This window comes from Pinus tabuliformis, chromosome 9 (genome assembly GCF_031772625.1).
Source record: "Pinus tabuliformis cultivar Carrire ecotype Pingquan chromosome 9, CPIR1, whole genome shotgun sequence".
NCBI lineage: Eukaryota > Viridiplantae > Streptophyta > Pinopsida > Pinales > Pinaceae > Pinus > Pinus tabuliformis.
Window position 1 is genome coordinate 206122825 of NC_142307.1, and position 144179 is coordinate 206267003.

At 37.8% G+C, this 144179-nt stretch overlaps 4 protein-coding genes across 4 annotated transcripts; 1 reads left to right on the forward strand and 3 right to left on the reverse strand.

The window, feature by feature from the left end:
- Positions 1 to 31140: 31140 nt before the first annotated feature.
- On the reverse strand, positions 31141 to 35457 carry LOC149147861 (uncharacterized). The gene is made up of 2 exons (XM_089441977.1): positions 34552 to 35457; positions 31141 to 34371 (listed from the first exon to the last, which is right to left on the reverse strand). The coding sequence occupies exons 1-2, from the start codon at positions 35455 to 35457 to the stop codon at positions 31141 to 31143; spliced, it is 4137 nt and encodes a 1378-aa protein (XP_089298103.1).
- A 20148-nt stretch (positions 35458 to 55605) lies between these two features.
- Positions 55606 to 57371, forward strand: LOC149147862 (uncharacterized). The gene is made up of 3 exons (XM_089441978.1): positions 55606 to 55897; positions 56251 to 56648; positions 56844 to 57371. The coding sequence occupies exons 1-3, from the start codon at positions 55606 to 55608 to the stop codon at positions 57369 to 57371; spliced, it is 1218 nt and encodes a 405-aa protein (XP_089298104.1).
- Positions 57372 to 69535: 12164 nt separating this feature from the next.
- On the reverse strand, positions 69536 to 70732 carry LOC149147863 (putative UPF0481 protein At3g02645). The gene has a single exon (XM_089441979.1). It carries the CDS (start codon positions 70730 to 70732, stop codon positions 69536 to 69538), a length of 1197 nt encoding a protein of 398 aa, XP_089298105.1.
- A 377-nt stretch (positions 70733 to 71109) lies between these two features.
- On the reverse strand, positions 71110 to 121112 carry LOC149147864 (putative UPF0481 protein At3g02645). The gene is made up of 2 exons (XM_089441980.1): positions 119511 to 121112; positions 71110 to 71337 (listed from the first exon to the last, which is right to left on the reverse strand). The coding sequence occupies exons 1-2, from the start codon at positions 121110 to 121112 to the stop codon at positions 71110 to 71112; spliced, it is 1830 nt and encodes a 609-aa protein (XP_089298106.1).
- Positions 121113 to 144179: the final 23067 nt, after the last annotated feature.

Below are 144179 nucleotides of genomic sequence, written 5' to 3' on the forward strand. Positions count from 1 at the left end.
TTGACCAGAGTTAATTTTCGTTCTAAAACCCTAACTAGTTGAGAAGGAGTGAAACTTAAGGAAATTACATTACAGACCCAAAATTAATAACCAAGTCTAATAGATGCATCAATGGAGACCAAAAACTGGAATATCCTCTCAGGCTGAATTGGCCATTACGACCATTTACACTTTAAAGGAAAAAAGAAAGGCAAACCCTTACACTTCATGTCATCATAAGTCTATGAAATACTTGCAAAATGTAGAGTAACATAATCTTGAGCATGATTACTAGAAATTCATCGACCATAAGCAAAATGAGAGGTGGAACACATGCACAAACCTGAAAGAATTTTAAAACGGAGAGTTGTTACTATATGTAGCATATCATAACCATTCCATCAATTTCGTAGATAATACCAAGCCATAACGAAGCCTTGGGTAACCTAGTGAGGGTTAACCGTGAATACCTAATTTTGACCTCTTTCTGCTGGAGCCATCACCCGTGTCAACTGGAACCAAGCTACTTTTTATGTTTTCATATTAGTATTAGAACCCCAAGTAAAAAAAAATGAAAGATGGAAACTTAGCACAGAAACTGTATTAGGTTCGTTAGAAAACCTTACATCGTCATTATGGAAACCGACTATAAAATTCCGTAGGGAAGGGTGCATAGGTTACCTTACCAAACCTCTAGAACCTGCGAGGGAAGAAGTTGTTCGGAAACCCTACAGAAAACAACACAAATGAACATCAGCCATCATGGATTGGGCAGGTAGTTACCATGACGAAGCTCAAGAAAACCTTCACCGTCGGATGGGCATCTGCGTCGTGGACCGTTGATGAGATCAAGACATGTGTAAGGATTATAAAAGGTCTCCATAAGTTTTCAGTGCATGAATTAACTACGGGGTAATGTCTCTAAGGGGTAATGTCTCTAAGAATATGACAAAAAATCATTTTACTTCATTGAATCCAAAACCATAAAGGTAAGGTAAGTTAACTATGGTAATCATACTATGGCAAGATAAACTCTTGTTCATTTTCCTCTTCAAGGGCAACCTCCTAGTGAACTAATGCTCAAATACAATCACTATACTTAACAAATCCAATAAGGAGGACTCAAATATTATTCATTTATAAAACCTAAATTTTAACCACTATTGGTGCCTATGCTAATGAATAGGCCATATTACATTTATCGCATGAAAACTACCTAATATGAATTATTTAATAATAACTAACATAACGGACTTTGCATACATTACATTAAATGGCCACCATAATTATAATATTATTAACCATTATGGACCCCATTACATCAATAGGGGGGGTCCCACCATTTCATCCCCTTTGAAACAAATTGCTCTCAAATTGTATATCTATGATGTATCTCCATAATCCAACTTCCTGTGTATGGGAATTTACCCCAACCCTAAGAGTGAAGTAGTCCAAGAATAGTGTCCATAAATCGATCATCCATAAACCAAGGTCCCATGTACAAGTACTACACTCCACACTAAGAATGAATTCATCCAAGAAATGCATCCAAAAATCCAACTATCAAGTATAAATGTTTCCTTCAATGTTGACAATGAAGTCATCCAAGAAAGGATTACATAATCTTATATCCTAGGTACAATGTGCATGTTGGGTTTCGACTAATCACACATGAAATTGATGAATAGATGTGAGGATTTTGTTAAATATTATCACCATGGTCATATGGATCCAAATATCTTTCCACCAAGATATTATGTCATCCATAACAAAAATATCATCTACATAGATATAAAAGGTTATTTATTGATACAGAGTTATGTACTCTATGGTATGTACAATTATTATTACACCAGAATGTCAAGACTAATCATCAATGGAATTATTTTACCAAGGTCCCTTAAGATTGTGGTAAAAACTTAGCGGGAAGAATTAAAGTGGAACTTCAAAGTTTAATTTCTTTTACTGTGACTAGGTTATGTGTGACTAGGTTAGGTAGTAGGTGCCTTCTAAGATCCTGATAGAAATATCAATAGATTTTATCGAACAACTATCTCTTTCACTAGGTTTTTCTATTGAGGCCCTAAATCTTGTCGAGGTCTGCTCACATTGCTTAGAAGAACATAATATGCCATGCTCGAAATCCTCCACCTCCTCAAGTTCAAAAATAATATTAGGGGAAGAAAAAATTACTTTGAATCATAACACACCAATAGGACTTTTCCTACTTGTTTTATCACGAAATATAATTCTATTAATGAAACAAGATGACTATGTAATCAACAAATGTTAATGCTCAAAATAGTTTTGTGAAAAATTTCCATCACCTAAGGAGAACATATAGATGAAGGAGATACTAAAGATGAGGCTCCCATAATAGGTACAACTTAACCTCCAACCATCGATATCCCATTCTAGTAGTTTGAGTTAATTTGATTGTCCCTCTTTAATGCATCCATCACTACAACACATGAACTCTTGAAACCTAATATTTTCATATATTGAAAAGGTTTGGTTTATCCAATCCCTCTACTCTAGTACTTATCACATGGATACGTTGTCAATATATTGTGTGTAGACTTAAGATAATTTGTGATCCCATTTTTAGTATCATGAATTAAGTATTCCCATCCATTCTCTACTTTATTTTGTATAAACATGAGGAGACATGAATTCTAAATAGACCACAACATCATAACATGATCCATAGAAACATCACTAAAACTCAACCCATATTAAATAGTTATCAATTTAATAATTCATTATAGAGTTTAATATATCTTATTTTCTAAATAAACCATGGTTGATAATAATTTTGTTAACAATAACAAAAAATCTTATATAATAGAATATATTTGTGTGTTGTTTTGTTAGCAAAAAGAAAGTTGATCATATTTCTATTCAATTTGAAAAAAATACACATAGTAGATACTTATAGCATTCACAAGGAATTGAGGTCATTATATTCTCGTTACAAATTTCTATCTCAATATTTAAAATTCGAGAAAAAAAATTAAGAAGCCCATAACCCTTTATAAAATTGACTGTAAACATCTAGTATTTTAAATATTTATAATTAAATTATACCATGATAAAAGTTAAATTATCTCCAATAAGGAAATGATGTACTCTATCGTCACCTAGAATAGAGTACTCTCGCAAAGGTTTATGTAGATATGACATTCTATTCACTCAAGATTGATTATTGAAAAAAATATTTGGAGTTCTACTCTTCACCTAGCCATAGACCTTATTGCTCCAGATATTTCAAAAACAATTCATGCATGAGCCATCAATCCATTACTATGCTGTCTCTTCTTAGCCTTGTCCTCAATTACACAAGAGAAAGTGAAGCCATCTTCTCCTTCTTCTCCCTCCTTATATAGAATACATCGATGGTAAGGAACCCAACCCCTACGGTCCACCTATCATTATATAATTATTCCTTTGTCTTAAAATTTTCCATTCACATAAACCTACATTATATATTATTCTTACGTTGTCTTCAATTTTGTAATAATCAATATAATAATTAATTAGTAAAATTTATACTTGTTACAAATTTCAAATTTATGAATGGAATGTCAATAAAAGGTATCATGTTGATATTGAACATCGCATATCTTAAATCAATATATAATTTGCATATATTTAAAAATTGCACCACTAAAACCTGCACCAATGCTCCTTTTTCACATACCAAACAAGATTTTATAATGAGACCAAAATTCGAGATGAACACCGCCAGCATAGAACTTTAATTCGAAAATCCAAACAACCCAACTTTTCCATTCAATATGAAAATGATAGATAGGAAATGTAGGTAAAAATGTTTAAAAGCATAACCACTTGGTTCTTTCTCATATAACTTTTCTTGATGAATGAAAATAGTGTACTCCTTTGTAGAAAATTATGAGCTCTGAAATGTTCCATGATAATTGCATATTCTTGGGGCTTGGATTTCAAGGCAAAGTCCAACATTCACTCTAAACTAACTATGATCAGCAATAACAACTTGGTGAATGCTAGTAGTCAACCAGTAAACCAAGCACACTATAATTTGAAAACGAATAGGTCAAAATGAAAATTAAGTATGTTAACACAAGAGTTCCATAAGTAATTGAATTTGGTTACTCTTGCCTACTAGGGAGATATATCCATTAAAGGAAATCATAACAAAAGAAACAATACAACAAAGTATAAGTGATCTGAATGATGATGTTACCAAAGATGTAAGTGAAGGAATGGGAAATTTATGGTGATCATGGGAATGATAGATCTCAAAGACAACATGATGATGTTTCTGGAGAGGGACATATCATTGTGGAGGGATGGATTTAGTTTCTAAAAGGGCCTCAACTCAATCTACCCAGTTGGATGGGTTGTTTATCTCAGATACAATGAGATTAGTTAAATTCATCTTATTAGGTTCATGAGGGTAGGAGAGGGAGGTGAAATAGGGATGGGAAGCTTAACAGTCCTCCACAAGGAAAATATATTCTTGCATGTAAAGGTAAAGGGAATGCTAGGGGGTAATTTTATGCAAAGAAAGGGTGAATTATGCTTCCCTAAATGCAAATCATGAGACTGTGTTTAAGATTTTCCATTCTGAAGCTAGGAGAAGACTACAGTGTAAGCACAAGAGAGAAGCTAAACATATTGTGGATTGAGAACAGGGCCAAGAAGGCCCTTTCTGGTTCTTCCTCTTTTATATTGGAGACACAATATTTAAGAGTGTTTATAAGGTAGCAGTAAAGATGATATGGATTGTCAAGCATATGTTGGCACGGGTGTTGTTGGACTGTCACAGTGGAAAAATGATCTAATGGATAAAATGAATGCCTGCTTCTGAAGAAAATTTCAATGTTGAGGAGTAACTTGGGAGGGGTAGGTGATGGTTCCCTAAGCTAGGTCAAGTGCTTGCAATGGACTAAAGATCAACTTCTGCTGCAAAGTCTCACAAGGAATATGATTATGCAATAAATGCACTTGAAAAATTGGAAGTGAAAGTCTAGGACTCATTACAAAGAAGTGGTTCAAACAGTCACCACTAAGTTTTTAATGGGATCTAAAATTTGAATTTCACAAAATTGAATGAAGTTGGAACCACTCTGAAACAACCTAAAACAATTAATGTTAATATTAAAAATTTAAGTAAAATTTGACAGTATCCTTATCTTTCCTCTTCAAAAAGGAAAGATAAGGAGAATGTCAACTTTTTAACTTTAAAAATTAAATATTACCATTAATCACTAGTGTTAGGTTTTGTAGGGCCCTAGGGTTAAGATATTTTTTTTTCCATTTACTTGTTTTTATTAAAAAATTAATATTTTGTGGCCATTAGCTATTTTGCACTACATTCTTCAGAATTGGTGAGTTTAGTAGATAACTAGTCACTTTGGTGTTTTAAGGCTAGTTCAATACAAGACCAACCTTAGCCAATATGAACCACCAAACTAGACTAGTATAACTCTAAATCCATTGACACCAACCAATTCCACTAGTTCTAGGCTAGTTCCAATAAGAGTGTGCCCTTATCATCTTCCTCTCAAGTCGTTTTGCTGGATCCTTTCAGGAATGGTGATTTGGAGAGTGCCATAAACTGTCAGACTGTTGTGAGCACATAAGATCATAAGTAGTTAAGCCTTGATAAATAGAAATTTGCAAAGAGCTAGTACAAACATCCCAAAACATATTTAGTGAGGATGTGCATGCAAGGAACTATTATAGACCTCCCGAGATATTTAGTGAGGACGTGCATGACAAAAAAGCATCAAAAAAAATTATCCACCCTCAAAAACCCTGCCCAAAACATTGAAGTGTGCTGAAAAACAAATTGTTGGTAAGCTATTAATGCTACTAACAATCATTCCCCCTCCAATTTCACAAGAAGCTCCTACTAAAGCTACATCCTCCACTATGGTTATAGTAAGTTCTTGCAATTGTGTGAGCTACAAGAAATTAAAACTTCCTTGGAATCTCCACCAATCTTATAGAACTTGACTTCTCTACATGCCCCAACTATATTGGGTTGATTGATTAGTTAACTAGATGATCACTGAGTTTGACTGAAGTCCCACTTCTTAAATGACCTTCCACTAGCTCCTCCAAAAGTTAGAATTAGTTTAATTGGCAACAACCTGAGATAATTGACCTTTATTTCTACAAATTAGCAATCACATATGCAGAATTGAGCTCTAACTCCTCCAACTAGAATTTATAGAGTAAAATAGATGACACAAGCCATGTCACACAAGTTAACATCATCCAAGTTGTCTGTTAATGTGGAATTTTTTTTTTCAATTTAATCAAGGAAAAATCAAATTGAGAATTTATTCCTGCAATTTTCAACACATAGTTCACTGAAATGTATTACTTTCACTATGAACTTGGCATAGTTCACATGTTAAGCTCATAAGGTTTTGGGTTGATGTGGTTCGATGTGTTGTGTATATAAAGGACATGTGTCCATCTCTTGCTATTAGAAACAAGACTCCCTATGAAATGTGGTATGGCCACATTCCTTCGGTGAGGCATCTTAGGCTTTTTGGTTCCTCTTGTTATGCCTTCATACTTAAGGAACAGTTAAAAAAACTCAATGCAAGGAGTCACAAATGTATCTTCTTTGGGTACTCATACCTCCAAAGCATAGCATCTCTATGATGAAGTGAATAAGAAGTTTATAATATCTAAAGATGTGATATTTATTGAGTATTCAAAGACTACAATGTTGTTGAGTGGAAGCTTAATCATTTGGATATATTCAAACATCCAAAGTAATTTCAAGAGTTTGATAATGAGATTCCACATCTCCTTCTCTTAGCTATATACTTTCTATGAAGATCCTTGAAGAAATCAGGTTTAAGGAAATTCGTTCCCCTGCTTTGTGAGGAAAGAGCTAAGAGACTACTGGCAGCAGGTAGCCAAATCTGACAAGCAATGAGGGTACATACAAGATATAAAGCAAAGAGTAATGCAAAGGAGTAATGAAAAGGAGTGGACTGACTATATACATATCATCAAACATCTTTCAACACACTTAGGATGCCTTCCATCGTGCCTGGTTAGTCATAAGATCATGTTGGTCACAACCTTCGTAGCTTAAATAAACAAGTGGTAATACTCTTCGTCTTCTAAGCTATGCAATAAACAAGTGAAAGGGAGAAATACACATAGAGGAAAAAAAATGGAATGACTTTCAATGCTTGCAACCATGCATGCCATTAAAGACAGAATGATATGACAACAATAAGAAAACTTTTAATCTACAGTAAGAGGTGTATTCCAAAAGATGTGCTTTATTTTCCATACCTAGCCTCCAAAGACTTATGCATCAAATGGAGTCTTCATGCGGTAATGATATTCTATCATACCTTGGGTTCCTTGGTCTTATTATTTTTCTCCTTAGCTCCTTGAAAGTCATCTATCATGTCATCTTTCTTTGTGGCCCTAGAGAGAGATAATTGTGCAGCTTCCGTGAGTAGTGACTGTTGTGGGATGAGGCCCTGGGAGGACACATTTAAACATTCTTAGGATGCAAGGAACTTCTATGGGATGAGGCCCTGGGAGGACACATCTACACAATTTTAGGATGCAAGGAAAACTTAGTAGTTAAGGGACAAAACTGCACAGTTTCTAGAGACAGTGGGTTTTGGTTGAGGGAAGGACATTGGAGGAAACCACTGCACACATTTTTGAATGCTAAGGGAGTTTGTGATTTTTGTGCATCGGACAGTTCCAATAGGCAAGGGAAAATATTGAGGGTTACATATGTGAAGTGTGCAGTTCAGGAAAGTTGGATGAGGCTAGGTTGCTAGGAAAACTCCGAAATTTGGCTAAGTATGGGATTAGTGGAAATCATGTGAACAGTGATAAAACTTGACTATGATCACACACTTGAAGACTTAGCACTAGAACATAGACCATCTAGAACATATAACACATACTTCGCTTAATGCAACAACCTTTGAGGTAGCTTACGACAAGTGCAGCTCTGATGATGGACTTTGGGAGGATAAAGGTGACATTTGTGTAAGAGTGTGTGAAATGAGTGTCAAACATATCTATGTGTCGAGGACAACCCATTCTCATAAAGATTTCCCCTTGAAGCAAAAAAAACCTCCCTTTGAATGACAATGGATAACCCCCATGCCTAAAGATGACACATTCTATGTAAAGATAAAAGCATGAACGACTCTTAAGATGGAAAAGGGGAGCTTGAGATCACCAACTTACCAATAAGTGACTAAGGAACGATCGCTGACAATATCCATAGTAGGCTCCTAAATATAAGTGCAGGCCAAAATTTTAAAGGGTGTTGCAGCTTATACAATAGAGCCTTCACCTTCTTTCTAGCTTCTTTTTCAACCAGTGTCTTGAATTCCATGAACTTGGAGAATGTCTCATCTTTCTTCAACATGAAGAAGATCCAACACTTCCGAGAGAAGTCAATAATAAAATTGAAAAAATATTTGTGTCTGACAATGTAGGTTGTCGAGAAATGTCCATAAACATCATAGTGGATCCTTTCTAGGACTGCATGCGCTTTGTTGTCTCGATCATGGAAATTTGTGGATTTTATGTACTTCTGGAACGTACGTCCTTTGCATACATCCTACTTCTTAAGTTCTCCTTTAGGGAGGCTAGTGGTATTTGTTGTATAATATTCGAGGTACCATGTTGCAAATGACCAAGTATTTTGTGCCAAAATTCATCGACATCATGACCTGCACTTTTTCTGCCTTAGTGCTTAACGTAGCACAGTGTTCCAGATCTATCTTATACAGGTTCTTCACACGAACCCCAATCTTCTTCACCTATCCTGTGGCTATGTGTCTCAGGAATGCTTTTCCTTTGTTGAATATCACTTCACAACCATGGTAAGCCAACCACTTTCTGAATGCTAGTAGAAGGACCCCTAATCCTTTACCTTTACCTTTTTTACTAGCGCCTCGTATTGAAAATTTGTAGACAAAATATTTATTTTATCTTAAAAATTGTCTTAAAATCCCCTTCCATGTAGCAGTGCCGAATGCAATGACAGACAAGTTGTCTCTAAATGTGTCAATAGATACGAAAGGGACAGAAGGGGAATTGATGTCCAAGAAATCTTGTCAGTGAAAGTTGTCACGTTCTTCTTAGTCGACTACCCCCACAAAACAAAGAGCCCAAAAAATCATTATCTTTATATAAGATAACTTGAATGGTAAGTAAAAAAAACAACCTCGGTATGGGCACAAGACAGTAGTTTCCTGCAAGCCAGTGGACTTAGAGTGCACTGTGAGAGTCAATTTCATCAATTTCATAGTTGTTAGATAACATTGTCTTAAATTGATATGTTTGGGTCTTAATTGTTAATTTTATTAAATAGGTTTCATCTAAAGTGGCCATTGTCTTAAATATAATGTTTTGTCTTAAAAATGTTTTCTCTCAAATTATTTTTGTCTTAAATATAAAGTTTTGTCTTAATATTATGTTCGCTATCCATTCAAGTCCTCTGTATGGAGGAGATAGATACATGTTCCATATCCATTCAAGTCACAGTGAATCATACTAAAATATGTAGATCTTCAAAATTAGTGGTGTTGTAAAGAAACTGGTAAATATCGCACAACAAACTTCACTTGAATAGATGTAGTACACTAATGTCGTTACTTTCTGATGAGACTCTCAAATAATGGTATTGATTCTTTCAAATTTATGGTATTGATTCTTTCAATTTTATATTACAACGACAACACGTGGTAACAAAGCATTTCAATGAGAGAAAGCCCACTGAATATCAAGAACTTTTGGGACTCGCCAAGGTGAAAAAAATGCCAGCCATATGCTGAGTAGTCAAATTAAATATAAGGAAAAACTTTGTTGAATTTCACAAAACAATACCCCGGGAATTTACTTTTTAAGTCACTCATTCATACTCACTCGTCCGATAAAGAGACAACCAACAATGTCCTGAAGCAAGATATAAAAGCGATTAAATATAGTTTGCCTGCCAACGTCGGCAAGGTGCGGGTGCGTTATAAAAGGTCATCTTTTACATCATTTCTGAGAGTTTACGTTCCTCTGGAAATTTCGAGCATCATTTTTTTTGGTTGCATCCACGTTTGTGATAGTGACTTGTTCAGAATTTACTCATTTTTTTGCATCCACGTTTGGCATAGTTAGTTGCTCAGAATTTACATATATCGGTAGAGGTGAAATTGTGAGTTTTATAATTTATATATTTTTATTAATTTTTTGTATTTTTAGGAAATAACAAAAAGTTTATATTTCTTTGATGTGAAATTACTTATTCAATTTTTTGCCTCAATGACTTTGTTATACTAAATATGATAGTGATACAGTCTCATCAAACTTACAAAAAAAACATTACTATTATTAATACACATGAATAATTATATCATTTTATTAAAAATTATGATTATCTTTTTTGAAAAAAATAAAAAATAAAAAGAGTTATAATCATTATTATTATAAAAAAATTGAGAATATTTTTTCATCTTAAAAATACTGTTTATAAAAACATTAAATATATATAAAACAATTACATTTTCATTTTTTCTTATTATCATAACTAAAAAGAAAAATATATTTAATTAATTATTTTAAATTTTTTTTAAATGTTATATTCAAATATTATTTGCTAGTATTTTAAGAAATCTAATATTCCAAACAAATGATTTTACTCCAATTATTATTAATATAATGTTGATGGAAGACACACATTTTTAAATATTTAATTATCTTATAAATATTATAAGATTGTTAGTTTTTATATTTATTTTTATTATAAACATTTAAGATATATTAAAATAAATATATCTTCTAGAATTATTTTCATAAAATTGAGCTTGGTTATGATTAAATATTAAATGTAAAATTTAAGATTATGGTTAAATATTAAATGTAAAATTTAAGATAAAAATTATAGATGGGAAGAAGCTTCCAAAATTATTTTCAACTAAAACTATAACTATTAGCTTCTCAAGCATTGGTTGACAAAGATGCGAAGATATGACTAATTTTTTAGGGAAAACATGAATATGCCGTCTTACATTACAGTGGTAATATTAAAAGTATTATTTCATTTGTTTTTAAACTAAAATTTTTGGTGCAATAAAGAGATAAAAAATCAAAAGAAGATAAAATACTACAAGAAAATGCTCCATCTTTATCTAGAAAATAGAAAATAAAATTAATTTTTTGTTTTGACTACCAGAAAGAAGAAAATTATCTTCCAATATGAACCAACTCTTTTTAACTTTTTAGTAAAAGTGGAGATTCGACAATTCTCAAAATATTATTTTCAACTCAAATTATAACCATTAGCTTCTTAAGTGAACATTTAAAAAGATGCCAAGATATGACTAAAACTTTAGGGAATACATGAATATGTCATCTTGCAATGAACTGATAATATTAAAAGTATTATTACATTTGTTTTTAAAGAAATTTTTTGGTGCAACAAAGAGTTAGAAAATGAAGGGAAGATCAAATAGGAATCTTTGATCTTTATTACACCTAAAAGAATGAAGACTAAACACAATTTTGTTAGTGTTTTCTAAATATACACAAATATGGGTGAATTTAAAAACTTATAAATCATAAAAAATATGAATCTTTATTAATTTTATTAACATCTATTGAGCAAAAAAAATTAAATGTTTATATATTTTTTACTTTTTAAAATTTGATAAATCAATTAGTCTATTGGTGCAACTCAATTGGAAATAGTCTCTGACGTATTATGTAATTATGAAATTAAAGCTCAAGTATTATACAAACTATGAAATAAAGGTTCAAATCTCTATGAGTGAAAAAACGAAGAGTTAATGAATCATTTATAAAATATATGTTAATAATCATCCTTATGTGTGTAATTGATTTTTTTTTTTTTTTTAACTACACAATTATATCAATTAAATTCATTTTTTAACTACACAAACTACACAATTATATCAATTAAATTCATTTTTTAACTACACAACTTCTAGGTCACAAGTGTTATAAGGTGTGTCAATGTTATCTAATAATAAACTAAAGAGTTCTCATAAAACTAACATATTTGACCATCACGTAACACATACATTAATTTTTTTTTTTTGTAAGCTAAGGCGATACTCTGTTTTCCATTACTGAAAATAAAAGATATTACAAAGTTGGACAGGTCTCAACCCGCCCTTAAGGGAAACCGGGTTGCTTAACCATCTAAAGCTTTTCAAAGCCATCCAAAAAAAGTATATTACCAACCTATCTATCCACGCTAAATATGCAGCTATTCTTACTATAGGTAAATTGTTTTCCTTCTGATTCAGTATCATCTATATTTCCAAAAAAACAAAAAACAGTATATATAAAAACCTCCTAGCAGCAGCTGCATCTTCTACTGATTCGGTGCATCTGTCTTTGGTTCTTTCTCGACCTTGACGCCTATTCCACCCGCTTGAAGCATCTGCAGGATATCATCCATCTTTCTATCTTGCATGAGTAGAGTCACTTGAATATTTTTCAATTCCCTTTTCATAGTTGGAATTCCCTGAACCAGTTCAGCCATTTCTAGAGCCACCTGTTCCATAGCTTTAGCCAATAATCGCTTCATTCCCCAATATACATGTAAAGATTGTTTATACAAGGACATTCGTCCTCTCGTATGTCCGGGATTAGGGAGGAATTGCTCCCAATCCTCCATCTCAGGATCTGAAATCTCCTGCATAGCTTCTTCCTCCAAATGCTCTATAATCCTTTTGATATTGGGATTAGTATCATGGACATATGCTTCTTCTGCTTCCTGTAATCTCCTCCTCATGTCTTTCTTACCCCTCTTTCTTCTTCTTACCTCAGTATCTGCTCCCTCCTCAAATTCCGAACGTACATTCCTATTCCCTCGGCTGCCTCGTCCTCCAGTCCTCCCTCGCCCTCTTTGGTTAGCTCTTCCTCGCGCTCCTCTACCCCGTCCGCGTCTCTCCACCTCCACTTCATCATCGTTTACCTGATCCTCGTTCTCCTCCTCTCGGTCCCCCGCTTCCATCTCTTGGACCTTCCCCATACCCACTTTTCCTTGCACTGTTCGTTGAGGCTCCTCATCTGCAATATAGTTGCGAATGTCAAACTCTTCATCCGAGTCATCCTGGATAGTAAAATATATCCTCTGCAGAACTTCTTCGACCGTGCTCTTTCCTTTTTCCGCTGGAGTTGCTCCCTTACTCCTCGTCCACCTTCCTGCTCCCCTGTCCTGGTGCTCCGCCATCTTACAGTCCTTCTTCTGTTGTAATTTCTCTCTACACTTCCTCGCTCTTCTTTGCTGCTCTTCTGAGTTCGCCAGAGTCGACGCGATGGCCCTTACCGCGGTGGTGGGACTATGTGCTTGCTCCTCCCGCCCCGGAAGCATGGGCTTGTGGAAGAATCCTGCCCTTATGGAATGGAAGTGAATTGGTCGAGCGTTTGGCTTTGGCCGATTACATGCAGTCCCTATATTATCACTATGCTGCCACCTTGCCGTCTTGAAACTTCGATGCAGTCTGTCATTATCATAAATACCCATTTCATATACTCTTCCCTGATGGGAAAGTAGTACTAACTCGCTGGCGTTACCACTGCTTCTCCTCGGTACCTTACCCGATTTCCTTCTTGGGATGCTCAATCTTCTTGTGGATTGAGTACTGCCATCCTTCATGACTTTAATCCCATCATCTTGATCCTGCAGACGCTTTGATCGAGCATTGAATACTCTGTCCTTCCCCCTCCTTGCCATAATCCGGAGGCTCCTAGTTATTCCCTCCCTGGGTGGTCGCGTCGTCATGATCCTGACTTAATATAGTTTTTAACCTGCCACACCTTGGATCATCCTGTAATGATATCCAACTACAATCGACGCTTTTGTTCGATCCTCCACTACCCCAATTAGCCAATAGATCAGCTGCACGGTTACCATTTCGCAGTACATGTGTTATTGTTGTATACTCGATCCTACTCAGCATCTGCTCAATATCCTGTAGGATCCCTGTTGTCCGCCAACACTTCGACACATGCTCCCAGCTCTTCCCATCCCTTAATTTCTTCAGCATATCAATCGTGATTTGTGAATCGCCTTCGATTTCTAGATTCATATAACCGTTCCGAACTGCTATCCGGAGTCTGTGGTGAACAGCCCATAATTCCGCTTCGTTGTTCGTCATTTCCCCTCCTCCTTCAGCATAAACCCACCGCGTGTTTTCGCTACTATCTATGAAGATACCCCCCAAACCTGCTTGTCCCGGGTTACCCTTTGAGGCCCCGTCGAAGTTTAATTTAACCCGTCGCTCACCAGGCAACCTATAATGATTGGGGCTCGGCATTCCATTTCTAATCTTCCGCTCCGTATGAGGATAAATCATCTGAAATTCCAAGTTTAATTTGGAGACTATCCTCTGTTCCTCCGCATTCAATCTTTAATCCTCTTCCTCCCATACTTCTGATAAAACCGTTTCTTTAATCGATCTACAGATTTCATCCCAAATTCTCGACTCTTGCCAACTAGTATCCCTAAAGATTCGTCGATTTTGCTCTTTCCAAATCGCCCAGACTACAAAACCAATCGCTAGATTCCATATTCTCCTTACAACTTTGCTTTGGAAATTCCCTTTTCCCCACTGAAACAAAGTATTCCTGATGCTAGCGGGATCCCTCTGTGTCATACCAAAGAGCACTCTAATTTCTTCCCATATGCTTTTAGTATATATACAGTTATTCAATAGATGCTCCTGAGTTTCGAATTCCTTGGTACAGAGACTACATCTTGATGGCCCAATCATTCCCCTTTTCTGCATATTATCCCAAGTTAGGATCCTTCCTCTGCATACCAACCATACAAAGCATGTTACTTTTGGCCACCATTTGCCTTCCCAAATCTTTTTCCATCCTATTGGTTCCTCCTCTCTTTCCTCCTTCGTTACCCAATAATAGGCTTCTTTTACTGTGAACATGCCCACCATCGCTTTACCCCATCTAAGGATATCCTTACCTTCTCGAACCTTGATTTTCCTTGATTCTATTTCTCTGTCATACATTTGCCCAGCCTCCTGACCTATGGTGTCAACCCATTCATCCGGTCTTTTCCAAGCTCGCCATATATCATTTAATTCGGCTCTTTTCCAATAATCTCTTACATATTTCATTCCCGCTCTTTGCGTTGTTTCTTTAACTTCATGAAGAGTTTGTATCCTATCCAAAATGCCCCGCTGCTGCCAACTTTCCTCCCAAAATCTTGCTGAGTTTCCTTCACGGATTTCCCAGAAGGCAAAGTTCCTAACTATATCCCTATTTCTGCTTGCAAAATCCCAAATCTGTGAACCTCTTGGTGTTTCCTCTATTCTTAAGCGTCCTTCAGTAGTATCGGGCATGCCATATTTTTGGGACCATATCCTTTTCCATACATCAGTTCCTCCCTGGACCCATCTCCACCATAATTTCGCCCCTAGAATCTTGTTTACAATTTCAGGGTCTCTTACTCCCAGGCCTCCTTCCTCTTTCCTCATAATTACATTCTTCCATGAAACCAGAGTCCATTTCTTCTGCTGCTTGGGACCGCCCCATAAAAATTTTCCAAGGATTTCTCGCATTTTGGCAAAAACTCCTTTGGGAGCAGCCATAATAGACAGATGGTATATGGGGATAGATAATAGGACCGATTTTAATAAGACAATTCTACTTGCTATATTCAACAATCTGAATGACCAACTGTCTAATCTTTTCCTGATTCGTTCCAACAGACTTTGCCAGTTTTTAATCCGATTAGGGTTTATATCCAATTGGATACCCAAATACTTCGTGGGTAACTCCCCCTTTCTAAAACCTAGAACTCTGGTTAAATGAGTTTTGATAGATTCATGCGAATTAAATATGAAGGTACAAGATTTATCGTTATTAATCTCCATACCTGAAGCGCTCTTGAAGACTTCTAAGATCCTCTTGAAATTCCTCACCTCCTTAAGCGACGCTTCTCCAAATAACATCAAATCATCAACAAACTGTTGATGTGTGATAGTCAAATTATTCCCCCACAACCTTATGCCTCTGATTCGCCTTTCGCTAACTTCCTTTTTGATTTTCCTACTTAATCCTTCCATAGCCAAGATGAACAAAAACGGAGAAATTGGGTCCCCCTGCCTAATTCCCCTGCTGGCATTAAATGGGTCTGTAGGAATACCATTAACCAAAATTGAAAAATTTGGAGTAGAGATCATACTAATAATCCATGCTATCCACCTTCTCTCAAAACCGTAGGCTTCCAAAACCGCTCTGAGATAGTCCCAGTTCAATCTGTCATAGGCCTTGGATAAATCCAACTTCATCAGCATCCCTTTCTGTTTTTTCGTCTTTAGGGAATGTATCACCTCCTGAGATACTACTATCCCATCTAGGATCTGCCGCCCCTCCACAAACCCGGTCTGTTCAGGCGCAATTAAGTTAGGTAAGAGAGGTTTCAACCTTTTCGCTATCAAAGTGGAAATTATCTTATAGATGATGTTACACAGGGCTATGGGTCTAAAACCCTGTGGTTCCTCCGAGTTATTACTTTTAGGAATCAAGGTCAGAAAAGTCGAATTTATTCCAGGCCATATTCGCTGTCTCATTCGGGATTCTTCTACGGCCTCTAATATATCTTTTCCCATAAAATTCCAACTAGCCTGGAAGAATTCCACCGTATACCCATCTGGACTAGGAGCCTTATTCTTACTCATATTCATTACAACTTCTCCTAATTCTTCCATTGTCACTGCCCTCATTAATGCCATGTTCTGCTCCACAGTTACTAATCTTGGTATCTCACTACAAATATTATTTATAGCTTCTCCTCTATCCCTTTGGTTTTCTGTCAAAATTCCCTTAAAGTAATCAACTAGAGTCTTTTCGATCTCTTCCTGTTCTATTACTCTGTCTCCTTCAGCATTTTTAATTGAAAAGATTCTATTCCTCTGCCTATGTTGAATCATAGATTGATGGAAGAATTTTGTATTCCGCTCTCCTTCCCTTAACCATCTGATCCTTGATTTTTGTCGCCACAAAATCTCCTCTTGCTTTCTTCGCTCTTCCAACTGACTTATTATTCTGCCTTCCTCCCTACTCGATTCGTCATCCCTTCCTTCCAGAATGATCTTTTTTTGTATGTCCTCCATTTCTTTTTCTTCTATAATGAGTATATGTTAACACATATTCAAAATGAGTATATAAGAGAATCGTAACTAAAGTTTTTTTTGTCATTTTATTCAATAAAAGAACACAAAATCTTAGGTGCATGACTATTGTTTTGAGAGGATGTGGCCCTTCTCATTCCTCACCTGGTTGAATACATGCACGTATCATTAAATATTATTTTAATGAAGAAAAATTATAGAATGTTACTTCGTAGATAAAGGATGTTATTTGCACAAATTATGAATTGAGAAGGGATTTTTTTTCAGGTAATCGTTCTTATGAGTCAATCCATCAATGCAAACGTAATTTTGAATCCATGAATGCTTAAGTAATTGTTTGCATAAACGCTCATAGTCCATACATTTATTTACAGTAGGAAAACATTATTTAATGTTTGTAATGGAATCTTTTTATATGAAGTAGATATGTATTATATATTAATCATGGATACGATTTATTTATTTGTATGAGATAAAATATATATATATATATATATTTTTATTGGGTCGAAGTATGCATATTTATTTCTTGTGACACAAGTCTACAATTTCTTTTAATGAAGTTTTATCTATCATGTAGAAATGACTTCAAGTAGCCAACGCTTTTCCCTATATCTCTCTTTTGCAGGGAAAAATATGAAATTTTATTAATAAAATGATTACTATGTTGATATTAAGAATGGACAAATGAAGCAAACTAATAGACCTTGATGAATGCTCAAGAACATAGAATGATAAGTTCATTGTGTTTGATTCAAAATGCCTTAGATGAAACCATCTTCCCAAGGAATTCTCTTAAGAATTTCTATAAAACTACTTCAAATATTGTTAGGTTGCCACCAAAGTAAAAATAATGAATCTGCAAGCATTGAGGGGATTTTGAAAGTATAGTAGCGGAGGAACTAGAGTTGTTATAATAGTAGAAAAAATGAATAACAAAAATGTCTAATTAGTTGAAGATGTACAATGAAGATGTGTTAGATCATAAGGTGCTTGAAAAGTTTCTCAAGACTGTTTCTCTGGATTGGTAGTTGGGGTGATAAAAGAAGAAAAATTCATGAGTCAAAACTTTATAGATGAATTGATGAGATCTCCTCAAAATGCATTGAAGACTCAAGTTTCTCTTTCTAGATGTACATGAATATCAAGACGCAGGGAAAAAGAGGTAGGAACCTAAAATACAATCAGGAAAAATTAGAAAAAGGAACATTTCCATACTCGTTAGACTACATCCAAGTTTCTTATTTTTATTAGTCATCTTCTTTTTCTGTTTTATTCTATTCCTAAAGTTAACATTTGACATCATTTCAGAGAATTCAAGACATCATTTCATAGAATTCAATTTCCTCTAGAAATTTTGAGCATCATTTTTTTCTTTGCATCTAGGTTTATGATACTGAGTTTCTCTCAATTTACTTCATATTAGACAACTTTCCTTAATCATATATATGTATTTGCAAAGGTGATAAGTGACAAGTGTTTTTTCTCCTGCCCTATGTTTGGAAATGTTATCTTATAAAACTAGTTCCCTTATATGCCAAGGAAATGATTAAGACTGCATAGGAATAAAAAAACACAAAAATCAACAAAAAAATAGAATTTGAGAGCAAACTATGTTTGTCTGTTGGAGCCTATCGAGGGAGTGATGACTTGGATCAACATTCCCTACAAGATTTGATTTTGACTAAATTACAATTAGTTGTAGTCAGTTTCTATTGGTCTACATTCAGTGGACCAAATGGAAGTATTGGTCCCAATAAAATTACCCAGGTAGAGTCTCTACAAGTCATGGATTTTATTGGACATCCTCCTTATCCAGTACACTACTCGAGGAGATTTGAGTCCTTCCTCGTTTCATTCCTCTACCATGAGAAATTCGTGGAAATAATACGGGAGGTTCTAGTAGTGGATTGCATGTGTATGAAGAAGATTAGAAGCAATCGATACTTGCTATAGGCATTGGTAAACCGAAGATATCAAGGTTGACATGAGTCCAAATCTTCTACAGTTCACACGAATCACACATTTCCAATGGACTACTCAAACATGGACCAATCAAATTAGTAATGTTTTCTTGCAATTGGATCAAAATAATGTTTAAAATCGAAGGATTGTGAATCTTACATAGATGATGATACTCCTGTAAACATAAAATAATTTACAAAATACCTGAAAAGGGGAGAACTATTTTTCAGAAAGAGACAAATTTGTTGTAAAAAATGGTCGTGTTGTCATAAATTCAAAATCAATCAAAGGTGATAATCAAATAAGATGCTATCGAACAATAAAATACAATAAATAAAACAAACCCTTTGTTAAAATAAAATTTCTATGGTATTTTGCAATTCAAAATGTTTCTTTACAAGTTTTAGAGATGACGTTCTTAGACGAAACATTGGAGATATTGAACATCATAAATTGCACCACACTAGAGTTTCCCATGAAAGTTGTAGATTTTACACCAAAATTTATGAATATTTGGGAGCTTACGCGTCGCTTATTTTCATCTAATACATGAAAGTGTCTAAAATATGTGAGGTTGTGATACAAATTTATATTTGGAAAGATAGCCATCATATTTTGCATGAATTAAGATTATTTTATTTAGCTTATTTGGTGTCATCTATTACCTGTATTTTTTCAAAATCTACCAAATATTGCTATTGGAGCTTGGAGTACCATATTTGAAGATTAAGAGGCAATCTATGTTGAAAAGGTTATAGAATATCTCAAATTGGCATAATGTAAGTGATTTCGCTTTATGTTCTAACTTTGAGTGGCATTTTCTTTACTAATTTTTATGTTCAATGAATTTTATATGTCATGATTCTTCACTAATTTATGTCTTATGACATTTCCTTTGCAATATGTGATACAATTTCTAGTTTATGTCTTGTTTAAATTTATTTTGCAATTTGTGTGCGTGTGCGTGTGTGTTAGGCCTATAAATCCCTCTTTCTGACAAGAGCGATCTCGCTAGATTCTAAAAGGAAACTAGAAACAAACAAAAAATTGAATAGCTCATTCACTAACCTCTTTCCCTAAGCTCATTTCGTTCGAATTGTGAATATAAAATATGATGAATAAGCCTCTCCTATTTGTGAAATGCTTCATGAAGAACCCCTACTATGTCCTGAGGTAGCTTCTCAATGCTTGAAAATACCTGCAACTGCAACATAAGAAGGATCAAAGGCATATGCAGCATAATCATTCAAACGAGTTTAATCTAATGATCAAGGAGATTAGAAATTTAAATTTCCTTAATGAACATCTAAAGAACTATAAACCATTCATTATTCGAGTAAGATAATTCAATGCAAAAAAGGATTCATTTGTACTAATTCAAGGATGAATAAGAGCCTTAAAACCTTTGTGTTGATGTCATGAGGTTCCTCACAAATGACTCCAACCCTCTCCTTAGATGATACATTTTGCAATCTCAAAATAGCAGCATAAGTATATCTTCTTTGACCTCATCAATCCCTTTGCCCTCTAGTCAATTTATAGGTCAAGAGGAAGAAGTTTCAGATCCAAAAGAGGAGGATGAGATCCCCTAATTGCGGGATTAGGGTCCCTTAAGAAGAGGGAATTAGGTCCTTCATCTAAGCTGTTTGTCTTAAATAGATATGACATGGGAGCTTTCACTTCGGATATATTAGTTCAACAATGCTTCTAGATCTTAGTTTTTATTTTTACTTTCCTTTGATTCACCTGCGCGGTCCATAGTGGGAGACAGAGCATAGTTCTGCATCGTTCACATGGATAAGTATAGAAAATTCACAAAAACTTCTAGGAAAAGAGCGTAGGTCATACTTAGCAAGGTATACAAGCCATTTTTCTAAAAATTATCATCCCACTCAAGGGATTTTTGGTTGTTTGACCTGTAAGGGAGTTGAACTAAACATGTTCACAGATGGCGAAAGATCCATTTAATTTATCAAGTGTCATTGTGACAAAATGATGTTTAATAGATTGCCCCCTAAAGTGCGAAGTTTGTGTAATAAGTTTTAAAATATTGATGCACTTTATCACGCCAAAGATTGGATCAGAGACAATGGTCGGAAATCTGCAAGAAACATTCAAGGATTACAATGGAAATGCATATATATAATCATCGTTGAGGTAGGCATTCCCATACTCAGAGTAAATCTAATTCAATGAATAAATACAGAAAAACTCAAGAATAATATGGATAGTGGACATAGTATGAATGCGACCATCTGTTAGGCCCCTGTACTACTGGTGTAACCCCTTATTGTTATTAGTAAAACCCACTTATTATATTTATGTACACATGTAGTGCCCATATTGTTACTCTTGTGCACCATAGAAGCCCACTATTATTATTATTGTGCCCCTACATTATTATTGTTATGTCGGCTCTAATTATGTTATGACCCCTTAGACTCCTATATATAGAAAGGAGGTATTTTCATTTGTATCATCCAAGAATTGTTCATTTGTGTAATTTAAAGGCGGTTTCCCCCTCGAAGAGGCTGAATTCTAAGGGTTGATCTATCTTTTCTATCTTTTCTTGAGCTGGTTTCATAACATTTGGTATCAGAGCTTTGGATTCTAGGGTTTCGCTGCTCCAAACAGGTCATCGTGGAATTTTCACTATAACTTTTTTTCTGTGATGTTTCAGAAGTTGCAAAAAAAATCCATTTGAGAAGAAATTGTGTTAAACCTCAGGTCCGAATTTCAGATCTTTTTGCGCTATATTTGCGGAGATATGATCTGAGGCAGTTGGTCTTTTTGCAGACTCCTGAATTACATTCCAAACAGGTGACCTGGGGAAAATCGTCATAACTTTGTCTCTGGGCATTGGATTTAAAATTAATAAGAAGGTACAGAAATAGGACGGATTGTAGTTTCTTTTATATCTTTTTTAGAGCCAAAGGTTGAAAAATTGACACGTGGCACTTCATACAATTTTGTTGTTCTGGAAAGGTCTATAATCAGGTCATCTTAGGAGATTGTGCATAACTCTTTCTTGGAGAATCCAATTTGGATTAGACTGGTGGCATTAGAAAGAGAACAAATAGGGCTACTACATGCAACAATTTCAAAACTTAAATATCTGAAATTACATAGTTACATTCGTTTCAAGATCGAGGTCCTAAAATCAAGAAAAAGCAAGATGAGGATGTTTGATGGCAAGGATCCGGTAAATTGGATACTTCAGATGGAGAAATATTTTGATCTACAAGGTGTACCACTATTACAAAAGGTATGTATTGCATCTTCATATTTAGAACCGGATCAATTTTTATGGTAGAAAGGGCTTTGTTCTCGTAAACAACTTGTTACGTGGTCAATTCTCACAGAGGAAATGATAGCACATTATGAGGATACAAAGAGCAACACCTTCTTTAGAGCAACACCACAATAATTGGAAAGAGTAAAAGGGATTTGTGACATATTGGAAAGTAAAATTATGGAAACAAGAAAGTCTACCCCTCACAACTATAAAGATGGAAGTGTTGTTTCTCCTAGCCTTCCACAACCTACAAGGGTTGCACCACAACAGTTGGAAGAAAAAAGAGAAAAAGGGCTTTGTTACAATTGTGATAGCAAATGCACTTAGAAAATGGTGACCTTACCGAATGGGAAGACTCTTCAAGGATGAGAATGTGGAAGCATTGTTTTGTGCTATTTTTATTATTCAATCAGATTGGATAAATGAAGCAAGGTATGAATGGAAGAAGGACAAAGAAGTATGGCCACTTATTCAAAAGCTGCAAAAGACCCCAATTCAAACAATATTGCCTGAAATTGAAGAGGAAGGAAAAATCATTTTGGAACCTGGTGTAGTCATAGAAACAAGAACCCCACAGCTACGAAATCGATCAATTTCAGAGCATCTCATCAAGTGGAAGAACTTACCCGCTGAACATTCCACATGGTAGGACAAGAATTTTATACAGAACTATCAAGAACTACTCAAGCGTTGAGGACAACGCTTTTTGAAGGAGAGTGGCATGTTAGGCCCCTATACTACTAGTGCAACCCCTTATTGTTATTAATACAACCCACTTATTATATTGATGTACCCATGTAGTGCCCATATTGTTACTCTTATGCCCCATAGAAGCCCACTATTTTTATTATTGTGCCCCTACATTATTATTGTTATGTCGGCTCTAATTATGTTATGACCCCTTAGACTCCTATATATAGAAAGGAGGTATTTTCATTTGTATCATCCAAGAATTGTTCATTTATGTAATGTAAAGGAGGTTTGCCCCTCGAAGAGGCTGAATTCTAAGGCGTTGATCTATCTTTTCTATATTTTCTTGAGCTGGTTTCATAACACCATCCATTACGAATTTTCATACAGAATCATGAATATAAAAATCCTCACAACCTGGATTGATGAAACTAGATACAGGGTCTTGATCTCCATCTCTTGATCCACAGCAGGAATCTAGCCATGCAAGTAAATGTCTCAAATTCGAACATGGTAGAAACCAATTGATTACAAGTCAATGATGTGAACCATTAACAAGTGTGGGAGAAGCCACCAATAATGAAAATGGTTTTCAAGGTACTCCCAGTACAATCTATGAAGTCAAAATAGGTGATCTGAAGTCAAACACTCATAGAATCATTTGATCGAACGCCAATGATGAGAACCTATCGTCAACGATGGGAAACCTTCCATTAAGGCATGTAGGCTTCATGGTACTCAATGTTTCAAGACTAGCTTCCTATATAATGAGCTGAAGTCGATAGGAACTAACCCATCAGAGGAAAGCCTACAACTCGAAACACAATGTCAAGTTTTTGGAAAATAGTTTGCAAGGATGGACACAGTGATGGTCAACACAATTGAAGGCTAAAATTTGAAAAGAAACATGAAATGAAGTTGAACTTATCTTGAACACATAATGACATGATAATTGACTTGGCAACATTTGACTTAGCGATAATACTGAAAACCAATTGATGACTTTCAATGGGGTTCTATTAACTATAAGGAAAATGGATTTCCCAACATGGAAATAAATGTGACGGAATTTCGTGTTCAAGAGCGACATATTGCCTGTATGATGAATGTAAAATGAACACCTTTTTCCAATTCTGTCGATTTTCTAACATTTATTATCTTGACTTTACTCTTTAATCCAAGGATGTAAAATTAATGGATATGTTAAGGAATGTAAAATTATTTAACATTAACATATGCAAGTATATGGTGTATATATCTGCATATATTATCTTTCTTTATCAAATATACTCTACATTTAGGCTTGCATCCTTCAAGACAAATCACAGAGAAGTCCAACAAAAGTTATTTCACCATGAATGTAAATTTTTGCTTGCATCATGTTGCAAGCCACCAAATTCACGTGTTACAATATATTTCCGAGTAACATATTTAAATTCATAGCCGATTCATAGCCAATAACGACATACATATATGTCAATAATTTTTTTCGAAAAAATTATAGCAAAATTAATTTATAAAATTCTACTTTGTTGTTAACTAAACTAATGGGTGGTCAATACAATACCAAATGCGTAAGCAACAAGGATAATAAAATGTATGAGTTGTAACTTCCCATAATATATCAATTGTAATATGCAGCATTGCTCCTTAGTACATGTCTCTTATGAAAAAAGTAATTGGTAGCAGAAGTTATTGTATCTAAGATAAACTTGTGATCTACAAGGTTCTATTTTGTAAGTGATATTATAATAGTTTAGATCTTCTTCAAATTTTGAATTTAAGTTTCTTATCAATACATTAAATTATTTTGAAATATGTTTCTAGTAAAGGAATAGTTGAGTTTTATGCATTTTCTATTTTTATGAAAAACAATACAAAAATATTTATAAGTATTGGTAGACTTTAAGGTATTAATATATTAGATAGGCAATAAATGTAAAATTGATAATGTAATATCAGTTCCAATTATAAACCAATTTATGAAAGTAAAATGGTAATTTCGTTGATATATATATATATATATATATATATATATATATATATATATAATTCAACTCAAGTGTTGAGCATTTATCTAAAGAAGTTGTATTAATGTAGGAAGAGACTCAATTGTAGCAAGAATTTAGAGGAAAAATTTAGAGTGCATTTTAAAAAATATCTCTATATTGATATAGTAAATGATAGAATATCACAATTCTATTTTTTGGATTTTTTATAGTTGTTGCAATAGTATTGGAGTCCTAGCAATAAGGCTTAAACAAAATTTTGTTAAAGATTTCCTATTATAACCTAGGAATATTTTATTTAAGTAGTGACATATTCATTTTAGATGTTTTTCTTATGTTAAGTATATTATATATGTTAATATTATATATATAAATAAATTTATAAATAAAGTAATTCCACATTTCATATATATAGATAACCACCACGAAAAAAAGAATATTATAAAATAAAAATGTAATTGTTAACAATTTTTAAAAACTTGAGTAAATTTTGTAATTTTTTTTCAAAAGTTACACATTAATTAAAAGTCAAAAGTGAAATTTTCATAAATATTGAGATTTGATGTGTATGCTATTATTACACTTGGTGACATATATAATTTCTTATTTTCTTTTGTTATTATTAATATTGAGATTTGATGTGTGTACTATTATAACACTTGGTGGCATATAGATTTTGTTTGATTTTTATTTTTAAATAATTTTTATTTATGAAAAAATCTATTTATAACACCATAAAATTAGTCGTTTCATCTATATGAGCCAAGAAGAAAACATGAATTAAGTTTAAAAAATATTTTAGATTTTCAAAATATTCAGTTTAATAATTATTTTTTTTCAAAATTTTAATAAACTTTATAAAATCTTCTTAAATTTTTTGGAACTGATTAAAAAAATTTAAAAAAAATTATAAAATATTTTTAAAATTTTGGAACCTAATTGAAAGTTAAAGCATTTGGACTATAAAATGATTACAATCTAAACTAAAAGAGAGTTTTCATCCCAAAAATACACACACACAGACATATAATAGATTCATGATCAAGGAGGACGTAACACTCTACATGTCTAATAATCCAAGAACTTAGTTAGAAACAAGAAATAAGTGCCAATTCATTAGCTCTTTGGACATGTCCATGAAAAACCACATCACATGGCAAGATGCCACCCATGGGTATGGAGAAAATGGGCACATATGTGAAACCTATTCTAGAGGTTACTTAGAAAATGTACTTTCGTCTTGGATCTACAGTTGTAGTGTAGGTTGCAGGTTTAATGTACAATGAGTGGATATCCATCAACAAAAAATTGTTGGACATGCTAAACAATAAAAGAATCCAACACTAGCAAAATCCCGAACGATATTGCAGTGGACCATATTTCTCCTTTGAAACATTTTCCTTCATCCAAAGAAAAATGTAAAGAAGAATGACAAATAATTAACTTAAAAATAAATATGTTGCAAACACACACATGAAAAAAAGAAAAGAAAAATGGTATTGCATCATTTGTGTGAAGCAATACTTGTAGGTTTGTCATTTGTTTTCAAAAAACTAATTTCGTTATTTCACCCTGTCTTCCAATTAACAGACACGCTATGAAGATGAAATGACAACAATAAACATATTGATTTTCGTATTCTATGTAGACCAAAGGTACCAAATTCATATGTACCACTGAAATATGTTCCAAAATTTGATGGACTCAATTCATGACTTAATTCGTCAATTCAAAGTTTAGTACATTATACGAGATATTAATTTTACTTATTAATATATGAAGGCCACATCAGATTTCTATAGATGTCTCACTACAAATGTCTAGTAGTCCATTTACTCTTCAGGAATCCATTCGAGACTCATGAAATGACATGTAGTTATGTTCATAAATAATAATGATCTAGGTGAATATTGGTGGCCACCCACCTTTTCCACTTGAACCCCCACCATTGCTTCTTTTAGTTTTTCACTTTCCATTATTTGTAGCACAATTTACTATTTTTGGCAATTTTTTGGGTCATAAACTTTTGGAGCCGTTTTGAGGCCCTAAATGACATTTTTTGTGAAAACGAAGGCCAACATGGTCAAGATAGATCATTCTAACGAGGTATTGTGTGCGTCAAATGGATACCGTATTCCAAACGACCCCAGGAAATTGATGTACCAATTTACACAAACGGGGCCCATGGTTTTGGTGCTTCATCTCCTATGGTTAGTTTTTTGGATGTTTATGGTTTTCCATTGTTTCTCAATAATATTTAGGTCTCCGAGCCTCATTGTAACACAATTCAAAAGCATGTAGCGACCACATCTCTTCTCAGAGATAAGCTACCATCGCTTGAGCTAGACTTATTTCCATTTCTTTTGTAAGGATACCTCAGTATTTGATATTAATGAAATGAAGCGTTATTTTTGTTGCATCTCTATATTTATGGTTATATATGTAATTTGTTGTGTTCCTGTTTAAATTTGGATCAAATAATGAGGTTGTTTTTTAATATGTTGAGATTTTGTACGAAAACATTACTCAATGGGTTTTAATGAAATATGTGGGTAATATATATGATATATATAATTCTTATAAAATAAGCTATTTGGAGAATAATCATTTGTAAAACTGAGTAAGAACATGTGTTAAAAGTATTTTATTATTATTACTGTTATCCAATTTTAAGGTCGCGACCAAGGCAAACACCACATTGGTGTATGAGACCCCCTTGTTTGTGGGGCATGGGACCCACCTCCATGTAGTGATTTGACTTTTAAGTGTGTGAAGGAATACGTACTCTACCCCCCTCTAGTTTTGAACCTCTGACCTCTTAGGAGGAAACACATGCTCTTTATCATTGGTCCCACTCAATCTCTTTATAACATGTGAACTTCTTAAATTTAAATGGAAATATCTTAGGTATGGAAAATAGAAAAAAATGCACTTTCCTAATTGGGATTTAGTATTAAACAGAATAATGTTGTTCTCATTAATTGTTATGAATTAGTTTTTGGTTTATTTTGGGTAATGTGAAATTTATATGATTCATTATAATGTGAAATTTGTTTGAAAAATCAATTTATAATGTATGTGGGTGTCTCAATATATATAAAAATATTTACAACTTGTCATTTCAAATTTAAAGTTATACTTAAAAATAATTTTAAGTAGTTTTTGAGATTTTCAATGTTATAATTTTTTTTATAATTTTTTAAAATATTGAAAAAAATAATATATTTGGATATTATTAATAGGTATACTTCCATTTATCTCTATTAAATTGTAAGCAATTGAATTTTCCATACCAAATCAAATTCGAACTCGAACTTGATAACTATGATATAGAAACAAGTCGCTCAATCCTAACCAAGCAAGATTGCGAGTTGCACACAAATCAATCCACAACCAATAGAGAATGAATAAGAAAAATAATGGAAATGGCAGTTCTACATGATTCTCAATACTATTTAATACAAACAGTTGGTGATATTTCAGCTCGTACCTCTACTACTTTACCCATTTTCTGCAATCATAGATGGAGGAATATGCTTGCAAGCAAGTGATGATCAAAATTATCGTCCTAGCTACTAGCGATAGGAATTTCCATGAGCCAAATACATAGTGATTCACCAACTCCACCATGACAACTTTCCATTCTTTTATGATAACATTTATTTAAATCACTTATAACTTTGTCTAAATATCCAACATTTGTGACACCAACGCACTTCACCAAGTTGTTCCATAGGTTTGCAAACCTCTTTGTAACGCAGGAGATGATTACAAATAATTCTTTTGTCTCTCAAAAATTTCACATATTCTATTCTGTCAATCATGCCATTCATGAAATCTATATATCCCCTTCAAACAAGCACACCAAGCACTACAAAAGCTTCAAATGCAATCAAATATCTCATGATTACCTTTGTGTTAGTGTTGAACTTTAATTTGGGGAGGTAAAGAGTGGAACTTTTCTTATCAAATTGTATTGTGCTAAGATTGCAGTCAGTAAGAGATAATTTGACTCCTACAATGTCCAAATCTATCACAAATGGAACAACTAATTCATTATCTGAGGGTGGTATGATCTGAGAGGATGATTCTTCCGCAATTTCATTTTCACTTTTATTGACTAAAGAGAAACGATCCTCTTAAACACACTCAACCTAAGAAGTAAGGGTAACTTCATCAAAAATAGTGGAGTCATCTAGTTCAACCCTTATCGAACCAGCTTCAAGAGAAGTTGAACAAGGCCAATGTTAATAAAGGATAGAGATTTCCATGGAAAATTTAAGACTTTTGTAACAGTTGACATGTCCAATGGATCACTCGCATGGCTATCTTCATAAATTCGTTAACATGTCTGCTCTCACTGTCATATCCATGATATATGTTTTTATAATTTTATATATAACTAGCACAACACCACATTGGTATGATATAGACCTATAGGTGTATTTGAAAAGCATCTATAACCATATTTACCAAAATGGTTCATATAGGTGTATATCCACCACTCACTAGGTGTAGTATGTTTTTTTTTTTTCTACGTAAAAGCTATCTAGGTCATATATTAACTGTACAAGTGAAAATTACAAACTGTGAGGCGAGTCTTCCAGGGCCTATGGTAGCACCCCGGGAACCTTGAGCAAAATTCTGAGGCTCCCTCTCCGGGGAAACCTTAACAAAACCAAACAGACCATGCACGGAATTAACGCTCCCACGCAGGGGCAGCACCGGACCAAATATGCAGAAACAGTATTAGAAGTCAGCGGGCTCCCATCGGAGCTCCAGGAAGAGGACTCAAAACATTACTACCCACGCAGGGGCGAATTGCCAAAAGGGACTGACTTAACAACCAGACTGAATTGAAATTGAGAATTGACCAATTGAAAGTAAGACCAAACCAGCTACCAGACAAAATTACATAAGGCGAAGATGCAGGCATCAGCTGCCAGCCAGCAAAACGAAAATGCAAGAGAGAAGTACCCGTGTCAATTTTAATCCTTGAGATGAGTTGAGGAAGAAGGAAGGGACGCGAAGAAGGCATCAGCTTCTTCAGCGAGGCTGTTGTCCTCCACAATGTACGCCCAGCCATCTCCTTCTGGTCTACCCTCCCACATCTTTCTCCATGTCTCTTCATTAATATCCGAAGGAGCTGGTCCCACAGGTGGAAACGATTCGTGCTGTCCAGCCTCAGACGCTGGTGGCTCCAAAGCGGAGCTTTGTTCTCCTGCTTCCTGTTCTCCTTGGACAATTTCTTTGCCTTTGCCCTCCGCTTGCTTCTTCTGTGAGTTTTGAGGGGTGGTATTCCCATTTCCTTCCAGAGTTCTTGTGAACATGACTGAGATGTGGGCACTGAGCCCCAGGTTGCTCTCAGCACTTGGCAATGTGAAAACCACTGAGCCAAAGGAGGGAAGCTTTGATTTGTCCTCATTAGCGCTTCCAACCTCCAGAAACTGGCTGATGGGAAGTGGGGTAGCTTTGGCTCTTCGATGGCAATAGCAGCAACAGCAGTGGTGATGCTCATCCACTGCTGGAGCTCGCGAGGAAGAGCCTCTTGCTGGACCTCTTCTACATGGCTGTCGTTGACGGAGTTTAACCATGGTGATACTGACTCTGCTCTTGTGTGTGTGTAGGTGAGCTTGGAGTCGAAGACAGAGCCTATTACTTCCCAGATCTCTTTCTGGTGCCCGATTTCCTCTCTGAGACCCGTTCCTTGGTGACAAGGTGGACCAATTCCAGTTTTCACCCAGCAATCGAGCCAAATGCCTCCGACTACAAGACCAGCAACCAGAGAGGCTATGGCAGTGACAGTAACCACGAGAGACCCGACGTCGAAGTGAACGGAGCTGCCACCGCCTCGGCTCTCTGCACTTTCCTCTTTTCCCAAATTCTCCAGACAATAATTCCTTGCGCTCTCCATCGCGCTTGATAAGCTCTGCCTCATGCTCTCGAAACAGGCGCGCATTAAGTGCCCTGTACAAATCCATAAACCTACCACCCTCGCCATTAACTTCATTAATCGCAGCTGGGGGGTTCATATGCAGGTTGACGGCCTTCCCCTGGTGGCCGTATTGTTTACACGGGGCAGCCCATGCATAGCATGTGGCATGCCCATCTCTGCCGTCCCGCCACCCGCATCCGGGGTCTCATTGTCCCTATGGATGAGACTCTCACATTCCTGCTTTCTTTGATTATTTGGGATGATATTCAGGTGTCCCTCAAGGAAGGCCTGATCTGAGTCAACCCCTATGTTGGCAAGAAGATCAGCCACTTTATTACCTTCTCTTTTAGTGTGATTAAAAGAGATGGCATTGTAGTTGCCAATTTCCTCCGCCATGCTGCTGAGTCTGGCCTCTAGTCTCCAACTATTGGCGATTTTCCTGGCCTGCGATCCATTCTGGATTCGAATGGCCATGTTTATGAGTATTTGGGAGTCCCCCTCCACTATCAATGGTTGAAGATTGTGTCTCCTTGCAGTGAGAAGTCCTTGCCACATGCCCTCCAGTTCTGCTGAATTATTGGTATCCCAACCTAGATTGCCAAAGTAGATCTGTTGTAGAGTTCCAAGGTGATCTCTGATGATTCCTCCAAATCCTGCAGGTCCCGGATTGCCCTTGGAAGCGCCATCAAAGTTGAGTTTGTATGAATGAATAGGCGGGGCTTCCCAGTTTTCCTTTTCCTTGCCGTTGCTATTTGCTGCTTGCTGTGTAGTTGGTTCTTGTGTCAGTTGCAGTCCCCAATTTGATAATATATTTTTCTCATTGTCTTCAGTTGGGAGATCTTGTTGGGTCCAGGATTTCAGTAGCATGGTTTCTTGGATGTTGGCGTGCATACTGTTCCAAATGTCCTCCTTATTCAAGCTACTGTTTTTGAATATGCGCCTATTCCGTTCCTTCCAAATATTCCATAGGAGAAAACCTGGAATTAGGTTCCACAAGTGGTTCAGCAGGCCACTTTTGTAAGGGCTTTTAGGCCATTGCCTAATGGTATTTATTATGCCTCCCATTTCTCTGCAGCGCCTTTGACTTCTGAATTCTATCTTCTCCCATAGTTGAGTAGCAAGCGGACATGAGTCTAGAAGATGCTGCAATGTTTCTTCATTCTGAAAGCAGTTGTGGCAAACTGAGGGCCCATGGAAGTTGCGTTTCTGCAATTTGTCCCATGTGAGAATCTTTTTGTGTCCCACCAACCACAGAAAGTGAGTGATTTTGGGCCATGTTTTGAAACTCCAAATTCTGGACCATAGAGGATCAGATTTGACGGGAGGATCTTCCAAAAGATTGTAGGCTTCAGAGGTGGAGAAAGCGCCCTTGGGGAGGTAGCCCCATCTGAGGATGTCGTCATTGTTGTTGTGCCTGATTCTTCTTTTTGCCAATTCAGAGCCAAGGGCCGCTGCTTCCTGCGTTCTGTCGGTGGTGATTATTTGGCTGCTAGAAAGCCATTGCCTGAAGCCGCTTCCCGTGTCCGAATTCCAGAATTGGTGGACTTTGGCATGCTGTTGCTCTTGCCCGTCTGGAATAATAGCCACTGGTAGTGCATTGGATAGTTTGGGAAGTTGGTTCCATGCATCGTGCCAGAATCTGGCATGTTGACCATTTCTTATTTCCCAGAAACTATGTTTCTGAATCAATTGGTGGTGCTGCTTGGCTGCATTCCAAATGAGTGAACCTGTACTTGTGGGTGTGAGTCTAATAAGCTCTGCATGCGGCATATTGTTGGTGTATTTGGCGATCCAGATTCTGGCCCATGGTTTGTCCTGATTTGTTAACCATTGCCACCAGATTTTGGCGGTCATGATGATATTACTGTGCTCCGGGTCTCGGAGGCCAATTCCACCTTTGTGCTTGGGCTTGCTGGTGGTGTCCCATTTTACAAGCGCCCATTTATGGTTGGTAGCTGAACTTCCCCAAAGAAAATTGCGCTGTAAATTTCTCAGCCTTTTCAGGACCCATTTTGGAGCGGCTAGGATGGAGAACAAGTATAGGGGCATGGCTTGAAGGATGGCTTTAAGGAGCACCGCTCTACTTGCTAAATTGAGGGAGCGGTGTGTCCACAGGTTCAATTTACCTTCCATTTTCTCAATAAGTCGTCTCCAAGCTGGTTGCTTTATGGCAGAGGCAGTAAGAGGCGCTCCCAGGTAAGTGGAGGGGAGAGAGGCAGTTTGAAAACCCAGAATGCGAGAGACAGCGCGCTTGACAGAGGGAGGGGTATGGAAGAAGAAAATTTGGGATTTGGTGCTGTTGATTTGGGTTCCTGAAGCTTTGGAGAAATCATTAAGCAAAGATTTCAGACAAGAGGCTTCCTGAGCAGAGGGATGGCCATACAGCATGGTGTCGTCCACAAACTGCTGGTGGGAGGAAGCAGGGGAGTTGTGGATTGAGATTCCCCGAATATGATTAGCTTGCCTAGCTTGCTTGATGTGCCGACCTAGGCCCTCCGCCATTATCACAAATAAGAAGGGGGATAGAGGATCCCCTTGCCTGATGCCTCTGGAGGGCTTGAAGGGTTTGGAAGGCAGCCCATTGACAAGAATGGAAAAGTGGGAGGAGGAGATGAGGCTCATTATCCATCTTACCCAAGTGGCACAGAAACCAAAGGCTCTCAGCATGTTCTGAATATAGGCCCAGCTGAGTTTGTCAAATGCCTTGGATAAGTCAAGCTTGAGTAACATGCCCGCTTTTTTGGAGAGCTTGAGTGAGTGAATGATCTCATGGGAGAGCATTATACCATCCATTATTTGTCTGCCTTCCACATAGCCTGATTGCTCAGGTGAGATGATTTGAGGGAGAAGGGGCTTGAGTCTGTTGGCTATGACTTTGGTAATGACTTTATAGAGAACATTGCAAAGGGCTATGGGCCTGAATTTGTCAGGGGTGATGGAGTTCTCTTCTTTGGGAATGAGAGTGATGAAGGTAGAGTTTAGAGAGGGCAGCATCCATCGAAGGGCTCGAGATTCCTCTACAATTTGCCAAACCTCTACCTTAATCATATCCCAGAAAGCATGAAAAAAATCAGTGGTAAAGCCATCAGGACCGGGAGCCTTACCTTCTTTAAGCTGCGCCATTGCTTCATCCACCTCGTGGCTGAGAATCGGGCTCATGAGCAGATCGTTTTGCTCCTCCGTTATTAACCTGGGAATGTTGCTTGTAATTTTCTCGATAGCTGCCTTCCGATCCCCTGTTTGTTCTTGGTGGACTTGTTTGAAGTGATTGAGGAGGGTTTCCTCAATTTTCTCATGCTCCTCCTCTTTACCTCCTTCCTGGTTCTGGATGAATGAGATCTTGTTGTGCATTCTTCGTTGCACTGTTGTATTGTGGAAGAATTTGGTGTTACGCTCTCCTTCTTTGAGCCATCTAACCCTTGATTTCTGTCTCCAATAAATTTCTTCTTGTTTTCTTCTTTCCTCAAGTTGATTGTAGATGTGCTTTTCTTTTTCTAGTGTGGCCTCTGTATGCCCTGAATTGATGACTGTCTGGTGGAGAAGCTTGAGCTCCTGATTAAGTTGTTGTTGGGCTTCGAAGATGTTCCCAAAGATCTCCTTATTCCATTGTTTGAGGTGACTTTTTAGGTACCTTAATTTCTGTTGGAGTATGAACATTTTGGTGCCTTCTGGAGGAACAAAGGAGGCCCAAATAGCTTTGACGAAGTCCTTGAATGCCGGGTGGGTTAACCAAAATTTTTCAAATCGAAATGGCTTCCTGGTGCTACTCCCTGGTCTTTGCCATTGCAGGGCAATTGGCCAGTGATCCGACCCTGAGTGAGCCAGAATCTCCGCATTGAAATCTCCCCCGATGTGCACTGCATTGTCCGATATCAGGAATCGGTCCAACTTGGAGGCAATCTGATGCTTCCCTTTCCTGTGATTGCTCCAAGTGTAGATACCATTACAAAAGGGCAAATCAATAAGGGAGGCATTTAGGATGAAATCCTTGAAGTGTTCCACTTCAGGTTCCAATCTGGTTCTACCCCCTGTTTTATCCTCTAGTTTGGTGATCATATTAAAATCCCCCGCCACAATCCAGAAAGGATGTTGTCTGCTGATACTGAGGGCCTCGATGGTGTCAAGGAGTATTTTTTTACTGCCTCCATCCTGTGGGAAGTAAACATTAGATGAGTTCCCATGAACCTGAGTGCCTATAATGTGAAAGGCCGCCTGAATGAGATGGTGGGCTGCATGGAAATCAGTAAGAGTTATGGCTTGAGTGTTCCAGGCTATGGCAAGTCCTCCCGAGGCTCCAGTCGCATCCACAGCCACAGAATGGCATCCCGGCCAGGCCTTGGAGAGTATTCGACCCAGAGTAGCACTATTACATTTGGTTTCTTGAAAGAAGCATATGTGCGGCTTCTCCATCTTTATCATGTTTTTGAGCATTCTATATTTTGCAGGGCCGTTGAGGCCTCTAAGGTTCCAGGAGATGAGCTTCATTGATAACTGGGTTGAGAGGGGCTGAAGTATTTCGTAAGCTTCGCATAGTGGCCTGAATCCACTAGGACTTCTCCAAGCTCTATTGTTCTTTGAAGAACTGTTTTCCTTCCTCTCTTTTTGAAATCTTTTGGACGCAGTCTACCATCCCAGGTGCTTCCCACTTGAATCCCTAACTGATGTTGTTGGTAGACTTTGGAGATGACCATTTCCAACTTTTCTAGGTCAGTTTCAGCGATGGATTCAAAAGCCTTTTTCCTGCATGCTAACTCTAGTTCATTAATGTTCAGTCCGTGAAGGTCCACGTTTTCAGCTTCTTCCTCCATTATTTCTATGACACTGGTGTCTTCCTGTGTAGGCTCTGAAGTCTGAGCAGACTTTTGTTTCCCATCTATCTCCATATTCTTGGAGGTATTCATCAGATCCTCCTGATTCCTGGATAAAATGGTGGGTATAATGATAGGGGTTTTTGAGTTGGGGGGGGGAGTGGAGGGAGGGGGGCGGCTTGAGGAGGATGGGTGATCAGTTTTGCTGGGATTTTCCATGGGTCGTTCTTCCGGAATGTTATTGAGGATCTCAAAACTATTCTTGGATGCTTGATCTTTGTGGTTATTCGACTGAGACTTTTGCCCGCTGGCATTTTTCCGGTGCGATCGCCTTCTGCTTGTTACTTTGGTGAACCCATCTTGATTGGGCTTGGTGGAGGGGTTCTGAGACAGATCTGGGGCATTTAGCGGACAATCCCTGAATAAGTGCCCCAGAGCATGGCATCTTCTACATCGGAAGGGCACATGCTCGTAGTCCAAGGGCTGGGTCCATTCCTCATCCCAGTGGGAGAGTGTTATCGACTCTGGCAGCGCTTCATTCAACCTTATAAAGACACATATGCGAGCATAGGAAATGAATCTGCGGGATTTGGTTTCTTCAGCTGTCCTGATGTATTCTCCCACACCGTTTCCTATTCTTCTGAGTGAATCTTCGTCCCAATATTCATCAGGGAGTCCATATAGCCGGATCCAAACTGGTGCCCAGGTTAGGTCTTCTTTATCTGGGTTAAATCTGGGTTTCCAGTCTCGCATGTACAGCCCTGCAGCATTGAAGAAATGTGGGCCTGTACCTAGCACCCTGAGTTTGTCTTCCACACAGTAGAAGATGACTGTAAAGAAGCCCTTCGGTCCTAGTTGAAGCAGGACATCTCCCTTTGGTTTCCATTTGGCTGCTATCCAACCAGAGAGGGCTTTTTCTGTTGGCCATAAGCCTATGAATTTCCCTATGATTGCATGCTCTTTCATAAATTCTATCCTAGCATTTACCAGGTGCCCTTGTAGTTCGATTCTGGGCCTCTCTGCAGCTACAGGTTTGCAGGTGGCTGAGGTGACTTTTGGCGTTTTCTCTTTGTCGTTTTTCCCTTTGTCCTGTGGTCCGTTGTCCTGACCTTGCTGATCTTCCTTATTGCTGTTCTCTTGCCCTGTGGCGCTTTCATTGTTTAGTATTTCTCTGCTAATCGAACCGAAGAAAAGATCAGAATCCTTCTCCTGCTGCATTGGGGAGGGCCCGGGCGCCCCCCCCTGCGGTGTTTCCATAGCGCCTGGCTGGCGCAGAGCTGAGGCGATGCGATCTCCGTGCCTGGAATGGGTCAGGGTTTGCAGGAAGCTTCTCTGTCTGGAGGCGCCGTCACGGGTTTCAGAGGAACCCTAAACGCTTGCAGAGCTCCGTGTTCAAAGAAATTCTCTTGAGCGGGCACTAGGTGTAGTATGTTAAAGGCTAACTATTTATCAATATTAATAACTCTATAAATAATAATAGCCATATTATTTTTTATTGATATAATTATGTTCATTATATTAATGTATATTAGTATAATATTAATTATTATGTAAAATATTGATAATATATTAATAGTTATATTTAAAACTATAATATAATTCACATATGAGAGAATAATAATATTTAGTTACTATTAATAATATGTGTTTATTTCTCATCATTATGTTATCGTCCATACTTGTTATATATTCATTAGCATAATTGTCCATATATTTTATTTATTTACTTTGAGAATATTAATAATATTAGATATACATAGACTCTATATTAAACTAAGATATATTATATTATTACTTGGAAATAAAATATATAATATATGTAACAATTTGATATAATATAATAATATAATAAATAATCAAAGGGATTAAATCATAAACCCAAGGAATTATTAATATTATAAATCCAAGCAACTAATAAACCCAAGGGTTTAATATTGTAAACCCAATGAATTAGTAAACACAAGGGATAAATATTAAAAATTTAAAGGATCAACAAAACCAAGAAATCAATATTAAAAACCCTAACAATTAACATTTTATACGTAGGGGATTAATAAACCCATGAAATTATTAATATTATAAACCCAACAAATCAGTAAAATCATGTGATAAATATTATAAACCTAAGAGACCAACAGACCCAAGCGATAAATATTAAAAAAACCAAGGAATCAATAAACCCTAGAAATTAATATTTTAAACTGAAGGAGTTAATAAAACCAAAGGATTATTAATGTTACAAACCCAAGGGATTAAATTATAAACCCAAATATTTATTAATATTATAAATCGAAGGGACTAATAAACCCAAGGGATTAATATTATAAATTCAAGGGATAAATATTATAAACCCAAGGGATAAATATTATAAACTTAAGTGATTGACAAACCCAAGGAATTATTAATATTATAAACCCAAGGAATTAGTAAACCCAAGATATAAATTCTATAAGCCTAAGCAATCAACAAACCCAAGCAATCAATATTAAAAACACAAGGGATTATAAACCTAGGAATTAATATTTTAAACACAATGGATTGATATGTTAACTCCAAGTGATTGATAAACCGCAAGATTATTGATATTATAGACCCAATCGATTAATAAACCCTCGGGATTGTTAATATTATAAACCCAACCACATCAGTAAAGGTGGTTGAAAGACATGTTAATGGTATAAATCTAATATTAATCATAAAATTATTGTTCATATTGATAAAAATATAATAATTAAAATAATAATAATATTAAAAAGTAACTATTATAATAAAAAATATTATTATTATTATTATTATCATCCATAATTATTAATTTATGTCAATAATTAATTATAATGTTAATAGATTACTATTATAATCATTTTAAAATTATTATTATTATTACTAATTATAAATAATTATTGTTATTATTATTAATATTATCTATTATTTATTATTAATTAATATTACTATTATTAGTTAATATTTTTTTTATTGTTAATTAAATTTAATATTATTATTATTTAGTAATAATTAATTAAGTAAGAATAATTAACTTCTTATTATTATTATTTAGTAAAAAAAAACAAATATTGTTTTTTTAAGTTGTATCTATTAGTATTAATTTATTAAACCTAAGAGATTTATACTAAACCCAATGCTTAATATTATAAATGTGATCAATAATATTACACCCTAGCAATATAAACCCTTAGATTAATAAAACCAAGGGATTGATATTATAAACCCACGAGAATATTAAACACAAGGGATTAATACAAAAAACCTAAGGGATTATAAATCCAACTAAATAATATTATGTCCATGGAATTAATATTATAAACCCAAGGTATATAAACCCTAAGATAAATGTTGTAGACCCTAGAATTATCATTGTTGAACATGGTTGATTGTCATATTGAAACAATATTTATCACAATGTGTCGTTGCACCATGGTTGACCATGGTTTACCATGATTAGTTTTCATATGTAGACAATCTTTCTCACAATGCAACATTGAACCATGGTTGATTTTGATATTGAGAAAATCCATGTCACAATGTGACATTAGACCATGGTTGACGATGATTACAAATGAAGGGGATTTATATTAGACCCATGAATTAATATTATAAACTCTATGAATATAATATAAACCCTATTAATAAGAACCCTTAGATTAATAAACTGAAGCGATAAATAATATAAACACAAGGTATATAAATCCCAAGATAAATATTATAAACCCTAAAATAAACATGGTTGACCATGGTTTACTATATTTGATTGTTATATTGAGACAATCTTTGTCACAATGCAATGTTGGACCATGGTTGATTTTCATATTGAGACGATCTTTGTCACAATGCAATGTTGGACCATGGTTGATTTTCATATTGAGACGATCTTTGTCTCAATGTGACATTGGATCATGGTTGACCATCGTTGACCATTATTATAAACCCAAGGGATTTATATTAAACGCTAAGATTAATATTTTAAACCCTATGAATAATATTATACCTTAGGAATATGAGCCCTTAGATTAATAAATCCAAGGGAATAATAAACCGAAGATATTAATTCTAAAACCCCAACATTTTATAAACCCAAGGGAATAAAATTAAACACAACAAATTAATTTTATAAATCTGAGGTGTATAAACCCTAAAATAAACATGGTTGACTATGGTTGACTATAAAGTCCCTTGGGGTTTGAAACCCCAAGGGACTATGAACCCAAGAAAATAATATTAAACCTAAGGGATGAATATTATAAACCCAATTTAATTAATTAAATCCAAGGTACTTATGTTAAACCTAAGGATTAATATTATAAACCCTATGAATAATATTACACCCTGGGAATATGAACCGTTATATTAATAGACCCAAGGGATTGATATTATTAAATCTAAGTGATAAATATATAAACCCAACGTATATAAACCCTAAGATAAATATTATAAACGATAAAATAAACATGGTTGACCATGGTTTACCATGCCTGATTTTTGTCTTGAGACAATTTTTCTCACAATGCGATATTGGACCATGGTTGACCATGGTCGACAATGGTTGATTTTCATATTGAGACCATTTTTATCACAATGTAACACTGGATCATGGTTGACCATCATTGACCAAGATTACAAACCCAAGGGATTTATATTAATCCCTGGGATTAATAGTATAAACCCTATGAATAATATTATACCATAGGAATACTAAGCATTACATTAATAATCCTAAGGGATTGATATTATAAACCCAAGGGATTAATTCCAAAGCCCCAACATTTTATAAACACAAAGGATTAATATTATAAACCTAAGGTATATGAACTCTTAAATACATATTATAAACCCCAAAATAAACATAGTTAACTAAAATAAACATGGTTAAATATGGTTGGCTATAAATTCTCTTGGGGTTTAAAACCTTAAGGGATTATGAAACTAAGGCAATAATATTAAACCCAATGGATGAATATTATACACCCAAATTAATTAATTAAATCCAAGGGATTTAGATTAAACCAAAGGATTAATATTATAGACCCTATGAATAATATTACACCCTAAGAATACGAATCCTTATATTAATAAACCCAAGGGATTGATATTATAAACCCATGGGAATAATAAATCAAAGGGATTAATACAAAAAACTCAAGGAATCATAAGCTCAACAGAATAATATTACACCCAATGGATTAATATTATATAGCCAAGGTATATAAACTCTAAGATAAATATTGTAAACCCTATAGTTATCATGGATGACCATGGTTAATTTTCATATTGAGACAATCTTCGTCACAATGGGATGTTGCAACATGGTAAACCATGGTTGACTATGATTGATTTTAATATGCAAACAATCTTCGTCACAATCCTATGTTAGACCATGGTTATTTTTCATATTGAGAAAATATTTGTCACAATATGGCGTTCGACCATGGCTGACCATGAGTATCGATGAAGGGGATTTATATTACACCCTAGTATTAGTACTATAAACGCTATGAATAATATTAAACTCTGAGAATAAGAACCCTAATATGAATAAACCAAAGGGATTGATATTATAAAACAAAGGGATTAATATTAAAAACTGAGGAGATTATAAACACAATGTAATAATATTAAACCCAGGTGATAAATATTATAAACCCAGGGTATATAAACCCTAAGATAAATATTGTAAACCCTAAAATAAACATGGCTGAACATGGGTTTACCATGCTTGATATTCATGTTGATACAATATTTATCACAGTGTGACATTGGACTATGGTTGATTTTCATATTGAGACAATATTTTACACAATGTGACATTGGACCATTTTTTACCATAGTTGACCATGATTATAAACACAAGGGATTAATATTAAACCCGAGGATTAATATTATAAACCTTATGAATAATATTACCCTAGGAGTATGAACCCTTATATTAATAAACCCAAGGGATTGTTTTATAAACCCACGCGAATACTAAACCCAAGAGAATAAAATTACACCCAATGCATTTATATTATTAACCCAAGGTATATAAGCCCTAAGATAAATATTATAAACCCTAGAGTTATCATCGTTGACTATGGTTAAATTTCATATTGAGACAATATTTGTCACAATGTGACATTGCACCATGCATAAGCATGGTTTATCATGCTTGATTTTTATATTGAGACAATCTTTGGCACAATGCGACATTGGACCATGGTAAACCATGGTTGATTTTCATATTGATACAATATTTGTCACAATATGACATTGGAACATCGTTGACCATTCTTGACGATGGTTATAAACCTAAGGGATCTATATTGTGAACCCTATGAATAATATTATACTCTAGGAATATGAACCCTTAGATTAATAAACCTTGGCGATTGATATTATAAACCCAAGGGGTTAATTCTAAAACCAAAATGTTTAATAAAGCCAAGGGACTAATATTAAACCCAAGGGATTAATATTATAACCTAAGGTACATAAACCCTAAAATAAATATTATAAACCCTAAAATAAACATGGTTGACTAAAATAAATATGGTTGACTATGGGTTGACGATGGTTTTAAAACGTTGATTATGGTGACTATGGTTAACCAAATATGACTATGGTTGACTAGGGTTGACCTAGGTTTCCTATGGTTGAAAATGGTTGACCATGGTTGTAACACTCATCCCTTATGTGTTAGACTATTGTAAACCTAAGCTCAAGAAATCTAGGTGTGCTATGTAAAATGAAAACAAAATACATTATTAAATACTTAATAAATTGATCGCTTGGAAAAGTGAGACACGAAGAGATGATATTATTGCCAAATCCCATTGAGGAATGGGATAGGAATAAATCTTTCATGATAAAGCTTCTAGATGTGATTCTAGATAAGCTTGATGGATTGGAGATAAATATCCATCAAGAGAAACATAAAATCTTTGCGGGAGATAAAGGCAAGCTTTAATGAGGAAAATCCTCGCGAGATATAAAGGAAAGCTTTTCCAAGAAAGGCCTAGGCAAAAGGATAAAAATCCACAAAAACGGGACACTGCTAATGAAAACTATATCATGTAATAGGGTATTAAATACCCATTGCATAGATCAATTGGAGGCAGTTGATCCATGGAAATAGCCTTGGCTTGGGGGGAATCAGACATGATTCATGGTTGGGTGGTGGTGCTCCGTTCTCCAAGTGATGTTCACTCTTTTTTCTGATCTAGTTGGTTCATATGCGTGGGGCTTTTGTATGTTGGATTCTCCCTACTCTCTTATAGTTTATGTTAGTCTATGAAAGGATTTTGTTAAGTTTCCTTGCCATAAAAATGACTGAGTGGATTGCATGTAACCGTTATGTATGAGTAGAATACCTATGTTAATGGCTTTTATAAGATAATTTGATATGGATACATGTGACATTAATGTAGTCCAAGGAAAATTTAGTAGAGGAATGAAATATGTGGGTTGATGCAATAATGTATATGTTGTTACTCTTTTAAATTATGTGTCTCCTTGAAGGTGGACTCTATGCTTAAGGAGTTGGAAAATGATAAATATAGTGTGTTGATATTAATGATTTGCGTAATATCTCCATGAAGTCATTATTCTGAAATGGTCATATAATAGTGTTAATATAGTTATTGAATCTAACATCACATTGTAACTCTGGTGCATGTGGCACACTTAGTTGATCATGATTCTAATTTCATAAGTAGATGAATTACTTCCTAAGAGGGTAGTCTAGTTAGTTATGCATGCCAAATCAAGGTTTTGTCAGAAGACCTTGATTATGCTTAATTGATGGATGGCCAAGCCAGCCATAGTAGAGGTAAGATAATACTCCATTAATACTGGTGTGGATTAACTAGAAGATTCTATAGGTTAAATGACATGATTAGTCCTTCATACTTAATGATTATTCTAATATATAAGTTGTTTAAATGAATCTAAGGGCTCCCATCATGGATCCGGTAAAGCATAAAAGAAGGATGCAGTATTATGAGATTGTATAACTCTTAAGAAATGCATATAGTGACAAGAATAATAGTTGTTCATGCCACAATAAAGATATTATGTCAGGCAATGGTCAAATATTAGTTGTAAACAAAGAAAAAATTACAAGAATGGGAACCTAATAAGCTATATCTCTCGGTAGGATCAAGAGGTAGGGTACAATGTTAACCATAGATAACTATGGTCAATCATAGTAAACCACAGTGATCACCATGGGTAGACTATGGTTGACAATGTGTGACTATTGTTAAGCATTACTAACTATTTTTTCACTATTATTAATGATTATTTGGCTACAGTTAAACATGCTTGATTATGGTTGTTCATGTTGACCTATGGAAAGGGTACTACGTTTGACTATGTCATCAAGTTGAATTTTTCTAAATATGGTCAACATGGGGTTGACCAAGATTGATCATGGTCAATTATTTAAACATTGTATATCAAGGTTTGACTATATTTATCTAATGTGGTTGACTTTGTTCAACAATTAATTTTAATCAATAATAATATGATATTATATTTGACCAAAGTGGAAGACTGTGTATTGTCAAACATAATAAGACATGGTTTGACAATATTTGAACATGGTTTGATAATGATTGACTATTAATATTAATATTAAAATTAAAATAGTCATGAAAAAGCTAAACCCAATAATAATAACCTAAAAAAGTAAACTTAATAACAAACCTAAATATAAATTTAATAATAAAATAGATTCTATTATATTAAAACCAAACCTAAAAACTTTATAAAACCTACCAACTTACATATTAAAACATTGAAAACCTAAAAAAGATTATGAAATTAAAATAGTATAATATAGTAGACCTTTTACTAAATACAAAACCATTACAGTTTACAATGATTTACATTATTGTAAAATCTCATATTACACTAAAAAATTAAAACTTTCATTGTCATAATATTATAAAACCATTTCATATATATATAATGTATAACGATTATTATAAAATAATTATAAATGTGTAATATATAAAAAAAATCATAGTATATTACACTAAAACCTGTAATTTTTTATTTAAAACCTAAAACTTGTCAATTAAAAAATGTCATCAAATGAAAAGTTAAGTGTTACATCTATGCCTCCAAATCTCCAACTGTCGGGTGGGTTATAAGTATGGCTGCAAAAGATCTCTCTCTCTCTCTCTCTCTCTATATATATATATATATATATATATATATATATAGATATATATATAAGCTATGGCCTCAAAAGTTAATCCACCAAAGTTCATACTCAAGGTGTGAATTATAAGACAAGTGTTTTAATGGGCATGGATGTTTAAAATGTAACATATAATTTAGAGTAAGAGGCACACCTTAATAACAATGTTAATACTCATTGATTAATAAAGAAAAGTATATGTTGTTATTTATGGTACTTATATTAAAGCTTTAACCAAATAATATTAATAAATAATCAATAACATTGATATTCATATCTTATGGCTTGATATATTAGTTAATAATCAAACTATTAATACTTCATGTGATTTAATACATTAATAAATGATTAATTATGACCTACTATAATTATTAGTGTTTAATAAGATTGGCAATAATCAATTGTAGTTAAATTAAGGTTAACCGTTAATGATTATGTTAGTCACATTATCCATTTTTGAGTTCGTTAACAAAATCTATTAAATCATTGCATTTAATAATAGTATTACATAAATAATTATTATATAAAATAATTGACAATGTGTTAACCATATTAATGTTAATATTAGTGTTATCAATGTTATTTTTTATTATTATTAATGTCTAAAATGTAACTATTATGAATATTAAGTCTAATTCTAATGTTATTAATTAAATTTAATTAATGTTAATATTAATATTAATGTTTGTATTTGTAGATAATAATACATTAATATTAATATTAAACCTAATTTTATGAAATATATTTATTAATCTTATTTTATTAAGTTTATTTTATTGATAATAGATTTATTGATTATAATTTAATATATCAGTTAATATTATATGGTTGAGTTATGGTTCAATATATTAATTTTTATTTAGAAATATATGTTCTTTATACTTAATATTTTAATTAATTGTGTTTCTAGTATTTGTATTCTTCAAAATTTATTAATTTTATAATTAATGTATTATTATTGTAATATTCAGAGAAACCAAACCTTAGTTATAAGAAATATTCAATCACTCATAACAAAGGGCTACTTAATTCGAGCTTTATAAGATAAGTATGTATAATCATTTTTTTTAATTAAATCTTAATCTAAAACTCAAAACCTAAATTAGAAACTTGTTCTTGCACTATGTGAGCTATTCTTTAACAATTGTGCTGTGTTGCATTGCAATTCTATTGCATTACATTTTTGCAAGAAGAGTTCTAGTGTACATTACCTAAATTCTCATAGCAAACTTCACCTCAATCTAAAACTCAAAACGTAAATTTGAAACTAGTTCATGCACTATGTGAACTATTCTCTAACAATTATAATGCATTGAAATTTTATTACGTTACAATTTTGAAAGACGAGTTGTAGTGTACATTGACTAAATTCTCATAGAAAACTTCAACACAAACCATTTGGAAGAACATAAGACCATTGTTACATGTTTTCATAAGCTTATTAAAATTTCTTTTATTAAAAATATTTTAAATTTATTTTATTAATAATATAAATAATAGTTTTATAAAGTTTAGTGTAGTTTTAATATTTGTATTTGTAATTAAAAATAAATTAATATTAATAATATTATAAAATATATACTTTTAATGTTAAACTTAATTTTATAAAATCAGCATAAAGTTTGAAAAGTATATTGTTCACTAATTATCTTTAATAAATAAAATGATATTTATATATTGCAAATAAAAGAGATGAGCCGAGGTTAATTGTGAATGTTGTGTAATAACAACGTGATATCTTCCGAGTTTTGCCATAGATCTTCCGAGTTCTTCCATTTTTCCGCAGATCTGGGTTCTTCCGTTCTACCGTAGGTTTCAATTTATGAATATTGCTATTGCTATTTCATAGAGGGTTCTTCTGTTCTGCCACATATCTTTCGAGTTCTGGGTTTTCTATGTTCTTATCAAACCTTACATTCTCTCTGCGATCTGGGTTCTTCCATTCTACCATGATTGAATGGGTAGAAATCTATCATTACTTGAAGATGTAGTTGTTCTTCCATTCTGCCGAAGATATACACATTATCAGTTCTTTTGTTCTGCCACAGATATTCCGGGTTCTTCCGTTCTGCTGCAGATCTGGACTTCATTAAACAACCAAAGGACAACATTGTAAGAAATACTTTGACTCTTGACTCTGATTTCAAATGGCTCCCATCTTCATGAAGATAGATGTTGGATCAGCTCTGTCTACCTTTGTTGGGCGAGCTCCTGCCCATATCATCAGTGAAGCCCCAACTCCCACTGTCGAGCTGGTCCAGGCCTCACTCGATGAGGCTTTGAAGTTTTCTGAAAGTGCCCTAATCTGTTGGTTCGATGGTTTTTGGCCACGGCTGATAGCTCTGCACAGTTGGATCTCAAAGGTATGGAAGCCTGTCATTTCTGATGAAATTAATATCTACCCATGTGCTAGGGGTTTCTTTATAGTAGATTTTGAAAACCCTAAAAGCAAACAATGTATTCTAGATTTCGGCCCTTGGTTTTGGGAAAATTTAGGCCTATTCATGAAGCCATGGAACCCATCATTCGATCCCTCAACAACAGTCATAACCTCACCACCAGTTTGGGTGAGATTGCCAAACCTACCCTTGCATCTCTGGAATTTCTCGTCGCTAAAAGTCATTGGAAATGTAATTGGGAAATTTTATTGCAGGTGCCCAGAAATAGAGGAATATGCCAGAACCACCTATGCACACATTTGTGTGGAAATGGACTTCAGCGCTGGATTCCCAGCTAAAATAAACCTAACAAGTAAAGACTATGTGTAAAACCAGAAAGTTGATTATGAAAGTGTCCTCTTCAGATGTCGATCATGCTTTGAGACAGGCCATCTAGCTAAAAATTGCCCAAAAGCCTCCCAGAAAGGTTATTCTAGAAAGAATCACCGCAAATCTACATGGTGGGAAGGAGCAAAAAAAGAACATTACACTGTCATCAATGAAGAAAACTCTCCAGAAAACTCTGAATCGCAGGAAATCGGGCAAGAAAGAAACAACTCTCAAGACAAGCATGGGTAAAGTCCCACCCAAAAATAAAAAAGTGAACTCAACAACCCCTCAAGCATCAACATTTATGAGGATTCGTATCCCGCACAAAATAAATCTTCATTTAACAACAAAGCAGATCTCCCAGACCAAGCTTCTTCTTCGACTATCTTCAAAAGGACGTACACAACAAATCCCGAAGCTAAGACACCAATGTCCCAAGAACTAGAAGAGATGAAGGAGATGCAAGATAAAGGAAGTTGGAAGATTGTAGAGAAAAGAAAAAGGAGTTACAACACCAATCTCGCCAAGAATGATGAGAAGCCAAAAAATTAAGACCTAAGAAAATTATAGGTCTGATAGACCAATTTGGTCTGAGTGGACATTAACCACCACCACCACCACCAATAATTAAATTAAAACATAATAGAACCTCAATCATTCACAAGTTCAAACCATATAATATAATAACATATGTTCATGATTTTTGGTAAACTATAAGCATTTTTGTAAATATTTATGAATGGTTGAAAATTTGATTTCAATGATATAGTTTATTTTTTGTGATAGTTTAAATTAATTAATCTAATTTGTCTAAAATTTAATTTTTATTAAGCGTTATATTTAATTTAGTTAAAGATAGAGGAGGGAAAAACTATTGTAAAAATAAAAAAAATTGAAAAATCAAAATATATATTATTCAAATTCTCTTAAAATATAAAAAACAAAACTAATTTTATATTTAACCAAATTACAATGTTAAAAATAGATATTTACTAACTAAGAGAATGGAAAATCATGTAAAAAATTAATGAAACAAAAGCTTCTATTGAAAATGCACATGGATCTAGTCATCCACATGTCCATACCCCACCCTCACAATTTTCAATATGAAAAGAATTTAATTACTTCAATGCAAACCATAAAATGCAAATGCTAACATTATGTTTTCTCCTGGGAATATGGGCAACGATTACCATTGCTGAAAATAGAAATAAGAAATTTTAACAATAGCATCAAGAAATAAAATCCTGATTTAAATTGTCCTTGAATTAAATTAGGAATTAAATTGTAATCCCACATCTCATGACAACTTGTAATAGTTAACTAAGTTAATTTTACTTAGTTCCAGCTCAGTTAATTCAAGTTGGGAGTCTATCTAGAGTCTTGTAGAATGGTTCCTAAATTTTAGGGCCCTCGATTGAGTTCTTTTGAGTTGTAATTATTTAATTTTGTTTAACGAGTTAAATTAAGTTAAACTAGTTCCAAATGATGGAGGAATTAGTGGGAAATATAGTAGTGGGTTGTAACCTACACTAGTGGGGTGCAACCAACACTCCTCACCTAGTAAATTGAAGATTCACTCATAATTAACTCATGCATGTCATATCATAGAAAGACCTAGTTGACATTGCAGTTTAGGGATAGTGTACTATCAGTTGTAAAATCATCTAAATTAAACAAAATCTGCATGCAATTAGAAGAAGGCCTAAAATAAATCACTCCTTAATTAGAAAACTCTCTAATTATATCCATTTGAATTTCCTTTAAAAGGAGGAATGAAGGCGAAGTTTAATCATTGCTTTGGTGAGCACAAGTTGGTTAGACTAAGAAATATGAAGCACAAGTTTGTGTGTGGAGCTTGTGAGAGAAAGGCATGCCAAGAGATTCTTGTGCATAGGTTGGTAGTGAGATAGATAGAGATACTGCAAAGGTTGCTCAGGCTTGGGCAAGGCATTGTAATCTTATCATATTTTCTGATTAATGAAATACACAAATAGCAGGGGTTTTTAGCTGTGGCTTTCCCCAAAAATCATTATGTTATGTGTGATGGAGTTATTTCTCTTATATGCTTTGTGATTTCATCGATAAATTATTGTTTCCACTAATGAGTAGAGTAGATTCAATTCTATTGTTTTAGCATATTACAATTAGTAGTTTGAATCTACAAGGAATTTATGCATGCTATCAGAGCTGAAATCACTAAAGAATAGGAGAATACGAGTTTGTCTTTTGCATGAGAAATTAAATTTGTACTATCATACTTCATAAGCAGCAGGATGTCGTTCTACGGATTGGGACTCAAATATTCCCTTGAGGGTAGCTCGAACTATGTTTCCTCGAAGGACATGATGGAGGCAGTGTTGGAAGACAACGAGCTTAAGGAATTCATAGACAAATATATCCCTCAGCCAGTTGATGCTCAAGATATGTCAGAGTGGATAAAATATGTGGCAAAGGCAAGAAGGATTATCCTAAAAGGAGTTCCAAATCATATTTTCTCAAACCTCCATGGTAAGGAAACTCCATTTGTAATGTGGAAGACCTTGATAGACCTATTTTAAAACAACAGTGATGATAGGAAGTTGACACTAAAGGACATGATAAGAAAGATCAAGATGGAGAAGGGTCACTCTATACCGATGTACTCGACCAAGTTCATCTAATGTCTAGATGAGCTTGGAAGTGTCGGTGTTATAGTTTCCGAAGATAATATGGTGAACCTAACACTTTTAAACCTTTCCAAGAGATGGAACAGCTATCGGGACTCAGTTAATGGGAGGGAGAAGCTAGCAGAGTGGGAGTGGTTTTGGTCTGACTTGGTACATAAAGAGATTCAACAAAACACTAGAGATGGGACCTCATCCAAAGAAGTGGAAGAGGAATTTATGTTAGTTAGCAAAGAAAAGAAAATCAAGGGAAAGCAGTCCCAAGGCAAGGAGGGCGGCAAGAAGAAGGCCTTCTTGAACATCAATTGTTTTCACTATCACGAGTTGAGGCACTATGCGACGAAATTCCCATAGAAGAAAGAAAGCAAGAAGGAGCTTGTAGTAGTAGGAGTAAGTGAAGCTCTAACTTCACAATTCGAACTTGATTTGACTCTCATTGCATGCATGGAAAGCACCATAATGGGAAGCATGTGGTATCTCAACAATGGTACCTCATTCAATATGAGGGGGAATAGAGATCCCTTAAGTGACTTGGAGGAGAAAGACCTCAAACAAAACATACAGTTTGGAGATGATGGGAAGTATAGTGCGACCAACATTGGTATTGTTACTTTTTAGAGGAATTCTAGCTCCCTACTCATACTCACAAATGTGATGTATGTTCTAGGAATAAAGAAGAATATTGTTTCCATTGCGATATTGGAAGACCGTGGCTATGATGTCATATTTAGCAAAGGAAAGGTTTTCCTTAAACATATCATAATGGGACAGGTGAAACAGATCAGTGTGTGACTCAAGAACCTATATGCACTTGAGGTACACGATGCATGCAAAGACTTCAGGAGCAAGGAAAAGGTCAGATTTTCAGTGGTTGAGAGGGAGCATAAATTACCTCTCAACATACATCCTCAGAAGAAACCTCAAAAGCAGCCTCAGCAAGTTATGGAGCAGCCACAATTGGAGAAGCAAAGAATGACTACGTGGAGACATCCACTTAAGAAGTGACCTCAAGTAGGGGGGGAATTTCGAACCAAGTGGGAAGAGGGAGCACATGCAGTCATACCTTCAGGTGTGAGGTGGGGAGATGTGAAGCAATAGTCCCAAGAGTGCAGAAATTTGGGCAGGCTCCATTGAGGTGTTATTTTGTCTAATGGAACATTACCTTGCTACGGGGACCCATAGTATTCAGTATTAAGAGGATTAGTGACAGTCAGATACTAAAGTGTGTAGAGCAGTGTTGATAACAGAGAAGGAGGCTCAGTAGCAGAGTCAACAACAACACATTTTTTCCTAGTAGACAATTCGAGACACAGTTGATTCAATTTATTTTGTTTGAATGGCTATTTTTGGGTTGCAGATGTTGCAACAACAACAACAAGAGTGAGAAGAGTTACATGAAGAACATTCCAAAGGTAAAAAATCGAGATAGAGTTTAATTCCTTTCTTGTTAAGAGAGAGTGTTCAAAATAACAACAAGAAATATTAAAAATTTCATCAATAAAGTAAATTATAATTTAATTTGTCCTTGAATTAAATTAGTAATTAAATTGTAATTCCACATCTCATGACAACTTGCAATAGTTAACTAAGTTAATTTTAATTAGGTGGCCCAGTTAATTCGAGTTGGGAGTTTATTTAAAGTCATGTAGATTGGTTCATAAATTTTAGGGCCCTAGATTGAGTTTTCTGAGTTGTAATTATTTAATTCAGTTTAACTTAGTTAAATTCAGTTAAACTAGTTCCAACTTATGGAGGAATTAGTAGGAGATCTAGTAGTGGGGTGTAACCATCACTACTCTATCAGTAAACTAAATATTCACTCATAATTAACTAATGCATGTCAGATTAGAGAAAGACCCAATTGAGATTGGAGTTCAGGGATAGTGTACTATCAGTTGTAAAATAACCTAAATTAAACAGATGGTTAATCAAATAAAAAGAAGACCTAAATTAACTTATTCCTTAATTAGAAAACTCACTAATTTTATCCATTTAATTTTCCTTTGAAAGGAGGAATGAAGGCACAACTTTAATCATTGTTTTTGTGAGAACGAGTTGGTGATACCAAGCAATAGGAAGCACAAGTTTGTGCGTGGACATTGTGATAGAAAGGTGTGCCAAGAGAAGCTTATGCACAGGTTGGTAGTGAGATATATAGAGATTGTGAAAATATTTCTCGGGCTTGAGAAAAGCATTATAATCTTCTCATATTTTCTTATTAATGCAATATACAAATATCAGGGGCTTTTAGCTGTGGTTCTCCACAGAAAATCATTGTGTTATGTGTGATTGAATTCTTTCTCTTATATTTCTTGGGATTTCATTGATCAATATTATTTCCACTGATGAGTAGAGTAGTTTCAAGTCTATTGTTTTAGTATATTACAATTAGCAGTTTGAAACTATAAGGAATTTCTACAGTCATCACCCTACGAGTGTAGTCACACAATACAATCTATGTGATAAGAAAAGAAGATTATCTCACAATTCAATATATATCTTGTACATTATATTTTCGTAAGTAAACTATATATATATATATATATATATATATATATATATATATATATATATATATATATATATATATATATATATATATATATATATATATATATATATATATATATATATATATATATATATATATATATATATATATATATATATAAACATATACATCATTTAATGCAGTTGCATAGAATAACTTCAAGCTGAATACCTATTCACCTAGTAAAATTGTAACATTTACCCAAACTTTGCAAAACTCCAGTAAAATATAAAGTAGTACATTATTTATTTTTAATGATAATGTGGCGTGAAAATTACAAATACCAACCATTGGTAACCTGCACAATTACAAAGGCCCATCAGAATCCCTCATTATGTAAAACATCCCTCAGCTATAATGGACGACCTTCAATATGTAAAACAAACTGCACACAAAATGTTATAGATTCAGAACACTCTTAAACCATAGAAAAAATAAATAACACTCCTTTTCAAACCATAATTAAACAAGAAAAAACAAGGAAGAAAAATTAGTAGGCCATAGAAAAACCATTTATCATAATAAGAATTGAAAGACTAAAGAAGAGTTAGTTGAATATACCAACAATGAGATGTTCCTATCACTTCCCCTACTATTTGACAAGAGATTTAAAATTTTCTAAACAAACACGTTTTCAAAATGTAACTCAAAAAATGTAAAATAACCCACTACTATAGATTTCATAAAATAAATGCAACCACGTTTCATTTTTTTTTAATATTTTGTTTTCGGTTGAGAATAAAGCCAATGTTCATTCCGATTGGCACAGAGCAGAGGAGCCGAGGGCAAAAATAGGGTTTCCAATGTGTTGATACCATTGCAGGGCTGGAGGTGGTATTCTCTCGATTCGCAGCACTGTATCGCAAAGGTCAAGAGCTGACCAACCGAATGGGGGCAGAGGGGTCTAGTGGGACCCCTACTTTCAAACAGATAATCATGCAGAAGCAGAGGCAAAATAAGGAGGAAGGGGTCAGGATTTCTGGGCTTGACAATAACAAGCAGAAAGGCAAAAGGAATAAGGAGAAAATACAAGGGGAAACTGACAAGCCAGACACCTCAACGGAAGGCAAAGGCACAGTGGGGGAAAGCCTGACAGGAACTAAAGACAAAATCACCTCAATAATTAAATCATCAGAAAACGAGGAACAACAAGCTGAAGAAGACAGGGAGCAAACAGATAATAGGCAAGGAAAGCTGGAAAAGGAGGGGGAGACAAGCACAAGACCCAATAAAAACTCTTCATCAAATGGGGTCTGCAAACCAAAAAAGACCAATAACCTCAGGGTAGTAATAACTGACCCAGAGATACAGGCATACAGAGAGCACATGGCAGAACATGCTATCATTTGCAAATTTATGGGCATTTGGCCATCTGAAAGGACTCTTTGTCATTGGATCAGACAACAATGGAAGCCGAAGGGGGATGGAGCCAAGGGCTTCTTCACAGTTGTATTCTCCAACCTGGAAGATAAGGATAGAATCTTTGAGGGTGGCCCATATTTTTTGGCTTCAGCTGGTCTGTACATGTGACCATGGAAACCAAACTTCGCCCCAGAGAAAGAATCGTTCACCCAAGTCCCAGTCTGGATTTGTTTTTTCTCTCTCCCAATAGATTATTGGGGTCTGAATGCCTTGAAACAAATTGCTGACCAGTTGGGAACATTTATCAAGGCCTCGGAAGCAACTTTACAAAAGAGATATACATCTTACGCAAGAATATGTGTTGAAATGGACGTTTCCGGGGCACTACATGAGGGGCTCTGGCTGGAATACAGGGACGAGGATTACTTTCAGGCTGTAGATTATGAGAAGATTCCCTTCCGGTGCCGCAAATGTCATGAACATGGGCATTTGATGAGAGATTTCCCTCTGATTAGGAAGGAAGAATAGACCGAAACAGCACAAGCCAACAAAGATAAAGAAACCTTCATAAAATCTAAGTCTAGACAGAGAGAAAACAGAAGGAAGAATAATAAAGGTAATACAGGCAAAAACAACCATGACAACTCTTTTGTGATCTTAGATCTTGAAACAGATTCGGAGGACAAGCTCAAAACCCTAACATCAGATGCAGGGCATGATGAAAAGGAAGAACCAACCAGGGAAGGAATGGGGGAAGGGAACCTCAACAATGAAGTTCAAATGCAGGAGAGAAAAGAGGAGACAGAAGAAGAAACTGACATGCTCACCAGTGATGGTGGAAGTGAGGATCAAGAATGGGAAGAGGCGCTAGCCAAGGAGGGGATGAACCTACCAGTAACTGCAGAGAACTGGAAGGCCCGAGGAATAGAGAATGCACCGGAAGAAGAAATCAGGAAGGTAAACGACCTGTTCATAGCAAGGCAAAAAGCAGAATTAGAGAAGCAGAATAGGAAGCTAGGTATAGTAAAAGGCAATAGTTTCCATTCGAAAAGTCTTTTATGGAAATCATCTAGCTCAAAGCAGAAGAAAAGAAGAGGCCGTAGAACCAGTGGTGAAGTTCTACAGGAGCTAGGCATGATAATGATAAACTCAGGGAAGATGAAAGCACTTAGCGCCTTCCAGTCCTTCCAATGAAAATTAGTTAAACATGAAGATCATCTCATGGAATGCAAGAGAGCTTAACAGCCAGTCAAAACACAGAATCTTAAAGCGGAAAATCCAGAAATACAGACCGGAAATTATGTTCTTACAAGAAACTAAATGCAGCAGTTCTAGTATCAACAGTCTTTGTAGGAAGCTTGGGAGAAATTTAGAAGTTTTAGAGATTGAGAGCCAGGGACGAGAAGGAGGTCTTCCAACTATTTGGGATACAAGGGAAATCCAGATTTTATTAGCTGAGGCGAGCAAACACTTCATAGCGGTGGATTTTCAACCCACAGGTAACTCTGGGTCTTTGCTTTGCATCAACATTTATGGTCCTCAGAAATTAGAAGATAAAATAAACTTTTTTAATTCAATAACCAAACTTATTGAAAGATATCCAAGGTCTAAGTGTATACTCGGGGGTGATTTCAATATGATAACCACCCTTCTGGAAAAAAAGGGGGTCTAAGGAAACTTAATAGGGACGCAGAAGCCTTTACAAGTTTCATTGAAACTGTCAAAATGGTAGACATATACCCCAAGAGTGGCATGTTCACCTGGAACAACAGAAGGGGGGGAGAGAGGTTAAGAGCTTCGCGCTTGGATAGATTTTTAATCTCAGAAAGCATTATCATGGATGGTATAACAGCAGAATCAGATATCCTTCCCAGTGGTGGGTCGGATCATTGGCCGATCTCGCTTATTGTTGAAGTTCAGGGTACTCCAAGGAATAAACCATTCAGATTTGAAAAATTTTGGTTATACCACCCTAACTTCATCGAGATGGTTGAGAAATGGTGGTCTGAACCCATGGAGGCAAGAGGCTCCAAAATGTTTAATCTACAAAGTAGGCTGAAAGCAACTAAAGAAAAGATAAAAGAACGGAACAGAACGGTTTTTGGAAATATATTCCAGGAAAAAGCCATTCTAGAGAACAAACTGGAACAGATTCATAGAGATGGAGCAGCAGGCAATTATAGTGTCGAAGCGTTTGAGCAGGAAAAAGCTCTTTCACAGCAGTGGCACAGAAGATGTATACAAGAAGAGGTACTTTGGAAATAGAAATCTAGAGTCCAGTGGCTAAAAGAGGGGGAGCAGAATACAAAATTTTTTCATAGGTCGGCTCTAGACCATAGAAGTGCTAAAAGGATTCTTGAGCTGAAAAACAATGAAGGGGAGATATTAAAGAATCACAACGATATATCTGCTCTGCTCTTAGATCACTTCATCTCAATTGCACAGGAACCGCCTACAAACAGAGAGGAGGCCATCAAGGAACTTACAGCAGCCATTCCTAAATCCATCACCTCAGATCAGAATTGGGCCCTTTGCAGGGAAATCGCTTTGGAGGAGGTAGAGGAGGCAATCAGGAGTATGCCTAATGATAAAGCACCAGGTCCAGATGGATTCACCATCAACTTCTACAAGGCCTGTTGGAACACTATTAAGCAGGAGGTATGGGAGGTAGTTGAGGACTCCAGACGCTCAGGTACTATTCTAAAATCCATCAACTCCACCTTTTTAACGCTCATTCCTAAGGTGGAAGAAGCAAAGACACCTGATAAATTCAGACCTATTGCCCTATGTAATGTTATCTATAAAATTATTTCAAAAGTCATAGCTAATAGACTAAAGTCGATTCTTCCTGGTATCATTTCAGAAGAGCAATCGGGCTACGTTGAGGGTAGACAAATTCTAGATAACATCTTGTTAGCACAGGAGATGATTCACTCACTTCATTCGAGAAAAGAGGCAGGAATGCTAATGTAAATAGATTTATCAAAAGCTTATGACAAAGTAAGCTGGAGATACCTTGAAGCTGTTTTGGATGCATTCGGTTTCTGCAGGATCTCGATCAAGTGGATACTTGCTCTCATCAAATCTCCAAGAATTCAATCCTTGTCAATGGCGCTCCCTCAGCTCCTTTTACTCCTTCGCAGGGAATAAGACAGGGGGATCCCCTATCCTCGTTCCTATTCGTAATCCTAATGGAAGGACTAAGCAGAATCATAGCCAAGAAGAAAGCATAAGGATCTATAAAAGGTCTGCAACCGATAAGATCGTTACCAGCCACAACACATCAACAGTTCGTGGACGACACCATGTTACATGGTACCCCCATTGTGAAGGAGGTTGTGGCTTACAGGGGTATCCTTGATCTCTTTAGCCGAGCCTCTGGCATGGAAATTAATTTTTCTAAGTCCACAATTTTCTTTTTCAACTCTCATCCGGCAGTCCAAACTCACTTAGCCCAGCTTCTTGGATTCAGGATTGGGTCCCTTCCTTCGAAATATCTAGGGGCTCCCCTGACTCTGAAACCTTGGCAGAAAACTCACTGGGAGAAGGTTCTAGCCAACATGGAGAAAAAGTGCAAGCACTGGACGCACAGAGCCCTAAACCTGGCGGGTACACTTATCATAACCAAGGCTGTTCTGCAAGCAATTCTGCAATATTTACTTTCTATGCTTCCAGCTCCCAAGGGCATTCTGCAACAAATGAGAAACATACAGAGATCCTTTCTATGGAATGGGAATGGGGATAAGAAGAAATGGTCGTTGGTGGCGTGGAACAAGCTATGCCAGCCAAAATCTATGGGGGGGCTGAACTTAGTAGATCCTTCAGTGGTCAACAGAACCTGTGGAGCTAAGATTTGGTGGAAATGGATTAAAGAACCCAATTTACCTTGGGCGAGGCATTGGAAGGAAAAATACACACCAGACTGTGATACTCAGGACCTCATAAGACTACAGGAAGTCCCAGGAGGTTCGTCAATATGGAACCATGCCAGGAACAACAGGAGCTTAGTACAGGAGCACAGCTTTTGGGAGATTCGCAATGGAAGGCTTGCCATGTTCTGGGAAGATGCATGGCATCAATTCCCTAATCTGGATACCCCAGAGCTATCTACCCTCAAGCGAATAAGTCAAAATGAGGGTAGATACAGAGTTAATCAATATTAGATTCAAAGAAGTAGGGATCAGATCTGGAGGGACTGGATTAATTTAAATCCTGGGAGCACAGAGGAGAACAACAAAATCTTTCAGCAACTCAATGAGAGAATCCTCAAAAGAAAGATTCGGAAAACTGAAGAGGATGATAAGCTAACATGGGGTTTAAAAGGTAATGGTAATTTCTCATTAAAAGAAGCTAGGGACATAATAGAAAAGGAAGAACAGGTAGAGGCCGTGCCCTGGTGTAGCAAAGTTTGGGACAACCTATTCTGGCCGAAAATCAGGACCTTCCTCTGGCTTCTAATGAGAAACAAGACTTTAACTTGGGACAACTTGTGCAAGAAAGGTTTCAGGGGACCCTCAAGATGCCCTATGTGCCTCGTCGCAGAGGAATCTATAAACCACCTATTTAATGCTTGTGAATGGGGAAATCAGTTATGGAACTGGATGGAAGGAATTCTCAGTTGTTCTGCCCGAGATAGAGAATCCATTCACAGAACCATACTGAACTGGAAAAAATACTTCTCCAACATACTAAGAGTCAACAACATATGGAAGTCTGTTCCAGGCTTCTTACTGTGGTCAATTTGGAAGGAGCGTAACCGTAGAATATTTCAAGACGAACACAGGAACATAGAGTTCTCTAAAGACAATATAATAACCAATATTCAACAGCTAATTCAAACGAAATGTAGAGAGGAGTGTAACGAGAAACCTTCAGCACAAGACTTACGCATTTTGAATTGCTTTCGTCTGGAAGCCACCAGCAACATCACAGCTTCAAGACACAGAACGCAGTCTTCCTCACAGATCGACAAATGGCAGCGTCCGCCGGAAGGTGGATTGAAGCTGAATTTTGATGGGGCCTCGAGAGGCAATCCCGACATGGCAGGAGTTGGAGGGGCATTACGTAACCGGCATGGAGAAATTCTACATATATATTACAGAGCGCTTGGGGAAAGCACAAATAATGAGATGGAATTTGCAGCGCTTGAGCATGGTCTGAGAATTTTAAAATCCCTACGTAGTTGCAATGTAATAGTGGAGGGGGATTCATCACTGGTTATATCAACAGCTAAGAGGATTCAGGGAGGCACTAAGGCAAACAAAGCCACAAAACATTGGCGGCTCGCCAAGGTGACAGAGAATGTAGCAGAACTAATGGCTGGAATGAAAGACCTAGTCTTTCATGTGGTAAGACGCAAGGAGAACGGGCTTGCGGACTACCTAGCGAATTGTGGCGTGGACAATCAGGATAGGGGGTGGGACAGTTGTTGGGAGGAGGTGGACTACCCGAGCCTGAAGGCGAGATGTTTACAGTTGGCACAACAAGATCTATACGAAACCGACCGGGCTTGACCGGCAACGGTTTCTGTTTCCGGGACCGTAATCCTGGAGTTACCGGTAACAGCTTGGGATTTCATCACGGGAGCTGGATGACTAGACAGATGCGGCGGTGGTCATCATGGCAAGAGAAGGCCAAATATGGAAACTATCAATATGGTTCATGCCACGAGAGATTCCGTAGAGTCCGCTTGCGAGAAAGGGACAATTGGCTCAACCTTGATGGGAAGGCTTTCAGCTACATTTATGTTAGGTCAGGGAGAAGATGTGTGATTTGTGCGGATATCTTTCGAACTAATAACGAAAGTACCTCCACTCTGCATCGTAGGGGAGAGCGCATTATGGGAAACCCCATGGAAAACAGCTATTTAACGGAGATTCGTGGCTCTGGTTCTTTTACCTCAGCTCAAAGCACTGTGAGAGACCACAACTTTTCTGTCTGTAGAAGTGATCACAGAGATAAGTTCAAAGGGTATAGTATGGAGGCGGGGAGCTGCAGGTGTTCGGCAGCCCACCATGAACTACGAACAGCGCAGAACATGTACGAGACCAGAGCAGCATCCAGGAGCAAGCGCAAGATAGCGGAACTGGAAGCATCTGTGAAAGAGGAAGAAGCGCAGCGACCGGAGGGGATCATTGCGGAGGAGGTTGACTGGTTACATGACCCGGGCACTCCTTCCAAAAGATCCACTCAATATGTTCGGACCAAAGCGGAGAGCTGGAGAATCATAACTCTCCTTGCGAAAGCCCTGGATTCAAAGGAAGAAGGGAAGCAACAATCTGGGAAGGGGAACTCCACTTCGGAGGATCAGTTAGCTAAATTTCATGAAATCCATGAATCGCTGGATCGAAGAATCTCCACAGTGCATGATGCTGTAGAAACTGTCAACAAGAAATTGACTCTGCTTATCAGGCTTCTTCAGCAAACTCTGAGCCCGGACCCCCTGATGCAGGAGAAAAAGATGAAGGAAGCACAGGAATTCCAGTCCATGCAAGATATGCAGGCCAGAGTTGACAAGCACGTTCTGGACGTGGGCTTAGACACAGTCAGTCGAATTGGCGAATTTCCTCGCACCGGCGGGTTTCCTTAGTTTCTTCTTTATGGTTGTCTTATGTCTTCTGTCATGGCTTCAACTTTATGCTAGATAATTATGTTTTTCTGTCACTATGCTTCTGTCATGGCTTCGGTCTCTTGCAAGATAGCTATGTTACTCTATTTCTGTCCAAGTTTTGATAGTGTTGTGGCGATAAGTTATTGTTTTAAGAGTAAGCCGCCTTGCGTGGTGTGCAGCTTAGTTTTGAAAGCTCAGGGCTGGTTATCAGCATGTTTTACTTGGTCCATCTAAGGTTCGATCTGCTTCGCCAGACTTTTTTGTAACATATTTTGTTCTATAATATAAATATCTGACTTACAAAAAAAAAGAGAATAAAGCCACATTTGGCACCATTTCATTTCGAAGTTTGAAAAAAACACATTTCAAAAAATGTAATGTAACCCACCACTATATGTTTCAAAAAGAATACAACCATGTTCCATTATTTGGTAAAAAATTATTTTAAACAAGGTTTAAACACCTAATTTAGATGTGTAAGAAATTTAGAATTTATAATTCCATCCGTTGATGTAGTGGTGACAATGAGAATATGTTGGCATCTTTCAATTTAAACGATCAGATAAAAATGATTAATTAAGAAAATGATTAAAGTGGCCAATTCCAATAGGTGGGACGCCTATCAATGTAATTAAATATGAACTTTCCTAAATTTACTTAGCTATCTGTAGGTTCAAGTAAAAAACATAAATGAAATTGAAATAAGTTTTATTCAATATTATTTATTCTGATATTATCTATAATACATTATCCATAACATGATATAAGTCAATCGTATTTGAATTTAATATAGGTAAAAAAATAATATATGATAACATTTATATAATTTTATATAATGTTATCAACTTTCCTAAATTTACTTAGCTATCCAAGTATTTCAGTCGATTCCTTATGATTGAAATAAGTTTTATTCAATTTGAAAAGATGCGGAGATGTAAAAGTTACTAATAAGTTTCATTCGATTTTATTTTGTTTGAGGTTATCTACAAGAGCTTAGTCATTATATATATATATATATATATATATATATATATATATATATATATATATATATATATATATATATATATATATATATATATATATATATATATATATATATATATATATATATATATATATATATATATATATATATATATATATCTGTGTGTGTGTGTGTTCTATTTGTTGCACTTTTTACAATCCAATATGAATTATGGAAGATGAGAATAATAAGAATGTGATTAGTTACAAATAGTTTACAACTTCAACAAGAAAATATTTCAATTAAATGAATATTTTATTTGAGATGAAAATTTAAGTATTTTATTTATGTTTGAATTATTGTGATAAAGAAATCAATGCACATCGTCAACAATTTTTTTTTCTTACATTGAAATCAATGCAAAAAGTTAATCTAATTACCTTGAAATTAGTATACACCATACATTTAGAGACATCAAATCACAAATCAACATCTTCACTTAAATCAATGCATCTAATGCAAGCAATCAAAAAGGGTCATTAATCGACATCTATGTTAAAATCAATGCATCTAATGCAAACAATCAAATAGGTTTCGAAATCAACATCTACATTGAAATCAATGAATCTAATGTAAGTAATAAAATAGGATTAGAAATCACATCTACGCTGAAATCAATGTATATAGTTCTAGAAATGAAAGAGGATTAGATATCAACATCTACACTCAAACCAATGCATCTAATTCAAGAAATCAGGATTGCAAATTAACATCTTTATTTCAATCAATTTATTTGATGCAAGAAAACAAATAGAATTAGAAAGCAACATCTACATAGAAATCAATAAATCTAGTGCAAAAAATTAAATAGGATTAGAACTCAAAATATACGCTGAAATCAATGCGTCTAGTGCAAGAAATCTTCTTCCCTTTCTCTCCCCCCTACATCTATATCTATATCTCCCTCTATCTCTCTTTCTTTGTCTCTATATCTAACCCCCCCAAAAACACACACAATCTCTCTTCATATCTATCTATCTCTCCCTCCATCCCTCTCTCTATCTCTCTCATCTTCCCTCTCTCCCACTTCCATCCATATTTCTATCTTCCTCTTTGTCTCCTTCATTGTCTCTCCATATCTCCTTGTGGACATGTTGAAGAATGTAAATAGTGTCAATCTTCATAACTGTATTTGATTAATGATTAAATGTATTTGTCAGAAGGAAGAAAAGAAAATTTATTTTGAAGCATGTGTTTCATGCTATTTTATTTATTTTCTAGGTCTAAAGCCTCCATTGTAGGCTTCTAGGGTTTATGTCATGATTCCTAGTCCTTTTCATCATATAGTAGAGGCTTCTTGGTCTTTTTTTATTAAGAAATGAATTTATTTTGATGTAAATAGAGTCAAATAAGCCTCCTCCACAGAGTTGGCCTCAAAGAGGATAAGTTGGCCTCATTTGGATCATTTTACAACTGATAAGGATTATATATTGGAAGCTACATGACCTGATTTGGAACACAAGACAAGCAAGTTCAATCTATCGTAGCTGGAGAAAAAAAGGAAGAGTGATATACCTAAGGAGAAGGAGAAAATCCTAACAAAGAAGAAGGAGACTTTTGTCAAGTAAGAAGAAGCGAATTTTTTCTTTTTTCTGCCACACGTGTCATTTTCTGAGTTGTTGTAGGAGGGATAAAATTTCAGATCTGCAATAGGGCCAAAATTATGGAAGAGGAGGGGTAAAATTCTATGTCGTAGTTGGGTTAAAGTTGTTTGACTAGAAGAGACTATCAATTTTTTGTTAATAATCTTAGAACGCTGACTTGGTTGAGTGAGGGAAGTCTTTTGGTCTAGTCTAAGGTATTAAATTATCTCAACTTGATTTGAATCTACTGGTGGAAGAGTTTGACTGGGCTTTCCCCTTCATAGGGGGTTTTAGCCTCATTTGAGTACCTGTATCTAGTGTAATTGATATTTATGGTTTTTATATGATTATTTCTTAATGAGAAGAAGATAAAATAAGAACTTAAGGAAAGTTAAAAATATATAGTAATATCACAAGTAATTGTCAACATAAGAAATTATTTATGCCTTTTTTATTTTCTACAAAACATACACATTGTTTCTCCATATATATCCATATCTCCTTCCCTCTCCCTATCCATCTCTCTTCCTCTTCTCCCTCTCTTGCTCCCCTTCTATCTCTCTTCTTGCCTACTCTCCTCTCTCCCTCTCTCCATCTCCCTAGTTACTCCCTCTCACTTTCTCTCAACCTATCTCTCTTTGTCTTTCTTCTTACCTCCATCTCTCTCCCCCTCCAAATCCATCTCTCTCTCTCTCTCACTCCCTCTTTCCTCTCACTCTTCCTTCATCTCTCTTACTCTCCCACCTATGTCTGTCTCTTCCCCTCATCTCTCTCTCTCTCTCTCTTCATCATTCAATTATGTCATTATATCCCTCCCTTTCTCATCCTACCCGCCCCTTCTCTTCATCTATCCTTCTTTGTTTTTCTATCTCACCGCCAAACATACACACTCTTCCTCCATCTCTCCCTTGTCACTCCCTCTCTCTCTCTCCACCTTTCTCTCCCTATGTATTTCTTCTTCCCTCCCTATATTTTCCTCCAACTCCATGTCTCTCTCCCTCTCTTTCTCCTCCACTCTCTCCTCGTCTCCCAATCACCATATTTGTGTCTCCCTCTTCTCTCTCTTACTCTTCTCTCCCTCTCTCTTTCCTCTCCTTCTCTCTTTCTTCGCTCCTCTTCTCTCCCCCTCACTTTATCTCCATCTCTTCCTTGTCACTCCCTTTATGTCTCCACCTCTATAACTTTCGGTCTTTGTTCTTTCCTCCCATATATATTTGGAGGTAATATACATCCTAATATATTAATATGTATTATAATATAATTTTTTTTTATATTATGTCAAAGTTGATATTATATCAATTGAAAATTATTAAATTTAATAATATTAAAATTAAAATAGAATTATATTGAATTTTTAATATTAATATCATATTTAATAATAATAATAATAATAATAATAATAGTAATAATTATTTAATATTAGATCTAATGAGGTTTTTATATGACATGATAATAGAAATTAGAATAAAATTACATCAAATTAATATGACAACTTTTATTAGAACTTTGACTTACTTGTCTTTAAAAGTTTTAATATATCCATAAAAAATAGTTTTTCCTTTTAAAGGTTGATCTTATAATATAGATTTAATTAAAACAAATACTAAAAAAATTTAGAGCCATTTTATATATAACTTAAAGGAGTTTTTATTCTTTGTGTTAAATTAACCTTTTTCTTTTGATTTAAGAAACAATATTGACTTTGATAAAGAGTAAAGATGTTTAAAATTTTACACAATCTAGAATTTTAATGTGCTAAAAACTTTTGTGGAAGGTAAATTTATGATCCATTCAAATTCAACGTATATGATAAGGTATATTTTGAGCATGGACAAACATACTAACAAATTGTCCCCATACTAGGCCGTAGAATGCACCTCTCGATGCAATAACATAATTTTTTTCTAATGAACTATTCCTAACCTAGATCTAGTTGAATTTTTATTTTCAGTAAACTAATATCATATCGACTTGTTTAAATTATTAATGGATTAAATTTTATATCTTTCACGATTCTAATTCTATGGAATTCACATAAGGATCCTATCTTGAAAATATTATTTTTACAAAGGCTCGATTGAACTTAGTAGCTCGATTGAGTCTCTAGTTAACCACGTAAATGGCTTGATCAATGGTTTCTTAAACCATGTTCAATCTAATTGAATTTAAAATTGAAGTGCTTGATTGATACTATTATGTCCTAAAAACCATAATTTTAGCACCTCTTATACATATTTCTGTGTAACACCATTTTCTACCCTAGCGGACTTAGGGAAAAAAATGTCCTTTAAGTGGTGACGTTGATCATGTTGGATTCATGAAGGAATCCTCTATCCAATGGCATATGAGTTTGACATTTTCAAATTCATAGAATATTTTTCATCTAATTTCTTTTAAACATAATGCTTGAAATTGTTTTTGAGAGTTTCAAAGAGGCTAAATAAAAAATCAATAACATAAAATATACACAACCAAAAAATTTCAAAAGAGTACTCTTGGATTTTCAATTTATTTAAATAGTTGAAAAAAATCTTACATGAACTCATGTTTCTACAAATCGCAATTGAAAAATTACTTAGCCAACATCGAAAAATAATAAAAAATAAACTTTTGGTATGAAAACTTAGTTCTCTCTGTGTAGATCATGCTCATATATATATATATATATATATATATATATATATATATATATATTACACATTTTAGACTAAGGTATGTTATGCGAACACATGCATGCTTCTTAACATGCACAAAAATTTGCAAGGACAAACATCTCATTTAATGGAAAATTGACATATTATCCAATACTAAAATATTTTACAAAAAATATTATTAAGAACAAAACATAATTCCCACAAATTTTCCGTTTACTCTAAATCAAAATTCACAATGCTTATATAAATTTTGAGGGCTTCAAGTAGATAAAAGAGTAAAATTTTGACATGTAACCCATCTTGGTGCATTCATCCGTGGGGAATACGGAAATTGTGAGAGGAATAGAAAGAGGGATACATGAGGGGGGGAAGAGGGGGGGATTGGAAAAGGGGTACACAGAAAGGGGGTATTAACGAAATAAAGAAAGAGAGAAAGAGAGAAGGAGAGGGAGAATATAAAGAGAAATGAGAAAAGAAGAAAGAGAGGGGAGTGAATATAGAAATGGAGAGGAAGATAGAGCGAGGGATAGGGAGAGGTAAAGGGATAGAAATAAATAAATAAAGGAGTAAATAAAGAGGGGCCTTCTGGAAGGCGTAAGAGAGAGGGAGGGGTAGGAGGAAAACATAGGAAGAGTGAGAGAGAGAATGGGATAGCGAAAGAGAGAGGGAGTACATGTGTGGTAGAGAGATAGAGAGAGGATTAGGGAAGGAGAGAAAGGAGGATATAGGAGGGATACATAAGAGGAGAGAGAGAGAGGAAAATAGATAAGGGGAGATAGAAATGTAGGTAGAGGGAGTGGGAAGTACGTAGAGATGTGTGGAGGGATAGAGGGACAGATGGTGAGATAGAGAGAAAAATAGAGGGATTTAGAGAGAGTGTGTGTGTAAAATAGAGGGGGAGAGAGATTGTGTGTGTGAGACAAGGAAAGGAAGAGAGGGAGGGGTAACAGAAAAAGGGAGAGAGAGAGAGATAGAAAGAAGGAGAGACAGGGGGAATTATAAATTGTGAGAGAGGCTTAAGGAATAAGAGAGTGAGAGAGACAGAGAGGGAGGGAGGGAGGGAGAGAGAGAGAGTGTGTGTGTGTGTGAGAGAGAGAGAGAGAGAGAGGGTGGTGTAAGGAAATGGGGAGAGGGATAGTAACGACGAAAACATGAGGTGGAGAGATATAAAGGGATAAGGAAAGGGTCTAAGAAAGGGGCGAGGACTAGAGAGAGGGAGAGAGGGAAAACGAGTATATTGAAAGGGGGGAGAAAAAGAGTATAGAGAAAGGAGGGAGAAAAAGAGTGATAGGGGAAGGAAAATATATAGAGGGGTGGGGAATAGGGGAGGCATAAAATATGATATGGAAATAATTAGGGATGGGGGGGAGAGGCTTAGTGCGCAAAGAGAGAGTCAGAGAGAGAGAGAGAGAGGGTTAGGGAAGGGGTAGTTGGGAGAAAGAGAGAGTGACAGATAGTGAGAATTGGGAGGGATGGTGAGAGAAAGAGTGAGTGATGGAGAGAAAAACATGTGTATATTATTGTGGTAGATGTTTGTTATTGAAACATGTGCACATTATAAATGCACACATGCTAGGTTAATGTGCACACATTATAAAATTCAAAAATTAATTGCTAGCTTCACCATTTTCCATTACATGGTGGTAAAGGTGGCCACTTTAGTTTTAAGTTCATATTTACAAACCCCTTGTTCCACATATAGACAAAATAGCCGGACCATGCATATTTTTTCACCATAGATATAGAAAAGTGGGTGTGTCTATATAAAAATTATCAAAAAATAACTTTGCATAATGCTAAAATATACATTATGTTTTATAGAAAAATAACATACTAATATCATGAAAGAATTTTTTTTTTAACTATACAAATTTACCATAGATTAAAGTTATATATTTAAAAAGACAATTCCATTATATATATGTCATCTCTTTGCACCATGTCTTAAAAATATGTGTAAATATCTCTAATAATTCTTCTTAGTAATAACATTTATAATGTTCAGAAAGCCCTAATAAATTTAATGTACAATATTTATCTTATCATATTTAATGAAAATGCATGCTTACATTCCTCTCTCCTTTTGGAAAACAATGAGTAATCTATTTAATGGAAATGTATACTCACATTCATCTTTTTAGAAAAGAAAAAATGTTCTACCTTTATATATAATTTTGTATATTTGTTACTACATTAGAAAATAAAAAACTAAAATCAAAATTTCAATATATAAATAAAAAAATACCAGAACTAAAATCAAAATTTCAATATATAAATAAAAAAATACTAAAATCAAAATTTCAATATATAAATAAAAAAATACCAGAAGTAATTATGGATAATGTCAAAGATATAATATAGAGGTGTTTTGCATTAAAATTTCAATAAATAAATTTAAAAATACGGGATGTAATTATGGATAATGTTAAAGATATAATATAGGGGTGTTTTGGTAAAGTGAAAGGTTATTTCCATCCCAAAAAAATAAAAAATAAAATTGAAAATCAGTATGTAGTGGGTTGCAAGTGCTTCATGATTAGAAAACAACGTAACACTCTCACATGTCTAATAATCCAAGAACTTAGCTACTCTTGCCGAGAAGCCCATGAAAAGGCAATCACATGGTAAGATGCCACCCATGCGTAGAGAGAAAATCGGCTACATATATGAAATCTATTAGGAGGTTACGTAGAAAATCTAGTTTTTTGTATTAGATCTACAGTTATAGGTTAAGAGTTGGCCATGTTAAATGATAAAAATGCAAGTGTTGAGTGGGTCATGTTAAATGATAAAAATGCAAGGCTAAGCAGATCCCAAAACAGCTCGCAATGGACCATATTTCTCCCCGGAACCATTTAGTCAAAGGCAAAGAAAAATGTGAAGAAGAATGGCAAATAACTAGCTTAAATAATAAATATGTTGCGAAGGCACAGGGTAAAAAAGGTATCGCGTCATTTGTGTGAAGCAATACCTTGTGGGTTTGTCATTGTTTTGAAAAGGCTGACTTCGCTATTTCACTTCTCGTCTTCAAATTGACAGACACGTTATGAAGATGAAAAATACAACAATAGATATATGCATATTCTATGTAGACACAAGGTTCTCAATCCTACCCAGCAGGATTACGGGTGGCTCCCAAATCAATCCACAGCCAAAAGAGAATGAACAAGCAAAATTAATGGAAGTGGCAGTTCTACAGGATTCTCTATACTTTCGAATACAAACAGGTGGCGAGATTTCTCTGCGCACCTCTACTGTTTTGCTCAGTTTCTGCAACGATAGACAGAGCAGTACGCCTGCAAGCATGTGACGATCAAAAGTATCACCGCAGCTACCAGCGACAGGAACTTCCACGAGGCAAATATATAGTCATTCATAAACTTCACCACGGTAACTTTCTGTTTTCCACGATAACATCTCTTTAAATCACGTACAACTTTGTCTAAATATCCAACATTTATGACACTAGCACAGTGACCCAAGCTGTTCCATAGGTTCGCAACCTCTCTGTCACTCAGGAGACCGTTACAAATAATTCCGCTCTCTCTCAACAATTTCACATCTTTTATTCCGTCAATCATGCCGTTCATGAAATCTGTATATTCTCTGAAAACAAGCGCACCAGGCGCTGCAGAAGCTTCAAATGCAATCAGATTTCTCAGGATTACCTCTGTGTTAGTGTCGAACTTTAGCTTTGGGAGATAAAGAATGGAAGCTTTCTTATCAAATAGTATTGTGGTGAGATCGCCATCCGTTGGAGAGAATGTGACTCTGGCAAGGTACAATTCGGCCACAGATGGAATAGCCAATTCCTTACGCGAGGGCGGTATGATTTGAGAGGATGGTTCTTTCGCAGTTGTGCTTGCACACTTAAACACACTCAGATGAAGAAGTGTGGCTAACTCCATCAGACACTGCCGAACGGGTCCAGCGTTTATAGATAAGAGAGCTTTCCATAGCAATTTGAAGACTTCTGTAACGGTTGACATGTCCGCTGGATCACTCTCATCGCCATCTTCATCGGTTGGAATTGGAGTAACTGTTGAAATGTCTGCCGGATAGGGAGCATCTGGCTTTCGATAGTTGGAAAGAGGGCTGACGATAGCGGAGTACAGAACCTCCAGCAGGTGGCCTCTCTCGTTTATATGGAGAAATGAATTCTCAGGTACCTTGAAGACGAAAGGTGATAATTCTTGGTAAACCAGCTTTAGCAGGATTGACAGCCTCTCCTCTGCCTTGGCTTTAGAACCCAACTGCAACTCCAAAAGCATTTTCATTAGAAAGAGTGGCAATTGATTTTCGAGCATCATCAAATCTTTTAAAATGTAGTTATCCGCCGCACCATGGCAAGTAGGATATAAGGCTCGTCCCAGATTCTTGAAGTCATCATGGGAGCTTTGGTCAAGGTATCTGACATAAAACTGCAGACATTGGAGAAGGAAGACGGCGTCCAGAGCCATGATCCACCCCAAGGTTTCTTCATTATAATCAATGAAATTGTGATAGCTGTGAAAATAATTCAGAAATAGATTTAGTTATGAAGCACTTGAACAGAATTAGTTATGAGCAGTTGAACAAGAATTAGTTGTGAGCGGTTAGGAATTGGTTGCATAAGTTTTCCTATATAAGTGTGATGTAATTAAGCAATTGATTTAATGAAGTTGTGTGTCTTTGTGTTGTATTTGTTTTTAATTTGGTATCGGAGCACAAAGCTCTTTTGTTTGTGCCTCTCTTCTCTTCGTGGGCAGGGAGTGACTCTGCCATTAGAGTGTGCGTGAAGAGACCTGTGTGCGTGGAGGTTTTCAAACTGTTGCGTGAAGAGACCTCGTGGAGGTTTTTAAACTGAAAGGCTGCGTGGAGCGTCACCGTCGAGACCAGAACGCCCTGTCCAGAACTCGGTATTAGAACCGTCTGCCGTGAGCAGTTGCTGGTGCGGTGAGAACTGTAGAGTTACAGTGTGGCCCGTAACCAGACTTTGTCCAGAACCATTGTCGAGAAGCTGTCGAGAACCGGCCAGAACTCCCGGTGCTGTCAAGAAGCTGCCAGAACTCCGTCGAGAAGCGTGCTGTCAAGAAGCTGCCAGAACTCCGTCGAGAAGCGTGCTGTCAAGAAGCTGCCAGAACTCCGTCGAGAAGCGTGCTGTCAAGAAGCTACCAGAACTCCGTTGGGAGCCGAAATCTACTCGTCATAAGGTGCTGTCTGAGGCCGCGATCTTTCTGTCCATTTGCGGCTATTTTGTTATTTTAGTTTCTGGAGAAGCTATATTGTTTCTATAAAAATCACAGAGTTAGACGTTTCAAATCTTTCTGAAACTTTTCATTACCGTGTCTTGAAGCAATTTTGAGCAAAAATCCATTGTGTAACGAAATTTATTGCATTCATCCGGGCGACTGTTATTCTTTTTGAACCTGGAAATTTTGTTTGAATTTGGTCATTGGTGGAGAAATGGCTAATCCCCTTGCAGATTCATATTTAAATGAGTCTTCAAAACTTGATGGAGAAAACTATGTAAATTGGAAATTTAAGATCATCACAGTACTGGAGGCATACAATCTCTGGTCGATTGTAAAAGGTGACGAGACCAAGCCTCAACCTCCTACTAACACTCAAGATTGGGAGAAGCGTGAAATAAAAGCAAGGGTGCTGCTACGCATGTCAGTGAAGGACAATATTATTCCTCACATTCGGGACTGTGAAACTTCAAAGGAAACATGGGACACTCTCAAAGGTTTGTATGAGACTTCTAATGCAAACCGTATTTTATTTTTAAAAACAAAGCTGCTATCTATCAAAATGGATGCCAATGAGAGCATTAGCAACTTTGTTTCCCGAATTAAAGACTTTAGTGATAAGCTTGGTGATATTGGTGAAAAGGTTTAGAGTACAGACTTGGTAACTGTTACTTTAAAGGGGTTAGTCCCAGATTATAAAGTCTTTATTTCAGCTCTCTCAGCTAGACCGATACCTCCTACATTTGAAGAATTGGCTGGAATTCTTCTTCAAGAAGAAGAGCGCATGAAAACTTTTGAACTGGAGTCAAATGGTTCTGATTTGGCTTTGACTGCAAGAGGCCAAAAACCATTCCGAGGGAGACCATGGGACAAAAACAGAGGCCGTTTTCAAGCAAAGCAGAAAGGTATGGCACCTCCTGATTCTTATGTTAAAAGGAACATTGTATGTCATTATTGTGGAAAACCTGGACATCTGGCAAAAGATTGCTATAGGAGAAAGTATAATGAATCAAATCAAAGACATAGCAGGCATAATGGAAATTACATAAACAGAGACACCTCAGTGAATGATGGATTTAAAAATCTTAAGTTATTTCTTTCTGATGCTGCATTGTCTGCTGAAACTGATGATGAGAATACTTGGTTTATAGATTCTGGTGCATCGGCACACATGACTTGTAATAAAGAATGGTATGATAAATATTATGAGAAATCTGATGGTACACACATTTACCTAGGAGATGATAGGTCACTTAAAGTTCAAGGCTATGGCATAATAAATGTGTACTTACCTAATGGAAAAATGCGACAGATTCATAATGTGATGTATGTACCTGCTCTTAAAAAGAATTTGCTATCTGTTTCCGCTATCACTGATAATCATTTAAAAGTAGAATTTGGTAAATTGGGGTGTATAGTGAAAGATGTTCAGGACCACTACAAGGTTGTTTCTACAGGTACCAGGGTTGGAGGATTATACAGATTGGATGTGACAGTCAAGCGCCATGTTGCATTGACATCCCAAGAGACATCGACAGCAGAATTATGGCATCACAGGTATGGGCACCTAAATTACAATGATTTATCGTTGTTACAAAGGAAATCAATGGTTGAAGGTCTTCCTGTTATGAAGTGTGAACATTTATCATGTGAAGCTTGTGCACTTGGTAAGCAGCATAGAGAAGAGTTTCTTGTTCATACTGAGAAACGGAAGTATGATATTCTTGAATTAATTCACACTGATGTATGCAGACCTATGCAAACTAGGTCTCTTGGTGGTGCTTCATACTTTGTTATTTTTATTGATGATAGATCTAGATATACCTGGGTCTATTTCATTAGAAGGAAAAGTGATATATTTGAGTATTTTAAAGAGTTTCAAAATATGGTTGAAAAACAAACAGGAAAGTGCATTAAAATACTCAGATCTGATCAAGGGGGTGAATATAAATCAAAAGCATTTAACACCTATTGTAAATCTAATGGAATTCAACAACAGTTCACAGTGCCACATACCCCTCAGCAAAATGGTGTTGCTGAGCGATGGAATAGAACCTTGGTGGAATCTGCTTGTAGTATGCTGCAAGGTAAGAACATCTCTAATGGTTTCTGGGCAGAAGCCATTAACACTGTTGTTTATCTGAAGAATCGATGTCCCACTAAGAAATTAGTTTTTCAAACTCCTTTTGAGGTTCTTTATGGTTATAAACCTGATGTGAGTCATTTCAAAGTCTTTGGATGTAATGCTTTTGCCCATATTCCTGAAGCTAACAGAAGAAAACTTGATGCCAAGTCCATCAAGTGTATTTTCATTGGATATTGTACGGATCAGAAAGCCTATAAATTGTTTGATCCAAGTTCCCATAAACTATTTGCAAGTCGTGATGTATTGTTTCATGAGCAGACTGATAAAAGTAATACAAAGAATGATACATGGCATATTTCTAATGATGCACATATCAAGCTTGATACTTTGATTAAGCAGGAACAGGAACAGGTCCAGGTACAGGTACAGGATCAGGATGATAGCAGCAGTACGAGCACATCTAGCAGCAGTGAGTCATCATACGGGGGTGATACACCTCAAAGCCAACGAATCATGGATGGAACACCCACACCAAGAAGGTCGTCCCGACAGACTCGGCCTCCTGCAAGGTATAGAGACTATGCCTTAATGTCTAATATAATGAATGTTGAAGAACCAATTGATTATGAGCAGGCTAAACAACATGAACCATGGATTAATGCTATGAATGATGAGTATGCTTCTATTATGAAAAATCAAACATGGGAATTAGTGGAACTTCCTGAAAATAAAGTTCCAATTGGAAGCAAATGGTTGTACAAAACGAAATTTAAAGCAGATGGTACAATTGATAAATTTAAGGCAAGATTAGTAGCAAAAGGATATGCTCAACAGGAGGGAATTGATTATGAAGACACTTTTGCACCAGTAGCTAAGTTGAATACAATTAGATTACTGATTGCCTTAGCCACAAAACATAATTGGAATATACATCAAATGGATGTCAAATCTGCTTTTCTAAATGGTGATTTACAGGAAGAAGTTTATTTGGTTCAACCTGAAGGGTTTGTCAAACAGGGACAGGAGCATCTGGTTTGCAGGTTAAGAAAGGCATTGTATGGTTTGAAACAGGCACCAAGATCATGGTATGTAAAGATTGATACTTTCTTTCTTCAGAATGGGTTTGTGAAAAGAAAAAATGATCCTAACTTGTATGTTAAGAAAGATGAAAAAGGACATGTTGCTTTAATATCTTTATATGTGGATGATCTCATTATAACAGGCAGTGCTCACAAGTTAATTGAAGAAATTAAAGTTCAGTTGTCACAGGTTTTTGAAATGAAAGATTTGGGTGAAATGCATTACTGTTTAGGCATTGAGGTATGGAGAGAAACTGGTAAAACATTGATCACTCAAAGCAAATATACAAAGGAGATTCTTAAAAAGTTCAATATGACAGATTGTAAAGCTATGTCAACTCCCTTAGAACAGAATGCAAAGTTGTACAAAGAAGATGGTTCGAAAGAGGCAGATGGAACATTATATCGTCAGTTAGTGGGAAGTTTGAACTATCTCACCACTACCAGGCCAGACATTGCATACTCAGTCAGTATCCTTAGTCAATTCATGGCTAAGCCTTCAGGAAATCACTGGAATGCTGCAAAGAAAGTTCTCCGATACTTAAAGGGAACAGTGAATCTTGGTATTATGTATACTGATGTATCTAATGTTGCACTGACAGGTTTTTCTGATTCAGATTGGGCAGGAAATCCAGATGACAGACGATCTACCTCTCGCTATGCATTTCATATTGGATCAGGAGTCGTATCTTGGAGTAGTAAGAAACAGCCAACTGTTTCTTTATCATCAACAGAATCAGAGTACAAAGCTTTGACCAATGCCACCTGTGAAGCCATTTGGTTGTGAAGAATTCTTGCAGATCTTGAAGAAGCGCAAAGTGGTGCAACATGTATCAATTGTGATAATCAGAGTGCTATCAAATTAGCACATAATCCAGTTTACCATGCTAGAACAAAACACGTTGAGTTACAGTACCACTTTGTCCGTGAGAAAATTGAGTCAAATGAAATTGGATTGATATTTTGTAACACCAAGGATAATGTGGCTGATATATTTACTAAGCCCCTTGGTAAAATCAAATTTGAAGTTTTTAGAAGTCAGTTAGGTATTGTAGAGAATCCATTTCTCCATTAAGGGAGGATGTGAAAATAATGCAGAAATAGATTTAGTTATGAAGCAGTTGAACAGAATTAGTTATGAGCAGTTGAACAAGAATTAGTTGTGAGCGGTTAGGAATTGGTTGCATAAGTTTTCCTATATAAGTGTGATGTAATTAAGCAATTGATTTAATGAAGTTGTGTGTCTTTGTGTTGTATTTGTTTTTAATTATAGCAGCTCCGGATTTGCCAGTGGTATTTTTTAAACTCATCTACAACGACCAGGTGAAAGCTGCCAATTTGTGGCGATCCATGTCATATTTCTCAGATTTCCCGTGATGATAGGGGCCAATGGAAACTGACTGCGAAATGTAAGCTTCAGGCTTCTCAAACAATAACTCTCTTGACACATTAAACACCGACACCGACGCACATAATTCCTTCTCCTCCTCCTGTTCTTCTAGTTCATTGAGGCATTCCTTAATTTGAATAACCCAACTATCGCCATGGATCTTCATTTAGTAACCGAACTATCGCCATGGATCTTCATTTGAGTCACCCAACTATCGCCATGGATCTTCACTTGAACCGCGTCCGCGTTGGTGTTGCTTGCCATGTTCTGATATTAGAGAAAACAACGCACACAAATTTTTTGATATTGGAGTAAAGAACCCACACAAATGTTCCGAAATATATCTATGAGTTCAGTGATTGTGCAGCATTATATGGAGTAGTTCATTTGGCGAAGGCAGTGGTCCTGTTCTGTAATGTACGTTATGGAATCATGGATCGATGACATATCATAGAATCATGGATGAAATAATCAAATTAGAATTTGAAGTACAAAGTGTCACTCACTGGTGAAATTCTATTATACTGGCTTATTGTAATCATTTTGATATCTGTTAAAATAATATATATCAGAACTATTTAGGAATCAAATTATTAAAACAGAAAAAATATTTTAGTGCTAGTTATAAATTTATATTAAAATAACTTTTAAAAATAAAAAATATATTTATTAATTTTTGAAGATTTATATTTATATAAAAAATATTTATAGTTTTGATAATGTTTATTATAAATTGGGCTAGAGTATATTTTAAAATTGTAAAGTTTGTAATTGTAAAGTTTGTTTTAGAGGGATCACCACAAGGTTATTTAAGCGTTGTTGTTTTCTTTGAATAAAGGTGATGTTGTGGTTTTTTCTTAATAAAGGTGATGAGTCAGCCTTCTAAAGAGTCAGCTTTTTGATGTTATTCTAGGTGGACTGCTTTTCCTTGAATAAAAGTGATGAGTCAGCCTTTTCATTCAATAAAAATTGTCTTTACAAGTCAGTCTTTTCATTGAATAAAAATTGTCTTTACTACTAATTTGACAACTGACCTATAAAAAAATTTTCCCCTATGCAAAAAAATAATTAAAAAAAATGTTTGAAAATAAAAAATTATTCATTTATTAATTTTTTAAAAATAAAAAATTATTTATTTATTTATTTTTGAAATGATTTTTAATTGGTAGTGAATATGGAATAGCTAGTTTAAAATCCATTTATCAACCAAATAATATTTAAAAAAAAAAATAGAATTATATCAAAATCATTATTGCACACGTACAAAATAAATGTCCACAAATAATATTATTGAACTTATGCAGGATTAATTTAATTGTTGAACCTATACAGATGATGAGTTCTCAATTCTGATGTTCACATGTGAACGCTGCATTATTCTCATGTCACCATTGTGTCTATTGAGTTGAAAGCCGTATTCAGCGCTTCAAATGCTTTTGCCGAAAATTGAACCACTCTCGTGTCTCTCTGTGTCTCTGACTCGAAAACCGTATTCATGAGCGTACGAGACATGCCATTGAATTCAGACAAAAATTGAGACGTTGAGATGCATGTTCACTCTCCATTCAACTCCTCTGTAAGGAGGAGATAGATGCATGTTCGCTATGCATTCAAGTCACAGGCAATCATACTAAAATATATTCTGATTATTCTGTCACTATACAGGTGACAAGTGCTCAATTCTGATGTTCACATGTGAACGCTGCATTATTCTCATGCCACCATTGTGTCTATTGAGTCGAAAGCCGTATTCAGCGCTTCAAATGCTTTTGCCGAAAATTGAACCACTCACGCGTCACTCTATGTCTTTGAGTCGAAAGTCGTATTCATTAGCGTACGAGACCGGCCACTGAATTACGAGTCACCTTTATATTCAGACAAAAATTGAGACGTTGAGATGCATGTTCGCTATCCATTCAAGTCCTCTGTAAGTCCTCTGTAGGGAGGAGATAGATGCATGTTCGCTATCCATTCAAGTCACAGGCAATCATACTAAAATATATTCTGATTGTCCTGTCACTATACAGGTGACGAGTGCTCAATTCTGATGTTCACATGTGAACGCTGAATTATTCTCATGTCACCATTGGGTCTATTGAGTCCAAAGCCGTATTCGGCGTCTCAATTGCTTTTGCCGAAAATTGAATTACTCAGACTCATGTTTGTCTCTCTCTCTCTGAGTCGAAAGTCGTATTCAGCGCTTCAAATGCTTTGGCCGAAACTTGAACCACTCTCGTAGCATCCCTCCTCAGCTGCAATGAACAACCTTCAATATGCAAAACAAATCGCCCCACAAAATATTATGGATTCAAAACACTCCCAAACCTATGATACATAAATCTAGAACCTGCAAGGATCCACCAACGTATAAAAAATGAACATTAAAATGCTTAGGAAAAAATAAATACCATAATTAAGCTCATCTTCCAAATATACTTATATTGAATTTTTGATATTAATATATAATTTTAGTAATAATAATAATAATAATTTGTTAATATTAAATATAATATTATAATAGAAATTATAATAAAATTACATCAAAATGACAACATCTGACTATTTGGTCACTATACAGGTGACGAGTGCTCAATTCTGATGTTCACATGTGAACGCTGCATTATTCTCATGTCACCATTGTTATTCTCAGAAAGGCTACATGAGCGCTTAAACGCTCCAAATATTTTTGCCGAAAATTGAACCACGGTCGTGTCTCTCTGTGTGGAAAGCAGTATTCATGAGCGTGACGAGACAGGCCATTTAATTACGAGTCACACTTTATATTCAGACAAAATTGAGACGTTGAGATGCATGTTCGTTATCCATTCAAGTGATGGGGCCAGCCCACATGGTCCCGCCTGTAAGGCGTCCGAGCTACAATGCGACAGGCGCCAGGCGGGCGATCGTGCACGAGGGCACGAGCGGGCACACGGGTGTGCGAGCAAGCGGGAGTACGACGAGCTGTGACATTGGTGCGACGATCGTACGCGTTAAATGTAACGAAATGCGATGATAAGGAGCGTGTGCAAAATGTCTAAGTGTTAGTACACTTGAGCGTATATGGGAGTTTATATGCATATTATATGAAAACAATATGAACATATTATATGCGATATGAACATATTATATGTGAATAAAATATAATATAATCAAGCCACATGTAAAGGGGATATGTGAACATACGACAAAAGAATATAATGGAGCACATACGAAAGGTTTATATGCGTGGAATAAAGTATAATGAAAGCCGACATATGGAATAATCCTTAAGGGGTGTTCATATTGATATTTGAGTAGTCGGCCTAAGGCTTAACGCATGGATGATATGTGTATAAGTAGAAGATGGTTGCTCCTCATTTGGAACAAGGACATTCGCTCAAGATCTTCGCATAAACGGGTAAAAGAAGTGCGCAGTCTTAGGTGGGTGAATTCGCATATCTCATGCGCATTGGGCTTGAAGGAAGTGCGCAGTTTATCCTAGTTGAAGGTTGGAAAAGAGTGCCATTGCGAGTGGATTCTTGTACCCAGTTTTATGCAGGTTTTGTAGGGAGGTTGAGTGGCTCGGGTGAGCACTCCCTCTTGTGCAAGGGTGCATGGAATGTTGTAAAAGGCAGGTGGCCTGTCTTTTGTAAAAATTGGTTAAGTGTGAGACTTGGTTCAGCCAAGACACACTTGTTGTAAAATCTGATATTCTTGACATAATATTCCCTCCCCTTTACACTTTTATTGTTCTCGGTTTATTGTTGATGGTTAATGAATAAGAATGTTCTCTGTTGAAGTATAAAGGATAACATTTTATTTGGTTATAAGAACATAAGTTAAGTATGTTCATGTTGGAATAGGCGTAGCCCATAAACGTTAGTATTGTTAAAAAGAAAGCGTTCGGTGGTGCCGCACCTCGCTACAAGCGGTTGGAAGACCACCGCAGGTGTAGGGGCGTGACACCGCCACTCCCAAGTGGATGTGTAATGCTCCTATGAACCGGACAGTATACAATTGATTTGGTAATAAATTCAGATTGATTTACAATCGACTTGGGTTACGGCATGTACTGTGGTAGTCTTATCGGCGGACAACTGTCCCTCCTCGAGATCCTGGAAAGTTACTCGGCTTGGGTTTTACCCTGTTCGTGCCCTTTGGGTTATTATTGTTACTTGGTTGTTTAGCTCTGCAGTCTCTATGATTTTCCTTTGTATTTTTTGTATTGTCTGCGGAGAAAACACAATGTGGTTCCTGCCTGCTCGGTTAACTGTATAGCAAATGTTTGGTTGCGGTTCTGTTGTTCCAGGTCCGGCCTGTATGCCTCGACTGTCTGGTGTCGCTTTGGTAAGTTCGGCTACTGTATTGTTTATATGTTTGTTCCTCTGTCGTTTGGCGTTTTCCACTGGCGTTGATGTTTGTCATGGTATTGTCTATTCGTTTCCCTCAAGAGTCCATGGTTATTTGAGCATTATAAGTTAATGGCATTCTGGTTACAGTCTCGGTTCTTCAGCCTCCAAGTTCGATGGGTTTCGCGGTTTGCCCTGTTTGGCTCTCTGCTAACTCAATTGGTAAGTTCTCGTTCTCTGCCAGACTTCTTTTCTGCTGCTTATTTAGACTCTAATAGCTCGGCTCCTATGTGAGCAGGGTTCGTCCGTTTGAAGGTTTTTATTTGCAATTGCGGCTCACCTTCAGGTATTATTTCTCATTCACTCTCTCAGCATTTTCCCTTCCAATTTCTTAGTTTCTCGCTTTCCTTCAAGGGTTGGTAACTAACCCTTCCTCCTTTCGTCCCTATGCAGGTGGATCCATTCGCTGGGTCGAATGCATTGGGCTTCCGGCCATTCTGGATATCTTCAGGGTAGAATTGTTTTTTTTTCTTGTCTGTAATGGATTCTTGTATGGGTCGTTGGTTTGGTTGTTGGCTACTATAGTGAATAGTTCTCGCCACGGCTTTTGTTCATGACCCTGTCAAATCCTAGGCTTGTGAACTGGGTAGGGTTTGAAGCTACGTTGAACACTAATTTGTATGTTGAGATGGACAATTAATAATTATATTTATGCTGAGATGGATTGTTAATTGTATGTGGAAAGAAAATCTTGAGTCGCCTTACAGTTTCGTTTGCATACCTGGAAAATGTATTTGTCTGGGCACTGTAACTCATGACTGGTGCTGGTTGGTGTCACCTCTCATTTGTTTATTTGTCCTTCCGCTGGTTCGAAGTCTGTCAAGAACATATAATAGGTTTTGTACATGAAGGAAAAATAAAATATAAGCATAGCATGGAATTGTACAGTCTCTATTTTTTAGGACGCATGTAAGAGTTGTTTGTGCACTGAAAAACAAGATGTATATATTTATTTATGTTCTTTCTTTTCTCTTCTCCCTCCCGAACCCCTATGGGCTTGCTTTCCATCGTTTTTGTATCATTGTTCTCAAGCAGTTGGATAACTGTTGTCAGTTGTTCAATTATCAGTTACATCAGTTATTTCATATTTGACATTTATGCATGGCTAGCTTGTTTCCCTTTGTTTGTTTTTACAATAGTATATAATTGTTCAGCGACTAATGATTCTAACTAATATTACTGTTCCTAATTAGAACTCGTTACAATATTCGAGGAATTTTTAAACAGAAAACAAAAACAACAGATAATAAAAATAATTAAAAATAAAGAAGAAACAGACATGTTGTCCATTCCGCGAGAGTTCTATGTCCTTCTCAGAAACCATGCCACCCTTCTTTCTATCTCCGCCCTGTTAACCAGATGCTCCTGCATCAGGCTTCCGGGGTTAAAGAAATTTCATGGCTCCGTTCCATGAGTTCCTCCACCGAATAACCAGCCTTCTGAATCTGTGCCGCGTCGAGCCACGAGCTATCCTGCATTGGACGGTCTCTTCACTTGACGAGGTAACGCAGATATTCCTTCCTGCGCGTCTTCTTGGCTACCTGGGTGCTGAGGATCCCTTCAATCTCATGGGTCCGGGCCGAAGGTAACTGTTTCTTCCAAGAACTGCTTTCTAATTGGGTATCCTGTTCTGGCTATACCGCACTATCATCCTCTGCTTGGGCATTATATGGGAACAGATCCGCCACATTAAAAATAGGTGATATGCCTATGTCCGGTGGCAGCTGAATCTCATAATCGTTGGCTGAAAATTTCTGTAGGATCTTGCATGGACCAATTTTCTTATATTTTAACTTATTATATGTGCCTTTAGGAAACCGTTCCCGGCGCAGATGCGCAAGGACCTCGTCTCCAACATTAAAATGCACCTCTCGTCATTTTGAGTTTGCTTGCTACTTGTATTTCTGTACGCTGTCCTGCAACCTTAGTTTGACTTTTTCATGAAGCTCGCTCATTGCTTCTGCAAAATCTTCCCCATCCGCGCTTCTCCGTTCCAGCTTTCCCAAATCTCGCAGTTCATGTATTCCTCGAGGATGCATGCCATACAAAATCTGAAATGGGCTAAGTCCGGTGCTACGATTGGGTGAATCGTTATAAGCGAATTCCGCCTGGGCAAGAGCTCGATCCCATAATCGTGAATTTTCTCCAGTCAAACTCCGTAATAAATTCCCCAAGCTCCTGTTCACCACCTCCGTTTGTCCATCAGTCTGCGGATGATACGCAAAGCTGAAATTCAATTGCGTGCCCAACTTTTTCCACAGGGTGCGCCAAAAGTGTCCTGTGAACTTTACGTCCCTGTCTGAAATGATAGTTTTGGGTAGGCCATGTAATCTAACAACTTCCGTGAAAAACAGGTGTGCCACGTACGTGGTGTCACTAGTTTTCTGGCAAGGAATAAAATGAGCCATTTTTGAAAATCTATCTACCACCACCATTACCGAATCATACCCCCGCTGTGTTCTAGGCAGTCCGAGAACAAAGGCAATGCTGACCGAGTCCCATGGCCTGCTTGGAACGGGTAGTGGTGTGTAAATTCTAGTATTTTGACTGTGTCCCTTTGACAGTTGGCAGACTTTACACCTGTTTACCAATATTTGTACATCCCTGCTCATTTTGGGCCAATAATAAAAATGTCTGAGTTGCTCCAATGTTTTGTTGATTCCGAAATGTCCCGCTAATCCACCACTATGCTTCTCCCATACTATATTCTCCCTCATTGAATAGTCCGGGATACATAACTGCCCACCTCGGAACAATAATACTTCCTGTAAATTATAGTCTAACCGTAGGCTTGTGTTTCTCAATACGGGATTTTGACAGGCTTCAAAAGCTTCCTTGAAATCTGTGTCCGTCTGATACAAATCTTTCAGATGTTCGAATCCCATCACCTGTATGCTGCTTTCCTGTAGGAGCAAGGCTCTCCTGCTCAAAGCATCTGCCACTTTGTTGGCTTGCCCACTTATGTGTTTTAACACAAAAGTAAAACTCCAAAAATATTCTACCCACTTGGCGTGCTTATGGTTTAACTTGCGCTGCTGCATTACATATTGTAATTCCGAATTATCAGAAAACAAAACGAATTCGTTGCCCAGTAGGTAGTGTCTCCAATGTTTTAAAGCTTGGACCACTGCATAAAATTCCTTGTCATATGAGGAATATTTTTGCCAACTCTCATTTAGTTTTTCACTAAAAAATGCCACTGGTCTGTCTTCTTGACTGAGCACAGCACCAATAGCTGTTCCACTTGTGTCACATCGAACCTGGAAACGTTTATTAAAATCGGGCAGTCTCAAGATTGGCCTCTCCGTGATCTTCCGCTTCAAAAGCTGAAAACTGTCTTCTGCCGCCTTGGTCCAGCAAAAAGGTTGACTTGCCTTTTTGATGGTCTCTAACATTGGTGCGCAAATTTCGCTGAAATTTCTAATAAATTTCCGATAAAAACTTGCCAGTCCATGAAAACTACGTACCTAAAATAAGCTTTTTGGTGACGGCCAATTTATAATTGCTGCAATATTTTCTGGGTCCATTTTCAGTTCATTTTCTGCAAACAAAAATCCCAAATAAACCAGCTCCTTCTGCAGGAAAGTGCATTTCTTCAAGTTTATCAGCAGTTTGTTCTGTTGTAACTTCTCTAACACCCTTCGAACATGTTGAAGATGTTCTCCCTTCGTTCTGCTGAAAATCAAGATATCATCAAGATAAACTATCACGAACTTGCCAATAAATTCCTTTAACATCTCGTTCATCAATCTCATGAAAGTACTAGGAGCGTTGCTTAATCCAAATGGCATGACTAGCCATTCGTACAGTCCCTCATTGGTTTTAAATATTGTCTTCCACTCATCTCCTTCCCTAATCCTGATCTGATGATAACCACTCTTCAGATCTATTTTTGTAAAATAAGTTGCCCCACTAAGACAGTCCATCATGTCGTTCATCCTGGGTAAGGGAAATCTGTATCGAATCGTGATTTTGTTAATACCCCGCGAATCTGTACACATTTGCCATTATCCACCCTTCTTAGGTGCAAGTACTGTTGGTACTGCACAGGGGCTCAAACTTTCTCTTATCAGTCCCTTATCCAGCAACTCCTGCACTTGTTTACGAATTTCTTCATTGTCTTTCGGACTCATCCTGTACGCTGCCTTGTTTGGCAAGCTTGCTCACGGTATAAAGTCAATGTGATGGCTGATACTCCTCTTGGGAGGCAATTTATCAGGTAAATCACCAACCACAATGTCTTGGAATTCCTTCAACAGCTCCTGAATTTCTATAGGCAGTTCTGATTTTCCCGTGTTCAGCAACATCGGTCTCGTCCTCCTCACAATTGCATAATTGACCTCATTTTCCTCAATCTGCTTCAGAAAATGTTTTCCTCCAATTAATAGTGACTTTGTTCCACTCGGTTCCACTGCATCCTCTTCCCTGATGGGTACAAGTGTATGTTTGATCCCATCTTTCACAAATTTATAACAATTTGTCTTCCCATCGTGTGTCACCTTCCGATCATACTGCCACCATCTCCCCAACAGTATATGGCACACATCCATTGGCATAATATCACAGACCACAGTGTCGTGATATTTTCCAATGCGAAATTCCACTTCACACTGTTCATCAACTAATAACTAGTGGCCTTTCTGTAGCCACAACACCCTGTAAGGTGTGGGGTGTTTAAGTCGCTTCAGTCCCAGCTTTTCCACCATTTCAGTGGCAACCAAATTGTCTGTACTTCCGCTGTCTATTATTAATTTACATCACTTCCCAAGTGATTTGCAAACTGTTCGGAACAGTGCCTTTCGCTGGGTCTGTTCAGCCACCTCCTTGGCTGGTTTTAACAGTACTTTATTTAAAATTAAAGCTTCCCCTATTTCTGCCATGTTTTCTATCTCCCGGGGTTGTGCTTCAGCTTCCTTAGGCTGTGCAACAAGTGTTCCCCTCTGGCCCGCATGCTCAGCTTCTGGGCATTCGAAGGATCTGTGCCCCCACTTATGGCCCCTGTAGCACTGGACATTAGTCCCTCTTTCGCGGCCATTTCCTCGCCCCGCTGGTATGGCCGACCTCCTCTGGTGCTTTCTCCTTTCTCTATTGTCCCTGAAGCTCTGGAACTGCTGCCTTCCTCGCTGTTTGCGGCAGTTCTCCCTCTGCCGTAGGACTGTCCTCGTCCTCTGCCATTTCCTCTCCCTCTCCTGTTGTTTTGTCTCCTGTTGATTTTTTCCTCTGCCTTTACAGCACTTTGAAAGGCTTCTTCAACACTTCGGGGAGAGAGAATGTTGATCTCGTCCAATATTTCCATTCTTAAGCCATTCGCGTACCTTGTTGTTTTTTCGGGAGTATCCTCTGTATAACCAGCACGTAAATTTACACGATAAAACTCTTCTGTGTATTCTTGTACAGTCATACCTTTCTGCCTTAAATTCTGTACTCGCCGATAAAGTTCAACCTGGTAGTCTTTAGGTAAAAATCTACCCTTCAGTTTTGCCACCATCCTTGGCCATTTTCTTATCGGCAGTTTGTTCATTCACCTTCTGTCCGCTTGGACACTATCCCACCATAGGGCAGCGTGTCCTTTTAACTTGGTCGCAGCAAATCTAACTCTTTTGTCCTCACTGATATCCTGTTATAGACATTTTTGTGCCTCGCATCACTGAGCATGAAATGTCAATAATCAAGGGATCCAAAGTCCCTAAACATGTTGTTCCTACCCCTAGAGGAACAAGGCCAGCAAACCACAGCAATTCACAGAAGTTCTCCACCTGAAAACACTCAAAAACAAGGCAATTCTGGATCATGTCAACTGCTCCACTGAGCATTTGCGCTGAATGTCAACTGCTCCACTGTCTACCTGCATTGAATGTCAACTTCAAAGAAGGCTACCTGCGCTGAGCGAGTTTGGACAAGTGGCAGAGTCATTCCTCAAGGTGTCAATGCCCAGGAAGCTTCCAAAATGACACTTGGATCAGGGAATTCGACTGGTGATGAGTAAGAGGTTCCAAAACTCCAAGTGGAAGCAAGAACCTCCAAGTGGACTCAAGAACTGAAGTGGGAGAGGACACTAGTCAGATCTCAAGCTGACTCATCCTCTCTCCAAAACATCTATATATGGATCTCTCCTCCATGAGATCTAGAGGCTGGAATTTGGTAATTGCAAAGAATTGTTGTTGGTTTGTGGCTAGAAACTTTGGGTGTGTAATGCTTTGAAGGGAGCTGAAGAAGGAATTCCATTCTGCTGGGAAGGAGATGCTGGATTGGAGCCCCATGGGTTGTATCTCTTCCTGAACCCTGTTACTTTCAATAAATCTATCTTGATTCTTTCCTATATGCTGGTGTATTTTGTATGATTGCATTAGTATATTTGATTTACTCCTAATCCTGAATCATTTATGAATATGTATATTTGCCTTTGTATTGTGTTCTTCTCTTGTCGCAAGTAGTTGTTTCTCTTGTCACAGGTAGCTGTTCTCTTGTGATCTCGTGGGATTCAAGTAGCTGTTCTCTTGAGCAAGCGAGGAGACAAGTAGCTGTGGACACGCAAAGATAAGAGGATCTAGTTCGAGGGACAATCGGAAGACAACGGTAAGTCTGCTGATCTCCCCTCTTTCACATTTCATAAAGGAAGAAATCATAATAGCTGTATTCATTTGTTGCTAAGGCGCTGTCACACCTTAGGTGGATAGGATCGTCCTGCATAGGCATTTTTCCCCACAACAAATTGGCGACTCCACTGGGGAGAACTTGTTTATTCATTTCATTTGTGTTTCCGTCATTTGTTTACTTCATAGACTTGACAGCTACTATTGAACTGCATCTTTCCCGGATGCAAATTAAAAGTTGCTGCTTTGATCCAGTGTGTTGGACTTGTCTATGATCTAAACTAGATCCAAAAATGATTTGATTGATCCTTGTGATAGTCTTTAGTACCGTATCAAAGCATCCCTCTGTTTATACCTTGCTTGTGTTTCTGATTTGGCCTGAAACAGTTGATTTTTGAGCATTTTGTGACCCAGAAACCAAGGGAAACGAGAGTTTCTCTCTTCAGCGCAGGCAGTGTGAAGGCAGTCTGCATTTCAACGCAGGTCTCGAAGGGGCTACCTACGCTAAATGTCAAACTGACAGTGTTGGACCTGCGCTGAACCAGTGTGGCCTTGTGCAGCTGGGGTTCTTTGTCCCTTTTTTCCCTGTTTTGATCTCTGTTTTTGCAGCCTTTAACCAAGTAGGTACTAGTCTGATACCCCTTTTCTTTGCTTGAATTCCGCCCCATTTTTGTACAAAAAGATTGTGAATGTTTTTATGTGTTTGTGGCGTCATTTACAGTCTTCCTTTGCATGAGTGAAGTAATCTTTCTGTAGCCTTTGATTCAGATCTGATTGAGAGTGATCTTAGAAGAGAGTTCATTGGTTGTTTGTTCAGATTGATTATAGTTTTACTTTTGCTTATTGGTTTGAATTTGTTCTTTTCAAAGTGTCAAAACGAGTCTTTATTTCGAAAATCGCAAAGTGATTGTAATCTCTTCTACCCTTGTTGATTTCGGAGAAAGTGAACTTGTTTATTTTGATCATTGTAAAAGCAAATTCAAATTTGTGCAAAAAGCTTTCTTTGTAGGCATTTATACTAAGAAAGTTGAAAACAAACACCTGCATTGTGCATTTTGCATTTGATAGTTTGCATGTTGGATTTAGGGAAAGTGCATTAGAGTGTGCTGATTTCTTTTTGAGAAAAGATAGTCGCTCTCTTTTCCCTTAGTAGCTAGGATTTTCAAAGTTGAAAGATAATAAAGCTTGCTTATCATCTTAGACTGCATTTACGAATTTGTATCATACATCTCGTGGTGAACCTTGAAAGGCAAACTTTAAAAAGATCAACCTAAAATAAACTGAATGAATCTAACAACGCTTTGTAACATAACGCACAACATAGAGGTTTAGGCTAGAGACGTGTTCTGGCGTCGTTAAACATAGTGACTGTCGATCTCGAAGAAGGTGGGTGATTCCTCCTGAGAGTCGGTGGCGCTAATACGGATTGTGCTCCCACGTACCGTCGCGTATATATTGGGAGACCCCTATAGGCATATATCTTTTATCCTTAGGAAGCCGTGTCGGGCGCCCTACTGATCGCAATGCAGTGAACACAGCATTCACGAAGATCGACCACCCGTACCGTAAAAAGTATTCTGTGGTTTTGCGAAAAGTTTGGCACACCCTCTGCCTAGATCTCCAGAGCAGTTTCTTTTGGACTTTTTCAGACTCTATAACAGAAAACGTCCATCCGAGCATTTGTCACTTCGGGCTCGTTAAAACATCGAAGGAGACTAGAGTCATCTTTAGCTTTTTCTCGACTCTTTAAAACTGAAAAAGCAAGTTGTGTCTAAAAGTGTCGTTAACAATTTATTTTAAACGGAACAATCACCCTTTAATCCTGCGTTGATCTTTAGGTTGAAAAGATGGAGCAGACCAACCAAGGAGCTCCCTTGGGTGGAAATCCTAGCCCCTTCTCCTCTTGGGGAGATGTTGGTGCGCCCCACATGGCCACATTGTCGCTTCCAGGACTGACAATTGGCCTACCAGTTTGGCTCTTTTCGACCAATGTCGTTCAGAATACCACCACTCCTGAACAGTCGAGTCAACAGTTAGATCAGACAAGAGTTGCCTCCCAGCCTTCCACTTCATCTTCCTCCCCTCCTTCCTCTTCGCTTGACGGAACTGGTCGATCAAAAAATCGGGTTCCTAAGGAGGAGAAGGAGAAGAAGAAGAAAGAAAAGAAGAAGAAGGAGCCTAAGGCGACTGGGGGCAAACAAGTGTCATCTAACAAAAATCCACACACCGCACTCGTAAGGCCTAAATCACCATGCGTCATATGCAGGGGATACCACTTCCATAGAGATTGTCCCTGTATCCCACGGATACTAAGAGACTGGTCCCCCCGTTTGCACAATTCGGGAGCATCGACCTCTGATAGCCATGTCGACTGCTCACCGTCAACTAGTGGGAGTGAAGCTCCAGGACAGAATGGAAAAGTTAAATTTCCCTGCAGACTGTGTAAAGGCGATCACGCCATCCACCGTTGTCCCTTCTTAGATGAGGCAAAAAGAGTCCTGGAAGATTGCCCGATTTTACGAGAGAATCTTCCTCCTGGATATCAAAGACTCCTGCCAAGTCCCTCACTAGTTGAGAATCCGGCTGAGCCACTTAGATGGTCAACCGAAGTACCTGTCATTGAAGAAGAACCATCTGGATCCATGCCTGACGAAAGTCAAAAGGTTGATACAGTAGTTGACCCGGTTTTGCCTTCAGAGGCTCCATCTTCGAATGACACCATCAGAGAGGAGAATACAGACGACACCGTCCAAGTTCTCTTCATCAGCATTGACTCTGATGATCAAGGGGGCAATGCCACCATTCCTTTGTCGCAGGAAGGAAGTTCATCAGAGCGCTATCCGGCCGTATATTCGGTCCCACCACCAAGCAACCTGGTTGTGTCCTTTGATTGGAACCAACTAGGCAGACCTCGGTTGCCAGCCAGTGTGCCATTCAGAATTATTTGTCAAATATACAGAATGGTAATGGTTGGCACTATCATTGATGAGGGGGCATCTGTGAGTATACTTTCCTCTATTGCTTGGAAAGCGCTTGGTTCGCCGGCGCTTTTACCTGAGATGAGAAATATATCAGGTTTTGATAAAGGAACCAGTCGACCTTTACGGATCCTCCCCAATGTGCCTATAACATTGAAAGGGAAGACCGTTCAAATGAACGTGATGGTCATTCAAGGACCCTTGGATTATAACCTACTCCTTGGACGAGACTATATATATTGCATGGGAGTTGTAGTCTCCTCACTCTTTAGAGTAATGTGTTTTCCGCATGAAGGAAGAATGGTCAAGCTCGTGGACCAACTTTCGTTTCCCGGATCACACATCGCAAATAGTCATGTGCCATCCCTAAATGGTCTACTCATGCAAGAAGTGTCTCAACCCACGGTCCGTCCTCCTGATGAGCGCGAGTAATCCGGGAGGATATGACTGGAACCCAGGGGCCATGCATCCTGACCTGCTTCGGTAGGAAAAATTTGAGTATAGGGTAGGTTTCCACGGGAGAATATGACTAGTCCATACCCCATCCGTGGTTGGAAGAGGGGTTGTTCTAAAATAAGATTATTTTGTCAAAGTTATGTGCTTGGCACCAGTCATTCACCCTTGTCTATTTCGGTAGACATTGCCGAGGAAGTGTTTTGTTTGAAAGATTAACGAGACAATCTTTGGGTAACCTAAAAGAGGTAAGCCTCTCTCGATTAAAACAAATGTTTTGGCGGAGGGTAAGTAGAGGTAACCTTGAAACTCTGTTTTATACCTGGGGGCATGCAAACCTTTTGGAGTGCAAGCAAGGGGCGACTATTTATTTTTTAAATTTTTAGGACCTCTAACCCTTTAAACTCGTAGGATTAGTCGTTTCCAAACTTGCATAAAGAAAGGAGAGTGAGCATAGCTTTGGTAAGGCGCAAGCTCTATAAAAAATGGGATCTTTCATGAGACACTCTTTTCTTATGACTCGGTAATCGAGTAGTTTTAGCATAAAGTTCATGCTCGTTAAAAAATAAATGCAAGGTCCGAGCAGTTTGAACGCGGTCTTCATGCTCGTTAAAAAATAAATATAAGCAGTGAGCAATTTTTCCTCCAGAATTTAAGCTCATTTTTATCTAGAAAATGAACCTATCCCGGTAAATAACCACTGTGAATGTAATTTATCAGCCATAAAAGCCTTGGTCGTGTTTGCACCTGCCACCTCCACTTTCATTTGGCCGATCGTTCACCTCCATATGATTGTTTACCCATTTTGAGGAACAGCTGCGAAGAGTGATTTCACCTAGCCATCCTTGTGACACTGTCGTGATTGGAAAATTCCAACCTGTACCTGGAATCAGTTGCTATCCCTGTTTATCACTCGTTCCTCAAAAGACGAGTCTTCTTTAAGCTCTTTTCAACTGACTTGTAAAATATGAAAAGATTGCCGATTTTTGGCCTTCCAGCTCGTTAAAGGATAGGAAAAGCTATCCCTCCTCTAGATTTTAATCTTTTTGGACCTGAGGGATTATTGCACAAAAAGGTCAAGCACTTGTTTTATTCGGCTCGTTAAAGTTATTGAAAACTCATCCCTTCTGTATTGTTTTATACTTTTTCGGACTTAAGGGATTAAATGAAGAAAAAGGAATTTTGGAGTTAACTTTATGTACCTTTTCAGACTCTCTAAAAATGAAAAGGACCGAGTTATCCTTGTCGTTAGACTCGTTAAAATTATTAAATAGCGACAAACTTGTCTTTAGATGAGAACGAGTTTCACTATCGCTAAGCTCGTTAAAACATAGCGATGGGCTTGCCCGAAGGGCAAGTTATAGAACAAGCATATGTTATCCTCCTCAAGCTTGACAAAAATAAAGAGGTACTGGTCAGCAATGACTGGGGAAAAATTGGGAAAAATCAAGAAAACTTTGATGGTAGCAGGTCGCTCTTGAACATGACACTTTTCCTCAATATCCCAATTCGGGTTGGGTTGTTTCATTCACCGGTCACATCACCATGGTCTTACCATACCATCCATATTTGGGGTAATGCTACTGATCCATCACATCAGTGTCGCCATATGTTCAAGAGAAGTCGTTCAGAAAGAGTCAACCGGGTCCCATCCACTACCATACATTATCCTTCATCCATTCATGACCGCCACCCTGAATCATATGTCACAGATTGTTTTCACCTCCATTAAAATCATTAGCTCCGTTCCATGTCACTGATGTGGGATTCATTAAGGCCCTCCTTTGACAGATCACTCCTTGTCGACATCAGCTCATTATCCAAGGAGTTGATCTAGGAACAACCCCTTCAGTACTTTGAAGCTTGCATGCCTCAATGGCAAGTTTCTCACTTCCGGCGACAGGTATACATCAATGACCTTCGACCAGAAGATTTTGCGTGGTGTTTGACGCCAAGTCCTTTGTTCACACCACGTGAATTGTACTGCAGTACCTTGAGGGTCATTATCATTATCAGTGATTCCTCTCGCGCTTGTTAACGGTTTACATCATTGACCAGTAATCAAGCGATGTCTTTCCATGTTCGACTTCAGCGCAATTCTCACATGGATTGACTTGTACTTAGAGTGAAGATCGAACGAGTTTGAAGACCCCGGATCTAGTTTCATCCATCCGGGCTGCAATATATATTCAGGAAAGATAAAAACATTTGACATGTACATCATTGCAGCAGATGATCATCCTACTCAAAGGATGATAATTTTCACCAAAATTATCAGTCTGCCATCAGACGATCGTCTGTTCTATGTACAAAAATGAATTTATAAAGTTGAGCATGGGAATGCCCGCCTCAGCTAGATCATGAAAGCAGAATGAATCATAATGTATCGTATTGTATTTTATTACAGGACTCCTCTCAGCAGATGGATGAACTTCGGACCCTCCTAGATAAAGCATTTCACCCGATAAACGGCCTCATACTTTAGGGGGCAACTGTTATAGACATTTTTGTGCCTCGCATCACTGATCATGAAATGTCAATAATCAAGGGATCCAAAGTCCCTAAACATGTTGTTCCTACCTGTTGGAAATAATACTGAGAGGGGGGGTGAATCAGTATTATCAGATCAATAAAACCTTTTCAATTTCATACTCAGAAACATATACGCGACTTCAGTTAAGTGAACCCGCGTGTACACGCGACTGTGTCTAAAGAAACTAGCGTATATGCAGATATCTTATGATTCAGTTAATCTTATCTTCAGTAAATGCATCAGAACATTATTAAGCAATTTAGCAGTAAACAGGTGCAGTATAACAGAACAGAACATCACACAAGAGTCACACACATGAACACCATGATATAAGGTGGAAACCCAATGTGGGTGAAAACCACCTGCTGCAATTCGTCTCTTTCTTCTTTAATGAGAAACTTCTTTTACAATATACTGGTGCAGTCCTTTACCAGTATGCAGGCTACAACCTGCAGAGGGCTACAACCCTCTCTCTCGTTTTCCAACTACTTTTGGAAGGGAGCTACAACCCCCTCAGCTCTTGTACTAGCTGATCCATTTACTAGTACGTAGGTGCTGACCCTACAACCTTCAGGGACCACGTTTCATCAATTTTCAGACTGGATCCAAGAGTACAAAGCAAACATTACCGCAATACAATCATCAACTTATACTTGCATCATAATTCATTAAACAACCCAATACCGAATCACTGAAACCCTGTCATCAAGAACACAGAACCCAAACCAGAATCTAGAACTCTGCAACAACCACCAGAATCAGCAACAACCTGAAATCTCAACCCTTATCATGCATACGCTACTTCACTGTACCAAAACCGCGTGTATACGCGCTTTCTCCAAAGGCAACCCGCGTGCAGATCTAGAAATGATTACTTCTGCCTTTGCTGTCAGATCCGACCCTTGCCAAGCGTTCCGAACAGATAACCAGCAATACCAGATCCTCTCACTGCGTCAGACACCCACACTCATACTCTTTGCCTAGTGATCTTCTCCTTATATAGCCTTAGGCCTTGTTCAATACCAAGAGCCAAAACCATAGAAACACAATACCATCAACTTCAAAACTAGGGATCGACACGCCCGTCGAGACACAATGGTCCGAAACCATAGGCACAACTTCCAAGGACTAACCGCCATGGACCAAAGGTACTTTTCCACATACACGCGCTTTTTCTGAAGCCAACCTGCGTGTACACGCGACTTGGGCTTAATGAACCTGCGTGTATGAACTTTCTCTTCTTCTTATAGTCTGATCATCAATTCCTTGTTGCTGACCTTCTGTACTATGATTTGTCATCAGTGAGGTTTGCCATCAAGGACAACACTTATCTCATAATGCCAACAATCTCCCCCTTTGGACTTGATGGCAAAGCTAACTTGTCACACTTAGAACTATCATCTGATCCCTTTGAGCTGTCCTCCATCAGTCACATCTGATATCTCTTCTGAAGATTCACCCAGTTATACATAAGTGAGATATTCTTCTATGAGAGGGTTGCCATCAAGTACAACACATGCATCATAATGCCAACAATCTCCCCCTTTGGACTTGATGGCAACCACTACACCAAGTCACTCTCCCCCTTTGACATCAAGGGCAAAGGGCGGACCAAGATATTCTCTTCTTTGGTATACCTTCTGCTGTCCATACTCCCCCTGAGTACTTGCTGAAATCTCCAACTATGCTCCCCCTTTGTGTATGCCAAAGTGTACCAATCTATCCATCCTGCTCTTGCTGAATTGTGCTGTTCATGCTCCCCTTGACTGTAGGCAAGATCTGTAAAAGATGTTCTTCAAGAAGAACAAGGACTTATACATTATAGAAGACCTTCCTATCACCAAAAGACTCAACATACATTCATCATTCATCCCAGGCATAGTGGGGAAACCAACATAGGCCGTTACATGACCTTGACACCATAAAAGAGATATCACAAGAGATACATGACATAGAGACGAAATATCTAGACCAAGACTTATGAAAGCCACCAACAGCATCATGATATAAGCATCAGCCTGCAATACCATTCCTAAACAGTAAGATGTATCATTTATCTTCATAGACTTTATCAACAACTTCTAACCATAATGCCAACAATGCATCATTTGAAGAATATTCTCCCCCTGAGTGTGAGCCAACCATGTCTGAACCATTTCCTGAGTCTGTTCTGCTCCCCCTGAGCCTGAGCCAACCATGACTGAACCTGGGTCTGTTCTGCTGCCCTTTCTCCATATAACCATCTGTTCTGCTGCCCTTTCTCCATATACGCGACTTTGCAGCATGTAACTCGCGTATATACGCGACTTGTCTTCATTATCTCAGCGTATGCAGGATGGAATACTGAATCTCATCACTTTCAGATTCCCCTGTGTCTGTTATGTCAGCTGACTGAGTTTTCCCACACCTTTCTGTCTCTGTCTTCTTCAATTCCTGCAACTGTGATGATGTATGGTCCCCTTGTCTTGAATTTTGAAATCTGCTTCTGCATTCCCTTGCTTTATGCCCATAGTTGTTGCATGTATAACACCTTATATTTTTCATGTTCCTTCTATCACAATCAATTGCTTTGTGTCCATATGCATTACAGGCAAAGCAATACCCTCTGAAATACCTGGGATGAGATGATCTTTCTTGAACCATTCTACTTCTGCATCTGGCTGCAACATGTCCAAGATTATGACATACATAACATTCAACTTTATTCAGCGGAGGAAATAATCGTCTATCACGTCCATAGTTAGGAGTAAAGGATCTTCCTTGAGGAATTTCTTTTCTTGGTTGTTCCTTGAGCATTTCAGATTTCTCATTAGAGTTTCTTGTCTCACCTTGTGAACTAGATTCACCTTCAACATATTCATGAAAACCAAGACCAGTCTTGATAGCAGGAGATCTTTGACTATTAAGAATATCATCCAAGACTTTAGAACTATCTTGAAATCGTAAAAGCTTATCCTTTTCTTCTAGTTTACCTTTCAAGATATTTACCTCAACTTGATGTTGTTCTTCCTTTTTCAGATACTGCTTCCTTAGGTCTTCTTCAACTTTTCTCCCTTCTTCTACTTGTCGCTTTAGTTTGATCACTTCATGTTCTTGATCTTCAAGATCTTCTTTTAGAGAGAGGATCTTTGATTCAAGTCTCTGAATAGTTGTGCTCTGATCTTTTGCTATATCCTGCAATTTCTCCCTTACCCTGGTTTCTGTTTCCAATAGTTCTTTTAATTTGGCAGCTTCTTCAGTTTCTGCATTCTTCTCTTCATGTGCCATGAGACTTTTAATATCCTCGCTATCATTGGATGAAGCATTCTTCTTCTTGTGCGCCATGAGACTTCTAATATCTTCACTATCATTAAATGAACTTTTAATATGGGAATAATAGCTTCTACCATCTTCTTCATATATCCTTTCTTTGTTATGAGGACATCTAGCAGCATAGTGACCAACTCTACCACATAGAAAACATTTGAAAGGCAGCTTATCTTTGAACCGTCCAGTTCCCCGTTCAAGATTCTTGACAAAATTTACCTCATCTTCTTCCTCTGACACTTCGAATGCGGCCTCTGGTGGTACCTCTAGTCGCATTTCAAAAGCAGTTAAGATCCCGTGAAGTTGTGACATGGTAATTTTTCGCACATTCTCCTTTTCTTCTATGGCAGATACTTTAGAATCAAATTTAGTAGACAGAGATCTCAAAACCTTTTGAACTAAGACAACTTCCTCAAATTCTTCACCCAGATCCCTCATACAATTCACAATCTCATCCATACGCAGGAAATAATTAGCTACGCTTTCATTACTTCGCATCTTAAGAGTTTCATACCGGATTCTGAGAGTTTGAAGCTTCGCTATTTTTACCTGATCATCTCCTTCGTAGCTTGTAACGATTTTGTCCCATATTTCCTTAGCTGATTTGAGATGCATGATCTTCATAAATTCTGATTGAGTCAAAGTACTCAATAGGACATTAACTACTTTGGCATTGAGCTCATATTGCTTTTTCTCTGCTGGATCTGTAGGAGTTGCTGATGGGAATTTGTATCCTCCTTCTATGAGTCCCCAAACTTCTGCTCCAAGAGACTGTAGATATGCAGTGGTTCTTATCTTCCAGTGAGTAAAATTGTTCCCGTCAAAGACTGGTGGCCTGATGTGTGCCTCTCTTTCTGGATTAGCCATTTTGATGGATCTTTTCCTTCAAGCGATCAAGCTTCCTCTGAAGGACCTGCTCTGATACCAATTGTTGGAAATAATACTGAGAGGGGGGGTGAATCAGTATTATCAGATCAATAAAACCTTTTCAATTTCATACTCAGAAACATATACGCGACTTCAGTTAAGTGAACCCGCGTGTACACGCGACTGTGTCTAAAGCAACTAGCGTATATGCAGATATCTTATGATTCAGTTAATCTTATCTTCAGTAAATGCATCAGAACATTATTAAGCAATTTAGCAGTAAACAGGTGCAGTATAACAGAACAGAACATCACACAAGAGTCACACACATGAACACCATGATATAAGGTGGAAACCCAATGTGGGTGAAAACCACCTGCTGCAATTCGTCTCTTTCTTCTTTAATGAGAAACTTCTTTTACAATATACTGGTGCAGTCCTTTACCAGTATGCAGGCTACAACCTGCAGAGGGCTACAACCCTCTCTCTCGTTTTCCAACTACTTTTGGAAGGGAGCTACAACCCCCTCAGCTCTTGTACTAGCTGATCCATTTACTAGTACGTAGGTGCTGACCCTACAACCTTCAGGGACCACGTTTCATCAATTTTCAGACTGGATCCAAGAGTACAAAGCAAACATTACCGCAATACAATCATCAACTTATACTTGCATCATAATTCATTAAACAACCCAATACCGAATCACTGAAACCCTGTCATCAAGAACACAGAACCCAAACCAGAATCTAGAACTCTGCAACAACCACCAGAATCAGCAACAACCTGAAATCTCAACCCTTATCATGCATACGCTACTTCACTGTACCAAAACCGCGTGTATACGCGCTTTCTCCAAAGGCAACCCGCGTGCAGATCTAGAAATGATTACTTCTGCCTTTGCTGTCAGATCCGACCCTTGCCAAGCGTTCCGAACAGATAACCAGCAATACCAGATCCTCTCACTGCGTCAGACACCCACACTCATACTCTTTGCCTAGTGATCTTCTCCTTATATAGCCTTAGGCCTTGTTCAATACCAAGAGCCAAAACCATAGAAACACAATACCATCAACTTCAAAACTAGGGATCGACACGCCCGTCGAGACACAATGGTCCGAAACCATAGGCACAACTTCCAAGGACTAACCGCCATGGACCAAAGGTACTTTTCCACATACACGCGCTTTTTCTGAAGCCAACCTGCGTGTACACGCGACTTGGGCTTAATGAACCTGCGTGTATGAACTTTCTCTTCTTCTTATAGTCTGATCATCAATTCCTTGTTGCTGACCTTCTGTACTATGATTTGTCATCAGTGAGGTTTGCCATCAAGGACAACACTTATCTCATAATGCCAACAATCTCCCCCTTTGGACTTGATGGCAAAGCTAACTTGTCACACTTAGAACTATCATCTGATCCCTTTGAGCTGTCCTCCATCAGTCACATCTGATATCTCTTCTGAAGATTCACCCAGTTATACATAAGTGAGATATTCTTCTATGAGAGGGTTGCCATCAAGTACAACACATGCATCATAATGCCAACACTACCCCTAGAGGAACAAGGCCAGCAAACCACAACAATTCACAGAAGTTCTCCACCTGATAACACTCAAAAACAAGGCAATTCTGGATCATGTCAACTGCTCCACTGAGCATCTGCGCTGAATGTCAACTGCTCCACTGTCTACCTGCGTTGAATGTCAACTGCAAAGAAGGTTACCTACGCTGAGCGAGTTTGGACAAGTGGCAGAGTCATTCCTCAAGGTGTCAATGCCCAGGAAGCTTCCAAAATGACACTTGGATCAGGGAATTCGACTGGTGATGAGTAAGAGGATCCAAATCTCCAAGTGGAAGCAAGAACCTCCAAGTGGACTCAAGAACTGAAGTGGGAGAGGACACTAGTCAGATCTCAAGCTAACTCATCCTCTCTCCAAAACATCTATATATGGATCTCTCCTCCATGAGATCTAGAGGTTGGAATTTGGTAATTACAAAGAATTGCTATTGGTTTGTGGCTAGAAACTTTGGGTGTGTAATGCTTTGAAGGGAGCTGAAGAAGGAGTTCCATTCTGCTGGGAAGGAGATGCTGGATTGGAGCCCCATGGGTTGTATCTCTTCCTGAACCTTGTTACTTTCAATAAAGCTATCTTGATTCTTTCCTATATGCTGGTGTATTTTGTATGATTGCATTAGTATATTTGATTTACTCCTAATCCTGAATCATTTATGAATATGTATATTTGTCTTTGTATTGTGTTCTTCTCTTGTCGCAAGTAGTTGTTTCTCTTGTCATAGGTAGCTGTTCTCTTGTGATCTCGTGGGATTCAAGTAGCTGTTCTCTTGAGCAAGCGAGGAGACAAGTAGCTGTGGACACGCAAAGAGAAGAGGATCTAGTTCGAGGGACAACCGGAAGACAACGGTAAGTCTGCCGATCTCCCCTCTTTCACATTTCATAAAGGAAGAAATCATAATAGCTGTATTCGTTTGTTGCTAAGGCACTGTCACACCTTAGGTGGATAGGATCGTCCTGCATAGGCATTTTTCCCCACAACATCTCCTCATTTTCAAAATATTTGTCTAATTCACTCACCCAATCCAGCAAGACATCCGCGGACAGACTACCATCATAGTTAGGGATCTCCGGTTTGGGCTTGCTGCTGGCTAACAGAACTGATCACAACAACCTCAACTCTGGGGCTTCTTCCTCTGACCCATTTGTAACAGTTGTTGCCTCGTCTTCATTGTCATCCCCAAGTTTCGGGTCTCATCGCCTACCCGCCTCTACTACTTCCAATCGAGCTATAAGGATTCTCAGTTGTTCTCTCAATCCTTCATCTTCTCCTCTACATGCAACTCTTCCACGTCCTCGTCTTTGTACTTCCATCTTCCTCTACTTCCTCAAAACGCTGCTCTGATACCACTCGATGGGGCCAGCCCACGTGGTCCCGCCACTCCCAAGCGGATGTGTAACGCTCCTATGAACCAGACAGTATACAATTTATTTGGTAATAAATTCAGATTGATTTACAATCGACTTAGCTTACGGCATGTACTGTGGTGGTCTTATCAGCAGACAACTGTCCCTCCTCGAGATCCTGGAAAGTTACTCGGCTTGGGTTTACCCTGTTCGCGCCCTTTGGGTTATTATTGTTACTTGTTTGTTTAGCTCTGCAGCCTCTGCGATTTTCCTTTGTATTTGTTGTATTGTCTGCGGAGAAAACACAATGTGGTTCCTGCCTGCTCGGTTAACTGTATAGCAAACGTTTGGTTGTGGTTCTTTTGTTCTAGGTCCGGCTTGTATGCCTCGACTGTCTGGTGTCGCTTTGGTAAGTTCAGCTACTGTATTGTTTATATGTTTGTTCCTCTGTCATTTGGCGTTTTCCACTGGCATTGATGTTTGTCATGGTATTGTCTGTTCGTTTCCCTCAAGAGTCCATGGTTATTTGAGCATTATAAGTTAATGGAATTCTGGTTACAGTCTCGCTTCGTCAGCCTCCAAGTTCGATGGGTTTCGCGGCTTGCCCTGTTCGGCTCTCTGCTAACTCAATTGGTAAGCTCTCGTTCTCTGCCAGACTTCTTTTCTGCTGCTTATTTAGACTCTAATAGCTCGGTTCCTCTGTGAGCAGGGTTCGTTCGTTTGAGGGTTTTGCTTTGCAGTTGCAGCTCACCTTCAGGTATTATTTCTCGTTCACTCTCTCAGCGTTTTCCCTTCCAAAAGTAAAGCCTAAACAAAATTTTGTTAGAGTTTTCAAAATATACACCAAAAGGGGTGAATTTACAAACTTATAAATCATCAAAAATATGAATCTTTATTAATTTTATTAACCTAAAAAATATGAATCTTTATTAATTTTATTAATATCAAAAATATGAAGCCGTTAGCATATTCATTATTTTGAATTAAGCTCATCTTTCTTATGACTTTCCCGTATAAATTTATTTTTTCAAGTTAGATAAGAGATTAATTTTAACTTATTTAAAAATATATATATATATAATAATAATTATAAATTATATATACTTTTTATTTCGAGATTTTAAAAAAGAAAATTATTAATTTAAAACTTTATTTATATTTATATTTTAAATATTGGTTAGACAAAATTTATTAATAAACTTTATTTTCATACTTCTCTATTTATATAATTTATTATTATTTTTCTATATCATTTAAATTTAAATATTTAAAAGTAAATGTTTTTGGTTCATCTTACAATTTTCAAAATTACCACTCACACAAACCAGCTACAACAGCTACTTCGTTGGTAGGCTCGTATGCTCATGATTTGGTATCGGACCGGCCTTGTCCCTCAAGACTTTGCTTTGCTTGGAAACCTATCCACGAATTGGGAAGGAATGGATATCCCAAATCTAAAAGTAAAACTAAATATCGTTGGTAGGCTCGTGTGGCTCATGATTTGGTATCGGACCGGCCTTGTCCCTCAAGACTTTGCTTTGCTTCGAAACCTATCCGCGAATTGGGAAGGAATGGATATCCCAAATCTAAAAGTAAAACTAAATATCACACACAAACAAATCAGTTAATTAATCACTGTTTTTGGATTACTTTATTGGGCAAAGTACATAAATTTATATAAAATATTATATATTATTAGGTTTTTGGTTAGGTTTTTTTGTTAACCCAAGTTTACGTGATGCACCTATAATTGTAGAGAAAAGAATTCACCCATGTGAATGTGAATATAAAAGGAAATGTCAATGTCTTATAGTATGTGCATGATGTGGTGATTGGGGCGGTTGGCTTTCGCACCCCAGCCACGTTCGATTCGTGCGGGAGGCCATTTGTTTTAGTGATACTCTTCATGCTTCGTTGATATGTATATATGCTGGCTTCGGCCACATATGTTGTATGTTGATGATGCTCTTCACGCTTTGGTGATATGTATATCTGCTGGCTTCAGCGTCATATGTTGTATGTTGATTCTTCAGCTCGCTTCGGCCACATATGTTGTATGTTGATGATGCTCTTCACGATTCGCCGATATGTATATCTGCTGGCTTCGGCCTCATATGTTGTATGTTGATTCTTCAGCCGGGATCTCTCCCCCACTGGAAAAAAAAAATAGTATAAAGTATGTGAATAAAAAAGGAAATGTCTTATTTAATATAAAGTAAAAGTGAATAAAAAAGGAAATATCTTATTTAGTATAAAGTAAAGTAAAAGTAAATGTAAATGTGTAATTTTTTTTTTTGGGGCATTTATAATAATTGTGAATATAAAAGGAAATGTTTTATTCAATATAAAGTAAATGTGTAATTTATTTTTTTGATATTTATAATAATTAAATAGATAAGGGTGTTATTTTAAAATAAGGTTTCTAAAATTTTAATTTAATAATGAATAATTATTAGGTTTAGGTAGGATGGATTTAATATACACTAAATATTCTAGAATATTCTTAGTAATAAAAAGGTTTAGATTTATTTCAAAAGTTGTTATGTCATTTTTTTCCTTTTAATTAAATTGATTAATTTTTTTAAAAATATCATATGAACATGAGTTATGGTTTTTTTGGGCATGTGAAATTAGTAAGCCATTTTTGCAAATATGTTGCTACAAATCTATTGTTGCAAATTGAGTGCTACAATAAAATTGCTACAACTCAAAGCACTACAATCCATTGTTACAACTCAAAGTGTTGAAACTCCATTGTCTCAACTCTATTTCTATAACTCCACTATTGCAATTTAATTAATGCAACTCATAAACTACATCTTTGCTACCACAATTTCACTAATCAATTTAGGTGGCAACAACACCTACTATGACACCATGATTAGGCCAAGTTGCAACTCTAGCTTAATGAACCTAATGCTACAACTTTGGATTGTTGCAACATTGAATGTCTTGCAACTCACACCAAAAAAGACTCTAGTTATTTTTATGGGTCCAACACCATAGCACAATAAAGGCATGGGATGTAGAAATTATGATGTAGATTTGCAACTGGTTATGAAATTTTCTAAATCACAAGACACAAAGCTACTTTACTGCTTTGTAGAATTCAATTCACAATCAAGAACGCAAATAATAAACATGTAATAGGAAAAATCACACATACACAATGATTTATCTAAGGGAAAGAAACTGCTCAAAACCCCTCCTATCTGCATTACATTAATCAAAGAATAGAGACATAATACATATGCTTTCTCAAGCCTAAGAACAACCTGTGAGTGCATATTCTATCCCTCTTCCTAACTGATTGACTCTGGCCAAAACTTAGCCAATTTTCAAGCCCTCCAAGCTCTTATTTCCTTGCATTGTTCCTTGAGAAATCAACTCCTATTATTTAGGGATTTCTCTCTCAATTGATTGCGCAATCCATAAGGTTTGATCTCTGATTACATGCACCACCTGTACACATTGGAATAGTCTACAACTGATAGTACATTGCCTTGGAATCTCCATCTCAACTGAGTAACTGGAATTCTCTGCATGAAAAAATTATTTTGGGAAGATTGATAAGTTATCTGGATGATCACTGAGTGTAGCTAAAGTCTCACTGCACAACTTAACCTTCCACTAGTTCCTCCAACAATTAGAACTAGTTTAACTCACAATAACTCAATTTAAATGAATTAGATTGCTACAAATTAGCAATCACTCATGCTTATCTGAACTCAAGGCCTCCAACTCAAATTAACTAAGTTAACTGAGTGACAAAAGCCATGTCGCCTCAGTTAACTACCACCAAGATTTCTTCTGAAATGGAAATTCAAATTTTCTCTAAGTTGACCAAGGAAAAGTCAAACTGATATTTTCTTACTTCATTTTTCAACACTTCCTCTCAGCAAGAAAGGGATTATAGCATGTCTATTTCCATAGGAAGTAACATTTTGTTGTTGATAATTTATGGAATCTTGTATCAATCTTTTGAAGAGCCCAACGTTTTGGGTGAACACTTCACCCATCTTTAGGGGTAGGAAGCAAATTGAGGATGGGTGAAGTGTTCACCCGAAACATTGGGATCTTCAAACAATGCACATAGGATTCCAGAAGTTCTCAACAAAAAGAAAGGGATTATCTATCACCCCTATCTTGCCTCTATGGAACTCGAATTTTCCTCTTGAAAAAGCCTTTGCCAAAATATTTTCATAATATTCCTCTGTTGGAATGTATTCCAACAACATTATCTTCCTATGCACACAATAACATAGATGGTGATACCGGATATCTATATTCTTGGATCGATCATGAAATACAAGATTTTCAAAGAGCTTGATACAACTATGATTATCACTGGTAGATCACAGTTGAATCCATCATCTTACCTATGAGGATCTCTCTTAGGGTCCTCTAACTAAAAACTAAATTTATCAAATTTTAAACACAATAAGATGGGAAATAACTTATTTATATATAAACATTTATTTGATGATAATATACCATTAAAATTTATTTACCACAATTTAAATAAGTAAGAATTTCATTTCAACCATTTACATAAGTAATCAATAAGCGGAGAATACGTGTTCCAATAGCTTAGTTGAGATGCTCCTAAGCTCTTGACTCTGTTGGGATGCTCCTCTTGACTACCCAACTGGATTTGCCTCCCAGCAAACTAGGAAGTATTTCCTAGCTCAAGGAACCTCCATAGGTTCCCTAGCCCTCCAAGCCCAAGTCTAACTAGATGTAGTGTGTTCGTGTTTAACAAACACTCTCCAAATCCAAGTTTGTATTCCCTCATTTATCTCTCCATTCTCTCCCTTCTCTTTCTCCACATTCCTCCCCAAAACACAATCCTCCAAAACAAAATCAAGACCAAGGATCTCCCTCTCCTCTCATCATCCTTCCCCTTTTATGTCTCTTCCTCCCATCCACCTCAACCACCTATCATAAATGTCATGACTATCCCCTCATCCTTTCATTTAGTATCCTTAACTTTTCTTACCATATCTTCTCCCAAGTAGATTTGAGAAGACATTTTAGGGATAAGATATGGATATTTAATTTGAAAATTAATTGGAGAAGACCATATCTTCTCCGAAGTAGATTTTGAGAATACATTTTGGGTATAAGATATGGATATTTAATTTGGAAATTAATTGGAGACGACCATATCTTCTCCCAAGTAGATTTTGAGAAGACACCTTAGGATATGGATATTTAAATTGGAATAAATGGAAGGAGACCATATCCTATCCAAAATTAAATTTGAGAAGACAAGTTGGGAATTGAATAATAACAATAATAAAATTTATATCAGTAAATAAATTTAAAATTTCACAAATGTAGGTATGTACCAATATTTCTTGATAATTATAAATCAATATTTTTAGGTGATTTAAACACTAATAAAATTTGCATGATAAGATTAAGTAGGGCATTACATACACCCCTCCTTCAAAAAACTTCGTCCAGGAGTTAGAGTAAAAAAGATACAAGGAGTTTGAAAGCAGTTTGACAATAAGACATAACCAAATAGAGAGAGATCTTATAGTAGTAAAATTTGATAAGTCAGAAAATAATACGACTTCCCATCAAGAGTCTCCAACTAATCTATATCCTCCTATCCTTCCTAACCTACTTCTGTTCCCACCCTATTCATCCTCTGTTGTTATATACTATGGCATCAAATATACCAATCTAACCACTGATAAAACCAATATGGTGGAAGCGTCGACTATATCGACCTAACTTCCCCAGCAGGCAACTAGCAATCGTCATCACAGGTCTAGGGGGGCGTGTCCATCACTGCCCTCCCAAGATTCCAGGTTTGGAGGTTACATGGTGGGAAATACCTCCACCCCTCCTCTCAACTAGAGTCAACAACCTAATATTGACCACACTACAACGATGGTTGGATACTTGTCATCGAATAATCTAACCAAGTAGGCTTATCGCCTATCATTTACATTTTATCCATGTCATAAGAGTCCATATCAAGTAGATACCAATGTAATATAACAATGTACATCATACCATTCCTCATTAGATGTCTCGACCTTCCCCAATGGAAGAGTATATTTTGGTTATCATATAGTTCTTTCCAATATGCAAGTTAGTTCTCATCCATGCATATATATAACAACAAAATATATATAGATACATGATCTTAAACATCATATTATTAAGTCTAGTATCTGTTAGCTCTGCTACATATTTGGGCACTTGGAGGGTCAAATATAGGTCTGGCCGTGCGGTTTGTGCTTAAGGAAGGTTTGCATCAGTCATCTGTCATATTCTCCTTCACTTTGCTTATACTCTCATAACCCCCGCTATCTCTGTTTTCCTCCAAAACTCTGTATAAACCCGTATTCCCTTAGGTCCCCAGGCACAAAGTTTAAAACCATAAGACCGTGATCACATGACCACGCGCTTTCACAAGCCCTTTCCCCGTCACATCCGACGAAAACATGTGCAACTAAACCCCCGCCATCCGATCGCCTACTGCGCGATCCAACGGCATTCAGTTCTCCCACACCTGAGCTGCCCGCGCTTTAACTCGCGATCAAAGTGGTTTCCGCTACCACGCGTCGCACGATGATTGTGATCACGAGCCCTCATATGATTACCATTTTTCCCCCAAAGGCGGTGCGATAAATACCACCTGCCGCCAAAACCATCCTCCCCGCCCGTTAACCTCGCGCACCTTCAACATCCGCCTCCGTATCTCCCAATATCCTCCGCCGATCAATTCTCGCCGTTGATTTTCACGATCCAACGCCCGATCTTTCCTCTCCGTTCATCCATACTATCCACGTCCATAGCCATTCCATGCATCCGAAGGACGAAGGTGGCTAGTATTCAGTACTCTTCGCAGTTACTCCTCAATGATCATCTTCAACAAGCAGCATGGTTGAGAAGGAAAGGTACAGAGCCGAGCAAGTAAACACATTTAACAGTTATGGAATTCTATCCTCTATAGCAGTCCACCTGCCTGAGAAGGACAACAGAGCATCCAAGAAGATCACTTTTGTTCACTACAGCAAGAAATTGTACTCAGAAGTTCTGCCAAGCAGTTAAAGTGCTTGTTGGTCCATTATGACCCCTCCACGCCTAGAATAGCATAACGTTTTTGTAATCAAACTCTATATATACCCAAAAAAAAGATGTAATCAGGGTTGATGGTTGTTGTTTTGATGTAAGGTTCAACTTCTAGAGATTGTAACTGCTTTGATACTTGCAGCGTCTCGTCTTCATTTTCAGCTAATACAAACTTCTTTTGTTGTTAATTGCTCACTTTCCATCCCTTTTTTGTTCTAGGCTATGCTTGATATGCATTTTTCCTGAACTCTTGATGTGTAGCATTAGAGGAGTTCTCATCCTACCTTTGTGTTATAATCTTGTAGGTATTAGTGAATGTATTGACCAGGTTTCTTTTCACTTAGTGACAGAGAGCTATCATCCTGTCTGTGCACTAGGGAATTAGATTTGCAGACCTTTTTACTGGTTGCAGCTAGCCATCACAGGGTCCTATGCATCTGTTGGTGTGGTCAGTATTCTCCATATTCAACCAATCCTTAAACTGTGAGTAATTGGTGGTCTAAAGCCTTGTAGTCTGGGGGTGTTCACGCATGTCTAGAGTCAAGCAAAGTAGGAGTGGTTATCTAGCTTGAATATGCATCATTCCTTCCATTCATCCATTTCCAACATTAAGTTGAGTTTGTGATGTCCCGAGCATCTCCGAGCTACAACCTAGGAGATTTTCTTGGGGTGATAACATCGATTGGCGCTATTTTCGGGGATAGGAGATTGAAGCTCAGCTTCCTTGGGAGAACGACATAGTTCCATGCTTTGTTGATAGACAAAGTCTGGACATAGTTCTGGTTGTAATCATCTATCTAGAGACTCTATTAGAGAACCTACCTGGTGGCGACTCCACATTCCAGTTCTGGCTCAATTTGTGAGGCATACCCGGAGAAATCCTCAGAAACCACCAGCTGACCCAGTGCCTAACCCTGAGAAGATTGCTAAGTAGAAGAAAACCTCACTGAAAGGAGCATCAGGATCAGGTAAGTCTAAGAAATATTATGCATCTCTGAAAGGAAATATTACAGTCGAGAATACACAGTTTGAAGATTTAGAGCCTAGCTTTGTTAGTAAAGAAAAACCTTCATAGATTCATACAGATCCTTGTTCAGTCAGTTCCCCTTTGGATCTCAGTCCAAAGAAAGCCTCCCAGACAGTCCATCATTTTCCCTCAATTCTGTCATCCATTTCATTAATTCCTACCATTCAATCTGCCAGTAGCCTTCCACATATCCCAATTATGGCAGGCCAGCAAGCTCCCACAAAGATGGAAAGAATCATAGTTGCCAGGTATGGACCCTTGGTCTTGCATGTTCCTTTGAATGTTATGCCTGCAGGATAATATCAGAAATATATGCCCAAATTCACTGGTACAGAGGGAGTAATAGCTGAAGAACACCTCGAGTCTTTTTATAGTTATGCTGATAACTTAGATATCGGTGAAGATGATGTGTGGATGAGAGTTTTTGTTCAGAGCCTTGATGGAAAGGCTAGAAAGTGGTTCAGAGAATTGCCCCATAGGTCCATAATAGACATTGAAGCATTGGATTATGCATTCCTGAAGCAATGGGGAGATAGAAAATACCTGCTCTACTACCATACAGAGTTTGGAAACCTAAAGAGGGAAAATGGGGAATCTTTGCCTGATTTTAACAAAAGATTTAACCGTATGTATAGTAAGATACCAGCTGAAGTAAATCCTACCCCCACCACTGCCAAACTCACTTAAGTTAATGCTTTTGACTCTGATTTTTGCCTGCTTTTGAGAGAAAGAAAATCTGCCACTCTAGCTGATATGCAGGATGCAGCACTGGAGGTGGAATCAAATATTATAGCTGCAGAAAAGCTTAAAACACATGCTGATAGAAGAAGGCAGAGAGGTGAGGCTTCGTCTTCCTCTGCTTCATCTTCAGAACCTAAACTAGATAAGATGACCAAAATGATAGAGTCATTGGCTGCTGAGATATCTAAGCTAAAAGTTGAGCAGAATTCTGGGAAAGCAAGGTTTCAAAACACGTTTGCTCCAAGAAATCCAAATCCATTCAGAAGAGCAAATGAAAAATTACAAATCATTCAAAGGGGTAAAGAAGCAAATGAAGAACAAAAAGTTAAGGCTCCTTTTTAGAATGTAGTCATGGAGGAGGAGCAGTTTGAAGAAGAGGATGAAATTCATTGCATGGAAGATAAAGGTAGTGCTACCTTTTTGACATTGGCTGCATATGAAGAATCATTACTGAATGACCAAAGCAGTCAAGAGTGGGGCAGAGAGGCTGTTTTGCAGACTGGTGAACAACAAAGGTATAATATGAGGTTAAAAGCAAACAATGTCAAGGAGATTCCTGCGCAAAGATCTGTTGTCCAAACAGAGCCATAAAATATCAGATAGAAAAGACTAGCAGCTGATCTAGTCATCCTCAAAGCACCAGCTCAAGAGGTAAGAGGTTCTGATAAGCCCCCTTCCCCTTTCAGTCTTGAGTCAGAAGTCCAGAAGCTAAAAATAGTTGTGCCTATGATAGAACTGGTAAAGAGTGAAGTTTTTAGAAAGCCTATCCTTGAGGACCTTGAGCTGAAAGCCATACAAATCCCCACTGACTATGTCAATTTGCAAGATGACAAGCGTGCAGTTGTGCTTAGCCCTATGATCGAACCCGTTGATAATAATTCTCCATCATTTTATGTCTCCTTGACCATTCATGACAAAATCCTCCACAATTGCCTGCTAGACACAGGGGCCAGCCACAATCTGATGCCTAAAGCTGTCATGGAAGAGTTAGGCCTTGATATCACTAGACCATATCATGATTTATTCTCATTTGATTCAAGAAAGGTAAAATGCCTAGGATTGATCAAAGACCTGGCCATTACCCTAACTCAGCTGCCCATGAAGAGTATGATGATGGATATTGTGGTGGTAGATGTCCCGCCTAAGTTTGGCATGCTGTTATCTAGAGGATGGATTAAGAGACTAGGTGGGACATTACAGAATGGCTTATCTTATGCCACTGTCCAAGTTTTTGGAGGAGAAAGTAGGAGATTGTACAGAGAAGCACAACTGGCCTACATCATCAGTGATGAGAAGAATCCTTCTAATCATCCCATATATGCGGTGGACACTGATTTTGGAGCATGTATCCTCCAAATAGAAGAATCCCAGAAGGCCTCAATGCAGATCAAGAAACCAGTCAATCAGGCCGAGGGAGAGCATGGAAGTCTGGTTTGGGAGATGTTCTTTGATGGAGCATGTTCCAGGGAGACTGCAGGAGCAGGGGTGGTACTGATATCTCCAAAACAAGAAAGCACACATCTGTCCTTTAAGCTGGCTTTTCAAGCCACAAACAACATAGCAGAATATGAGGCTCTGATATTGGGCCTTAACGCAGCTAAAGACAGAAGAATCAGGAACATAAAGGTGTTTGGAGATGCTGACCTTATCATTCAGCAAGTAAATAAAACATTTCAAGCAAAGCACCCAAGGCTGAAAGCATACAGAGATGAGGTATGGAGACTCAAAGATTCTTTTTATAATTTTTGTATCTCATATATCCCTAGAGCCAAAAATTATCTTGTTGATTCCCTTGTTGTGTCTGCTAGCATGTTTATCCCTCCCATGCCTCCCAGACTAGTTTATGAAGTCCAAATGAAATATAGACCATCCTTGCCTGATAATGTCCAGCATTGGAAAGTTTTTGAGGATGACGCTGAAGTGAATAGATTTCTGCAAGTCATTGATGAATTTTCTGAAATGAAAATTGACCAAGAAAATGAAGCCTTGGAAGAAATTCCCCAATCCCAGCTTAGAAACAGAATCGGTAAAGATAGCATTGTCCAACTGCCCAGTAATCATATACCTAAGGGTCTAGTTCCTTTAGAGAAGCTGTTTGACCAAAATGATGTCCTTTATAAGGCTGCACAAAAGGAATACCAATCTGCAGTCTGTAAACATAATATAGGGAGTTCATATCAGCCTAGATATATAAATTTGTCCACTCATTTGTCTGCTACCCAAAATGCTGACTACTGCTATTTAATGAGGCAATTTGCTGATGTCTTTGCCTGGGAATATAGTGACCTGAATACATATGACAAAAAGATTATCCAACATAAAATCCCTTTAGAGAAAGACACCATCCCTTTCAAAGAGAAGCCAAGACCAATAAATCCTTTACTCCTTCCTCTAATTGAAAAAGAAATAAAAAAGTTACTGGCTGCCAAAATCATAGTCCCTCTCAGATACTCAAAATGGGTAGCTAACTTAGTGGTAGTGAAGAAGAAAAGTGGAGAAATCAGACTCTGTGTTGATTTCAGAAACTTGAACAAATTCTCTAAGAAAGACAATTACCCTCTACCAAAGATGGAGCATTTGCTGCAGAAGGTCTCAGGGGCCAAAGTGATGTCTTTCCTAGATGGATTTGCAGGGTACAATCAGGTTGTTGTACATCCAGATGACCAAGAGAAGACTGCATTCACCACTCCTTGGGGCACTTTTATGTATTCCAAGACGCCTTTTGGACTAATGAATGTTGGAGCCACCTTTCAGAGAGCTATGGATATAGCATTTGTGGGGGAGAAGGACAAATTTGTCCTTATTTACCTTGATGATATAGCAGTATACTCCAACAACCATCATGACCATTTGCAGCATTTAAAGAAAGTGTTCCTGAAGTGCAGAAGGTTTGGGATTTCAGTCAATCCTAAGAAATCACAGTTTGCTTTAGAAGAAGGCAAACCGTTAGGACATATGGTTTCTACTGCAGGTGTCAAAAGTGACCCAGAAAGAGTAAGAGAAATACATACCTTATCTGTCCCAAGATCAAAGAAGGATATCCAGTCCTTTCTGGGCAAAATAAATTTTGTGAGGAGCTTTATCCCAAACTTTATAGAACTTGTAAAGCACATTACCTCCATGTTGAGAAAGGGGTCAAAGATCAAATGGACTGATTCAGCAAGAAGATCCTTTGAGTCCATTAAGAAAGCTATTACGGAGGCTCCCACTTTAATCAACCTAGATTACAGCAAGAAGTTCCACATATTTTCTTTTGCCTTTGAAGACACCCTTGCAGCAGTTTTATTGCAAGCAGATGAAAAAAGCTCAGAGCATCGAGTGGCATTTTTCAGCAAAACATTAAGGGACGCTAGGCTGAGGTATGACATCATTGAAAAACATGCATATGCTCTTATCAAGTCTTTGAAAGCTTTCAGAGTTTATATTTTGCATTCCAAGATAATAGCGTATGTACCCTCTACTTCAATAAAGGATGTCTTAACACAGCCTAATGTTGATGGAAGAAGGGCTAAATGGATTGCAAAATTAACTGAATTCAATATAGAATTGAAGCCCACCAAGCTGGTCAAAGGTCAGGGCCTTGCCAGACTATTGGCTGAAGAAAATTGCAGATCATTGGACATAGATTTCGTGGGCACAATTGCAAAAAATGGTCAAACAGAAGAAGAGGAAGCAACTAAACTAGGGAAAGAACAATCATTATCAAAAAATCTAGCTTTTTGTGATTGGTACTTTGCAATAGCTAAATTCTTGCTGAAGCTAGAAATTCCTCCAAACTTTACTCAAAGTCAAGCCAGAACTGTTAAGCTCAGGGCAGCAAGATATTGCATTCATGAAAATCTGCTCTACTGGAGGGACCCATCTAGAATTCTTTTGAGGTGCCTGGATAAAGAACACTCAATAGAGGCTATGCAGCAACTTAATTCTAGCATGTGTGGAGGCCACTGTTATTGGAAAACTACAACCCATAAGGTCCTCAGAGTTGGGTACTATTGGCCCACCTTGTTTTCTAATGTCTTTTCATTTGTTAAATCTTGTGACAGGTGCCAAATATTTGAAGGAAAGAAGCAATTGAAGTCCCTGTCCTTGAAACCAATACATGTAAATGGAACTTTTCAGTAGTGGGGCTTGGATTTCATTGGAGATATCAATCCTGTTGAAAATAATACTGAGAGGGGGGGTGAATCAGTATTATCAAGTTCTTTTAACAAATCTTCCTTATTTACACTTTGAATTATTTTTGCATATCAATACCATAAAATAATGAGCATGAACAAGAAAAACAGATAGTCACACCAAAGAACACCAGATATAAGGTGGAAACCCAATGTTGGTGAAAACCACCTGCTACAATATGTCTCTATCTTCTTTCAAATTAGAAACTCCTGTTACAATGATTTTGTACTGGTGCAGTCCTTTACTAGTACGCAGGCTGCAACCTGCAGAGAGCTACAACTCTCTCTCGTTTTCCAGTCTCTCCTGGAAGGGAGCTACAACCCCCTACTTCTTTTCTTTCAAGGACCACTTTTCATAAATTTTCAAACTGGATCCAACAACAACATTGAAGCTCATAATCAAACAACCTTCTGAATCACCCAATCACCAGATCCATACATATACAATGATATTATGAGAGTTATCAACCAGATCTAGTACATAAAGATAAGTCATTAATCATGCTGTTATCTGAACTCAATACCAGTAACCAAACATTAGTTATGCACCCAAAACCCTACAGAATAGTCAAAGGCACTTAAAACAAATTTTAAGTAGGGATCGCAACTTCACTGGTATAGATCTGCGGATATCTGTACTACCTCCGCACCTGCGCCTTCTGTGGTGTCGCGACCACCGCACCTGCGCCTTCTTTGGCGCCTCCGCACTGCGCCTTCTGTGGCGCCTCCGCACTGCGCCTTCTATGGCGCCTCTGCACTGCGCCTTCTGTGGCGCCTCCGCATTGCGCCTTCTGTGGTGCCTCTGTGGCGTCTCCGCACTGCGCCTTCTGTGGCGCCTCCGCACTGCGCCTTCTGTGGCGCCTCCGCACTGCGCCTTCTGTGGCGTCTCCGCACTGCACCTTCTTTGGCGCCTCCGCACTGCGCCTTCTATGGCGCCTCTGTATTGCGCCTTTTGTGGCGCCTCTGTGGCGTCTCCCCACTGCGCCTTCTGTGGCGTCTCTGAACTACGCCTTCTGTGGCACCTCTGTGGCGTCTCCGCACTCCGCCTTCTGTGGCACCTCCGCACTGCACCTTTTGTGGTGCCTCCGCACTTCCGCAGCTGTAGCGCTCAAGAGATCACCCTTCACAGATTCGCTATCAACTTCCCTTTCATAGATCAAACTTTTAAAACAATAACCCAATATTTCAGATCTTAAGATATTCGATTTTCAAGAATGAATTAGCCAAGTGATCTCATTTGCTTTATATAGGCAAGCTTCTTCCTAAAATCATGGATCAATACCATAGATAACCAATGCAGAGGGCCCAAAAACATGGGGCTCAATAATACCAAGGACTAACCACCATGGACCAAAGGTAAGTTCTCCAACATATACACACTTTTGACGAGGTACCATGGTCCAAAACCATAGGTTCAAATACCAAGGACTAACTACCATGGACCGAAGGTAAGTTCTCCAACATGAAAGTGCGTGAACTTTTTCTCTACATGAAATAAACTTTTCTCTAAATGAAATAAACTTTTCTCTGCATAAAAGTGCGTGAACGTTTCTCTGCATATAAGTGCGTGAACTTTTCTCTACATAGAATAACATTTTCTCTGCATATAAGTACGTGAACTTTTCTGCACTATAATTTATCATCTGAGATGAGTGGGTTGCCATCAAGTAGAACATATGTATCATAAAGCCATACCAGAATCATAATGCCAACAATCTTCCCCTTTGGACTTGATGGCAACCTCAAAATCTTCAGCTCATTCTCCCCCTTTGACATCAAGGGCAAAGGGTTATGCTCCCCCTAAGAGCATGCTCCCCCTGAATATGAACCAGATCTGTAAAGAAGAAACATAATCCACCAAACACCATAAATGACCATGAAAGAGATAGAGACATATTGTAGTAATATTCAGATCAGCATCCATGATCGCCTTCTGTACATCCTCCATAATGCCAACAATGCATTATAAGCTCCCCCTGAACCAGTGCTATTTGATCTTCAACCAATCCGCAACCCAGCACATGTACGCATATTCTCGTATAACCAACAATCAGAAGAATTCAACAACAAGATGATGCATCAACAACCCCCAGCTTTTGCCTGAGGTATTCAAAAGTCTCCCTGGGATATGGTTTGGTGAGTATATCAGCAACTTGTTCCTTAGAAGGAACATACTCCAACTTGACCTTTTGTTCAAGCACTTGTTCTCAAAGAAAATGATACTTGATTGGTATGTGCTTGGTTTTTGAATGCATGACTGGGTTCTTTGAGATGCTGATTGCACTTGTGTTATCACACAAGATGGAGATAGGTGGTGTACAAGTGATTTGAAAATCCTGCAAGGTCTGCATCATCCAAAGGAGTTGAGTGCAGCAAGATGCAGCAGCAACATATTCTGCTTCAGCTGTAGATAAGGCAATCGAACTCTGTTTCTTGCTGAACCAAGATACTAGTCTGGAACCCATAAAGAATGCACCACCACTTGTGCTCTTCCTGTCATCCACGCTTCCGTCCCAATCGGCATCTGTATAAGCATGAAGTGTGAGATTTGTATCTCTAGGATACCATAAACCATAATTTTGAGTCCCTTGAAGATATTTGAAAATTCTCTTCACTGCCTGAAGATGAGTCTCCTTCGGATTTGCCTGAAATCTTCCAACTATTCCAACTGCATGCATGATGTCCGGTCGAGTACCTGTCAAATAAAGTAGACTTCCAATCATAGATCTGTAGGTTGGTTGATGTACTGCTGCAGATTCATCATTTGCACTGAGGCTACATCCTGTGACCATGGGTGTACATACTGGTTTTGCATCTTCCATGCCATATTTCTTCAAAATCTGTTTGAGATACTTGGTTTGAGACAAAAAGATTCCTCCTTCCTTTTGTTGGATTTGCAAACCAAGGAAATATGTCAGTTCTCCCAGCAAGGAGATTTCAAATTCTTTCTACATGACCAAGGCAAATCTTTGACTCATAGCTTCTTCATTACTGCCAAAGATAATGTCATCTACATACACAACAAGTATTAGCAATTTGTCATTTTCAACTTTTATATAAAGATTGCTATCTGCTGATCCTTTTGAAAAACCTTGTTGATGAAGATATTTGTCCAAACGATAGTACCAAGCCCTTGGAGCTTGTTTGAGACCATAGAGATCCTTTTTCAATCTGCATACAAGATTTGGATCATTTCCAAGAATGAAACCATCTGGATGCTCAATATATACTTCTTCTTCTAAGTCTCCATTCAGAAAGGTTGATTTCACGTCCATTTGAAATACTTTGAAGTTTTGAAAGCTTGAGAGAGCAAGGAACATTCTGATGGCCTCAAGTCTTCCAACAGGAGCAAAGGTTTCTTCAAAATCTATTCCTTCTTGCTGCGCATACCCTTTACAAACAAGTCTGGCCTTGTTTCTAATTACTTCTCCATTTTCATTCAATTTATTTTTGAAGACCCATTTTGTTCCTATAACATTCTTATCTTTTGGTCTAGGAACCAACTCCCAAGTGTTGTTCTTTTCGATCTACTCAAGTTCTTCATCCATTGCTTTGACCCAACATTCATCTTTGCATGCCTCTTTCACATTTTGTGGTTCAGTGGAAGAGAGTAATGCCAAATAGCTTGAAGCTTCTGCAATTGTTCTTCTTGTTTGTACACCTGCTTCTTTCTGCCCCACAATCTGAGATTCTGGATGATTCTTTTGAACATATCTGGATGGAGTCTTCTCTTCTATTCTTGTCTACTCCTCTGGTTCTTCTTGAGGTTCTTCTTCTTCATCATTCTGTCTTTGAGGGTAGCCTTCATCTTCTTTTATGTCTTCATGATGCACTTACCTAGGAATGTATCCCTTCTCATCAACCACTACATCAATGCTGTTAACAATTCTGCCAAGTCTTTTATTGTAGCACTTGTATGCTTTGCTATGTGGAGAATAACCAAGAAGAATGCCTTCATCTACTCTAGGTTCAAGTTTGCCAAGTTTCTCATCAGTATTCTTAATATAACATTTGCTCCCAAAGATTTTGAAGTGATTCACCGAAGGAGTCTCACCACACCAGAGCTCATGAGGGGTTTGAGTAATAGGCAAAATTAGCATTTTGCCTATTATTCATGTCATTTTGCTTTTTCCTACATTCATTTGCATAGTGCCCATATTTCTTACAATAATGACATTGGACTTGGGATTTGTCATACCTTTGTCCATGAGCTTGCTGTTTGCTTGAACCTTCATCTTGGTTCTGATTGCAGCTCCTTTCGCTTGTGCTTGCAGGATAATTTCTGCCTCTGTTTTGGCTTCTTCCATGACCTCTGTTATTTTCTTTGCCTCGACCTCTTCCTTGGCCAAAAGACATCTGAGTCTTGAATGCTTGCTCAAATGAGGAATTTGTTCCTCTACTCAGTCTGTGTTCATGAGACAAAAGTGAAGCACTCAGCTCTTCTACCGTGAACTGTGAGAGATCTTTTGTTTCTTCTATTGCTACCACAATAGATTCAAACCTTGAGGGTAAACATCTCAAGATTTTCTTTACAATCCTTCTATCTTCAAGAATCTCACCATGAGATCTGATCTGGGCTATTAAGCCAATAACCTGAGTGAAGAATGAATCTATTGTTTCAGATTCCTTCATGCTGAGATTTTCAAAGTCTCTCCTCAACATCTGCAACTTTGTAGTCTTCACCTTCTCCATGCCTTGATAGGCAGTTTTGAGAATATCCCATGCTTCCTTAGATTTTGTTGCTGCTGCAATTCGCGGAAAAACACTTTCATGTACTGATTGGAAGAGGAAAAAGAGGGCTTTGGCATCCTTCTTCTTGTCACTCTTCAACTGGTCTCTTTCTGTTGCTGTTAAAGCAGCCAACGCTATTGCATCTGCCGGTTCAGCATAGCCAGTTTCAACCAGCTCCCGTATTCCTTGAGAAGCAAACAATGCTTTCATTGTTATGGACCAATAACTGTAATTTTTCCCATTAAACTGTGGCAGTTGGGGATTCGTCAAACCAGTTCCAACATCTGCCATCTTAACTTGTGAAAAATAAAGAAGAGATACTGACTGAGAAAAAACAGGCAAAAAATTTCTCTGCTGGAAAAAATCTGCTCAATAAGCTTCTTACAGCTCCTACAGTGAAAAAACAAACTCTTGTTTTTTTTTTACTCACTGAGTGCCTAGACTAGCTCTGATACCATGATGGAAATTTCTGTTGATTTCAAACACACAACAAACAAATATAACAGAGAACAACGCTCTGGTTTTATCCAGGATCTTAATCATATAAAATAATAATAAAACTATTACAGAATTGTCTTCCTCGACTCTGAGGGATTTACAACAGGAACTTCAGTTCCAAAATCTGATTCCACTATCTCAGAAAACTTAAAAGTCCAGCACTGTTGTGCGTTGTAGAGAAGAAAGAACACTTCTTGCTAATACTCTCTACATGTCTCTACTCTTGCATATTTTTTTTTTATATACAATGAACAACACAAAATATCTTTTACAATACGTGTTGCTTGTCCCCACTTCTGTGAAATAAAAAATAGTAAAATTTAAGATTTCACCTACATTTACCAACCCTAGTAAATATCATTTATTACACGGCTCAAAATATCTTGCTGGAATTTAATGCATGGCTTATCACACCATCGCATCGCAAGAAGAGAGAGGATGTGTCACCACCTCTATAACCTTTAAATCATGTGATCTGCCATCTGCGATCACATCGCAAATATCGCATCGCAGATAATACAATCATGCAGCGAAGGGTGACAAAGGAAAGTGCGATATGCGATCTGCGATCGCATCGCAGAGAAAAAATCTGCAAGTTGAAATTACCATTCCAACATGCAACTAACCAGATCCCAAAACAACTCGCAATGGACCATATTTCTCCCTAGAACCATTTAGTCAAAGGCAAAGAAAAATGTGAAGAAGAATGGCAAATAACTAGCTTAAATAATAAATATGTTGCGAAGGCACAGGGTAAAAACGGTATCGCGTCATTTGTGTGAAGCAATACCTTGTGGGTTTGTCATTGTTTTGAAAAGGCTGACTTCGCTATTTCACTTCTCGTCTTCAAATTGTCAGACACGTTATGAAGATGAAAAATACAACAATAGATATATGCATATTCTATGTAGACACAAGGTTCTCAATCCTACCCAGCAGGATTGCGGGTGGCACCCAAATCAATCCACAGCCAACAGAGAATGAACAAGCAAAATTAATGGAAGTGGCAGTTGTACAGGATTCTCTATACTTTCGAATACAAACAGGTGGCGAGATTTCTCTGCGTACCTCTACTGTTTTGCTCAGTTTCTGCAACGATAGACAGAGCAGTACGCCTGCAAGCATGTGACGATCAAAAGTATCACCGAAGCTACCAGCGACAGGAACTTCCACGAGGCAAATATATAGTCATTCATAAACTTCACCACGGTAACTTTCCGTTTTCCACGATAACATCTCTTTAAATCACGTACAACTTTGTCTAAATATCCAACATTTATGACACTAGCGCAGTGACCCAAGCTGTTCCATAGCTTCGCAACCTCTCTGTCACTCAGGAGACCGTTACAAATAATTCCGCTCTCTCTCAACAATTTCACATCTTTTATTCCGTCAATCATGCCGTTCATGAAATCTGTATATTCTCTAAAAACAAGCGCACCAGGCGCTGCAGAAGCTTCAAATGCAATCAGATTTCTCAGGATTACCTCTGTGTTGGTGTCGAACTTTAGCTTTGGGAGATAAATAATGGAAGCTTTCTTATCAAATAGTATTGTGGTGAGATCACCATCCGTTGGAGAGAATGTGACTCCGGCAAGGTACAATTCGGCCACAGATGGAATAGCCAATTCCTTACGCGAGGGCGGTATGATTTGAGAGGATGGTTCTTTCGCAGTTGTGCTTGCACACTTAAACACACTCAGATGAAGAAGTGTGGCTAACTCCATCAGACACTGCCGAATGGGTCCAGCGTTTATAGATAAGAGAGCTTTCCATAGCAATTTGAAGACTTCTGTAACAGTTGACATGTCTGCTGGATCACTCTCATCGCCATCTTCATCGGTTGGAATTGGAGTAACTGTTGAAATGTCTGCCGGATAGGGAGCATCTGGCTTTCGATAGTTGGAAATAGGGCTGGCGATAGCGGAGTACAGAACCTCCAGCAGGTGGCCTCTCTCGTTTATATGGAGAGATGAATTCTCAGGTACCTTGAAGACGAAAGGTGATAATTCTTGGTAAACCAGCTTTAGCAGGATTGACAGCCTCTCCTCTGCCTTGGCTTTAGAAAGCAACTGCAACTCCAAAAGCATTTTCATTAGAAAGAGTGGCAATTGATTTTCGAGCATCATCAAATCTCTTAAAATGTAGTTATCTGCCGCACCATGGCAAGTAGGATATAAGGCTCGTCCCAGATTCTTGACGTCATCATGCGAGCTTTGGTCAAGGTATCTGACATAAAACTGCAGACACTGGAGAAGGAAGACGGCGTCCAGAGCCATGATCCACCCCAAGGTTTCTTCATTATAATCGATGAAATTGTGATAGCAGCTCCGGATTTGCCGGTGGTATTTTTTAAACTCATCTACAACGACCAGCTGAAAGTTGCCTACTCCATTAATTGTTTTGTGAAATCTATAGGCAGCTGCCAATTTGTGGCGATCCATGTCATATTTCTCAGATTTCCCGTGATGATAGGGGCCAATGGAAACTGACTGCGGAATGTAAGCTTCAGGCTTCTCAAACAATAACTCTCTTGACACATTAAACACCGACACCGACGCACATAATTCCTTCTCCTCCTCCTGTTCTTCTAGTTCATTGAGGCGTTCCTTAATTTGAATAACCCAACTATCGCCATGGATCTTCATTTGAGTAACCGAACTATCGCCATGGATCTTCATTTGAGTCACCCAACTATCACCATGGATCTTCACTTGAACCGCGTCCGCGTTGGTGTTGCTTGCCATGTTCTGATATTAGAGAAAACCACGCACACAAATGTTTTGATATTGGAGGAAAGAACCCACACAAATGTTCCGAAATATATCTATGAGTTCAGTGACTGTGCATCATTATATGGAGTAGTTCATTTGGCGAAGGCAGTGGTCCTGTTCTGTAATGTACGTTATGGAATCATGGATCGATGACATATCATAGAATCATGGATGAAATAATCAAATTAGAATTTGAAGTACAAAGTGTCACTCACTGGTGAAATTCTATTATACTGGCTTATTGTAATCATTTTGATATCTGTTAAAATAATATATATCAGAACTATTTAGGAATCAAATTATTAAAACAGAAAAAATATTTTAGTGCTAGTTATAAATTTATATTAAAATAACTTTTAAAAATAAAAAATATATTTATTAATTTTTGAAGATTTATATTTATATAAAAAATATGTATAGTTTTGATAATGTTTATTATAAATTGGGCTAGAGTATATTTTAAAATCGTAAAGTTTGTTTTATAGGGATCACCACAAGGTTATTTAAGTGCTGTTGTTTTCTTTGAATAAAGGTGATGTTGTGGTTTTTTTTTAATAAAGGTGATGAGTCAGCCTTCTAAAGAGTCAGCTTTTTGATGTTATTCTAGGTGGACTGCTTTTCCTTGAATAAAAGTGATGAGTCAGCCTTTTCATTCAATAAAAATTGTCTTTACAAGTCAGTCTTTTCATTGAATAAAAATTGTCTTTACTACTAATTTGACAACTGACTTATAACAAATTTTTCCCCTATGCAAAAAAATAATTAAAAAAAAATGTTTGAAAATAAAAAATTATTCATTTATTAATTTTTTAAAAATAAAAAATTATTTATTTATTTATTTTTGAAATGATTTTTAATTGGTAGTGAATATGGAATAGCTAGTTTAAAATCCATTTATCAACCAAATAATATTTTAAAAATAAAATAGAATTATATCAAAATCATTATTGCACACGTACAAAATAAATGTCCACAAATAATATTATTGAACTTATGCAGGATTAATTTAATTGTTGAACCTATACAGATGATGAGTTCTCAATTCTGATGTTCACATGTGAATGCTGCATTATTCTCATGTCACCATTGTGTCTATTGAGTCGAAAGCCGTATTCAGCGCTTCAAATGCTTTTGCTGAAAATTGAACCACTCTCGTGTCTCTCTGTGTCTCTGACTCGAAAGCCGTATTCATGAGCGTACGAGACATGCCATTGAATTCAGAAAAAAATTGAGACGTTGAGATGCATGTTCGCTCTCCATTCAACTCCTCTGCAAGGAGGAGATAGATGCATGTTCGCTATGCATTCAAGTCACAGGCAATCATACTAAAATATATTCTGATTATTCTGTCACTATACAGGTGACGAGTGCTCAATTCTGATGTTCACATGTGAACGCTGCATTATTCTCATGCCACCATTGTGTCTATTGAGTCGAAAGCCGTATTCAGCGCTTCAAATGCTTTTGCCAAAAATTGAACCACTCACACATGACTCTGTGTCTCTGAGTCGAAAGCCGTATTCATTAGCGTAAGAGACCGGCCATTGAATTACGAGTCACACTTTATATTCAGACAAAAATTGAGACGTTGAGATGCATGTTCGCTATCCATTCAACTCCTCTGTAAGGAGGAGATAGATGCATGTTCGCTATGCATTCAAGTCACAGGAAATCATACTAAAATATATTCTGATTATTCTGTCACTATACAGGTGACGAGTGCTCAATTCTGATGTTCACATGTGAATGCTGCATTATTCTCATGCCACCATTGTGTCTATTGAGTCGAAAGTCGTATTCAGCACTTCAAATGCTTTTGCCGAAAATTGAACCAGTCACGCGTCACTTTGTGTCTCTGAGTCGAAAGCCGTATTCATTAGCGTACGAGACCGACCACTGAATTACGAGTCACACTTTATATTCAGACAAAAATTGAGACGTTGAGATGCATGTTCGCTATCCATTCAAGTCCTCTCTAAGTCCTCTGTAGGGAGGAGATAGATGCATGTTCGCTATCCATTCAAGTCAAAGGCAATCATACTAAAATATATTCTGATTGTCCTATCACTATACAGGTGACGAGTGCTCAATTCTGATGTTCACATGTGAACGCTGCATTATTCTCATGTCACCATTGGGTCTGTTGAGTCCAAAGCCGTATTCGGCGTCTCAACTGCTTTTGCCAAAAATTGAATTACTCAGACTCATGTCTGTCTCTCTCTCTCTGAGTCGAAAGTCGTATTCAGCGCTTCAAATGCTTTGGCCGAAAATTGAACCACTCTCGTAGCATCCCTCCTCAGCTGCAATGAACAACCTTCAATATGCAAAACAAATCGCCCCACAAAATATTATGGATTCAAAACACTCCCAAACCTATGATACATAAATCTAGAACCTGCAAGGATCTACCAACGTATAAAAAATGAACATTAAAACGCTTAGGAAAAAATAAATAACACTCTTTTTCCCACCATAATAAAGCTCGTCTTCCAAATATACTTATATTGAATTTTTGATATTAATCTATAATTTTAGTAATAATAATAATAATTTGTTAATATTAAATTTAATATTATAATAGAAATTATAATAAAATTACATCAAAATGACAACATCTGATTATTCTGTCACTATACAGGTGACGAGTGCTCAATTCTGATGTTCACATGTGAACGCTGCATTATTCTCATGTCACCATTGTTATTCTCAGAAAGGCTACATGAGCGCTTAAACGCTCCAAATATTTTTGCCGAAAATTGAACCACGGTCGTGTCTCTCTGAGTGGAAAGCAGTATTCATGAGCGTGACGAGACAGGCCATTTAATTACGAGTCACACTTTATATTCAGACAAAATTGAGACATTGAGATGCATGTTCGCTATCCATTCAAGTGATGGGGCCAGCCCATGTCGTCCCGCCTGTAAGGCACGAGGGCACGGGCGGGCGCGCGGGCAAGCGGGAATACGACGAGCTGCGACATTGGTGCGACGATCGTACGCGTTAAATGTGACGATAAGGAGTGTGTGCAAAAATGGCTAAGTGTTAGTACACTTGAGCGTATATGGGAGTTTATATGCATATTATATGAAAATAATATGAACATATTATATGCGATATGAACATATTATATGTGAATAAAATATAATATAATCAAGCCACATGTAAAGGGGATATGTGAACATATGACAAAAGAATATAATGGAGCACATACGAAAGGTTTATATGCGTGGAATAAAGTATAATGAAAGCTGACATATGGAATAATCCTTAAGGGGTGTTCATATTGATATTTGAGTAGTCGGCCTAAGGTTTAACGCATGGATGATATGCGTATAAGTAGAAGATGGTTGCTCCTCATTTGGAACAAGGACATTCGATCAAGATCTTCGCATAAAGGGGTAAAAGAAGTGCGCAGTCTTAGGTGGGTGAATGCGCATATCTCATGCGCATTGGGCTTGAAGGAAGTGCGCAGTTTATCCTAGTTGAAGGTTGGCAAAGAGTGCCATTGCGAGTGGATTCTTGTACCCAGTTTTATGCAGGTTTTGTAGGGAGGTTGAGTGGCTCGGGTGAGCACTCTCTCTTGTGCAAGGGTGCATGGAATGTTGTAAAAGGCAGGTGGCCTGTCTTTTGTAAAAATTGGTTAAGTGTGAGACTTGGTTCAACCAAGACAAACTTGTTGTAAAATCTGATATTCTTGACATAATATTATTGTTGGGCAGACTGTTCGGGGAGTTTCCCCTCCCCTTTACACTTGTATTGTTCTCGGTTTATTGTTGATGGTTAATGAATAAGAATGTTCTTTGTTGAAGTATAAAGGATAACATTTTATTTGGTTATAAGAACATAAGTTAAGTATGTTCATGTTGGAATAGGCGTAGCCCATAAACGTTAGTATTGTTAAAAAGAAAGCGTTCGGTGGTGCCGCACCTCGCTACAAGCGATCGGAAGACCACCGCAGGTGTAGGGGCGTGACACCGCCACTCCCAAGTGGATGTGTAATGCTCCTATGAACCGGATAGTATACAATTGATTTGGTAATAAATTCAAATTGATTTACAATCGACTTGGGTTACGGCATGTACTGTGGTAGTCTTATCGGCGGACAACTGTCCCTCCTCGAGATCCTGGATAGTTACTCGGCTTGGGTTTTACCCTGTTCGTGCCCTTTGGGTTATTATTGTTACTTGGTTGTTTAGCTCTGCAGTCTCTGCGATTTTCCTTTGTATTTGTTGTATTGTCTGCGGAGAAAACATAATGCGGTTCCTGCCTGCTCGGTTACCTGTATAGCAAATGTTTGGTTGCGGTTCTGTTGTTCCAGGTCCGGCCTGTATGCCTCGACTGTCTGGTGTTGCTTTGGTAAGTTCGGCTACTGTATTGTTTACATGTTTGTTCCTCTGTCGTTTGGTGCTTTCCACTGGCGTTGATGTTTGTCATGGTATTTTCTATTCGTTTCCCTCAAGAGTCCATGGTTATTTGAGCATTATAAGTTAATGGCATTCTGGTTACAGTCTCGGTTCTTCAGCCTCCAAGTTCGATGGGTTTCGCGGCTTGCCCTGTTCGGCTCTCTGCTAACTCAATTGGTAAGTTCTCGTTCTCTGCCAGACTTCTTTTCTGTTGCTTATTTAGACTCTAATAGCTCGGCTCCTCTGTGAGCAGGGTTCGTCCGTTTGAGGGTTTTGCTTTGCAATTGCGGCTCACCTTGAGGTATTATTTCTCGTTCACTCTCTCAGCATTTTCCCTTCCAATTTCTTAGTTTCTCGCTTTCCTTCAAGGGTTGGTAACTAACCCTTCCTCCTTTCGTCCCTATGCAGGTGGAGCCATTCGCTGGGTCGAATGCATTGGGCTTCCGCCCATTCTGGATATCTTCAGGGTAGAATTGTTTTTTTTTTCTTGTCTGTAATGGATTCTTGTATGGGTCGTTGGTTTGGTTGTTGGCTACTATAGTGAATAGTTCTCGCTACGGCTTTTATTCATGAACCTGTCAAACCCTAGGCTTGTGAACTAGGTAGGGTTTGAAGCTACGTTGAACACTAATTTGTATGCTGAGATGGACAATTAATAATTATATTTATGCTGAGATGGATTGTTAACTGTATGTGGAAAGAAAATCTTGAGTCGCCTTACAGTTTCGTTTGCATACCTGGAAAATGTATTTGTTTGGGCACTGTAACTCATGACCGGTGCTGGTTGGTGTCACCTCTCGTTTGTTTATTTGTCCTTCCGCTGGTTCGAAGTCTCTCAAGAACATATAATAGGTTTTGTACATGAAGGAAAAATAAAATATAAGCACAGCATGGAATTGTACAGTCTCTATTTTTGAGGACGCATGTAAGAGTTGTTTGTGCACTGAAAAACAAGATGTATATATTTATTTATGTTCTTTCTTTTCTCTTCTCCCTCCTGAACCCCTATGGGCTTGCTTTCCCTCATTTTTGTATCATTGTTCTCAAGCAGTTGGATAACCGCTGTCAGTTGTTCAATTATCAGTTACATCAGTTATTTCATATTTGACATTTATGCATGGCTAGCTTGTTTCCCTTTGTTTGTTTTTACAATAGTATATAATTGTTCAGCGACTAATGATTCTAGCTAATATTATTGTTCCTAATTAGAACTCGTTACAGTATTCTAGGCATTTTTAAACAGAAACCAAAAACAATAGATAATAAAAATAAAGAAGAAACAGACATGTTGTCCGTTCTGCAAGAGTTCTCTGTCCTTCTCAGAAACCATGCCACCCTTCTTTCTATCTCCGCCCTGTTAACCAGATGCTCCTGCATCAGGCTTCCGGGGTAAAAGAAATTTCATGGCTCCGTTCCATGAGTTCCTCCACCGAATAACCAGCCTTCTGAATCTGTGCCGCGTCGAGCCACGAGCTATCCTCCATTGGACGGTCTCTCCACTTGAAGAGGTAACACAGATATTCCTTCCTGCGCGTCTTCTTGGCTACCTCGGTGCTGAGGATCCCTCCAATCTCATGGGTCCGGGCCGAAGGTAACTGTTTCTTCCAAGAACTGCTTTCTAATTGGGTGTCCTATTTTGGCTGTACGGCACTATCATCCTCTGCTTGGGCATTATATGGGAACAGATCCGCCACATTAAAAATAGGTGATATGCCTATGTCCAGTGGTAGCTGAATCTCGTAATCATTGGCTGAAAATTTCCGTAGGATCTTGCATGGACCAATTTTCTTATATTTTAACTTATTATATGCGCCTTTAGGAAACCATTCCCGACGCAGATGTGCAAGGACCTCCTCTCCAACATTAAAATGCACCTCTCGTCGTTTTGAGTGTGCTTGCTGCTTGTATTTCTGTACGCTGTCCTGCAACCTTAGTTTGACTTTTTCATGAAGCTCGCTCATTGCTTCTACAAAATCTTCCCCATCCGCGCTTCTCCGTTCCAGCTTTCCCAAATCTCGCAGTTCATGTATTCCTCGAGGATGCATGCCATACAAAATCTGAAATGGGCTAAGTCCGGTGCTACGATTGGGTGAATCGTTATAAGCAAATTCCGCCTTGGCAAGAGCTCAATCCCATAATTGTGAATTTTCTCCAGTCAAACTTCGTAATAAATTCCCCAAGCTCCTGTTCACCACCTCCGTTTGTCCATCAGTCTGCGGATGATACGCAGAGCTGAAATTCAATTGCGTGCCCAACTTTTTCCACAGGGTGCGCCAAAAGTGTCCTGTGAACTTTATGTCCCTGTCTGAAATGATAGTTTTGGGTAGGCCATGTAATCTAACAACTTCCGTGAAAAACAGGTGTGCCACGTACGTGGCGTCACTAGTTTTCCGGCAAGGAATAAAATGAGCCATTTTTGAAAATCTATCTACCACCACCATTACCGAATCATACCCCCATTGTGTTCTAGGCAGTCTGAGAACAAAGTCAATGCTGACCGAGTCCCATGGCCTGCTTGGAACGGGTAGTGGTGTGTAAAGTCTAGTATTCTGATTGTGTCCCTTTGACAGTTGGCAGACTTTACACCTGTTTACCAATATTTGTACATCCCTGCTCATTTTGGGCCAATAATAAAAATGTCCGAGTTGCTCCAAAGTTTTGTTAATTCCGAAATGTCCCGCTAATCCACCACTATGCTTCTCCCATACTATATTCTCCCTCATTGAACAGTCCGGGATACATAACTGCCCACCTCGGAACAATAATACTTCCTGTAAATTATAGTTTAACCATGGGCTTGCGTTTCTCAATACGGGATTTTGACAGGCTTCAAAAGCTTCCTTGAAATCTGTGTCCGTCTGATACAAATCTTTCAGATGTTAGAATCCCATCACCTGTATGTTGCTTTCCTGTAGGAGCAAGGCTCTCCTGCTCAAAGCATCTGCCACTTTGTTGGCTTGCCCACTCGATGAGGCTTTGAAGTTTTTTGAAAGTGCCCTAATCTGTTGGTTCGATGGTTTTTGGCCACGGCTGATAGCTCTGCACAGTTGGATCTCAAAGGTATGGAAGCCTGTCATTTCTGATGAAATTAATATCTACCCATGTGTTAGGGGTTTCTTTATAGTAGATTTTGAAAACCCTAAAAGCAAACAATGTATTCTAGATTTCGGCCCTTGGTTTTGGGAAAATTTAGGCCTATTCATGAAGCCATGGAACCCATCATTCGATCCCTCAACAACAGTCATAACCTCACCACCAGTTTGGGTGAGATTGCGAAACCTACCCTTGCATCTCTGGAATTTCTCGTCGCTAAAATTCATTGGAAATGTAATTGGGAAATTTTATTGCAGGTGCCCAGAAATAGAGGAATATGCCAGAACCACCTATGCACACATTTGTGTGGAAATGGACTTCAGCGCTGGATTCCCAGCTGAAATAAACCTAACAAGTAAAGACTATGTGTAAAACCAGAAAGTTGATTATGAAAGTGTCCTCCTCAGATGTCGATCATGCTTTGAGACAGGCCATCTAGCTAAAAATTGCCCAAAAGCCTCCGAGAAAGGTTATTCTAGAAAGAATCACCGCAAATCTACATGGTGGGAAGGAGCAAAAAAAGAACATTACACTGTCATCAATGAAGAAAACTCTCCAGAAAACTCTGAATCGCAGGAAATCGGGCAAGAAAGAAACAACTCTCAAGACAAGCATGGGTAAAGTCCCACCCAAAAATAAAAAAGTGAACTCAACAACCCCTCAAGCATCAACATTTATGAGGATTCGTATCCCGCACAAAATAAATCTTCATTTAATAACAAAGCAGATCTCCCAGACCAAGCTTCTTCTTCGACTATCTTCAAAAGGACGTACACAACAAATCCCGAAGCTAAGACACCAATGTCCCAAGAACTAGAATAGATGAAGGAGATGCAAGATAAAGGAAGTTGGAAGATTGTAGAGAAAAGAAAAAGGAGCTACAACACCAATCTCGCCAAGAATGATGAGAAGCCAAAAAATTAAGACCTAAGAAAATTATAGGTCTGATAGACTGATTTGGTCTCAGTGGACATTAACCACCACCACCACCACCAATAATTAAATTAAAACATAATAGAACCTTGTTACACTAAAAAATGTCACCATGACTATTTACAGTTAGGATGACTCTATCAACAGTCATGCTACCCTCTTAGGCAAGTCTTATGCCTCTGCTCTCCATGTCAAACTCCAAAAAAAGAGAGAAAGTCTTTCTAAATGTATTTATCTTTGGGGATGCAGGTTCTCTCAACCTTACCTGCGGGGACGCACCCAATGTTCACAAAAGTTGCCATTTTGGACGCTCTGTATGTAAAGGTGCAGGTGCGTCCCCCTGAAAAGGTTAAAATGCGCAAGTTTCATCTTTAAAAAGTCACTTGTGGTCATTTCTAAAGCATTCTAGAAGGTTGTTCGACGTGTATTGAGCGCCTCCAGATGGTTCATGCACTCCTACCAAAGAGGAACTTATCCCATCAATAGGGGAGCTATCCCATCCAAAGAGGGGATTATCCCATTGATGGTGGACCTGATTAACTTCCTCTTGAGCACTATAAATACAGGCATTGGGCCAGAAGGAGAAGAGGTTGAAAGCTATACATTTCTAAGGGTAAATGCTGCAGGAATTAGGACTCCCATTTAGAAGCTTGTGAGGAGAGATTGCCATCTTTGCTTGTTCTATTTGGAAGTGGGTGAGCTTTGTCAAAGTAAAGGAGAACTCTTGATGGACCCTGGGAGGGACTTGCACAACACCAAGGCTCAGGTTGTATTTGTTCCTTTTGTTACCTATTAATGCAAATGAGTCCATTCTTCTCAATAACTTGTTATTTATGAGTTATTTCATGTACTCCTTGGTCTATGTGTTAAATATGTTTTATTATATGAGATTATCAAGTGCTATTTAATCGTTTGATTGTTAGTGTATGCAGGTTTCAAAGTGAAGGAGGAGCTCATCCGGATCAGCGGAGCTAGACTGCTACAACAGCGTTGGATTACAGGTAGGATCTAAACACTTGATTTCCCGTATAGTAAATGCATGTTTAGAGAAGGATTGATCTTGTTTGTCTTCTTTGTCACTAGAGAGTCTTAGGCTCCTAGGGAGGTTGGTTGTGTCTGCACAATCGACTCTTTCCGCCTGACAAATTGGCGACTCCGCTGGGGATCGAACCCATAATCTCTGGTTTCGCAGAGGCTGGGCATGAAAGAGTCGATTGTGCAGACACAACCAACCTCCCTAGGAGCCTAAGACTCTCTAGTGACAAACAAGACAAACAAGAGCAATCCTTCTCTAAACATGCATTTACTATATGGGAAATCAAGTGTTTAGATCCTACCTGTAATCCAACGCTGTTGTAGCAGTCTAGCTCCGCTGATCCGGATGAGCTCCTCCTTCACTTTGAAACCTGCATACACTAACAATCAAATGATCAAATAGCACTTGATAATCTCATAGAATAAAACATATTTAACACATAGACCAAGGAGTACATGAAATAACTCATAAATAACAAGTTATTGAGAAGAATGGACTCATTTGCATTAATAGGTAACAAAAGGAACAAATACAACCTGAGCCGTGGTGTTGTGCAAGTCCCTCCCAGGGTCCATCAAGAGTTCTCCTTTACCTTGACAAAGCTCACCCACTTCCAAATAGAACAAGCAAAGATGGCAATCTCTCCTCACAAGCTTCTAAATGGGAGTCCTAATTCCTGCAGCATTTACCCTTAGAAATGTATAGCTTTCAACCCCTTCTCCTTCTGGCCCAATGCCTGTATTTATAGTGCTCAAGAGGAAGTTAATCAGGTCCACCATCAATGGGATAATCCCCTCTTTGGATGGGATAGCTCCCCTATTGATGGGATAAGTTCCTCTTTGGTAGGAGTGCATGAACCATCTGGAGGCGCTCAATACACGTCGAACAACCTTCTAGAATGCTCTAGAAATGACCACAAGTGACTTTTTAAAGATGAAAATTGCGCATTTTAACCTTTACAGGGGGACGCACTTGCCCCTTTACATACAGAGCGTCCAAAGACACAACTTTTGTGAACATTGGGTGCGTACCCGCAGGTAAGGTTGAGAGAACCTGTGTCCCCAGAGATAAATACATTTAGAAAGACTTTCTCTCTTTTTTGGAGTTTGACATGGAGAGCAGAGGCATAAGACTTGCTTAAGAGGGTAGCATGACTGTTGATAGAGCCATACTAATTGTAAATAGTCATGGTGACATTTTTTAGTGTAACAGATTGCCCCCTAAAGTGCGAAGCCTGAAATAGATTAGGGTTTTGTATTATCTAGGAAGGGTGAAGCGCTTTATCATTTCAAGGATTATCTTGTGGAGAGCCTGGTCAGAACCTGCAATTTTCAACACAAAATACATGTATAAGATTATATCATTACTGAGGTAGGCGTTCCCATACTCAGATTAAAACTTTAACTAACAGACTAACTACTCTGATACAGGAATGATCTTGCAGTACATCATAATCATAGACTTTTGTAGACACAGTATGGGCGCAACCATCTGTTTATGATTAGTCTACTTAGATAATGAATACAAAACTCCTCGCAGCCTGGATGGTGGAAACTAGATCCAGGGTCTTCATTTCTACTTCTCGAATTGGTACGATTCTAGCCATGCGAATAAATTAGTTGATGTCGAACATGGTAGAAACCACTTGATTACCAGTCGATGATGTAAACTGTTAACAAGCGTGAGAGAGACCACCAGTAATGTCAATGGTTCTCAAAGTACCCAGTACAATCCATGAGATGTGAATGAATGAGTTGATGTCGAACATTTCATGGAATCCTTTGATCGAAAGTCAATGATGTAAACTAACGTCAAAGGCGAGAAACCTGCCATTGATGCATGCAGACTTCAAGGTACTGACGATTTCTAAGTCATCTCTCTAGATAATGTGCTGATGTCGATAGAAAGCGACCTGTTGCAGGCAAGCCCGCAACACGAAATCATTGTTCAAGTTGAAGAAATGTTTCTGTAAGGACTGACTCAGGGATGGTCAAATGTATGACAAGTATTTTGCAAATGAAATTTTTGCTTGCAGACCTCTTGAACACATAACAACACGACAGATGGCTTGGTGCTGAATAACTCAAAGTTAATCCCCGGAACCCGGCTGAAGACTTTCAAAGTGGTTTGATCAACTGTGAGGTAAAGGATTTCCCAACCCAGGTGAATGAAAAGTGTCGTGTTCAAGAGTGGTAATAAAGTTTCTTCTGAGACAAAAGGTAACAAATAGGCTCATTCTTCTCTCTTTTCCCCCACCATTTTTGGCAAGTACCTCTTTATTTTTAACAAGCTTGAGGAGGATAACATATGCTTGATTATAAGCTCATCCTTCGGATGAGTCCAACCTAGTTTTGATTCGAACCCTAGGAAGGAGTGGTTCGTTCCTGTTTGTAATTGAACAGGTCCTTTACTATGAAATGTTTAACGAGCCCAGTATAGGAGAAACTCAGCGTTTTTCAATTTTAGAGAGTCTGAAAAACTTAAGAAGACTCCAAGTTGAACTTTTTCGTAGATTTGTGTCCCTCAAGCCCGAAAAAGTATAAAATAATACCTGGGGGAACCGCTTGATCTTGCGACCAAGGAGTACTTTCATGATTAGTGTCTCTGACCTGAAAAGTAAAAAGGGATCAAGGACACGTCGTTTTATTTCCATATCGAGTTTGAAACGACAAAAACCCGACAATATTTTCCTGTTTTTACGGTCAGAAAAGAGCTATAAGGGGACCATCTTTTAGTTCCGTGTTAACGAGTGTAAAAGAAACGCTCGGCAATCTTTTCATGTTTTAGGAGTCAAAAAAGAGCTTAAAAGATGACTCTAAGGTTTCACTTTTTCGTAAGTTTTAACAAGTTCGAAAAAGGGATAAAAATATACTCATGGTTTTCACTTTTTCGTAAATTTTAATGAGTTCGAAAAAGGGATAAAAATGTACTCATATGACCGACTTTCAATTTAATTTACGAGCAGGAAAAGACGGAAAGAACTCGGCATTTTCATTTGTTTTACGAGAATGAAAGATAGCAAAATAATCTCGAGATTTTCATGAGTTTAACGAGTCTTGAAAATAACTGAAATTGACTCGAGATAGGTTTCATTTTTACAAAAGCTTGAAACAGAGAAAAACTATGCTTCAAAGTAGTTTCATTTTTTCACAAGCTTGAAACAGAAAGAAAATTGTGCTTGATGCCCCCTAACCTTAACGGCTAGAGGGCATGCCCCCCAACTGCATTTCATTCGACTAAGTACAAGTTGGATGGAATGAAGGTTCATGAACGAGATCGTTTGAAAGACTCGACCTAAAACTATAAGAAAATGATGCAAAACACTGAAATAACTAACCTAAACATACAACCTAACATATATGAGGTCTAGTCAAACTCTCGACTCAATTACAGGAGGATTTGTTTCATTTTTTAATGAGCTTGATGCAGGAAAAGAACTATGCTCGGATTCAGTTTCATGTTTACTCAAGCTTGAAACGAAAAACTATGGTTGTTATAAGTTCACATGTCCCCAACATAAAGATGCAAACCAAGGTACATGCCCCCCAAGCTTCATTGCATTCAATGAGGTGGATGGAATGAAGCTTTACTTTCAAGATCTTGGAAAGACTTGTGGGAGCTGTTTCATTTTTTTAGTGAGGTTGACACAGGAAAAGAACTATCCTCAAAACCCTTGTTTCATTTTTTAAACGAGCTTGACACAAGATAAGGAACTATGCTCATAACTACTCTACAATCTACCTAACAAAAACTCGACTCTAAAAACCTTGATTCATTTTTTAACGAGCTTGACACAGGAAAAGAACTATGCTCATGACTACGCTCTACAATCTACCTACTTAACCTACCCTTGTTTCATTTTTTAACGAGCTTGACACAAGACAAGAAACTATGCTCAAAAAGTTCGCATGCCCCCAGTTTAATGATGCAAAATGAGGTACATGCCCCCCAGGCTTCATTGCATTCAACCAGATGGATGGAATGAAGGTTTACTTTCAATATTTAACTTGAAAAGGGAGTTGTTTCATTTTTAAAGAGGTTGACACAAGAAAAGAACTATCCTCATATCGGATTCATTTTTTAACGAGGTTGACTCAGTAACAGGAACTATCCTCATACCTGATTCATTTTTTAAACGAGGTTGACTCAGTAACAGGAATTATCCTCATACCTGATTCATTTTTTAAATGAGGTTGACTCAGTAATAGGAACTATCTTCAAAATCCTACTTTCTACAATCTATCTACATATCCTAAAATCTAGCTGATTCATTTTTTAATGAGGTTGACTCAGTAAAAGAACTATCCTCATGCTAGCCTATTTCATTTTTTAACGAGGTTGATACAGGGAAAAAAAAAAACTATCCTCGTACCTCCTTGTTTCATTTTTTAATGAGCTTGACACAAGACAAGGAACTATGCTCATGACTTCCAGTTTCATTTTTTAAGGAGGTTGAGACTAGAAGAAACTATCCTCACACTCACTGATCATGGCTTCCAACTGGAAGAAAGACATGTCAATGGACACACCTTGATCATGGCTTCCAAAAAGTCTTCATCAGAAGGAAGAATAGTTTGTTGGAAGGAACACATGTCAAGGGACTCAAAAGGGATAAGAACATCATGTTCAAGTAATCCCATAGAGTTTTCCATGTCAATTACTGGATCTAAATCAAAGGAAGGTGAGCAAACAGTGAGAGGCTCACTTACATCGGTAACTGAAAACATGGGACCAGTTGCCACATAATTAACCCGTGGCAGGGTAGATACCACTTTAGAATCAGGAACATTTAGGGGTGTCATGTTATTGGTAGTTGAGACAAGACTAGGGAACGAAAGTTGGTCTACAGTCACAATATTTCCATTGTGAGGGAAAGACATCATGCGAAAGAGTGTCGATACGACAGCTTTCATTGCATAAACATACTCTCGCCCAAGGAGTAAATTGAAATCCAAGGGACCTCGAACTACCATAAGATCAATACAGACAGTTTTACCTTCCAAGGTAATAGAAAACTTAGGAAGGATCCCTAAAGGTTCACTAATGGTTCTATTAAAAGCTTTCAGATTCTGCGTAATAGGCGCAAGCTGAGGGGAACCCAAAGATTTCCAAACAGTTGAGGATAAAATACTAACAGAAGCACCTTCATCTACCTGAGTACGATGTATGTCCCTACCACCTGCCTTGACAATGATTTGGAAAGGGATGGAGGAAGGAAGACGAGGTTCTGTCAGTCTATTCCAATCAAAGGAAAAGACCTCAGTACTTGGAGGGGGTTCTGTAGAAATAGGTGAAATGCCCCCCGACATAGAAGAATCTGATGTAACAAGAAGAACCTGAGCGGTATGAAGTTCACTCTCCAAAGGGAAAGTGTGATCGATCGAATGTGAAATTGAATCGACCACTCGATCAACTAGTGGATCATCAACCTGAGTGACATGAGTTTCACTCTCTAATGGGAGAGTGTGATCGACTGTACTTGAATTTAAATCAATCACTCCGTCAGTTGATGGTAGGTTGGGAGAAAGTTTATGGTAACCAGTTGGAAATTCTTGCTGTGGAACAGTAAGGTTTTCAACCAATGTTGAGGCTTCATCCATGTGAGGGCAAATGTGAGTTGGATGACTCCCTTTGCATAACTTACAAGGAAACCTAACTTTACCCTTTTTCCCAGGAACCTGACTATCACTGGTTGATGAATCAATAGAAAGTTGATGAGATTTTTCTGACCATACTTCCAAGACCTTTGGTATACCAGGACAATTGACAAGGAAGTGGTCACCCTTACAAAGCCTGCAAGGGTATTTGGGTTTACTATGCATGTCGAAGTTTTCCTCAACACCACTAACACTTACAGTCGTGGTTGGTTGGTTGACTTCTTTCTTATCTTGCTTCTTCTTCTTCTTCTTCTTCTTCTTCTTCTTCCCTTTCTTCTTCTTCTTAGCCTCCTGGTTACTAGCATCAAGGCTTTTACCAGGCGAAGAGGAAGAAAAATTAGGCGAAGAAGGTAAAGGTTCAACAGAAGGTTGGTGATGTTGAGATGGTGAACTCTGTTGAGGTGAAGCACCCGGTTGAGATGGAACAATTGGAGTATTTTGGGCCAACGAAGTTGAAAATAACCATATCGGTAAACCTATTGTAAATCCAGGTAATGAAAAAGTAGCCATATAAGGAGGACCAACATTTCCAAAGTAAGGAAAAGTACTAGGATTCTCATTAGGAGGGGTTCCTAGGTTGATAAATTCCGGAACATTTGCCATTATATTCAATTTCAGTGAATTTTATTAACAATTTAAAACTAAAATTAACAATTCACAATTCATACCTAAGAATTAAAATTCACAATTCACACCTATGGTCTCTAAAAGTAAAAACATGAAGTCATGAAGTGTGAGGATAGTTTCTTCTAGTCTCAACCTCCTTAAAAAATGAAACTGGAAGTCATGAGCATAGTTCCTTGTCTTGTGTCAAGCTCATTAAAAAACCTGAAGAAGAGGCTGAGAGGGTTTTGAATGATTGTCACTCTGGAGCATGTGGTGGTCATATGTCTGGGTATGCCACAACTCAGAAGGTGTTGCGCGCTGGTTACTTCTGGCCATCTATGTTTAAAGATTGTATCATTGCAGTCCGGAAGTGCCACAACTGCCAAGTGTTTGATCGAAAGATGCACGCACCACCTGCTCCTCTCCACCCTATAATTGCCGTTGGTCCATTCACCAAATGGGGTATCGAATTTATTACTTGTAACCCTCACTCGGCCGGGGGGCATGCGTATATCATCCTCGCGGTTAATTATTTCACTAAATGGGCCGAGGCGATGCCTACATTCGACGCAAGCGGAAAAATAGCTGCAGTTTTCGTATTCAATCATATTATAACTAGGTTTGGTGTCCCACAAGAAATCATTACAGACCATGGGAGCCATTTTCGAAACGTCATGATGTCTGATCTTACAAGCCAGCTTGGTTTGCGCCACGATAGCTCTACTCCTTATTATCCGCAAGCCACGATATTCAATTTCAGTGAATTTTATTAACAATTTAAAACTAAAATTAACAATTCACAATTCACACCTAACAATTAAAATTCACAATTCACACCTATGGTCTCTAAAAGTAAAAACATGAAGTCATGAAGTGTGAGGATAGTTTCTTCTAGTCTCAACCTCCTTAAAAAATGAAACTGGAAGTCATGAGCATAGTTCCTTGTCTTGTGTCAAGCTCATTAAAAAACCTCAAGAAGAGGCTGAGAGGGTTTTGAATGATTGTCACTCTGGAGCATGTGGCGGTCATATGTCTGGGTATGCCACAACTCAGAAGGTGTTGCGCGCTGGTTACTTATGGCCATCTATGTTTAAAGATTGTATCATTGCAGTCCGGAAGTGCCACAACTGCCAAGTGTTTGATCAAAAGATCCGCGCACCACCTGCTCCTCTCCACCCTATAATTGTCGTTGGTCCATTCGCCAAATGAGGTATCGACATTATTACTTGTAACCCTCACTCGGCCGGGGGGCATGCGTATATCATCCTCGCGGTTGATTATTTCACTAAATGGGCCGAGGCGATGCCTACATTCGACGCAAGCGGAAAAACAACTGCAGTTTTCGTATTCAATCATATTATAACTAGGTTTGGTGTCCCACATGCAATCATTACAGACCATGGGAGCCATTTTCGAAACTTCATGATGTCTGAGCTTACAAGCCAGCTTGGTTTGTGCCACGATAGCTCTACTCCTTATCTAGCTTCTTCTTCTTCTTCTTCTTCTTCTTCTTCTTCCCTTTCTTCTTCTTCTTAGCCTCCTGGTTACTAGCATCAAGGCTTTTACCAGGCGAAGAGGAAGAAATGGAGGAAGAAAAATTAGGCGAAGAAGGTAAAGGTTCAACAGAAGGTTGATAAATTCCGGAACATTTGCCATTATATTCAATTTCAGTGAATTTTATTAACAATTTAAAACTAAAATTAACAATTCACAATTCACACCTAACAATTAAAATTCACAATTCACACCTATGGTCTCTAAAAGTAAAAACATGAAGTCATGAAGTGTGAGGATAGTTTCTTCTAGTCTCAACCTCCTTAAAAAATGAAACTGGAAGTCATGAGCATAGTTCCTTGTCTTGTGTCAAGCTCATTAAAAAACCTCAAGAAGAGGCTGAGAGGGTTTTGAATGATTGTCACTCTGGAGCATGTGGCGGTCAGATGTCTGGGTATGCCACAGCTCAGAAGGTGTTGCGCGCTGGTTACTTCTGGCCATCTATGTTTAAAGATTGTATCATTGCAGTCCGGAAGTGCCACAACTGCCAAGTGTTTGATCGAAGAGGAAGAAATGGAGGAAGAAAAATTAGGCCAAGAAGGTAAAGGGGCAACGAAGAATGTTGAGGCTTCATCCATGTGAAGGCAAATGTGGGTTTGATGACTCCCTTTGCATAACTTACAAGGAAACCTAACTTTACCCTTTTTCCCAGGAACCTGACTATCACTGGTTGATGAATCAATAGAAAGTTGATGAGATTTTTCTGACCATACTTCCAAGACCTTTGGTATACCAGGACAATTGAAAAGGAAGTGCTCACCCTTACAAAGCCTGCAAGGGTATTTGGGTTTACGATGCATGTCGGAGTTTTCCTCAACACCACTAACACTTACAGTTGTGGTTGGTTGGTTGACTTCTTTCTTATCTTGATTCTTCTTCTTCTTCTTCTTCTTCCCTTTCTTCTTCTTCTTAGCCTCTTGGTTACTAGCATCAAGGCTTTTACTAGGCGAAGAGGAAGAAATGGAGGAAGAAAAATTAGGCGAAGAAGGTAAAGGTTCAACAGGAGGTTGGTGATGTTGAGATGGTGAACTCTGTTGAGGTGAAGTATCCGGTTGAGATGGAACAATTGGAGTATTTTGGGCCAACGAAGTTGAAAATAACCATATCGGTAAACCTATTGTAAATCCAGGTAATGACAAAGTAGCCATATAAGGAGGACCAACATTTCCAAAGTAAGGAAAAGTACTAGGATTCTCATTAGGAGGGGTTCCTAGGTTGATAAATTCCGGAACATTTGCCATTATATTCAATTTCAGTGAATTTTATTAACAATTTAAAACTAAAATTAACAATTCACAATTCAAACCTAACAATTAAAATTCACAATTCACACCTATGGTCTCTAAAAGTAAAAACATGAAGTCATGAAGTGTGAGGATAGTTTCTTCTAGTCTAAACCTCCTTAAAAAATGAAACTGGAAGTCATGAGCATAGTTCCTTGTCTTGTGTCAAGCTCATTAAAAAACCTGAAGAAGAGGCTGAGAGGGTTTTGAATGATTGTCACTCTGGAGCATGTGGCGGTCATATGTCTGGGTATGCCACAGCTCAGAAGGTGTTGCGTGCTGGTTACTTCTGGCCATCTATGTTTAAAGATTGTATCATTGCAATCCGGAAGTGCCACAACTGCCAAGTGTTTGATCGAAAGATGCGCGCACCACCTGCTCCTCTCCACCCTATAATTGTTGTTGGTTCATTCGCCAAATAGGGTATCGACTTTATTACTTGTAAACCTCACTCGGCCGGGGGGCATGCGTATATCATCCTCGCGGTTGATTATTTCACTAAATGGGCCGAGGCAATGCCTACATTCGACACAAGCGGCAAAACAGCTGCAGTTTTCGTATTCAATCATATTATAACTAGGTTTGGTGTCCCACAAGCAATCATTACAGACCATGGGAGTCATTTTCAAAACGTCATGATGTCTGAGCTTACAAGCCAGCTTGGTTTGTGCCACGATAGCTCTACTCCTTATTATCCGCAAGCCACGATATTCAATTTCAGTGAATTTTATTAACAATTTAAAACTAAAATTAACAATTCACAATTCACACCTAACAATTAAAATTCACAATTCACACCTATGGTCTCTAAAAGTAAAAACATGAAGTCATGAAGTGTGAGGATAGTTTCTTCTAGTCTCAACCTCCTTAAAAAATGAAACTGGAAGTCATGAGCATAGTTCCTTGTCTTGTGTCAAGCTCATTAAAAAACCTCAAGAAGAGGCTGAGAGGGTTTTGAATGATTGTCACTCTGGAGCATGTGGCGGTCATATGTCTGGGTATGCCACAGCTCAGAAGGTGTTGCGCACTGGTTACTTCTAGCCATCTATGTTTAAAGATTGTATCATTGCAGTCCGGAAGTGCCACAACTGCCAAGTGTTTGATCGAAAGATGCGCGCACCACCTGCTCCTCTCCACCCTATAATTGCCGTTGGTCCATTTGCCAAATGGGGTATCGACTTTATTACTTGTAACCCTCACTCGGCCGGGGGGCATGCGTATATCATCCTCGCAGTTGATTATTTCACTAAATGGGCCGAGGTGATGCCTACATTCGACGCAGGCGGCAAAACAGCTGCAGTTTTCGTATTCAATCATATTATAACTAGGTTTGGTGTCCCACAAACAATCATTACACATCATGGGAGCCATTTTCGAAACGTCATGATGTCTGAGCTTACAAGCCAGCTTGGTTTGCGCCACGATAGCTCTACTCCTTATCTAGCTTCTTCTTCTTCTTCTTCTTCTTGGTCCCTTTCTTCTTCTTCTTAGCCTCCTGGTTACTAGCATCAAGGCTTTTACCAGGCGAAGAGGAAGAAATGGAGGAAGAAAAATTAGGCGAAGAAGGTAAAGGTTCAACAGAAGGTTGATAAATTCCGTAACATTTGCCATTATATTCAATTTCAGTGAATTTTATTAACAATTTAAAACTAAAATTAACAATTCTCAATTCACACCTAACAATTAAAATTCACAACTCACACCTATGGTCTCTAAAAGTAAAAACATGAAGTCATGAAGTGTGAGGATAGTTCCTTCTAGTCTCAACCTCCTTAAAAAATGAAACTGGAAGTCATGAGCATAGTTTTTTGTCTTGTGTCAAGCTCATTAAAAAACCTCAAGAAGAGGCTGAGAGGGTTTTGAATGATTGTCACTCTGAAGCATGTGGCGGTCATATGTCTGGGTATGCCACAGCTCACAAGGTGTTGCGCACTGGTTACTTCTGGCCATCTATGTTTAAAGATTGTATCATTGCAGTCCGGAAGTGCCACAATTGCCAAGTGTTTGATCGAAGAGGAAGAAATGGAGGAAGAAAAATTAGGCGAAGAAGGTAAAGGGCCAACGAAGAATGTTGAGGCTTCATCCATGTGAGGGCAAATGTGAGTTTGATGACTCCCTTTGCATAACTTACGAGGAAACCTAACTTTACCCTTTTTCCCAGGAACCTGACTATCACTGGTTGATGAATCAATAGAAAGTTGATGAGAGTTTTCTGACCATACTTCCAAGACCTTTGGTATACCAGGACAATTGACAAGGAAGTGCTCACCCTTACAAAGCCTGCAAGGGTATTTGGGTTTACGATGCATGTCGGAGTTTTCCTCAACACCACTAACACTTACAGTCATGGTTGGTTGGTTGACTTCTTCCTTATCTTGCTTCTTCTTCTTCTTCTTCTTCTTCTTCCCTTTCTTCTTCTTCTTAGCCTCCTGGTTACTAGCATCAAGGCTTTTACCAGGCGAAGAGGAAGAAATGGAGGAAGAAAAATTAGGCGAAGAAGGTAAAGGTTCAACAGAAGGTTGGTGATGTTGAGATGGTGAACTCTGTTGAGGTGAAGCATCCGGTTGAGATGGAACAATTGGAGTATTTTGGGCCAACGATGTTGAAAATAACCATATCGGTAAACCTATTGTAAATCCAGGTAATGACAAAGTAGCCATATAAGGAGGACCAACATTTCCAAAGTAAGGAAAAGTACTAGGATTCTCATTAGGAGGGGTTCCTAGGTTGATAAATTCCGGAACATTTGCCATTATATTCAATTTCAGTGAATTTTATTAACAATTTAAAACTAAAATTAACAATTCACAATTCACACCTAACAATTAAAATTCACAATTCACACCTATGGTCTCTAAAAGTAAAAACATGAAGTCATGAAGTGTGAGGATAGTTTCTTCTAGTCTCAACCTCCTTAAAAAATGAAACTGGAAGTCATGAGCATAGTTCCTTGTCTTGTGTCAAGTTCATTAAAATACCTCAAGAAGAGGCTGAGAGGGTTTTGAATGATTGTCACTCTGGAGCATGTGGCAGTCATATGTCTGGGTATGCCACAGCTCAGAAGGTGTTGCGCGCTGGTTACTTCTGGCCATCTATGTTTAAAGATTGTATCATTGCAGTCTGGAAGTGCCACAACTGCCAAGTGTTTGATCGAAAGATGCGCGCACCACATTCTCCTCTCCACCCTATAATTGCCGTTGGTCCATTCGCCAAATGGGGCATCGACTTTATTACTTGTAACCCTCACTCGGTCGGGGGGCATGCGTATATGATCCTCGCGGTTGATTATTTTACTAAATGGGCCGAGGCGATGCCTACATTCGACGCAAGCGGCAAAACAACTGCAGTTTTCGTATTCAATCATATTATAACTAGGTTTTGTGTCCCACAAGAAATCATTACAGACCATGGGAGCCATTTTCGAAACGTCATGATGTCTGAGCTTACAAGCCAGCTTGGTTTGCGCCACGATAGCTCTACTCCTTATTATCCGCAAGCCAACAGTTTGGTTGAGTCTATCAACAAAGTTCTGGTTATCATGATCCGACGAACCATTGGTATTCATCGGTCGAATTGGCACAACATGTTATTTTCGGTGCTATGGGCATACCGAACCTTAGTGAAAACTTCAACAGGGTTCACTCCTTTCCAGCTAGTTTATGGGTTGGAAGCTGTGTTGCCCATTGAATTCGAAGTCCCATCACTTCAAATGGCTGTCGAATTACTCCCAGCTACTTCCGAAGAGGAGAAACGTTTATTGTACTTAGCTAAATTAGATGAGACTCGACGTGACGCTGCATTGGCAATCGATAAGCTAGGTGCTGGAAAATTCATTCCTATGTGGCATGGACCCTATATTGTAAAGCGAAAGCTAGCAAAAGGGGCTTATGACCTAGTAGATTTTGATGGGGACTCTTTGGGTAAACCCAGAAATGGACTTTACCTAAAGAGGTATTATGCTTAAATGGTGGGTATGGAGAAGTTTTTGTTAGGTTAGGTTTTCTTTCTAGCTAGTATGTTTGTTAGTTAGTAAGTGTGCTTAGCTTAGCGAGTGTGTCTTCGTCGTTATTCTGGCTTATCTTGGTTTTACTCTTGACATTGCAGATGTCGACGCCTCTCCAAACATACATTGGATTTGCTGATGGTGCTTGTCGTAGTACACAGAATATCTCTTCCGCAACTTGGGTTATCTATTCACCCTCTGACGAGTTAGTTTCTATGCATGGGGTAAGCCTCGGTCAAACAACAAACAACATTGCAGAATACAGTGCAGTGGTTGAATTATTATCCGAATCTATTTCATTTGGAATTCGATGTTTGATAGTGAGGTTAGATTCTGAACTTGTTGTATTACAGCTTAATAGAGTTTATGCCATTAGAAATCCTGTGTTATTAAGGTTGTTTTTGAGAGTGTGTCTCTTGGAACGTGAATTTGATTACATTGAATATCAGCATATTCTAAGGTCTTTAAATAC

Excerpts from the sequence above, each read along its gene's own strand:
- LOC149147862 (XM_089441978.1), top strand. The coding sequence starts at position 55,606 with ATGAAGATCATCTCATGGAATGCAAGAGAGCTTAACAGCCAGTCAAAA. Across the intron at positions 55,898-56,250 it reads GGTGGATTTTCAACCCACAG|CAGAATCAGATATCCTTCCC; the intron begins GTAACTCTGGGT and ends ATGGTATAACAG. Across the intron at positions 56,649-56,843 it reads GAAGATGTATACAAGAAGAG|GAACCGCCTACAAACAGAGA; the intron begins GTACTTTGGAAA and ends TCAATTGCACAG.
- LOC149147864 (XM_089441980.1), bottom strand. The coding sequence starts at position 121,112 with ATGGCAAGCAACACCAACGCGGACGCGGTTCAAGTGAAGATCCATGGT. Across the intron at positions 71,338-119,510 it reads TCCTGTCGCTGGTAGCTTCG|CACGCTTCTCGACGGAGTTC; the intron begins GTGATACTTTTG and ends GCTTCTTGACAG.
- LOC149147861 (XM_089441977.1), bottom strand. The coding sequence starts at position 35,457 with ATGGAGAAGCCGCACATATGCTTCTTTCAAGAAACCAAATGTAATAGT. Across the intron at positions 34,372-34,551 it reads TCAATTCAGGGCATACAGAG|AACCAGGAAGGAGGTAAAGA; the intron begins GCCACACTAGAA and ends TCATTCATCCAG.
- LOC149147863 (XM_089441979.1), bottom strand. The coding sequence starts at position 70,732 with ATGGCTCTGGACGCCGTCTTCCTTCTCCAATGTCTGCAGTTTTATGTC.